Below are 144,179 nucleotides of genomic sequence, written 5' to 3' on the forward strand. Positions count from 1 at the left end.
AACAAGTGTGGTACTCTGGGGTCTGCCCTGAGGAGTGTTCAGTTTATGACCTTTATCAGCGACCTGGAGCAGGTGATGGAGCATGCTGTTGCCAAGTTTGCAGGTGACACCAAATTCTGGGTGCTATGTCTGTAGCTTGAGGGTAGACCTGCCATTCAGAGGGACCTTGATAGGCTGAAAGGCCAGAAGGAACCATATGAAATTCAGTAAGGACAAATACAAGTCTTGCACCTGGGAAGAAAAAACCTTGTGACAACAAAGGCTCCAGGAGACAGAGACAGACTCTTCGCTGGGGTGTGTGGTGGGAGGATAAGAGACAGCAGGCATAAATAGACACAAGAGAGGTTCAGACTGAGGATAAGGAAAACCGTTTCCCCCATGGGGACTCTCAGCAGCGGAGCAGGCTGCCCAGAAAGGCTCTGAAGTTTCTATCATTTGAGGTTTTCACGACCCAACTGAAGAGAGCTCTGAGCCACCCAGTCTGACCTCAGGCTGACACTCTTTGAGCAGCAGGTTGGACTAGAGACCTCCTGGGTTGCCCTCCAGCCTGATTTATCCTGTGACTCTGTGATCCTCTCAGAGTTTAATGTTTTTAAGTTGAACATTTTTCAGACTTGTGGGTGATGTAAACCAGAGTTGACCACAGCGAAGTCAGACCAACGTATATTAGCAGGGAGTTTGGTATTTCAAGTCTCCTAAAGAGTCTGGAGCTCTGTAAAGTGGCAAACCTGCTGCACGTTTGTTGTCTAACACAGCTGCTCAGCTCTGTTTTCTTTCAAGTTTCTCTGCTGGCTCAAACACTGCAACACGTTGCTGTTAAAGAGCAGAACAGCGGCCACATACCTGGAGTTTGCAGGGGGACCTCTCTATGTATCCAGGAAACACTACGTTGCCTGAATTACTGATAGTAAAGTTGCTTTTCTAGGGAGAGAGGGAAGAAAACAGAAAGGTTGTCTCAAAGCTTGTGTAAACAATTAGCAGCAAGTAAACCAGGCTGTGAACTGCCAGCACATCAGCTAACACCCTGAATTCCTTCATGTGAAGCAGCTTACTTTACTCCGAAAGCACAGCGAGGCCCTGGACAGATGCCTTTGTGCAGGTCCAGCTGAGACAACAGAAGATGCTATTGATCCAGATGCTCCTCAGCGCTTCTCTGCCAGAGGTTGCTGCCCATTCCTATTTGCTGGTAGAAGGGGTTGGCATGAGCATGTATGCCTTTGGTCCAGGCAGCCCCAGAAGGGCAGGTGCAAACTGGCCAAGCGGTTGGTGTGAGCTGGCCCCAGGGATTTGGCTGATGTCAATGAGGAAATTCCCATGGTGTGCTCACCATGGCAGATAGAGTGCAGGGACAGGGACAGGCACTAATGAGTGCTCCCATGGCACAGCTGGAGTGGGAGGAGGGCAGCCCTCGGAGGCTAATGCACCTTGCATGGGAGAGGTCTACCTAAAAACAAGTGCGAATGAGCTAACGAGCTGTGAGTTCACACCCCTCTCTCTGAGCTTCCTCACTTCAGGAGGAAGATTAGATCGCTGTGTGTCACCGCCAGTGAAGGGCGATACCCACCTTCTCTGAAAACTCCCGGTAGTGTTGTACACAGGCCTTGATTACCGTTGTCTTTCTCCTTGGTTCTCAGGAGTACATTTTACAGAAGCACAGATGTTACCCAGAAAATTCCGAAAACATAGAATTCCCTCATATTTTTAATGCTTTTTGTTTCACTTTGATATTTCCCTGAAGGATGCTATGCCTTCTTTATTCTTTCTGGACAGAAAGTCCCTTTGTAATTTGTCCTGATATTGCTGATGTTTTTTCTTTTTTTTTTTTTTTAATTTAAAAGCTTGATTTGGAGTTGTTTCTCCTTCCATGACAGTCAGTCCCCAGGAATTATTTTGTTTTTACATAATTTGAACGTCTGTATTCTGTTTGCGGTGTGAAAACCAGCAGAATGCTGGTTGTTAATAACAACTGTATATCTGTTGCTTTCCTATTGCCACTGTGACCCTCCCAAAGTCAATGACAGTTCATCATCTCATAGCAACTCAAAATGAGCAGCGTGCAAGGGGTGAATTCCTGCTGGTTTGGCGTGGCTATTAAGTGTCCTCATTGCATCTTACACCCTGACGGGTTCTTGGCACTGCAGGACAGTTTCATTTCACCTGTCACTGAACTGTGGCCACCTCTGCCACAGGCACGGCAAGTTTTGAACAGGTACCTTTTGATCCAGACTAAGCTCTCTGAGCAGGGTGGGATCTGCCGATGATTATTTGTGGCAGACGTTTGCCTGTCCTGTAATGACATGGGAGAACAGCTCTTTAAATCACAGGACTGTCAGTGGCTGCAAACATCTGCGGATGTGGGATCTGTAATCTCTCCTCTCAGACCTTGACATTGCTTTTTAATCTCTGCTATTTGTGAATACAGTTTTGTTTTTGTTTTTTTTTTCACAGGAGTCATGTAAAATCCACTGCAGGAAGGAATCACTGCATGTTTCTCATTTGAATGGCAGTGGATGTTTCACAAATATATGTATATATGAATACACACACACATATATATAAAAATAAACATAGGGAGCTCTAGTGCAAATATTACCGCATACTCTAGAAAGCCAAACGGAGGCAATAGTTAGTAATGGGACGGAGCTGTTGAGTTTTCAGGTGACACTGTAATGAAAAGTAGACACGCCTCAGAGTCCTGGGCAGCCCTGATGGTGACACCCATGAGAACCCAATATGTGCCTCAAGGACGATACACCTGGAGAAATGTAATCATTCCCTATTAAAGTGCTCATTGTTTTGGAACTGAGGACTTTCTTTACGGATCAAAGAGCTTCCTTTGATTAATCGGTTTTGAAATGAAAGAGTTCCTAAGTTCCCATTTTTTGCTTTTCTTAGGGGATGTATTTCAAAAGCCTTTTGATCTTTGGTGATAGGTATTTAGTAAAAGGCAGGTACACTTTTACAAAAAGAACCATGGAAGTCTTGTTGTAAAGGGTGACGTATTTAAAGCCCTGATCAGAAAACATTCAGAACACATGTTCAGCAGGTCCACCGACTTCAGTGGGCCTATGCACGCTCACAGCGTTGCTCTTGTCCTCATTCTCCAGCAGGATCAATGGTTTTAAAAAGCAAAATTAGGCTGCTGGTCTGTGGGGAAAAAAAAGGGTAATATCTGCTGTAAAGGTCAGAAAATATTTATGTGGCATCTTACACTAACAGAGTACAGGCAGCACAAATCTTTACAAATAGGTGTCCTGCTGGTACCAATTGAAATGTAGGAGGCAGTTAGTGTCTTTCAATTGTAAGTGTCATTTCATCCCCAGGGAGGCATTTAATGAATGATATTTCCCTACTGAGAGTCCTGTCTTTTCTATCTGTACTTCATTAGTAATAGTTGAGGATCGTCCTGTTAATAAAAAATGTATGCACTGCTTCCCTGATTTTTCTCATACCGTATTATGAAAAAGGATGTCGTTCCTACAGAACTAGGTAGAATACTTTACCTTTAATTATATGGTGTCTTCCTGTCTGCAAGCAAGTTTCCCCCACTACTTATTAGCAAGCCAAAGGGAAGAAAAGAACAAAACAGAGAAAAGAGAACAAAACCCAAATAAAATAATGATTATTTGCAAATCCACTTGCCTCTGAAAGTTTCCTCCCTCCCCATCCAAGCCTCGTGGCACGAATCGGTCTTAAGGATAATTCAGAATGCAACTCCTATCTGCAGTGAGATATCTACATGTCGTGGTTTAACCCCAGCCGGTAACCAAGCACCACCCGACCACTCGCTCACTCCCCCGCGGTGTGATGGGGGAGAGAGTCAGAAGAGTAAAAGTGAGAAAACTCGTGGGTTGAGATAAAGACAGTTTAATAGGTAAAGCAGAAACTGTGCACAGAAGCAAAGCAAAACAAGGAATTCATCCACCACTTCCCATGGGCAGGCAGGTGTTCAGCCATCTCCAGGAAAGCAGGGCTCCATCGTGTGTACCAGTGACTTGGGAAGACAAACACCATCACTCTGAACATCCTCCTCTTCCCCCTTCTTTCCTCAGTTTTTATTGCTGAGTATGATGTCATATGGTGTGGAATAGCCCTTTGGTCAGTTGGGGTCAGCTGTCCCAGCTGTGTCCCCTCCCAGCTTCTTGTGCACCCACAGTGTACTTGCTGGTGGGGTGGGGTGAGAAGCAGAAAAGTCCTTGGCTCAGTGTAAGCCCTGCTCAGCATTGATGAAAACATCTCTGATTTATCAACACTATTTTCATTGCAAATCCAAAACATAGCCCCATACTGGCTACTATAAAGAAAATTAACTCTATCCCAGCCAAAACCAGCCCACTAGGGGAAATGGATGCCTCACTCCTTCTGCGGAGGTGGACCTATGATGTGAAACACTTGTCTTACTGAGTAGGAATAATTTTATCCATAGTGAAATCTTGCAGTTGTTTGACTGGGTGGAGCATTACTATCCTACTGCTGTTAGAGGGAGAAGAAAATCACAGGTGAGAACTCAAGATATCACAAGTAGATCTTCCTGGAATAATTTCAGATTCAAAACTCAAGCTGTAACAAAAATCCGAATCTTTCCCTGATGTCTCAGGGAAAGGGACTATGTTGACCTGTTTCTCTCCCCCAGGATCAGGGTCTGCCATTCACTTTCTGATAATGCCTTGGTTAACAGCTCTCCTGTTTTCCAACAGTGTTTTCACTCAAATTTACTTTCTTATAACCTTGATCAACTCCACAAGCATATAGATTATTTAATAACAGAAGTACCATATGTTAATGGTCTAATTAAATACAATAAAACTCTTTAACATGCAAATACAGAGCCTCCCAGGAACTATTCTGAGTGTTTTTGGGGATCAGTTCAGAGACGCAGATCTGCCTTTATATCCGCAGCGTTCCTGCATGGGGCACTCACTGGGGGCGGCACAGAACACACCGCGCTGCCTGGCATACAACGGTCCCGTTTGTCCCCCGTGACCCATGAAAACGCTCTGGATTCATTGCAAGTGTGAATTGCAAGTGAATTTGTTGCATGTGATAAAAATCTGATAGTGGGCTAAGAAACAGGTTTTGTGTTAGACACCAGCTCTCCGGGTGCAGGTGCTCGCTGTGGGCTGGTCCATGTGCTTCCGAGAACTGGGCTCTCCCGCTGAAGTGTGGCTGCTTACCTCTCTCCTTTGGACCCTTTCCACCACCCTGAGGAGCTGCTCCTCCAAGTCTGCTCCTGTGTTTGCACTTAGGCACGTGTTTGAGTGCTTTGCTGAAGCAGAATCAAACTGGCCAGTTTCAATATTGGCTCAGTTTTGTTAAATTGAGCACGTTGTGTTTTGTTACATAGCTTGGGGGGGTGAGAGAAATCCATTAAACTTGAAGTTAATTAGTACGGGAAGACTGTAATGTACCAAGATTGCATGAATGAAAGTAAGGTCATTACTATTTAATTAGCAAGTGCGTTTTGATTTTTTTAGGTTATTTTTTCCTTTTTGATTTAATTCAAAATATTACAGGTACTTTGCATATAATGAAAGAAGAATAAATTAAGGACAGGAAGCTGAAAAGACATTAAAAACCTATGTGGTTTTTTTTTCCTATTAAGTACATGCTGTTGATCAGATAAGAAAGCTTTTATTGCTGTGGTCTGTTCTCATTTCGTAGCTAAATTGTAGCTGAAAAGAAGCTTTACATGACAGAGTCCTAATTTATATTACCAGGAAGAACTGAGCTTATAGAACTATTAAACCAGAATAGTTGCTTCTTCTTCTTCTTCTTCCTTATTTCTGAGACCTTCCTTTGAAGCAATGGGGACCTCCAGGTGATTACAAGAAAAGTTTACACTCAGCTGTGTGCACACAGAATCTGATTCATACCGTGGGCTGCTTTCTTCTTAATTTTCCTTAATTTAAGGTAAGTTGTTGTAGATTGAAACTTGACAGTTACTCTCCTTTATGGAAAGTTATATTGGTCTCATTTACAGGAACAGGTCTCACCAGTTTCTACTCCCGCAGCAGGAGTCCCACTGATGTAAAGGACAGTAAAATGGCGTGTTGTCATGTCAAGTGCATGGGGTAAGTACAGAAAGCTCTCTCCTGGGAGCGTCACTGCCTGCACAACTTGCTCAGTCTGTCCATCCATCACCTTCCTGCGCGAGAAGCAGGGCTCGCCCTGCGCGGGGTGAGCGTTTCTGTGCCTAGTGACGGGCACTGAGTCATTTCTCATAGCTGCTTGGGGTGGCACCCAATACAATTATTTATAATGTGAATAATCTGCATCTTTTATCGAATCTGGTTGTGTGTTTAACTTGCATGCCACAGCCAGGTGCGCACAAAAATGTTCACTGAATATTACCAGTGGCTCACGCCTGCCATCGTGGGAGTGTGACGATTGTGGAAATATTCTCGTGCATTGGGAGACACCTGCTGTGCAGTCCACAAATCGCAGCTCCACGCTGCGGGTACTGTGCTCAGGCTCCTTGTTCTGGCTGCGGAAGGTAGGCGTGATACCTAAGTTGGTGTCTGTAAAAGGCAACCTGAATGTAAGTGCTTACCTCGCTCCATGGACTGTGAAAAGAACCTAGATTAGGTAGATGGTCTGCATGGTTCCTTAATCTTTTTAATCTTCAATTTTATGCAGGCATCTACACCTGCCTCGGCGCTCAAGCAAGCTCCACATCCCTGTATGGTTCCCTTTGCTTCCTGTGAATGGTGATAGTACCACTTGTCTGCCTCCCAGGACTGCTGTGAGTAAATGCATTAGAAATCTATTTGGCTGGGGTAGTTGTGGGACCAGAGAAGTATTTCACTAGTGCTCCAGTATCATTTGCTCTTGTAGTTGTGCCAGTTGTTGTGCAGTTATGGTGTTTTCTACAGAAACCACTATATACTGCAACTGCTGTCCTCACGCACACCACTGTAGGAATGACGCATGCTGGTGATGGGCATACTCAGCTCTGAAAGATGCAGCCCAAGAAGTTTCTGGAACTTCTGTGTTCCCCGTGTTGGTGGCTAAAATTTAAAAATCCACATTTGTAGTGCTCGGTGGGCTGTCAAAGCCGAGATCTGCAGGATTTAAACCATTTTGTGACAGCTGCAGGATAGCACTTCAGTTTCCACGGAAACTGGCACTGCCTCTCCAAAATCAAGGTGAAGTGTTGGCTGATTATCTAGTAATAACACTGAGCATTTAAATATGAAGTTCTTCTCTTCTTCCTCTTGCTGAAACAATTTCCATTTCTACAGCATCCAGCAAATGCAATAGAGGTTTTGCGAATCCAAACTGTTGTCACAGCTTGGGCTGTGTGATCTACTTTCCAGATATGAAAGACAGAATTCAGCTTTGACTGGTTCAGCCACTGAGCCTTATGCTCTGCTGTCAAGATAAAGGGCTAATTTTCCCCCACGTCTACTGCACAAACTGGTACCATTGTTTATATGACAAATTGCAGAATAACAGAAGTTCTTTTGGTTTACTGTGCGCTTTTATACTATGCCTTTCTAGAATATTTTTGTCCTCAAATGCATTTCCTTGTAAATAATTCTCATTGCATAAACTTCTTATCTGCTTGCACTCTTGCTTATCACCTGGATTTAATCGCTGTTTGGCTTTGCAGTCACTGGACTCTTGTTTTGAACCAGTGAGTTTCATCGTTTTGCTGAACATTCCTTTTTCCAGGTCATTGATTTCTAAGGTTAACAAAATGAATCCTCCTGCTGATCCTTGTTACATCCCACTAATCTTCTTGCTATATCCTGAACCGCTCAATTACCTTTTGTCTTCAATTTCAGAGGCATTTATTGAACCCACAGATCAGTCTTCTGTGCAGGAAGCAGTTTCATATTGGATTCAGGAACATGTTCGTGTGAATATTTCTCATACTTATACCTCAATTTGTTAAGGTTGTTTAAATTTTCTTGGTTAATTTGCTTCTTGACATGCCCTTTTAAGTGTACTTTCTCCACTGCTTATTTTTTGCAAGAGATGTCTTTCTTTCTAACCTCTATTCTTTTCCATCTGCTCTTAAATAGTATCTTCCACTGTCTGACAGTGTTGACTTTCCACTTTGCAGCACTTTATCTTTTCTACCTTTCTGAATCATTTGATTCCTATGCCAACATTTGCTCATTTTAGGAAGACAATAAGAGCAAATATTCTCCTGAAGGACATTTGCTCTGTTTTCCTTAATAGGATATTGGGGATTTTCTTAGGCCTGTCTTTTATATCACTAACTCCATGTCCCTCTTTTTTTTGACTGGGGGTCGATATCCACTTCAGCCAGGTTTGGCATGATAAGTTGTATCTCAGCTCAGATGTACTGGGGAGAGCATGGAAGCACAAAATCAAAGAAGCAATGTTCATGGCCTAACACCCCAGGATACACTTTGAATCAGCTGGTTATTAATGGAAAATGGGGCAGAGCACAGGTCTTACTCCTTTGATATGATCTTCCTCCAACACAAATGACCCCTGTTTCACGTACCTATTACTGAGTCTGCTCTGTCATAGTTATTGTCTTTGCTAGGAGTGCAATATGGAGAAAAAAGGGCTTTTTACGCATTCATTAGTGTACTGACGGGTTGTCTTCAAGTGTATTACAGTAGCAAGGGTCCTATGTCTGTCACAAATGTAATAAAAGAAGCAGCCCAAACTAAACATCTGGCTGCAGAGAAGCACACTATAGTGTGTCTAGGGCCACTGTCACTCGGAGTTGCATTTTTCACATCAGAAATCTGTTATTTCCAGTGCCCAAGGACCGTGAAGCCATTTACAGAACATACTGATATCCCAGAACAAGTCACGTACCTTTGGCAGTGGCTCAGATGGCTGGGAGCTCAGAAATGAGCAATAAAACTGAAGCTCTGGAGAACAATAGCTTCTTCGCTAGCCTAAGGTGAGGCACATTTTTAACAGTGTCTGAATATGACTGAAGATAAGAGTTTGACACTAGGGCATTGAGAAGGAACACAAAGGACACCACTTCTAATCAACAAGCTTGCTTATAAATACAATTTCTCTTTAGAAAAAAAAAACTCAAAAGATGCTCTGCCTTGTAAAGTACTTTTTAGCAAATACTTGGTTTTGCTGGATCATTTTTTATCTTAGATGATCCTACTTTATTTTGAATGTATGAAGTTAATTAACAAAGCCATTCTGAGGTCACGTAACTTCGTTCGCAGACTCACCGAAGCTCTGGGCTTCTCTGAGGAAATGCAGAAGTTGAATGCGTGAGATGAGCACCTCGAAAACCTCATGGTAAATCCCTTCACATTCGGACAATTACTTCCCAGTCAGCGCGTTTGAAAAATTATGACACACTTGAAAAAGCCCAAGCCCATGACACCCATAGGCTTTAAATTAGAGGTGGGGAAGGTGTGTCATATTTAAAATAAGAACTTTTGTTTAAAAGCCTTCAGGGCACTCTGAAATGCATCATAGCAGGGGGCAAAGCCTGGGCGAGCAGGGAGCTGATAGAAGATAGTCTGCAACAGGCATGGAGTTTATACAGCCTTGAACATTGACTACAAATTTGAATTTAGTATGTTTTGCTGAGCAGCTTTGAGCTACTGGATGTTGCATTTTTTGAAAAAGGAGCTTTGGTCAATAGCTGGGTAGTAATAGAAGAAAGAAAAGAATGAACAGCTACTTATACAGGTTAGAGTGGTGTACTACTTCACAAAGTGTGGAGGTGTTGAGTCTTCTACAGTACTTGCTGTGGTCCCACCAAACTACTGCTAGCAGCTAGCTCTCCATGAGTGGGTCACCAGCCACTACAGTCCCACAGAAGCCCATTAACTTAAAAAAGGGGTCTTTTAAGACAGGAGGAAGAAAGATAACACTATTAGGTAGTCTGGTTCATTGGAAGCACCTAGGCCTTTCTCAACATGGACAAGCCAGTTCCTTTTTAGAACAAATACACATTCAACAGCATTTTGGGTGACTTCCATTTCCAGTAATACTGTTGTAACATAGGAAAGAGAGGTATGTTTGACTTTAGCATTTTCTTCTTTGAAACAAACAGCAGAAGGAACAGAGAAATTACAAGAGGTAGTGAGTTTAGCAAACCTGCACATAAAACAATCTTTCATAAGAATAAAATGCTGCATTTACAGCTTTAAATGTATACACCCGTATAATTTAAAAATACAAAGCTACTTTTACTGTGTTTCAGGGCTTGCTCTTTTTTAGTTCAGAGAATGAAATGCTCAAGTGCTGGACTTAAAGTGGTTAACCTCATTGCATTGGCAAACCCAAACCATTCATGCAGCACTGGGCTTTTAACTCATATTAAGTGAGAAAGTTAAACTCAGCAGTTAGTGCAACCGAAGTGCAATTGTGTTCTTCACACTGTGTACGTTTTGACTGGCTTGTAAAAAGAATGTAGAAGTTCATGACTCTCCCTGGCAGCTTCTTGAGAAGACCAAAGAAAACATGATCTGCAACATACTTGGCCACAGTCTGAGTCCGAATGAGAAGACAGGCTTTTATCAGACAGTGGAGAAAAGTCAAAGTCAGCTACCTGGAAAAGGAACATCAAAGAGAGAATTTTTAGTTTGGGTCCTACTGGCTCAAGTGAGTCCAGCAAGAATACTTTGGGCCAGAAACGACACTTGGTCCTCAACCTCAATGATAATGTAGCAAGTGAAAGCTACACCAGAGTTGAAAAGGAGCTGGGGAGATAAAGGTCCCATACTAGGGTGAGGTGACAATTTAGTGCCACTTTAGGTAACATACCCACCCATTTTTACTGTCCTGTATTCTCTCTCACTACCCTGCTGCTTTCTTTCATGTAACCACTCTGAGGTAGATCTTCTGGAAGGGATACTTCAATGCCACTATCTGCTTGGGAATATTAACAAACTGCCCATGATAGCCCTGAGAACTTCAATTATAGTTATAGCTCTCCATGAGCCAGACACATGCCTTTTGCTTAAAGTGTTTGCCTACACTGTTCAGATTTTTCCATGGAACGGATCAGACATACCGGGGAAATACTCCCTCTCACTCTGCTTGTCTGGAGACTAAAGGAGGCACATGGCTGGAAGGTATCTAATTACTACCCCAGCTCAAAATAAGAGTAACTGAATACCTCCACGAGATCTTTTTGTTGTGTGTTACTTCGAAAGGTCGTGTACAGCACCAGTCCTAGCGTCACTGAAACCAGAGCGATGCAGAGCAGGACAAAGAAAGCTGGGTGGATCCCTAGGAAAGAGCAGAAGGGCACATTTGTGGAGCGATACAACACACTGAGAAGAGGCAACAGTGAGAAGGAAACAATGTTTTAGGAGAAGGCGGTTTTTTTTTTTTTTTTTTTATTTTTAAAACAAAGGACATACATGTAGCAGGGAATGAATTTTTCAGCCCAAATCAATTCAGACCTTTCTGAAATCTCAGAAGTAGGAACGTGGGGTTGTGAGGTTTTAAGAGTCTTTCCCATTTTACTCCTCTTTTTCCTTGAACAGCCTAAAAACCCTGCCTAGTTACATATGTTAGCCCTAACTTCCAGGGTGTTTGTACCTCTGCAGTACCCCAAGAGGACAGGAGAGAACCTCATCTTCACAGCAGCGAGCAGGATTTGCACACTTAGCCCTGAATGCACACCAGTGCCTTCTGGAGTGAGCTGCCCTGTCTGTATACAAGTGCTGGCCCACTGTGAGATAGTATAGCCATTCTGTATCACAGCCTGGCTGTCCCCGGCTCAGGTCCTCTTCACTTGGCCACCTAACCACTTGCTCAGATGATTCAGGGACCTGAGAGGGGCATGTATGAGTGTACATGGGGAAGCCAGCAGGGATTGCTGGCTCGGGGCACAGAAATCTGTAATGAAACGGAGGCCTAGAAAAATCTACCCTTAAAAAAAACATAACTAAACTAAACAAAAAGAATTGAGACTGCTTAATTAAGGGAGTGTTACAGATGTGCATCTTTTCCTAGTTATCTTCTCTAACTACAAGAGCCAGACTATTTAAACTGAAAAATATGTAATTTAAGTAACTCAGCCTTCCGAGGAAACTCATTAGCTTCAAGACACTCTTGAGACTAAAGGTTCAGCAAGATGCAGGAAGCTCAGAGCAATTACAGTAGACACAGGCTTTCCTTTCTCTCTCTCCTTCCTATGCTTTTAGGGTTCTATAACAGTTTCCAGAAACCTCATCTGCAGGCTGGTTTGATCCATAATTGTCCCTGATGTGTTTGAGACTGTCGGTTCCCAGACAGGGAATCTCCGTGCAGCTCAGACTAGCTGTTCCTCACCTGTTGGCCACACTTTTATTTCATGGTACGTCTGCAGCATTGTCACACCGTTCTCCACTCTGACGCTGAGGCAATACTGTCCAGCATCACTGAAGGTATGGCTGAGATTGTAGCAGGAGCCATTAATAACCACCAGATGGCATTTTTCACCTTCAAGTGGAATGCACTCAGCCTTGATAAGCCAGCACAATGCCAGTGGGGGGCTAAAATGACAAGAGCAAAAAAATTAGGTTGAAAACTTGGCAAAAAATTTCAGCTAAGAGCCGATGAATCACTCAGTTAAAGTAGCATAATAATTTAAAAAATACTGAAGTTAATCTAAATACAAATAGAGACGTAATTAACTGCACAATTGTTTAGTTTATAGTATTTGTCAATTGAAAAAGTTCTTTGTGACACTTCTGTAAAAGCCAGCCTTTCAGCTGAGAGCTAAATACCTGCCTAGGTCATAGAAAGGCCATTGTGTGTAGAAAACCCCTTAGTCCTTCTCCAATAAAGATAAAAGGAATCTTTTTTCCTGCACTTTGGAGGGAGTATAGGTTTTCTTTCTTTGTTCTTCTCAAATAGAAAAAATCACCGTTTGTGCTACTGAAGCACAGCCAAGACTTTTCTGATAAAAAAAACTCCAATAAACAAATGTAAGACGCTGTACAAAGAGCTCTGTACAATGGATTAATAGCTAGAAAGGTAAATAAATTGCAAGGATCACAGTACTCCCCTACAATAACAAAAAGGGTTCTATTTGCTGTCAAGCAATCTAGGTGCTAACCATTTCATGGCCACGTGTCTTCTCACCAGGTCTAGTTGATGCCTTTTATTTACATTTTCAGACACTTGCTCAAGCTGAGTCAGATTGGATTCACCTTAAGCACTGCTGACTTTGATTCTGACATCAGACAGAGCTTTTCTTTACCCTGTCTTACTATTGTTTTGTTCCTTATCTCTTTAGGACATTCTCTGCTAAAGAAAGCAGCATGTTTCTGTGTTTAGCTCATTTTCTAGCTTTGTGTTTGACAAACCATCTCTCAAGCCTTTGTCATTGCTTTTGGATCATAAACTGCTATTGCATCAGTCCCAGCCCTGTGGCTAGGAGGTTAGGTCTAGCAAACACAGTCCATCCAAAAACCAAGCCTGCTTTTAGGGATCTCAAGTTTGCCTGCAATGGTTTTTAGCCATTTGCATTTACTTGCATGCCATCTCCAGTTTCCACTCCTGCAATGTGCCATTCAGTGTCTGAATGAAAACTGTGCTGCTTTGTTTATTGGGATTATTTATGCCTTTGGCAAATGACTGCGTTGGGTGCTGCTCGCTCTGTCCTACATGCCTAACAGCACTGATCATTTTTGTTTCCGTGTTTGGTTTTCTTTTTTAAATCCAGCGTTAGGCTAAACGGCTCCCAATAGCAGAACGTGAAAGTATCACTCTTCTGCAGAATAACTTCTGTGGTCATGGAGCTTTTATGGTGAAGGAACTTTCCTGAATGTTTCAATGGTATTTAAAATGCTTCTACCATACAAAAAAATTCACATGTTCTAAATACTGCAGCTTGAGAGAGCTTGTGCTAGGATCAAGGTGCTCATGACTTTCCTACATTCTTATAATCCTCACTGCTTGGAGCTTCTCTCTCTTATTAATCTTGTGGCAATCTTAACTTTGCCAACATTATTCCCCAAATGCCCTATTCTTATGTGCCAGACACGGAAAGCTGCTGGGACATCCTGTGCTTTATTTTGCAGTTTAATTTTGTGGTGGGGAAATTGGTCAAGGAGAGAAATACAAAAGGAAGTTTTAAAATGTAATTATTTCAACAATCTTTCTCTGGCTAATTCTCTTTTAATATTCCCTTCACAAAGACATAAAACTAATGTTTGCTTTACGTAGGAGGATTCTACTTTTCTGTAAAGATGTGGGCTTTATCAGGGTCTTCGAGTTCATGATATTTTGAATCAGGAAAAAGCAATATTCAACAGCATTTTGTCCAAAGGAAATTTCTTTTTGTTTTAAGAAACTGTCCTGTGGGGTGCAACTGACTATTTTAAGGAAACAGTGGGGAAAACCACTTAAATAGACAATGCTTTTGGAGGGGAAAAGTTATGTTTGCTACTTACGTTCCATTGATATGAAGAGATAAACTCAAGTTTTCCATTACATGAGTTTCTCTGGAGCCCACTATATTAACACTTTTAACAGCATCTGAGAGGAAGAAAAAAAGCACGTCACACTCCAGGTATAAACTTGACGTTAACTGGTTTTCCAGTGAAGGTTTGTTTTCATAGACTTCACAGATTTTAGTTCCCTCAGTCACACAAATAATAACATTTGCCTTACACTCAAAAAGGAATCCTACTAGCAGAGTTGTAAGTTTTCTGAATGTTTTGTGATTTCTTTTTAGTATATAATCAACTATTTTATTAATTCTTTACATTTTTACTTATGCATGTGTTTATTCCAGAAGCTGATCAAATCAATGAGACTTTCCTAACACTTATTTTTCAGAGATAGGCAACATAAATTAAACAAACAAATCCTTCACAACTTACAGTAAACATTTTATTGTATGTTTTAAGTGTATGTGAAACTTTCACAAAAGACAGTGAAACTTTTGGTAAATGAAAAAGGAGCAGAATATTTTATATATTTCTCCCCATTTTTTCTGCACTAGAACAGCGCAAAGTCCGTTTCGCAATGGAAACTCTCTATGGAATACTGTTGACCAGTTTTTGCATGTGAAACAATACTGAAGTTGTATTACCATATTATCACATTAAAGCTAGATTGTATCTGTACATATACAGCAAGTTCTGTTTTGAATATGCAAAATGTTTTATAATTACCTAATAGCTCCAGAGCAGTGGTAAAATCACCAGTTTTCTGCACCGTTTCTCTTTCGTGTATGATGCTCCCAATTTGCTCCCATTCAGCTATGACTTTCAGATGCACTGTGCGGTTCCCCATGGTAGAGCAGTTATAGTAGACAAAGGGTTCCTTGGTAATCTGGTAAACTCTGTGTGTAACATGAAAACATTTAGAATCAAAATTGTCTTTTATCAAGTCCTCGCATATTTCTGATTTAAAAAGGAGCAAGCTCAAATATATTTTTATTTATAGACAATGCTACAGTCAGCTGTGATTCTAATTCTACTCTATGTCCACATCAATGAGGGTTAATGTCTGTGGCACTACCAATAAAACTACAATCAGTGTAAGACCCAGAATATATTTATGCATTTTTAATCAAAGAAACTAAAGATAATGCTAATGCTAAAAGAATTCACAAAATGGAATAGGAATAGTCAGTAAATGATGAAAACTACTACCTTTATAGCAGGTGGACTATAGGCTAACTGAAGCACTAAGAGGAGGAGGGAGAGAAAAAGAAAGAAAGAAGGAAATAATTTAGTATTCCGAGACTAAAGCTCACATTTCTATTTGCATACACTTATTTGTATTGGACATATGCTTGTCCTCAGAGAATGAAAATAACGGAATGCCTTTTTTCCTCCCTACTGCAGAGTGGCTTAAGGGCTAGATACTACCCATGGCTTTATTTCTGACGGTTATGAGCTACGTTGGGGTTTTTCCCTCCTTCATCTTGTTATTAGGTAAGCATTAGGTGTGTCTTACTGTGCAACTCTATATTATTTGAGAGACCTATCCACTTTCAAAAGCTCCTCACCCAAGCTGTGGTATATTTATGGGTAGCTGGTCATAGTAACAGCTACTTACTGCTTCCATTTCCTTAAGTGCACAAATTATTCACACACTCAACAACAACAACCTGCTAATAGAGATCTGCAGGTGTAATGATGTTCTACAATAACAATTTACAATAAGTTACTTTTTCCAGTTAATTCAGTTCAGCTCATTGCACACACAGTAATACAACTAAGCATATATTTGAACAAGAAATTTGGGTCTTTAAAACATTACCTTTTTGTGAATGTGTAGTGATTTCTGTGCTAAAGTTTTCATAATTCACCTGGTTGACATGCTAAGAATGTACCACCTGACACACGTGTATGCTTTGTCCTTGGTCCTTTAATCAGGATTTTTCTGTAGATCAGCATCTGAATCAGAGCCATCTTGAATACTCATTAAAGAAAACGAAGTAATCACACTTACCCATCTCCAAAATCCCAGTTGTAGACAAATGATGCTGACTTGAAGTAATGACTTGGGTCATGAAGACAGAAAGAAATTCGAGTCACGGCGCCTGTGGATGAACTAGAACCACGCGTGATAAATCTACTGTCTTCTATTTGGGCAATGGTAAGATTCCCTGTGATAAATTCTGCAGAATAATAAGGTGGAGAAAGAATGACAGCATACATGACTTTCATAGCATGCTCTGTGTGATTATCAAAACATTATTTAAAAGGTACTGCATAAGTATTTGTGTCCTAGTCCAAGTGGTTAGGTGTATTTTATATCTATTACACCGTGTCGTTACATGTGTTAGTGAGGCAGAGAGATTAAATTACTTATTCAGTTTTACAATGGATCATGATAAAGCTTCTAATAGAACTAGGAGAAATAATTCTGGACTGATTGAGGATGATATAAATTTTTACTATTGATTTAAAAAGAACTGGGATTAACATCAAGTATCTAGATCAAGGGATTCAGAATTAAACCAGTATACACACTCTTCATGTTTGGGGTGGTGGTTTTTGTTTATTTGTTTTGTGGGGGTTTTCTGCTTCTGTATTTTGTTTTTTAGTTTTAGCTACTTCCACAGAAATGAAAATTTCACTACTGTGAATAACAGATGTGCTATATATTGTACAGAAAGAGTGAAATTTTGATTTTGATGCCTGTGAGAGATCTATGCTTGAGTTTGTTTACAAGGACTGGCAAAGGCTGATCTAAAAATCCTTTCTAACCTGCGAATAAAGAGGTATTATGATGATATACTTATCAGCTCATTATAAAATTAATGGGATATTAATTACTAGCAACAGACTCTTACCCTGTTAACAATTCATTAAATATGGTTAATTGTTCTCTAGACGATGCACAAGTAAGAACCACAATTAGTGCTTCAGATTGAGGCTGGTAAAAGCAGAACTAACCGGAATTGTAATTTATACGAGTTACTGGCAACTACCTTTGGGCCCCTGTGGGTGCTCTTGCCTGGGGACGGCAGAAAGGTACAACGGGATCTTACCTTTCACAGCTATGGAAAGCTTCTAGCCCTTTTGCTTGTGGCATGAGAATATAAGACAGTGCAAAGCAAGTAAGGAATAAGTAGATATTCAGCAAGGCAGCAGTTCTTTAGAGAGAAAATGTCTCTTTTGTAAAGGCTTCTCCCATAAACTTGGTGAACAAGAAAAATCTCAATAGCTATTAACCAAAATGTCAGCTGTGCCCTATGGTTAGCTCTTTCGTCCTCATGCATGTCCTTATCTTCGGCTGCGAGCTGGGTGTAGTTTCCAGTATGTAAGTAGAGCACTGGGACATGTGGTTGGAGGGACATGGTTTCTAGTCTGAAAGGAGGAATTGCGGGAAGCTGTCAGGTGGTATTTCATGTAAATCCATGTATCAGAGATTAGGTTAACCACACTGCACCATCAGTCAATTTGTCAAAAAATACATGTTTATGGGTATGAATATTGCCAGTAAGCTGAAATTGCACTTGGCAGTATTTGGAAATGCAGCCATGACTTCACATTCGATTTCAGTACGCTTAGTCAGAACTTTAAAATAAAATATAATGGCTCTGTTGTGCTGATAGCCTAAATTTTTGCTATGTCATGCACAAGGAAAATCAGTAGATTGTCAGTGCTGCTGGGTCATCCTAAATTTAGGACTGGAAATGCTGGGAAGCAGTACATGAAACATTATTTTAGGAGTCCAGACATCACTGAACAACGCTGATGTGTGAACTGCAGCTACTGAAGTATGTGGTTTCTAGCTCAGCTTCTCTAAGTGATAGAGGCAGGGAAACATGGGCAGGATCACACTTGCTTCCTGGATGTAGGTAGACTACAGTATGGCCCAAATGCCTGTCCAAAACCACCATCAATCAAAGGGCTACACAAATCAAACTCTGTTGGCAGAAGTCATATTTATGCCTGGCTTTCATTTTTCTGATGCTAGCAAAGGCAGCAAGCGTTCTGATGTATCCTGAATTCCTGGAGACGTGGAAGTTGTAAAGCCGTTTTACCTGTAATCTGAAGCACGGTGACATTTCTAGCAACTGGCCGACATAACCAGCAGTTTCTATGAGTCACCCAGACAGATACAGGAAAAGTCCCAGGAAATTCACCAGTCACATTAATCACGGAGTTAAACCGCTGCTCGGATTTCTCTATCAGAATCAGAGGTGCATAAATCCAGTTAAAGCGATACAAGTTTGATGCGACACTGTCATTCTTCACACTTAGACTGGCGTGAACAGTAGCTTGAGCTCCCGTTGTGATGGGACCGTTGTTGATTATTTCCAGACCATACTCCTCTGTGGAAATCAGAAGAAAAAAGCTCTAAACCTTGTTGTATTGCATTTTTAATTTTATTTATTTATTTACACATTGTAACTAGTCAGCTGTAGTTATGTGACTCACAATGACACTCAACCCAGCAAATACTTCACTTTTTTTTTTTTTTAACCATTTAAAAACCTGGTACAGAATCTATTGCATGTCTGTATGAGTTCAACAAGTAGCATTAAACAACATATTAGACAGGGTCCTAGAGATGCTAATAGTAGAAGGCAGCTTCAGACTAGAACATCACAAAAACTTTGATGAAGTTTTGTAGGCAGAGCTGGGCACTGGCTGTAGGTTCAGTGTCACTAATGATCTAACGCGGTCAGTAAACTTCCAGCTACTGGAAGAAAGTCAAGCTCAGCTCTAATCTTTGTCCTAAAAAAAACAAACTTTCAAACCCAGGTATGATTTCATCCAATAGATTCCTTTGTCAGTTCTGTTCACCCACAAGTCTCTCCCACCTTCCTCCTAACTGAAAAAAAACAACCTCAATACCAGCTGCTGCTTCTCTGTTGTTCACCATTGACTTCCTTTTCCAGAAAAGGACAAAAACCCCCATATAAATGAAACTTGTACCATGGCCTAGTGGCAGATCAGTTTCCATCCAGAGGGACCTGGACAAGCTGAAGAAGTGGGATCATGTGAACCTCATGAGGTTCAACAAGGCCAAGCACAAGGTCGTGTACCTGTTTCAGGGCAACCCGTGGTATCAGTACAGGCTGGGGGATGAAGGGATTGAAAGCAGCCCTGCGGAGAAGGACTTGGGGGTAACTGGTGGGTGAAAAGCTGGACACGAGCTGACAACATGTACTCGCAGACCAGAAAGCCAACCGTATCCTGGGCTGCATAAACAGAAGAGTGGCCAGCAGGTCAAGGGAGGGGATTTGTTATGACGAGGGTGGTGAAACACTGAAACAGGTTGCCCAAAGAGGTGGTAGATGCCTCATCCCTGGAGATATCCAGGGTCAGGTTGGATGACGCTCTGAGCAATCTGATCTAGTTGAAGATGTCCGTGCTCATAGCAGGTGGGTTGGACTATATGACCTTTAAAGGTCCCTTCCAACCCAATCTACTCTATGATTCTATGAAACAGCAAGGCATGAGAAGTACAGGACCTGTGGCACTGAGCCATCTCTGATGCTCTGATTGCCCACCCTTATCTTTTCTTCCATGTTTATACAAGCTACTTACTTCGGCACTTAAAACTACTGCAATGGGCAGAGCATCAGTGAGGTTGGGTTTTACAGAAAAGATACGTTCAATTTTTCCAAAAAAATTACAGTGCAACAAGATTAAATGACCTGCATGTGTTAAAAACAACAAAAAAACCCAACCCCAAAACCTCAAAACAAAAGGAAAGGCAACAATTACTGAAAGTTGTGAATTGAGGCAGAGCTAGGAACAGCATCTGGTTGTTGCTGAACATGGAGCATGTTCCCCCCCTGCATCAGTGATCTGCCTGGCTGTCCTCTCACCAGCGAGCAATGGGGCAATGCTCGGCAGAGCAGCAGAGCTGTGGGGGTTCTCATGCTGGTAACTCTCCTTCTCCTCTCTTTCAGCAGCCACCAGATCGCTAACAGGGACCTGAATCTTTGAGCTTTGGAAATTTTATTTCCCACTCATCCATGACCTGTAATGTGGAGGGGAGTACTGGGGTCAGCTAACTCCTGTGCTGCCTTTCCTGCACCCATCAGCTTGGGATGGGGTGGAAGAAGGACCGAAAGCATCTACTAAGTGCCACATTTTATTCCATAGGTCATAGGCGCTGAGCAAATCTTGATGCAAAAGGACTGTGAGAAATAACTGTAACATTACTGTCTGAGCAAGAACTCCACTATTCCCATTTCACAACACAAGGAACGGCCCTGACTTCAGATTTTTGAGTTTAAATAGAGAAATGCTTGTGATTTGATGAAATCTGACACAGAGATGCTTCTGGTCTCTAGAAGATTCAGGCTACCCTCCACTTTGTTTCAGCAGAACTTGGGGAAAAAAAAACAGCGAGCTACCTCACGCTTATCTAGCACTTCTCCTTGGAGGTTATCACGGTGCTTTACAAAACAAGGCCATACTGAAGCCCAATAGCTGCAGCAGTTGGAGATTAGGTGACTAACCCAAGGTCACCCAGCGAGGCACCGGTGGAGCAAAACATCCACTTCACGGATTTCTTGTACCTTTCTGGCCTCTCTTTGCAGCATGCAGCACAGCGAGGCCACCAAAGCAAGAGACAGAGGCTGCCGTGTGACCCACCGCGCTGGGTCAGTGGAGGAAGCAGAAGTGCAGCTTTTGGGAAAGGAAGCGCAAAGCAGAACCCCGGCTCCCAGGGATGCCCCAGCTCCGCTGCAAGCACCAAGGTCGCAGCGCCTGAGAATAAAGTCTGGGAGGCGAGAGGGTGCCCGGCGCTGTCTCCATCCCCTGTCGTAACTAGCAAGCCCGGGCAGGGCACCACCACCACCATCCCTAAATGTAGAGCAGCTCACGCTCGAGGTCTGTCCCCCCTCGCCCCGCCGCCGCAGCTGCCCTCACCCCGCTCGCCCGCTTCCCGGGGCCGTTCCCCGGCGGCCATGACCTCCCAGACCGGCGGCCCTTACCTGTGGCCGAGGCGGCGCGGCCGAGCAGCAGCAGCAGCAGCAGCAGCAGCAGGCGGGCCGGCCGCAGCGCGCCCGGGGCGGCGGGGGCCATGAGCGGGCGCCGCGGGTCCCGCGTCTCGCCGCGCTGGGGCCGCCCGCGGTACTGCGGCACCGCGGCGCCTCCGCCCGCGCCCCCGGGGCGCTCCCCCGCGGCAGCGCCCAACCAGCCGCTCCCGGGGGAAGTTCTTGCAGGGTTGTGTTGCCAACGCAACGGGCTGCTGCAGAACCGCCGCGGATTTTGAAAAAAATAAGAAGCACGAATGCTGCCCATCTGCGGAGAGGGTGGGCACAGCTCTGAGCCGGTGAACGTGTGGGGTTTGGGTTCGGCGGCTGTCACGACAAAGGTTTTTCAGGTTCTGGTGGTGTGGGGACGACTCAGCCACGGGCAGTTTGGCGGCGGTTACCCGCTCGCTCGGCGTCCAGGCTGGCGGCAGCTCCTAAGGAGTCTGTAACATGAACGTGCAACGGGAACTTCTGGGGAGAGCCAGAAGAGCGGCTCTCACAAACGTAATGCAGGTTTTTCGTGGTGGTTTTTTTTTTTTTTTTTTTTTTTAAGTACTTATTCGAAGCCCTTTTTCACTCCTGGCTTCACTTTTTTTTTTTTTTTTTTTTTTTTTTTTTTTTTTTTGTACAGATCCGCCATCCTCTGCCGGCTTTGCTCCCGGTTCCCCGGCACGGCGGAGCCGCTTCTGCCGCTGCTCCCCCGGGGCGCCGCCTGGCCGCGACTGCGGCGGCGGGGCGGGTGCTCGGCGGGAGGGCCGTGGTCCAGTCGAGGGGACCGACAGCGGCTGCATCTGTCCAGGGTAACTCCTCTCCCGCTGTTACCGGCGTCGCGCCCGGCGGCCGCTGCGTTAGCGGAGACCCCGGGGCTGAGGGGAGGGACGGGGCTGGCCGGCCTTGCCGCAGGCAGCGCGGCCCGGCGGCGAGCGGAGCGGCTCCGGCGGGGCAGGGCAGGGGGTGGTCGGGAATTACGGGTTCCCACCGCGCCGGGGACCGGTGAGCGGACTGGGCGGCGCCGTGGGCCTCAGTACCCGCCTCCGCCCGGGGATGATGCGCGGGAGGCGGGTCGCGGGAGGAGGCGGCCGGAACTGTGCTCGGGCGCTTCCGTTGCGCCCATGCGCTGCCGCCGGCCTCCGGCAGCAACAAAGGAGGCGTCCGGGGGGCTGAGGCCGGCCGAGCCCGGTGAGTCGCGGGGCGAGGAGCGCCGGGGGCGGCGGCGGCAGCGCCTCGGTGGGGCCTGGGCCCGCGCGCGGCGCCGAGCGAAGCGGCGGGAGGCGAGGCCCGGCGCGGCGCAGCCTCTGGGGCGGAACCGGCGCACGGCGGGGAGGAGGAAGGGGCCGGAGCGGCGCCTGCACGGCGCTCGGAGGCCTCGGGCCGGAGCCGGGCGGGCCGCGGGACGGGGGAAGCGGCGTTGCAGCCGGTCACAGGTGCCTGTGTTCGCAGGGCGGTCGCCTCGGCGGGGATGGGGTCGGCGTGATGGCGCCCTGGCAGCGGGGAGCGACCCGGCGGCGGCGAAGGTGAGGGGACGCGGGGCCCGCGGGCAGCGCCCGGCCCGGGGGCGCTGGCGGGGACTGGGTGGGGCGTTTGCGGGGCACCCCCAGCTGTTGGTCGCGGCCGGGGGCGGAGGGCAAAGCGCCGAGGTGAGGAGAGCGGGCGCTGGTGTTCGCCGCTCCGTCTGGTTTCGGGTTTCTTTACAAGCGGGAGAGGCAGCTCGTGGCGGCAGGAGAACTGCTGGCACCTCTGGGAGCGAGTCCTGCCGGGCGGCGTCCGACGGTAGCCCCGAGTTCGGGATCGGGTCGGAAGACGGGATAACAGGTGTGCGGCGCCGGGAGCATCCCTGAGCCCGCTGCTCCCGGGAGAGACGAAGCCCAACAAAACGCGTGAATGCTTACACTGGGGTGCGAAGAGTCCAGTAACCGCGTGTATCGAGAAGCGTGTTCCTGTGAGTGCTGTACGTGCTGGGTGTTACGTTTGCAAACTAAACTAACTAACCGTGACAGCTGTGATTCTTGGAAAAGATGCGTTGCGTCCTCTTTAATACGTCAAAAGGATGGATGCAGGTGATGTGATAGCTGCTATTAATCAGCCATATAAACTAACAGATTTTTTTTAATTTTTTTTGTAGGTCTTGATTTTATGTGCTGAAAGCTGATCCTTTCTCCTCCAAGATGGCATTCGTTTCAGCACAAGGGCCTACGGTGGTGGACCAAACCACTTTGATGAAAAAATACCTTCAGTTTGTGGCTGCTCTTACAGATGTCAATACTCGTAAGATACCTTTTTTTTATATTGAAAATTACAGTTCTTCAATAGTTTGCTTTACGAACGTTGCAGTATTGTTTAGACTGTTGATAAATATATTAGATTCGCTTTGAATTTCATTTGAGTTTTGATTTTTCAAAGAAGCAAAATGATGAGTAATACTTGCCTGAGCCAAAGTGAGTGAGCTGTGTGTGTGTGTGCAGTTGTGTGATGATTGTTTGTGAGAACTGTGTGCCTTATAATTGGGCAGTGATAGCCAAACTGATAAGATCTGATTGCTTCTTTGATCAATGGCTCTGGTGTTTCCCTTCATGGTGTAGTTTTACATTTAATTTTTTTTACTTGAATTTCCATTTTCAGCTGATGAAACCAAACTGAAAATGATGCAAGAAGTCAGTGAGAATTTTGAGGTAAATAAAAAAACCCCAACTAAACAACCCAAAAAACCAAAACCTCACCAAAAAACCCCATCCTTCTGAAATGGCAGTCTTGTGCTTAATGTTTGTTGGTGTGATTTCTGATGTTATGTGGTTAAATACTAATATTAGTATCTTGTGGCTTATGACTTATGTTGTTATAAGTCATTAGTTCTAGGTTTTTATTTAGGAATTAGAGGGGTTATTGAAGAATTACAACATTTGGACTTAAAGAACTCTTTCGTTCTCTAATCTTTATGCAATATACATTTAAATAAAGGCAAAGTAATAGATTTTACTTCCGTTTTGTTGAATGGTATGAAAGGCGTGTATTTAAAGCTTTCTTTTATTTAGTTCAAATGTGTATTTTGCCCTCATGAAGCAGAGGTCTCTGATTCCTCTGAGTAGTTCCACAGTACAGAAGTGAAGGAGGAGTTGTCGGATGCAGAATCTGACATCAGGAGCGGAGATGGCTCCAGTGACATCTTTTGCGTAGTGATGGACCATCAGGTTTGATGAGCAGCAGTAAAAAAGTGAGACAGAAGTTAAACCAACCCTTTGTTAGCAGAAATTATACTTTAGTTGAATACTTAGTTATTATGCATCTGTTCTGAAATTACAGAGAACTTGTTGTTTTGTAGAATAAGTTCAAGATATTAGAATCACTGTAATTCTCTCTCTATCTAGTTTTTTTAGTCATATTGTAGTAAGAAAGAGCGCTACCTCTGTAATGTATTCTGTCCTTACCTGCTTTATTTGAAGTGATCTCACTTAATCCATGAGATGGAAACAAGATACGCATTCTGGTCCTGTTTAATGTCTTTGGATGTTTTCAAGTAAGCTTTATGCAAAGCTACATCCAGCAGGTGCTGGACATTGAAAGCTGTACCAGTTTTAGTTGTTTCTGAGTTACTGGTAGAATTTCCTATCCGGTGAGGTTTTTTTGTTTAGTTCAGGTTAACATAGGGAATAATAAATTTAGAGCTGGTGTAACTGTATTATAAAAAAAGTTAAAAGGCTGAATCCTTGCTTGGCGTGTATAAGCAAATAAGTAGATATTTGTAACAGTTCTGCATCTATATGCACATGGGGCCAGCAGAGCTTCATATTGCCATAAATGACTATCTAAAAATACCTTTGTGGAGTTTTATGTCTGTTTAAGCTGACCTGTGGTCTCTGAAATGATTTGTTAGATACCTGAGTAAAAGAATAATTTTAATTTAAATTACAATTTTAATAATTTTTTTAGTGATCTGTTTAAAATCTGAAGGTTTAGTTGATTTCTTTGCTCGTCTTCAGTAGGGACGAACTTGTTCAGTGTTTGTTTTGGTAGCATTCAAGATGGGGTAGCTGCCTTCTTTCGGAACTCAGTTCTGTAGCGTGATCCTACATAGAGAGATGATGATTTGACTTATGCTGAAGTACAGTTCTGTTTGCTGGAAAATACTTGAGGGAGCAAGAGGAACCATTAATATAGTTTTAATTTCCTTTTTTCCTTTGGAGATTGCAGACAGTATTGTTACATGTTGTTATGCTAGGTGGTTTCTCTTCTGTTTCCATCATCCCTTATTAACTCTTCTCTATCACCTTCAGCTTCCAATAGCTATGAAGTTCAGCAGGTTTTATTTTTCACTTCAAGTGAAAAAATATATTTTTTTTTTCCCAAAGATTAGCTGTTTGTTGAAACTTACAGCATTCAAATTCTGTTGTCTGCATTATCGATGTGGTTATTTCTTTAGTTAACAGTACAACTGAACACGGATTGAGGATTCTGGAGGACTCCTTGACATGAGGTTTAAAACTGAGGTGCTCCACTATAATATTTATCCACTTGACGGTGCCAGTTGTTGGGCCACTTGTCAGGACGTTGTTCTGGGCTAGCAGAGGATATTGCTCTTCTAAACCGATTTCTGGATGGAAACATTTGATAGTTTTGATTCTTGTTTCTCAGAAATTATTAGTGTGACGGGGAATTTTTTCCTTCTCCATTTCTTCATAGATATTCTGGATTCCAAATGGGGAGAGAGGAGGGTATTCATTGTCTTTCCAGTCTCTGGTTTGGAGGAGAAAAATCGTCCAGAATCAACCTCCATTGCTGCTTCTGGTGTCTTTTACCAGCAGTGTAATTCTGAACTTGGTTAGAGTAGTGGGGATTTTAGTTTCTTGTATGGTTCAGATGAGCAATTCATAGATATTGAGTGCTGCTAATTTTCTGCTATTTTGCTGTTTAGCAAAGAAGCTGCTTTCAGAACTGAAAGCTGGTTTTGTGAAGGTATACTTTTCCTTGAATGGATTTGTGAGCCACTTTCCAAGAGTGCAGCAATACCTGTTTCATTTCTTGTTGCAAACTTTCCTTTTATTCTTTCTCCAAAGTAGGACTGTTCTTGCGGCATAAGGCTGGGGAGGTTGTCTTTCAAAATTGGAAAGACTTTAAGGGGAGGTGGAGGAGACAGACTTTCTTTGGAAGACCTTTGAGGTGAAGAGAAGATGCAGGCTAATCTGCTGTTGATAGTGTCCTGTCTTGTGTTGTTGTGATTTAGTCCCAGATGGCAACTAAGCACCACCCAGACGCTCCCCCCTGACTGGGATAGGGGAGAGAGAATCAGAAGGGTAAAAGTGAGAAAACTTGCGGGTTGAGATAAAGACGGTTTAATAGGTAAAGCAGAAACTGTGCACAGAAGCAAAGCAAAACAAGGAATTCATCCACCACTTCCCATGGGCAGGCAGGTGTTCAGCCATCTCCAGGAAAGCAGGGCTCCATCGTGTGTACCGGTGACTTGGGAAGACAAACGCCATCACTCTGAACATCCTCCTCTTCCCCCTTCTTTCCTCAGTTTTTATTACTGAGTATGATGTCATATGGTGTGGAATAGCCCTTTGGTCAGTTGGGGTCAGCTGTCCCAGCTGTGTCCCCTCCCAGCTTCTTGTGCACCCCCAGCGTACTCGCTGGTGGGGTGGGGTGAGAAGCAGAACAAGCCTTGAGTGTGTAAGCCCTGCTCAGCAATAGTGAAAACATCCCTGATTTATCGACACTATTTTCACTGCAAATGCAAAGCATAGCCCCACACTAGCTACTGTGAAGAAAATTAGCCCTATTCCAGCCAAAACCAGCACGTGCATTTACAATGTTTTTGTGCTCTTCTTATGATACCTGTCTGCTTTCTTGAAAGCTCTTGAGATAAAAAAAACTTTATTTGCACGGTGCCTACTGTAATAAAATTTATGATGGCACATTATGAAATCTTACTGCAAAGTAGAGAATAGCAGTGAAAAATCTATAAAAGAAGGTGACTATAAAACTTTTATGTTATTCAGGGAATAATGTGAATAAACCCCTGAAATACCTATATAGATTTTTCAAAAGAAGCTGCGTTCTGATTTGCACCGTTATTAACAGACCAGTATGCTTCTGTGTCGCAGATACTTCGGAGAGTTGCCTAACAGCACGTATGGAGACTGCGGCTGAGTTTCTCAGTAAACCTCACAGTGTCCAAGTTAGACTTTTTTTTTTGAGGCAGATGCAGCACTTGCAGATGGAGGAGACTTGCTCATCTCGTATTTCTTCTCACTTCACAAGTGGACAGTAGCGCAAGGTTGTTTTCCCAGTGGAAAGTAGTTCTCAGTTTGGGTGATCTATGCATTTACACAGCAGAAATAAGTAAAATCTCTTAACAGTTGTTGAAAAGTCTTTGGAATCCTGGAGCAAGGAAATGTTAGTGTGCTTGTCAGTCTTGTTCAAGAACATCTACAGTGTTGTTTTCTTCCCCCCCATTTAAAATAGCTGTATGTTATGCCAATTTTATTTTCAATGTGAGATGAGAGTGTTAAAATAGAAAAAAAAAAATCATATTACAGTCCGTTGGGGTTGGAGGAAAGAGTTTAATTAGTGTTTTCTTTTGTTTGTTTCACTAATAGTGGTCTCTAGTGTGTCAGCAGATGCACAATCACTGAATCTGTTAAAAAGTCACTGACAGTGTTTAACAGTGCCTTTGAATGTAAGTTAATATCATCTATGTAATGTCTATTATATGTCTCCCCGTTTTTTTTCTGTTTTGTTCGTAATTAGAATGTGACATCATCCCCTCAATATTCTACCTTCCTGGAACACATCATCCCTAGGTTTCTCACCTTTCTACAGGATGGAGAAGTTCAGTTTCTGCAGGAGAAGCCAGCACAGGTAAACTGTGTGGAGCATCTCTTACCTTTTCGTAATGTGTGCAGCAGACTACTCGTTCAGTGAAGTACTTGATTAACCTAATGAACCGATTTATATTTAGACTTTTTTGTTAACAGTAGATCTGTCATTTCAAGTGAAATTGGAAAAGTCCCATTTCTAAATAAATTACTTATAAACTTTTCAAATCTGCGCTTATGTGAAAAATGAGGGAAAGGTACAACAGAACTGGCTGTCTCACTGAAAAACAACACATTGTTACATATTGCTGACTTTACTGTGGAATGAAAGGCAAAAGTTGAATCTGTTACTAAATACTTAAAATTGAATTCCTTAAAAAAAGTCTCATAACATGCATTTTTCAACTGTAAAATTAAATTTGCCTTGTTCACATATGTGGGTAGTAGGAAGCATTATGCGTTTGTATATAAGTGTATGCCTACACTAAGTAAACCAGCTTTTATTCTTTTTAAGCATGCAGAAGTATTAAGCTGAAAAGATGTTGCAACCAATTGTTTTTTTGGTTTGGGGGCTTCTAAAAAGTTCTGTCACATCTTTTCATATCTTTGTTTTTTTTTTTTTCTTTTTTTTTTCACAGCAACTCCGAAAGCTAGTGCTTGAAATAATTCACAGAATACCAACAAATGAGCATCTTCGTCTTCATACCAAAAATATCCTGTCTGTGATGTTTAGATTTCTAGAGGTATTTTTTTTTGTTTGTTTCAAAACAGTTTCAGATTCTCAGAAAGATTTTTCCTCTTCTTTTTTCATCTCCAAAAATTACTGGGTGTAGGATTTTACATAGCTATGCTTCTGGAGCAAGAGTAGAAGGGCATTCTATTTAGGCTTCACCAGTGCGATATCTTGCCGTCTACAAGTTTTCTGCATGTTCTCTTCTGCCCTTTAGAAACTTGGATTTTACAAATGCAAGGAACTGTTCTCATGCTAGACGAGACTTCATTCATGAACACTTTTCTGGCTTATATAAGTGCAGATACCTTATTCTGGAAACTTTGTTTTGTTTCTTACTTGGAATTGAAAACATTGTCATTTGAAACTTGCAGAAACTAACCTGCTCTACGTGGAGGTGTCTTGGTGTGTAAATAGGCCTGCTTGTGTGTCTGTCTGTGGGGCATTAGAAACAGGTCTGATGGTATAGAGTGGTTGAAACTGCTTTTTTTTTTTCATTCCAGTAATTTTAGCCATGCTCTAAGATTGCAAAGTAAAGTTATGTCAAAGGAAGGGCATCTTGCTCATATGAATTTGTGTTAATGGAGCACTTGTAGGTTGCTGAGATGAGTATAACTTTATAGAGTTTTGAAGCACTCACTTACAGAGTACTTGAAGAATGCAGCAGTAGCCTCACTAGAGATTTTTTTTTTTTCAGACAGAGAATGAAGAAAACGTGCTGATTTGCTTAAGAATAATTATTGAATTGCACAAACAGTTCCGACCAGCAATCACTCAAGAAGTAGGTCATAAATCTTGCTATGTTATATAGAACTTAACTGCTATACTCTTCAGAATTACTATTTTGTTCAAGTGGGTTGGTTTGTTTTTTCCTGCTATCCTTTTATGTTGGCTGACCTGCTATGGTAACCGTGTATTTAATATTTATTTTTTTACCTTAAAGTAATTGTTAAAAGAGGATTCTATAGTGTTAGCACCCCTGGGGAAAAAACAAACTATTAAAGCCTAGTTGTCTTTGCTTTAAGTGTTTATGGGCAATATATTGGACTGAGGAATAAAATTCCCACAGAAGGGAAGAGAATTGAAGCCTTTTTAGTTTGGAAAGAGAAAATCCTGGAAAAGGAATATTATTATTGTCTTCCGTCCTGTGCTTCTCTCTTGTGACTCATGAAGGAGTATTTGAAAGTTTGCGTTTTATTCTGTTGCTTTCTTTCCTTGATTTTCTCCTGGGAAGACTTAGTTGGTTTATAGTAATTATTTATAATAATGCTGTATTAGAGCTCTGATGAGGTGATAAGTAAATCAGGTTCTTTCCAAGTGCAATTCAAATTAATATTGGCAGAACAGAAGGGAAGAGAAGAACGCTTTCAGGTTGTTTTTAAACACCATGACAAATATACTGTAGTGGTGACTAAAGATTTTATGTAATTGTACTGTTAATGCAGAGATTCTAAAACACTGATTTCTTTTTTCTTTATGATAAATCAACTTCTTTCTTCTTAGATCCATCATTTTTTGGACTTTGTGAAACAGATTTACAAGGAACTTCCGAAAGTAGTGGTAAGCTCTTTATTTCTTAAATTGCCCTTGCTATAGTCAGAAAACCAGTTTTTATTTCTTAATTTTATCTCTAAAAGATATTAACACAATTACTTTTGTATCTAGTGATACAAAGTAAATACAGCTTTAATAAAAATATTTAACAAAAATATGTGTAAAAATGGAGAAATTTAGATTTTGAATTAGAAAACCTTCTATTTCTAGCACAGTATTTTACTAGTATGAGAAATCTGAGGTAAGCTCACATAATAAAGCACTAGTCAGTTGACTGCAGTGGTGTCCACATAGCCAAATGGGTTGTTTTTTTGAGGGAAGGGTAAGGTGATGTGCTTTCCAGCAGATACAGCTCTTCGAAGTGCCTGATCTCTGTGGAGGCTGTCTCCTGCTCTTCCTCACCAATACAAAGTATCTGTGTGGATGTTCTTGTTGACCAAAAGAACCACCTTGGTTGGGGATGCTTTCCTGCTTCTTGCTGTAGCGGGACTGAGAGATTGCAGGATAGATGTGTAGTCCTGGTAGATACTGCAGTGGAAACGTAATGTACAGCGAAGAAAAAAACCTGCAGTAAGTTGTGGGGAAAAATTGTATGGAGGAATTCTAATGAAATAAATGGCCTTTTGACTATTACTAGCATTACTGTATTTTTCTTCTGCTCCTTGTTTGTAGAATCGGTATTTTGAGAATCCTCAGGTGATTCCAGAGAACACCGTTCCTACTCCTGAGATGATTGGCATGATTACAACAATCGTGGTGAAAGTAAACCCTGAGAGAGAAGATAGTGAAACGAGAACAGTGAGTATTCCAGCTGCTCTTTAGCTATAGGACTGTCTGTATCACAGTACCCGGAATCACAAAGGTGATTGGCTTTCTTTTTGCATGTTTTTCTTATCCAGATTTATTTGTAGAAGCTGATTGAAACCTTTTAGATATTTTCCTATGCAGCCGTAATTACAGGATTTTTATTTAATATAATACCAAACAGTTTTGTGCTTTTTAAATGTTATTATCACTAAATATAGTGCTATTAAGATTATCAGTTTCTTTAATTCAAAAAGGTATTTGAAATACATTTTTAATAATTAAATTTTTTATAAAACATGTATTCTTTCTTTCAGCATTCTATAATTCCAAGAGGATCTTTATCTCTAAAGGTCTTGGCTGAGCTACCTATTATTGTTGTTCTTATGTATCAGGTTAGTATACGCCACTATTTTGCGTGTAAATACTTTTTGTTACTGAATGGCTTGTGTAACTTCTGGCTAACCTGTTAGTAAAAATGAACATAATTAATTTTTGAGATTAAAATATGGTCTAAAAATAAGCCACTGAAATGTCTTCGTTTTTTCTGATTAGCTCTCAAGTAAGTTGACTGCGAGTGTGACTTACACATTTCTCTAATGATACTTTATTTTTTTTTAAGCTCTACAAACTGAACATTCATAACGTAGTAGCTGAATTTGTACCCTTGATTATGAACACTATTATAATACAGGTTTCTGCTCAAGCAAGGTAAGAGCATTTCGATAATATTTTGATGATATTTAGGATAAAATACTTAAACCTGCCATTTGATATTGCCCAAAATATTTTTGTCTTATATCAGGTGATTTTTGCTTCTACTCTTACTGCTTTTAATCTCAAAAGTAGCCATGATTATTTGGCTTAAAATTGTCAAAGTTCTGTAGGTGAAGTAATTGGCAAATCTGAATATTTCCATCATATGTAACTGATAAAATCCATAGTTCTTCAGTAGATCCCAATTTATTATTTGATAATGCATTTTTTTAAAGAGAGTTTCTGACAGAAATCTCTATTACCACATAGTGTGTGATGGAGACTGTGTTAGCTAGAACACCTCATGTCGTTTAATCTTTACCATACCAGCAGTGATATGTTTTTGCTCTTCCAAGGTGTAGCTTAGGTGAAGCCTTGTGATGTTGCAGACACGGGCGCTGCTTTTCCTGTTCCAGAGAGAGATGCTTCTAAGGAGCAGCAAGTGGTGCTGAGCAGGGCAGCAGGAGTAAGATCTCTGTCTTTCCCTGTCTGCCCAGAGCATCTCAATAAGTGGTTGAAGCTTGAGAGAGACAGACGCGTCTGTGGGAGGGAATAATACTTGGAGAGAACAATTGCCCCAGTTAGGTGAATGGAGCCAAATGTTCCATGCTAATGTCTTGGCTTGGCTTTCTGTAGAAGGCTGAAAGTTGTATGGCTGCCTCACAGCTGTGCGTGTCTGCTTAGAGCATTAGATGCTGGAAACTGTGATAGCAGAGAGCTTGCTGAAAATACGCTGTCCTTTGAGGATTTTATTCCCTTATGAAGCAAGAACCTCACTAGAAGATGATGTAATTTGAAACTTCTGTGAATTTCCTGATTGAAGGTATTAAAGAGGAGGAACAAAATCGTAACCACTGTTCAATTTAATTTCAGGCAACATAAACTTTATAACAAGGAATTGTATGCTGATTTTATTGCTGCTCAAATTAAAACATTGTCTTTTTTGGCTTACATCATAAGAATTTACCAGGTAGGTTGCGTTTTCGTTACTTTGTTACTCATAGTGCAACAGATCTCTAGGTACATTCTGGCAGGCAAGTGACCAGCATGACTGCAGTGCATCAGGGACTGGAAAGAAGAGTGTTCGTGTAGGAAATCTGAAGATAGGGCTATGCTTGGTTGTCCTTTCAGAAGTATTCACGTGTGAATGCAAAGTAAAAATATGCCCTTACCCTGCCCCAGGCATTTGTGGAGTGGCTGTTGTATTTTATTTTTACAAGTAGACTTTTAAAGCGAAGCAAGTGAATTTTAATTTAGTGTTAGAATGTCACAATGATTGTATTCATGTTATTTTTTTGTTATAGGAATTAGTGGCCAAATATTCTCAGCAAATGGTAAAAGGAATGTTGCAGTTGCTCTCCAATTGTCCAGCTGAAACAGCACACCTTCGAAAGGAGCTTCTGATTGCTGCTAAGCACATCTTGACAACAGACTTGAGGAGCCGTATGTAGTGCTTTTTGAAAATGTACCTATAAATGGGAAAGATTTAAATTTCTGTGTATTTAAGAGGTGTATTGCTTACTATTTGTCTTGGACTACTTCTGCTACATACTTCTGATTGTTTTGGGAGTGGATGTGATTTTTGGTTTGCTTTTTTTTTCTTTTTCCTTAAAAAAAAATGAATCTGAATCAGATGGCATGCTGAACAAGTGGCTCTTCTAGCTTTCCAAATAGCTGTTCCAAGTAATTACCGTTTGGTGATAAACATTTGTGTTGGTTTGGTTTGTAATTGTGCCTACAGTTGTATGGATACTTTAAAATACTCATCTGTTAACCTGAGTGGAAGTAGTTCTGCCAAAACCTGATGCCATATGTTTGATTCAGCTCATAGTATTTGCCTCTAGCAGAGGACAGCTATTCTTGGTCTGCCTGAATTAACTAGGTTTGGCGGATATGTTCTGCTTGGGCAGAATTGCAGAACTGGAGATGAGTGTACATTATAAAATATTAACTTACATATTTTTATCTTTACTGTGCGATCCCTTCTTTTTCTTCTGCTAACAACAGTTATGGGGCAGTGTGATGTCTTACAGGTATTGTTAGCTTAGCAAAATAAATAGCATGTTTCCTAGTTTCTGGAATTTAGTATTGTGGTCACATAGAAAGCTGTTTCTTTGGCTCTTTTTCTAAAGAAATTAGCTTACTTATTCTACGTTTCTCAGCCTCTCCTTAATAACTTCGGAACTTGACCAGTTTCAACAAAACTCAACAGAGGAGCACGGTCTTAAAGATACGATGTTCTTGTGAACATCCTTTGTGAACTTTAGTGTTTGGGTGGTGAAGAAAACCTGTGCTGGTGTCTCCATTGGAGGAATAAACAGCAGAGTGAGCTTAGCAATTCATGGCCCTGGGGCAGCTGGCTGGCATTTTAGCATGTGTGTTGAATCCCTCCAGCCCTGCTCTTGGCTACCTGGCAGTCCCAAAGTGGATGTAGAGGAGGAAGTGCTTAGAAATATTAAGGAGAAGAGAGAACGTGGTATCGCAGGAGGAAAAAGGAGCATGAGGAAGAAGTGGGATAAAAAGTATGTGGAGATCTGTAGAAGATAAGGCACCTGTCATTGTGCTGGTGCAGTTCAGCTTATTTGGAAAAATGAGCGTTGAGGGAAATGTTCCATGTTTGTGGGTCTTGCCATTGACATTATTTCAAACTGAGTCTTCTGTGTTGATTGAGAGTTGACGAATAACACCGTGTATCTTACTGTGATGCGTTTTGTCTGTGTGGAACTCCGTTTCTGATTCCTAAAAGAGAAGGTGGAGGTGAAACTGTACTTGCTCTCCCCACTGCTATCACTGTGGAGATGGCCTCTGTCTAAAAAGATTTCATATCAGCAAAATGTGCTATGCATAAAAATATTAGATGGAAGTTTTAAAACCTGGCTTGGAAGATAAAATTCAAATAAAATTTAGAAACTTACCTATTTTCATCCCTATTAAGCCATTTCTTCTGAGAATTTTAACTGAGATGGTCATTTAAAAAAGCTAGCATAGTTTGTACGGTGTTTCTGGAATTCTAATGACTGACCATTGTGAAGATTTCTTAATTTCAATGTAAAATATTCTTATTTTATCAAGTTTAACAATGAGAGAGTTTATTCGGTGATCTGGTGTAAACAATTTATTATTGCTTGCTTTGCTTTAATTTCTCTCACTAAACATTACATTAAAAGTATTTACATTAAAAGTAACATCACAACATAGGAATATTAATGTTAAATGTCTTTCATACACAAAAACTCATTACTGTTTTCCAGCTTGCATTTCCTTGACTTTTTTTTTTTCTTTGTCAAGATTTCTGTCTTAGTATCTTTGATCTGCCTGGTGCATCTAAGACTAAATCCTTTTTTCAAACAGAGTGGTTTGATGATCAAAGGCAGCTCCTTTCCAACCATGTTTTTGACTCAGCTTTTTTCTCCCCAGTATTATTTTTTGGCTGTGACTGAGTTTATTCCCACGTCATGGCTGCTGTGGTGGTTGCCTCATAAAATAATGGATTGTCTTTGCATCTAAAAATCTTTATTCCCATTCTTTAGTTGCCTTTTCCACTGTAAATCTTTCAGATCTCTACCTCTCTCAAAAAACAATGCTGATGCTCTCATTTTCTCTGTCACTGTGTTCTTGCAGAATGTGACATTCTCTTAAAAGCAAGGACAGCCACCATGTTGTCCCTTACATTTAGTGGAACCTTGTTGATTCCTTGTCCATTTCAGACTTCATTCAGAAAATGCTGGATTTTTATCTTTAATATTGTTTGGAAATCTGTGGAGAATGAAGGTTGCTGGATGCTCTTCTCACTCTTTATTTGACTTTTTGCTTATTTGCTAATAAGTTTTAGTTTGTTGCATTATTTGGAGGTGGGGGCAGTTAATCCTTCCTGCCATTTCCATCATCTGCCTTCAGGCTGGAGTGAGCTAATCAATTCCATAAACTTGTTGATTTCTATATTTAAAAAAAAAAAATGCTTCTTTGATCCTCCTTTGACACTTGATTTTTGTTACTGATATCTTCCTTTTGTACCTTGGACCCTGAGTTGCCTGTATCCCTGGTTATATTTTGGAATAGAGCTTGTATGATAAGATGCCAAACAAGATAGAGTTGTGTTGCACCATGTTGCCTAAACTTGTCCTTTGCAGTAACTCATTACAGTTACATTTAAAAAGGTCTGCAAAGTTGAAAATAATGTAAGTGGTTTTTCTCTCTCCAGCTGTAGCTGGTTTTGTTGTGTCAGTGCTGTGGCTTCGACTGTGCTGTAATGTCACTCATGAGACAAGTGTCAGTGGAGTTCATAGTCATAAGAGGTTAATGGAAAGTTTTCTTGTAAATGGCACTGCCTTTTGTAAGCTTCAGGAATGAATTTGATAATAAAACTACTTGCTGACTTAGGTTTAAATACTTAAGTGGCTTAATGCTTAACTCTCTTGTTTTGCCAGTCATTACATATAGCTTTTTATTTTTTCTCTCTTTTTTTTTAAAAAAAAAATTATAGAATTTATTCCATGTATGGACAAGCTATTTGATGAATCCATACTAATTGGCTCTGGATACACTGCCCGAGAGACACTGAGGTATGAGAAGGTTTGGAATAGCTGTCTGAGTGCCTGCCAGGGTTTGTTTCCGTCAAGGTTTATTAATATTTACAACAATATCTGTATAGAGTTGTAAATATTTGCTTTAAATAACTAGTTTTATTAGATTCTGATGTTGGAAGAGCTTCTGCTGCTGTAAAAAAAGGTGATTGTTTAACACTTTGGTGCAGCATGGTAGCATGACTGCAGGGCAAGATGAGATAAACAGGTGAATGAAAATGATTTCATTTTTTTGAATTGCAGAGCACAAGCAAAGCAGTGGTCACAGTGAAATCAACTCAATCTCTTCCTAGTATTTCACAAAACAGACTGAATCTTGTGTCCAGTGTAAAATCTGAATGATATTTAAACTGTTGTGTCAATAAGTACCTTAAAACTTATTCACAACTGGAAAAAAATGGGGAGAATGCGTGTTTTCTGTGTCTTCAATAGCCTACTAGTTTTTAGGTGCTTTTGCTGACCAAATTAAAATATGGAGAGCTAGAACTAGGAGGAACTCGGAGAATTATTTCCTCTTGCTTAACTATCAAGTGTACCTTATTGACAACATGTATTAAACTTAGAAGTATTTGTTCTACCAGATGCTTAAACCTGGTATTTGAAAATAAATTATTTTAAAAATTTATCAGTTTTGATGACTGTTTTTGAAATAATCGATCATCAATGATTAATTGTGAAAGAGCTTACCAACACTGCTTAAAATGTGGCTTAAAACATGCTAATTTGCTCTTAACTGTATGTAGAGGAAAATATGTGCTGGGGATGGTCAGCAGTGGGGGAAGAAATATCAGAGAGGTAATATTAGTGTTGTGGTGACAGATTAATGCATCTTTGCTTAGATGATGCAGGTTGTGTAATTAGTTCTTTTGTATAATTGGAAAAGCCGTGTGAATTCTGGGTTTGCATACAAAAATAGAAGATTTGAATTTAGAATCTTGGAAATAGCTCCAGGCAGTAATTATTGCTGAAGTCCAATTAACAACAATTATAATGGTCCTCAATGTGTTTTCTTCCATTCTTGTTTTTGCTGATAGACCCCTTGCATATAGTACCCTGGCAGACCTGGTCCATCACGTCCGTCAGCATTTACCACTCAATGATCTCTCCCTTGCTGTCCAGTTATTTGCCAAGAACATTGATGATGAGTCGTTGCCTAGCAGTATCCAGACAATGTCTTGCAAGCTTCTGCTAAATTTGGTAGACTGTATCCGGTCTAAAAGTGAACAGGAAAATGGAAATGGTAGAGATATTCTTATGAGAATGCTGGAGGTATTGATTTGTTTAAAACATTTGAATGTCCTGTTTTATAGTATGTTGTCAATCACACTTTACTTTCTTCTTTCTTCAGAAATGAGAACATGTAGGAATAGTCTGCGTAATGTATTTCATTTTAATACTTCAGAGAAGGGGTTTTAAAATGCTGTGCAACTGGGATAGTATCTCAAGCATAGTGGAGATGCTTTGCCAACTCAGTTTATTTGTTCAGTGACTTGTTTCAGAGCAGGAATCTGAATGTCTGTGATGCTGGAGGTAGCTTAACTGTTACTGTTTTTTAAAATTTTCTTTTAAATTTTAGTTGTAATCTTTTTTCCACACTTAAGGGTGTGTAAGAATGGCATTTTTTTAATGCCTTCTGGTTATGTACGTTTCTTTGTTTTTTTAAATCTTGAAGGAGATATATCTTGTGGGTCCTTGGCATAGCGCAATACAATCGGTAAAATGTGAAACAGCTGCGCTTTGAAGACCTACGGATCCTGCTTAAGGATCTTCTTTATATGGAGAATATTTTGGGGACTCTTTCAGTTTGTTTTTGTTGTTTTTAAAAAGCACCCTAAAAGCTGTTGTCCATGATGTAGTACAAGTGGAAACACTACCTGCTTGCTGTAGCCAAGTTGCTAATGGAAAAAGGTTGCTGCCTAGTGTTTCTCTTGCCACAACAGGAAGATGCGCTCAGTTATGGAGTAAAACACTTTTAGGGTAAATAACAGTTTAATAATCTCATTTTGAGATGTGAGAGCACGTCTTGAAATCTAAGTCAAACTGGAGTTAACACTTCAAGATAACTGAGGAAGCCATATGGCTGCTTGTTTTGGAAAGGGAGATCCAGGAATTCTGAAGGTAGTGGATCCCCTCCATCTTTGACTCTTCTCTGTCACTGACAGACTGTCATGGTTCTAAACACACCAGGGAAGAGGTTTATTCATTTTAATAATCTCCAGATTATTTGGTTTTACCCCTGAACATTTTTTTCTTTAAGTAGCAGTAGTTTAGGGAATGGCTTTCTTCCTAAATACAAAATACAAGTGACAGTGCAAGTGAAAAATCTTAACATTATGCATTGTAATGGGTCCTTTATTCTAGATTTCTCAAACTGGAGTAGCTTTCTAGTAGGTTTTGTCTTCCAAATAAACTTCTGCTTTTTTTTCTACTTTAAAAGAAAAAAAGTAATCTAGCACAGTAGTTTGGTCATTTGTTTTTCAAGTTAAAATTTGCACTAATATATGAATTCAGAGAAGATACATCTAGGGAATAAAGGAGAGTACAGAACTGTGGTGGTAGTGGGGAAATATCCGAGCAAGCCAAGTAGATCTAGACTTTAAAATCTGGGAAGTACAGGAAGTTTTAGACTGAAACCTTGTGCAACGTCCCTTGTTTAGTATCAGCCAAGAGTCAGAAATGTTGGGGACCACTGTTCTGCAGAATTGTTTATTGCTTTCTGTATCTGATATGCTGCAATGTAACTAAAACTTAAACCTATAATATGTACGTCTTCTAATACCTGATATACATTACACGTACATCTGAAATCCAAGTTTTTAATGCTTACTAGTAATAGATTGAAATATTAAGTCTTATTTTAAAAAATGAATTCAAATAGCGTTTAATTTTAAATTAAGTGGAATTGTAGAGACATGAATTTTTAGTTGATGGTTTCACTAGTTTTCAGCAAATATTTTTACTTTTGGAACTTGTTAAAAGTAAGCAAACGACTATGTTGATACACTTAAAAATGTCTGCTGTCATTTGAATGACTTCAGAAATAGAATCATAGAATGGGTTGGGTTGGAAGCAACCTTACAGATCATCTAGTACTTAGTTGTAAATTTTACTGATCTCAGTATGCTGACTTGAAGTATTAGTATTACTAAGTTTAGAATATTTTTTGAAGAAGAAACTTACTTTCTTTTTTCTTCCCTCCCCTGCTCTTTCCTTCTCCTTTCCTGTTTGTGCCTTAGGTTTTTGTTCTGAAATTTCACACTATAGCACGATACCAGCTTTCTGTAATTTTTAAAAAATGCAAGCCACAGTCTGAACTTGGGGCTGCTGAAGCCACATTACCTGGAGTACCGACAGCAGCAAATGCAGCACCTGTTCCTGTTCCATCTCCTGCCCCAGCCACTCCAGTGGCCCCTGCACCGGTACCTGTATTTGAAAAACAAGGGGAGAAAGAAAAAGAAGATAAACAGACCTTTCAGGTTACAGATTGCCGAAGCTTAGTGAAAACTTTGGTCTGTGGTGTCAAGACAATCACATGGGGCATAACATCATGCAAAGCTCCTGGTGGTAAAACTGCATAATACTTAATTACATTTATCTTTTGTAATTCTACAATTAAAACTCTCTAGCTTGAAAGCAAATAGTATTTTAAATGGTTAACTACTGTCTTATTCTGTATCTTCTTTCAGAAGCACAATTTATTCCAAATAAGCAGTTGCAACCTAAGGAGACTCAAATCTATATAAAACTGGTAAAATATGCAATGCAAGCTTTAGATATTTATCAGGTATGTTACCTGGCCACATACTGCTTTTTATTTGTACAGTTACTGTGTGTCATCTTTTTAATAAGGATTTATTTGTCAGCTAGAAGACAAATTTCACATGTAGTGTATTTTCAGTCAGTCTTTGATTTCAGGACCACAGCTATTGGGGAAATCTTATGAATTTCAAAGTACTTATCACTTGCAAGGAGCAAATTATTTTTTAACAGCCCTTATTGTCTGTGTTTGTGCAGTCCAGTCACACTAAAAATATTTGTCTTTCATGTAGAATCATTTCTTCAAAGAGATAGTTTAGCTATCAGTTGAAACGTTCACAAGACTATGTTTATCTTCTGTAGTTACACAAAGTATTGATGAAATGTTAAACATACATGATTTGGAATTGAGTAACTTCACAAATACACTATGATATATCCTGCTGTTGTCTTTCTCCACTCCTGACTTCATGGTTTTAAAAACCTGCACTGAAAACACTCTTGTTTTAATGTTTTTATTGTCACTCTTGGCTCCTGTGCCCAGCTTCCAGTTGTATGGGGCTTGCATGTGAAACCTGTAATATCTCAGTTTTTTTCAAAAGGTAGTTTGAGGATAGTGGGGAAAAAGTTCCTCAAATTCTGTAACCAATATATGGTTTTTTAAATTGCCACAGGTCCAAATAGCAGGAAATGGACAGACATATGTTCGAGTAGCAAACTGTCAGACAGTCAGAATGAAAGAAGAAAAGGAAGTTCTGGAGCATTTTGCTGGTGTGTTCACGATGATGAACCCTTTAACTTTTAAAGAAATCTTTCAAACTACTGTTCCTTATATGGTGGAGAGAATCTCAAAAAACTATGCTCTTCAGGTATTACGTTTTTGTTTACTTTTTTTAATTGATAATAAACAGCTTGTAGAAAATAGCTTATGCCTTGAAGTACATAAGGCTGAAGTGGAATTACAAATAATAATGTTGAAACTAGCATTGCACGATTTGAAGCAGTCTACAAAAATATCTCGTAAAGATGGATTTTCAGAAACTTTCCAGACTAAGTGATGCAATATAACCATGAGCACTTCAGTTTAGAAGATATGAATGGACTTCATTCTTGAAAAGTATTGAAAGTTGTGGAGTTCTTGTTTTGTTCAGGTTGTTGTGTCAATGTTCTACTATTTTACAGAACTCAAGTTCTAAAATATACATTTAAAATTAAACTTTAAACTTGAATGCTTAAGTTATATACATGGGTGTTTTCCACTGAAGATAACCTGAATCACTTGGGTACCAGTGGAGATAGGAGAAGAAATGTCTCCTTGCCCCCCCCCCCCCCGCTACATGAGTAGTGCATTTATCCCTCTTTTGTTTTCAGTACAGCAACAATAACTCCTTTGTGGTTTCCTTTTATAGATTGTTGCCAACTCCTTCTTGGCAAACCCTACTACCTCTGCCCTCTTTGCAACGATTTTGGTAGAGTATCTTCTGGATCGGCTGCCAGAAATGGGCTCTAATGTGGAACTCTCCAATCTGTATCTCAAGCTGTTCAAGTTAGTCTTTGGCTCAGTTTCACTATTTGCAGCTGAAAATGAACAAATGCTGAAGGTAAAGGTCATTTGTGTTAAAAACAAAAAAAATCTCCCTTGGCTCTTAGTACTTTCTTCAGATGTCTGAAGAAACAGTTTTATGCTGTCTAACATTTGATCATCTTTTTGTGTTTGAACCACCGTTAGTGATACATTTCCATTTTTTCCAAATGCCAGTTACATTGCCTCATGTATGAGAGATGGTTTCTGTGAATGTTTGCTTTATATCTGAAACTGTAAAGTGATGTACTAGTTCTGAGTATAAGTGACTGATTGGTGCTTGTGGTGTGATTAGGGTCTGATTTTTTCCTCTCTTTCCATATTAACTTAAGATGCTTGCTTAGCCTGGAATTGCTCTTTTGTGTGTTGGTGAATCTTGTTCATTCCTATCATATTCAATGACATGTACCTCTTGAGTTAGATATTTCTGTGCTCTTGAAAAGTGTGGATTAAGGAATGCTGTTTTTTCTATTGACAACATATTGTCTGTGTATTCCAAGGATTTGTTTATGTTGATGAGATCGTCTCATCATTCATTCGAGTTTAGAAATACTGAGCTTGAAGCAACAATGTGCTTTTCTCATAAAAGTAACAGCTGCCTATATCCAGAAAAAACATTAAGATACTGATTGAACGCTGCTCCTTCTCTCGTCGTTTCTCTCCATTTCTCTTCCTTCTGCCTTAGAATAAACAAAATCTGAGACAGGTAACTGTGTGATAATAATTTCTGTGCTTAATGATTTGTTAGGGCAGGATTAGTCCAGTTTTCTGGGTAGAAAAGAGTAGGAACTACCAATTTTCTAGATTCTTTTGGAGATGAAAGTAATATGAAGCAATATTCATACAGTCTTGCTTAAATTCTTCTCATTTGTCATCAGAATCAAGGTCATCTGGATTTCGTAAGCTGGAGATCCAATTTAAAGAATGTGATTTACTACCTTCACAGTTTCACGCTTCTGTTTTTTTGTTTCCCCAGGATTGATGATGTGGGCCTTGGGTAGACAATTTAATTGAATGATGAAGGCTATTTGCAGCATTTGCATAGCAATGTAGAAAGCTTTTAGATGTTAATAAAATCCAGAATTGTGTCACTGTTTGTCCCTGATCTGTGAGAATCCTTGTATTCATCAACTATTTTTAATGATTTCTGCAAGCTGTTAATGTCCTCTGCTCAAGAAAGGCCACCAGTTCTGTGACTGATTTTTTTTTTTTTTTTTTAACTTGTAAAAGTTTGCTTTCAAAATGGAATTTTAGCATTCACAAAAAATAAGAATTAGTGATGAAGTTAGATCAGGAGTAAATTAATATTGTGAAATGTCTTCTCTTGTCATTCTGACACTTCTCATTTCTGCTACACATCCTTAGGTTCTGTGGAGCAAATACTTTTCATTTTGTCAGATTTGCAGAAGGTTTTTTTTCTTTTAATAAAGTTACTGCTTGGAGTAGAAAACAGGCCTGATCATTTGGCTAATATGAAATCAAGATTTAATCAATTAAAGAATGCTCTGGGTTCTTGATACTGTTCAAATACAGATTTACTTTTGAACAATTCTGCAACAATGGTATAAAATTAGAGTGTTATGAGAGTACTTGGAATAGCTAAAGGTTTTTGATCTGAAAAACTTGTCTCATGCTAAACTTGTACGATAATGATAAAATCAATATTAATCTTCAAGCTTTATTTTTTTTATAGCCACATTTGCACAAGATTGTGAACAGCTCTATGGAACTTGCACAGACTGCCAAAGAGCCCTATAACTATTTCCTGCTGCTCAGAGCACTGTTCAGATCTATTGGAGGAGGCAGTCATGATCTGTTATATCAAGAATTCTTGCCGCTGTTACCAAACTTACTGCAAGGTAGAACAATACCTTCTTTCCCCACCCCAGTTTCTGATCTTTTTATGTAAATAGTAGTTATGTTATGTAATTAAAAAAATGAAACCAAAGCCCTAACCTGACAAGTAGTTTCTAATTTTGAGCTTAGCAGTTGATTAAATATCTTGAAGGTGGCTTATTTTCATTTTTTCTCAGCTGCTTCAGGCTCCATAGTTTTGGCTGCTTCACAATTTCTGCTGCTTGTTTTTTTTTATTTTTCATTGTGAGGCTGTCGGGTTGTTTTTGTTTGTTTCTTTCATTCATTTCTTGCTATGGATAACTTTGTTAGCAGAGGCATTGAGGGATAAGAGTAGTAGGAGAAGCAATGTTGCCAGGCTGTCACTGGTTTTGTGGGAAAAACATTACAGAGAAGTTCTGTAAGAAGATTCTGCAGTTGAGGGGGTGTGTGTGCACCTGCAGGTGCACGATAAACATAAAAGCAAGTAGTGTCAGTTTGCAGAAAGAAATGGAAATGCTGATCAGTTTGATTAATTGGGCATTTGTGCTTGCAAGGACTGTGTTTCAGAGATACTGAGGATGAGCAAGGAAGTGTGGAGAACTACTTAAACCTAAGGACAAGCTAATTAGAACAATTTCAGGAATATGAAATCCTGTGGTTCCCATCTTCAGTTGTAGGGGCGATTTTTATTGTAGTTAGCAAATATGTATGTTGTCTGTAAATTATTGTGTAAAATACATGTCAGTGTAGAATTGCTAGCTAGGTTTATGGAGTATGTGAAATCTTGATGGGGAGAAAAATAAGCTGGGGAATGTGTTTAGTCTGTATGGGACAGTGAATGTACTTGAGCTCATGTAATGTTTCTTTTCAGGATTCCAGATATTTTAAAAACTATTTGTTCTGTGTGGATTTTTTTATCTTTTTCTGTTTTTCATCTGCTGTATTCAAATGTTGCTTTATTGAGTCTACTATGAAATTTTAGAATATGCATAGGTGTTATTTTTTCGGTATATGCATGTACCTGTAAAAGCAGTCACTGCATAAAATCCTTAGATGTAAGTTATAATTATGAATAGTATTATAGTTTGTAAATATGTTATTCGCAGAGATATGAGCTTTACAGAATTTAAAACATCAGGTTATTCTGAATATAGGAAAGTGATTGTTAACAATAAACTGTGGACTGTCTTTTGCCGTTGAGCATGTGTGTAACTTATCCATGATTTTCAGGACTTAATATGCTGCAAAGTGGCCTTCATAAACAGCACATGAAAGACTTGTTTGTAGAGCTCTGCCTCACTGTGCCAGTTCGTTTGAGCTCTTTGCTGCCTTACCTGCCAATGTTGATGGATCCCTTGGTGTCGGCTCTCAATGGGTCTCAGACCCTGGTTAGCCAAGGCTTAAGAACTCTTGAATTGTGTGTGGATAACTTGCAGCCAGACTTCCTGTATGATCACATTCAGCCAGTTCGAGCTGAGCTAATGCAGGTAAACGTGTTGTTTCCTGTCGGACCACAAGAGGTCATTGATTTGCTAAATAGTATTAGAAATTTGTGTGAACCTTTAGTTACAAAAACTTAAAATCTGTCATGAGAACCATATGCATCTGATTTGTATATAAAAGGCCAGGTGGTGTCGTGCTATTAAACTGAAAACTATGAAGAATTTAAAAGTGAATTAATCATTTCTTCTTTACCTGCTGTTAAGGGGTTGAAGTTAAGATGTGGGACTCAATAGCAAGAATATTACTACACTGAAGATGAGGTGGTACAGAAAATTATTGATACTTGTTAATTTTTTAAAACCAAAACCAGTTAGTTGCCTTCAGCGTATCATGATTGATAGGTATATGAAGTCTAATGTACACAGTGAAAATGATGTAGCTGATATTCAGAACAATAATTTAAATCTGGCTATTTCCCCTAATGCAGTGCTTGCATGTACTTTATCCTTTGAATATAATAATTTATTTGCTTTTTATGTTTCAAAACTAGCTCTTTGAGGTTAATTCACTTCAGCCTTAACTGGCCTTTTTTAAAATTTATTTTTTAAATTCATAATGTTGTTTATCTAATATTAGCCATAAACATGAAATTACATTTCGGTGTGGCAAAAATTTTGTAGCTCATCACATGAATCTAGCCTAAAACTGTGCTTTGGACAACCTTGTTACAAAGCACTTGAACTGTTGTGGACCGAGGTTGCTTTTATTCTATCTGGTATTTAAGTATATTCTGGAAGTTATGCAGGATCAGTTACTGAGATACAAGAATAAGAGTTTTCCTTGGCCTTTTTTTACGTTACAACTTGAAAGTTTTTGAAGTGAGACTGGTCTGACCATGTAACTTTTAAAAATAATTACAGGCTTTGTGGCGTACACTGCGCAATCCTGCAGACAGCATTTCTCACGTGGCGTATCGTGTACTTGGTAAATTTGGTGGAAGTAACAGGAAGATGTTAAAGGAGTCACAGAAACTACAATATGTAGTCACAGAAATCCAAGGACCCAGTATTACAATTGAATTTTCAGACTGTAAAGCATCCATTCAGCTCCCAATGGAAAAGGTAAGGGCTTCTGTCCTGAGAAACCATCCTACTCGTTTCCTTTATTACAGGGTTTTTTTTGACTTTGTTTGCTTGTAAAACCTTCATAAGATATGTGGTATGTCTGCCAGTTCCAGATATGAGTTAATGAATATCTAACGTTATAGAATTTACAAAATTAAAAGTAGGTTTTAAGATCTCTTGCATACCTATTTCTTTTTATATCCCTCCAGTTAGACAAAGAGATTTCTAATTAGATTCTGTTTCTTCATTACAGCATAAATTAAACTCCCTTTTTGGTTGTTCTTGTTTCAATTAATTTTTCAGTTGCCAGCTTTGGCAAGTAGAGGAAAAAACATCATTTCAAAAATCACTGCAAGGAGCTTTTTTTGCTTTTTTACTATGTAGTGTTCAGTTGAGATATAAGGCTTCACATAAGGCAGGTAGACTGACTTCTTGCTTCATTTTGACATGCAAATGCAGCAGAAGTTTGCCAGGCTGTTCTTTCTTGATTTCCCCTTTAAACTGTTTTTGTATGTCACCCCCAAAAGCAGAGCAGTATAGTTAAATCTATTATTTTACAAAGTGGTAGGATGGGGAGCTGGCACAAACGCTTTCTGTGCGTTTTTTCCCCTTCCTAACTTTTGATGTACTGCGTAGATTAGCAGGGGGAGTCTCTTCTAAAACCTCCCTATTTTCTTTGAAGTGTACCACAAATTTGTTGTAGAAATTCTTCAGTGATGATTATTCTAATGACTCCAATGATTTGGTTTGGTTTGTTTTCTCCAGGTGGGTGTAGTACTTCTTAGAGCTTTGTACTTCTACTGGTTTACATCCAACAGTCTCAATGCATCACAATTCTCACTCAATCTGTCTCTGTATCTTGGGATCTGAGAGTGAAGCTGGATTCTGAGTTAATTTGGCTTATAGATTTTTAATAGTTACCTTTCAATTACACTTTCATAAGTAGGTATTATCTGAATATAGTAAACAATTTTATTTTCAGACTCTCTTTGGCTCCCTACAGCCAACAGGCTTAAAAATAGCTTGGAAAAATGATTCTTAAAACACAGATGGCTTTACTGATTTCTTCTCTGTACTGAACCCGATGAGCTGAACAAAAATAAATACTGCAATTGCTTACATTTTCCTATCCCACTAGGTTTAATTCAAACCAAGTTTTCCAAAGTATTTGTGCATTTAACCTTTTGGTTAATGATATTGAATGATCTTCAGTTTCTTGGTGTTGACCAAGAAACAATGTTATCTGCTGAATACTTTGCATCTATAAAAAGGAAATGTGAAATTAAAAGGGAAAAAGAAGTGGAATAAATTGAAAATGAGAAATTCATGGGCTTTTTAGTGCTTTGATAGTCTTCTGTGCTATGTAAACCTTATTGTTCTTTTCATTGAGATGCTGATAAGGTTATTCGAACAGTGGCGGGACCACAGCTAGTTAATTCAGTGAGTGGAAAGATGATTTTCCTTTCAGAGAAGGAAAATGTCCACTTCTTTGTAGCAGAGCCCGATCTTGTTTAAGCATGGATGGTTATATTTAAAATTGATCAGATATTGCAATTCCTTATTTCGTGCACTCCAAAACAATTTTTATGTGGATTTTTACTTAATGCCTCTCTTATTTAATTTCTTCTTTTCTTTTTTTGAGGAAGGATGGCAAATATCCATCTGTGCTTACATACATGCAAAATAAAGATTTTTCCAAAAAGATGTACTTCCTCTTTTCATCGCTTTCATATTTTAAGAGATTATTAAAATTCTTTTCAAACGTATTAAATAAATCTTGCAAAGGAAGAGACTAGTACTATGTCCATTAAGTAAATGGTGTTTAGAATTTGCTTACAGGGGCATTTCATCATATATGATGTAGCTTTTGATTTACATGGAAAATACGATGAAGTAATTTGTAAGACAGAACATTTTTTGGTACCATTTCTATATATATGTATAAATGCATTGTATATCTACAGTATATAAGGATTAGGAACAGCAATTATTACTGGAGGGAAGGTGAGGAAAATTTTCTTGAGAGGGGGAGGGGGAAAACGAAGGTGTACCTCACTTATGCCTTCAAATGCTTTCTGACCATGGAAATAAATGTATCTACCATGAAACTTTGTGTTTGTAAAAGCACAGCAAATGCCATAGTCGTTACAAGTCTGCTTGCTCAGGCATTCTCTGCATTGCTTAGCCAGTCCAAAGCGTACATGCTTTTACAGTTGCTTTCAGTATACATTAAAGATCGTTATTAATCACCTGATTGTAAATACTGAGAACAAGAAATGTTTGGTTCCTGTCTATCTTTTTTTCATTACAGGCAATCGAGACCGCTCTGGACTGTTTGAAGAGTGCTAACACAGAACCGTATTATCGGAGGCAAGCGTGGGAAGTAATCAAGTGTTTTTTAGTAGCCATGATGAGCCTGGATGATAATAAACATGCATTATACCAACTTCTTGCACATCCCAAGTATGACAATTCTTTAAACATAAATGTGTATGTAAAATTTATAGTGTCTTTAGAACAACCTGATTTAGAGACAATGGTTAGTGTAGGCCATGTATTCTTTATGGGATTTTTAGCGGGTTTATCCTGCTTTCTTTTAAATCAGTGCAGGACTTTCCAGTAAGAGGAATTTTTTCAGCATATTATTTAATGCCAATGACATTTGTTGATGTTTTATATTCCACTAATTGCAGTCCAACGTATAATCTGTTACATATGATGAGATATTTTTTTAAAAACTGGTTTTAGTTTAATATCTTTAAATAGTTGGAATATTCTGGTGCTCAACTACATTTTAAAGATAAATTTAGATTGTGATGTATGTACATCTAACTTTTTATTAAAGTGAGAGTGATAGAAAATTCAGTTTCATTCAGCGACTGAACTATAGCATAGTCACACCTGTAACCTATGTTTGTCTTAGTGTGGAGGCTTTTTATTGATTTTTTTTTTTTTTTAACAGCTTTACAATTTCAGTCATTTATACTTAATGACTTTATTGCTTTTAGGCAACTTTATGACATCTTTGTCCACAAACTGTGTGCTGACTTTGTCCCTTGCAGTGTAGTAAATGTAGCTAAAGATTATAGTAGATTTTATAATTTGGACTTTGTAAAGTAAAACTTGGCAATGAATAGGTTTTGTGGGGCAGTGATTTGATAAAGAGTGTTTCAGTCTTTCAAGATTAAAATCAAATGTCATTTTAAAAAGGGAAAAATGTCAAAATATTGAGAATGACATTCTGTAATTGAGTTGCAGTGTGATGCCTGTATACCTATTATTCGTAATATACATGGCTTCTTCTGAACCACTGGCTTTAAATGTTCCTGATGAAATTGAGCTATCCATCATGTTTGAGACCAGTGGTTGGCAAAATTAACAGACTGAGTGAACTGGTCTAGCTCTGTCAAAATGAGGGGAGAACAGGAGGTGGAGAAGGAGTTAGATATCGAGAGCAAACTTTAATTCAAGTACTTGACAACGCTCATGATTGAGCTGCCAGTACTGCAGTTTAGGCTTATAATGAACTTAACTTTGTCTTGCAGCTTTACTGAGAAGTCCATACCCAGTGTGATTATTTCACATCGATACAAAGCTCAGGATACTCCAGCTCGTAAAACGTTTGAACAGGCATTGACAGGGGCGTTCATGTCAGCAGTCATCAAAGACCTGAGGCCCAGTGCTCTGCCGTTCGTGGCCAGCTTAATCCGCCACTACACAATGGTGGCAGTGGCTCAGCAGTGTGGTAAGTGAAGTGGAACAGAGATCGTGTGGACTGTCATGAGGGGGGGGGAGAATTTCTATACTTTTTCTGATAATAATTTATTTTAAGAAAGTCATGATACTGCAGTTGCTTCTGGGTAGATATGTTGTTTTTTGTTTGTTGGCTGAATTATGTTTTAATTCTTCTGAGCAGTGAAAAATTATTAAGCAAGCCTTAAAAAACAATCACCTAATAATACTTTTAAAATGCTACAGCCGATGAAATAATTACAGCTTGGAACGGTTAATATTTCCAGAGCATTTGGGTAACCTGATATACACAGTTATTTTTCTGGATGGTCTTTAACTGAGTAGTTTCCGCTTGTGGTTTTGAAGGACCATCAGAGGAACTAAGTAAACGTTAGAGCACTGCAGTGTCTGGTATCTGTGAAGTAAACTTTTGGTTTGGAGTTGGGCTGTATGACAAGTAATTTGGGAAAAGGCATGCTATAAGCATATCGCTCTTCATTGCCACATTAATGTAACTTGAATTTTTATGATTCTTCATTTTAATTAAATCTTCTTGCAGTGCATAGTCTAGTGCATAGAAGAAAATATTTAAGTAGATGTAATCTTTTTTTTCTTCCAAGAGTGAAGAATGCCTTACAATCCATTTATATGCAAATAGACTCAGTGCTTACTGGTTTTGGCATTCAGCTAGTCAGAGGAGTAGTAAAATCTAATTGAAAGACTATTCATATTGAAATATCTATTGCTTTATCTTTTTCCTCTCTCTCTTCTTCCCCAATACAAATTACAGGTCCTTTTTTGCTGCAGTGCTATCAGGTTGGAAGCCAGCCTAGCACAGCCATGTTTCATAGTGAAGAAAATGGGTCAAAAGGCATGGATCCCTTGGTGCTCATTGATGCCATCGCAATCTGCATGGCATATGAGGAGAAGGAACTCTGCAAAATAGGAGAGGTGGCTCTAGCAGTGATATTTGATGTTGCGAGCATTATCTTGGGTTCAAAGGAAAGGGTAATGTAGATTTTTTTTTTTTTTAAAAAAAAAACCCCACATTTTAATGATCTAGTTTCGGCCAATGCAATTTTGTTTCTTAAATTTTGGAGGCTACCACTGAGCTGAAAAAGCAAACTGATAAATTTCTTTGTTTCCAGGCTTGTCAGCTTCCCTTGTTTTCGTACATTGTGGAACGTTTGTGTGCTTGCTGTTACGAACAAGCGTGGTATGCTAAGCTAGGGGGTGTTGTGTCAATTAAATTTCTTATGGAACGACTGCCGCTAATTTGGGTGCTCCAGAACCAGCAGACTTTCCTCAAGGCTCTTCTCTTTGTTATGATGGATCTAACTGGAGAGGTATTTAATGAATGAATTGTATCAAATAGTATGTGGGAAACAAACTTTTGTTCTTAAATTCATATGGATTAAACTCTTGCTAATCTTGATTTTTACTTAACTTCAGAATGTATCGTATCTGTGACAGTTATGGTTGAATTTTAGTCATTTTAACTTAAACAAAGACCTTAAGTCATAAATGAGGTCTGTTTTTTCCCATAACTTTGCTAAAGTTGCTGATATTACACTTGCATCTTTCAGAGCAGAAATGTACAATTTGCATTCAGATCAGTGAAAGAACACTAGATTCACTGTCACTTGCATGAAAAACTCTTATTTTGTGTTTTTTTTTCCTTCTTTCTGTGTTTAATTTGAACGGTGTTCATCTTACCAAAAAGCTGTATGTAGTTGTAGATATTTAGAGAATCAGTTGCTTGACCTTTTCTCAATTGTGAATCATATGGTGACAACATTGCTAAAGGTTCCAGCACTTGAGTTTATTTATATAATTGTGTTGCATTGCAGCTCTCAGTTTTGGGGTGGTTGGTGGGAAGACTAGTTGAATATGTGTGCCTTTTAAGCTTTATATGTTTTTAGCCATTTGCAGAGGATTCAGCAAAATCAGCTGCTAAGTTCATATATAAGTAGCGTGTAGGTTTGTGATCTTTGTTCTGTACTTGTTTAGTAAAAATAATCTATGATACCCTAGGTTTCCAATGGAGCAGTTGCTATGGCAAAGACCACATTAGAACAGCTTTTGATTAGATGTGCAACTCCTTTAAAAGATGAAGAAAAAACTGAAGAAATCCTAGCAGCTCAGGAAAAGTCTTTCCATCATGTAACACATGACCTCGTTCGAGAAGTAACCTCTCCAAACTCTACTGTGAGAAAACAGGCCATGCATTCATTGCAGGTGCTTGCACAGGTGACTGGAAAAAGTGTCACGGTGATCATGGAGCCACATAAAGAGGTAAGCAGAAATACATACTGAAAATCCAAGTGAATTTGAAGTTGTTTACCAGTTTGGATTTGTAAAATGCTTTTCTGAGTACGTTTTCTCACATTAGTGAATTAAATTCGTAGTGCTTTGATAGCACATTTGTCATTTGCTAGGTTTCATTTTTCTAAAATACACTGTGCCTGACGACTTAGCTAGTATTTAGTGTGTCTTCAGGTTGATTTACTTCTGAAATTAATGGACTGCTCATCCTACCACGAGTCAGACATAGGCTAGTCTCGGTTGATACTGCATTTTAAACCCCGATTTTGTTTTATTCTCTAAATATGAAGTATATTGCTGTGCCTTTCCCTATCCAGAAACAGACTATAAAGATCAAAGCTGTTTAAAATCACTTTTTGCTAGATATTCCTTAAAGCTAATAGCATTCTTTCTCTTGAAAGACAAGTAAATACACATAAGCCCTAAGGGCTACCTCAATGTGTGAAATTATAGGTGTCATTATTGTAGTTTGAGAACATACAGAGAAGTCACTTAACTGACAGTCTTACTTTGGTAAAGGTGTTTATGGAGGAGAGTGAGGAGTTGGTGTAATGGAAAAACTTCCATGAATGTGTTTGTTTTTTTTATGTTTTATGAGTTTAAAACATTCTTGTTTCTTTGGCTTAGTTTATAATGTTATGTGAAGTTATTAAATATCATGGATCTGTTCACAGAGAATATGTAATAATTATAGTTACTGAGTTGTTTTGCTAACTGCCTGTGAATTAGATTAGTTCAGAGAAATAGTTTTCTTTTTGCTTAGTAATTTCTAAAGAGGTATGTCTGGAGCCACGATAGCAAATGGAGCCATGAATAATGATGTCGTCTTAGTAGCTGTGGGGTCATTTGAATAGACTGCTAATTTAGTAATCTAAATTACATTGTGTAGGTTCTCCAAGACATGGTTCCTCCTAAAAAGCATTTACTTAGGCATCAACCTGCAAATGCCCAGATTGGCCTCATGGAGGGAAATACGTTTTGCACAACCTTGCAACCACGATTGTTTACAATGGATCTAAATGTTGTGGAACACAAGGTTTTCTACACAGAGGTACTTTCTTTTTATGTTCTTATATTTGAACGTAGATACTTAAGTAGTGATGGTGTTAGAACTTTAATTGTTAAAAATATGTATTTTCTCTGTGCGTTTTAAAGTTTCACCGAAATGTAAGAATTTACCTTTTGAAATGTGAACTGAGGTCTGCCTTTACCTACAACATAACAGCTCAGAGCTAAGCAGAATATTCTGATCTGTGTAAAATATATTAAGTGTACTTTGGTGTTATACTCCTAGTCTAGTACTGCTAACTTTCATATTTAGGTCTTATTTTATGCACAATATATCTATTAAATAAATATTTTCTGCCACCAAAACATCAATATTATTTGCCAAGGTTTTTGAGTCCCTAACAGTTTGAATAAAATCAGATATAAAACTAGTGTGTAGATTTAACTTAAGAGAAACTGTCTAGTCCCTTGGTTTCCTAGCTGTTTTGTCCAAACATAAGTTCAGAAGGTCTTTGGTACCAACAGTAATTGCAATTAGCAAGGCAGGTATGGAATATAGTTGCAAATGCAGAACAACCTCTGGTTTTTTCCTTAAGACAAAAACAAAGTACTGTAGATAAAAAAAAAAAATATTCTTTAAGGAGGAGAGTAATATGTTGATAGCGTTCTTGGATATAGATGCAACCTGAACATTGTTAACTTGCATAACTGTTTCAACTTGTTCAGTGTGTTCTAACAAAAAGCATATATAAATACTCGCCTGCAAACCGGGCAGTGACCATGATCATTAGAATTGCCGAACACATTTTCAGCACATTTTTTTCCCTATTAATCTCCTCCTGTTCCCTTTCCTCAATGTCTTCAATACTGTTCCTGCCATTCAGGAGGCAAGCTTTTCTGTAGACCTTTTATCATATGAGCAGCCTGTTTGCAAGTAGACCATTGAGGTATTGGCCAACAAAATGCAAAATGGCTAATTTTTGCCTGACTTTTCTCTGGTGGCAATGCTAATGGGCTCTCTTGCCTCTGGCTAACCACTGGTTCTCCTGGGAACTTACAGAGAATTTCTGCCTGTAAGTGAAATTTGAAGGTTGATTAGTTTGTTTCTTTGAGGAAACAAGACTCAAAAGGTAACTGATAATATAGTTTCAAATGTGATTCACAATGCTATACTAATATGATTGTGGTTTTTTTCCCCTAGTTACTGAATTTGTGTGAGGCTGAAGATACTGCCTTAATGAAACTACCTTGTTACAAAAGTCTTCCATCACTTGTACCTCTTCGGATCGCAGCCTTAAGTAAGTAAAGCTTCCTAAACAAAATGTGATGTAGGTAAGCGTCCTTGTGAGCGACGGGCAGCCCTCTTCCCAAGAGCGCCTGAAGACTGATGGCTGCGTTCTAGAGGTCGCAGTTTAATGGAGAATAATGGCAAAGGATCGCTGCTTTCTTAATGACTACGATTTAGTTTCTGAAATGAACCCAAAATATTTTTAGACTAATTATGTTGTAGAGCATTAGGAAAACTTTAAAACATTGTTAAAAGAATTTCCATTCCTTTACTATTTTGTGATGCCTGTTGCTTTTGGCAAAGCATGCTATGCTTTAGCTTTCTGTAATTTAAGATGAAATAAAAGAAACTTGAAGAGAAGAAATGTAGAATTATGCTTTTTTTCCCCCTCTCTTTTGAAATTGAGTTAACAAAGTGAACAAATTTACTTTGATATTTGTAGATGCTCTAGCTGCCTGCAATTACTTGCCTCAGTCGAGAGAGAAAATCATTGCTGCGCTTTTCAAGGCACTTAATTCAACAAATAATGAACTGCAGGAGGCAGGAGAAGCATGCATGAGAAAGGTTAGTGTATCAAAACGCTGCTGCTTTTGAGGCTGTTGTTCTCTCTGCTTTACTTCCTTGTTACAAAGCTTCTTGGGAGAGTTCTTTACAGGAAATAGTGGCTGCTCTGTTAAGTTTTTGTTACTGACTCCAATATAATTTTCTCTCAGATGTGGGTTTTTTGGGGGTTTGAACTTAGCCATAAAAATTTCTTCTGGCTCAAATTAAGCATTCTAAGCCTTTGGACATGGACCATAGTAAGTCTTTCGGTCTCTCTGTCTGTCCAGACTTTGGGTCTTTCTGTTTGCCTGGTCTTTGTTAATGTATCTTCTTTTCTAAATAAACAGTGTCAGTCCTTCCCAGCAGTTTCGCAGATGTGCGTGCCTGACTTCATTGTAAAAACTTTCCTCGTGTTTCTTCTTTGTTCCTAAAAGAAGTGGTAAACATGCCTTAGTTGGTTTTGAAAAAGTAAGCAATACAGCAGAGTAGACTCTGCATCACAGTATGATAGTTACCTTAAGGAACAGGGCTGTGGCTGTACTGGTTAAGGTCAGAATTAGTGTCCTTACATGGTGCAGCGCTCCGCTGTCTGTTCTGTGGATGCTAGATTATGGTGTAAAAAAGCTGGAAGGACAGGGAAAAGGATATTCTCTCATCATAATTCGTTGCCCAGTAGATATGCCTGATTCTGATTCAGCAAGATGTTAATACCATTCTAAATATAGAAATTGATAATAAAAATACTTATAGTTTCTTTATTAGGATGTGTAGATTGGCTGGCATGTAACAGAGAATGTAACTATAGTGATACTGGTGGTTTACATTTGTTTAGACCATTGACTGATTAGAGGTCAGACATTGTATTTTTGTCACTCTGGTCATGAAGGGCAATGTACTACTTATTTATGGTTTGCTGATAGTACAGTTGGGTTGAGAAGTATGAGGGAGCAAATAAGGGTTGTTCTGATCTATGCATTTGGTATAAGATTTCTCTGATCTTTTTTCCTGTGATAAATCCATGCCCACAGGATGTTTGGTTATGACAGGAAATTTTCTCTCTGGCAGCTTTCAGCCAGGTTCTCTTGACCTTTTTTGTTACTCAAGATGCACGAAGATTGTAACACAGAGATCTGCTCTGTTGCCTTCAGCCAGGTTGACAGGCAGTTGGTAATAAAGCAGTGTCTAAGTACTTTGTCCATAGCTGTATATTTAATTTATAGCTGTGACAGTTTTTCAATCCATCTGTAATTAAGATCTCCTACTTGATTATTTTATGGAATATCCTACTGTGCATCAGAAATACTTAAGTGCTTCCCAGATCCATCTTGTCACTATATATGTATTTCCAGCAATAAGTATCGTTTAAGCTATTGCATTCTGAAAGTACAAAAGAAAAGAAGAAAAATGAAGTCAGCAGAATTTATTTTAAGAAGGATGCTTGCACAAAAGTCGCTCCCCTCTCCATCTGTATCTTAATCTTGTACTCTCTTGCAGTTCTTGGAAGGAGCTACCATAGAAGTTGATCAGATTCATACACATATGAGACCATTGCTTATGATGTTGGGAGACTATCGAAGTCTGACACTGAACGTTGTGAATCGTCTGACATCTGTCACTAGACTTTTTCCAAACTCTTTCAATGATAAATTCTGCGATCAGATGATGGTAAGCTGATTCAAGTTTTCCTTAGCTCTTCCAGAAGAAATTATCTTTTAGCTAATATTCATATTGTCGAAAAGTCAAAGAACAATTCAATAGTGACTCAATGTATATGTTAAAAGTAAAAGATTTTTGTTTCATGATTAGTAGGAAAAAAAAAAAGTCTTCAAACGTTTTGAGTTAATTTCTATAGAGCTGCTAAACCAGAAAGTTAAGAGATGTTCTTTTCTCTTGAAGACATAGCTAGTTATGCTAAGGCCTGCTTGGACAAATTTATCTTTAAGCAAGGTGTCAGCTGCATGGTATACTAAGGAAACCCTTGAAAATATGTTTTACTTCCCAGTGGGATAAGTCTCTTTTGGTATTTTCTTGATTTATAAAATGGTGGAAGGTATTGCCCTTAGTATTTGCAGTTTTTAAACTGTGTATGTGAATTCTTTACCCTTTGCCATGGATATCTAAATATTTAAATACATACGTATCAAACAAATCATTTAACAAGTGTGAGCTTATCAGACTTCAGATTTTTGTGCCTTTTAATGTGCGTACTCTTATAACCTCTGTTTTCTTGAATATGGAGAGGACTTGCAGCAACAATAAACTCTTCAATGCGAGGGAATGAAAATAACTAAGCGTTTTTTCTTTTGTTCCCTTCAAACAATCATTTCTGCCTCTACTTTTCTTGTAACGTATGCTGTCACTTGCTAAAATGGAACAGTATAATTAGAAGAATAATACTAATTATCCTCTTTATAGCAACACCTGCGTAAATGGATGGAAGTTGTAGTTATTACACACAAAGGTGGACAACGGAGTGATGGAAATGTAAGTTAATGAATGCTTTTATGTGAGAAGACAAGAAATAAATAGTATTAATATTTTGGAATTACAGAACTCATTCAGTTGTACGTGTTACTATAACTGATTACACACTGATGTTTTGTTACAAGCTAATGAACTTGTATGTATATTGAATATTTGTTACAAATCTTTAGTAAGAGGAGGTTCTTGTCTGCTGACAATGGTTACTTTAAAGCCTGTTCTATAGGGGTTGGTGTGGCAGTAGCTCGTTGATTTTTATTTTTATTTCCTCAGGATTTTCTGCTTAGAAATCTCTGCTTCATTGAAATGGCTGATGAGCTCAGCAGCATAATCCCTCTTTTTCACTAATATATTTGATGTTCACAACATAGTCTTTTGAAAATTATACAGAATAATAACATAATCTCAGTTAATTTTACATATAGTTTATGAAAAACAAGTTCAATATTTTACTAATTGAGGTGACATTAAAATCTCTCTCCCATCCAAACTAACGACATCGATGTTGAACTGTGGGAAGCTGATCAATTTTCTTAGAAATGGAAAATTGCAGTGTAATGACAACGCTGTGTGCTCTTAGCCGTACAGCACTGAAGGGAATTCCTGCTTCAGTGTTATTTCATGTAGATTAACAGAAGTTTCATAATTCTATTAAGATTTTTATCAATAACTTCTGTTAAGTGGTGAGATTTATCATCGCAACTAGGAAAAAATTGGGGGGAATTTTATTTATTTATTTGTTTTTAAATTAGAATGAAATCAGATTCGCTTTTTATTTCCCTCAAAACATGGAAATGACTTAATGGCTTTTCGGTACTCTTTCCTGTCATTGCAAAGAGAGCTTTTAAATCTGAATCTAGTCATTGCTTTGTATTTGACCTAGATGTTCTCTAATGGAATAGAATTTTTTTCTTATGTTTAAACTTAAAAATGCATTTTTCGGTTAAGCACATTTTATTCAGGTCAGAGCAGTTCTAAGGTCCTCATATTTATAGAATCATAGAATGGTTTGTGTTGGAAGAGACCTCAAAGCTGGAAAGTCCATTTTGTGCCTCTTGATTCTCTTATGAAAGAAAAAAGGAGCTGGATTTGGATACTGATTTTATGTATATATGGCACATGAGGTGTGTGGTGGGTTTTTTTTTGTTTGTTTTTTAAGACAACAACTGTGGTTTAATGCCACTAAGATTTGATTTCTGTTCTAGAAGCTTCTTTAGTTTGTTGCGTTTTCATACCAATGCATCATTAATATTTTGCAGAAGTTGAGTGTTTCTAATTCTTGTCATGCACCCTGGAGGAAACAAAAAGAACTATTATTCAGGGGAAGCACAGATACTTTGGAATGTACCTAGCATTTCTGTGTTCTCGTGCGTGCTGCTGTGTTGATTACTGTGTGATGTCTGCTGTGAATTTGGACATTCTGTAGTACGTACCACGAGGAAAGTTATCCAACCCCATGTAAGCATGGGATTAAGTGATAGAGAAGAGAGAAAGAAACATTACAAAAAAGTTTAGAGAGCTAATAGAAAATATTCCATTTCCTTAATTTGGTTGAAAAGCCTGACTTTTGTAAAAATCTGAATTAATTTCAAAACAAAAGCTTTGTTGCAATAAATTTGTGCTCTGTAATGTACTTGAAAGTGAGCACATTGTTGAAGATGTTATTTCATGACTGTACCTGCATCCTTTGTAGAAAGTGAAAAATTTTGAATGTGTTCAGCTGTACAAGACATTAGCATGTTTCTATTTAACCAAACATTATTTGGCAAAACCATCAGTTTGGTTTCAAAAGAAGTTTTTGACCTTTCCTGGCAATCCCCCCTAATTAATCATGTGAAATCATCTGCTGGTGTTTAAATATGAAGGATACGTTGTTAATGCTGTCAGACTTTTTGATACTGTTACTTTTTTCTCAGTATAGTGTGGAACTTGTAATGCTTACGAAATGCTGCAAGAGTGCAACTGGATAAACATCGTCTTACATGATTAAATGGAAGTTTTATAGAAATGTTGAACGTTGAAAATGAAGAATAATCTTGTTAATCAGCCTGGTGATCTGGCTGGTAGTATTGCAGAATGCCTAATGAAAACAATGTTTTCATAACTACTCTGGGAAAGTAGAGACTCAAGAGTTACCAGTCCTTGTCTTGAGGCTAAAATGAAAAACTTGCTCTAAAATATGGAAAAAAAAATCAAAAATGACTTAGAATTCTAACTCCACGTCCCGTTAGTTGTAATTCTTTATAAATGTAGCTAAATATGTGGTGGAGTCGTTGACCTGAGGAATATAGAACCTTTTGCCTTTATCCAGTTTTCTCTAGCCTGCAGATATTTCCTGTTGAAATAGTTACCATCAGTTTTGGGGTGGTGGTGCTTACTTTTCTGGCAGACAATATCAGCATTCATCTGCCTATTTCTCAATCCCTGTGCTTGCAAAGAAGAAAGAAATGTGCTTGCTGTTGACCTGGGGCCCTAGAGTCTGGGTCCAGATCTGTTTGAGTCTGTTTTTCATCTAGGGTGGTGTGTTGTCTAGGGACCATGTTCTAGTCCAGGCTCTAGATCACTTCTTCGTTCTAGATTGGGTTCTAGCTCACTTGTTGGTTCTAGATTGGGGTTCACTTTGGTTCCTGATTGTTATGTAACTAGTTTGAAATTCAATTCACTTACTGGTTTCGGGTTGTTATATACTCAATTTCCTGTTCAGGAAGATGGTCTTGAACTTCAGCTCACTTGTTGGGTCAAGTCAGTTGTTCTGTTTAGAACTGTGGTCTAGCTGACTACTTGGTTCTAGATCATGTTCTAGATAGGCAGATGGTTCCAGACCATGCACTAACTCACTTGTTGGTTCTAGAACACATTCTAGATCAAAGTTCTGGATCGTTTATTGGTTCTAGAGTGGGTTCCAGGACAGCAGTTTGTTCCAGAGGAGAGGGTGGTGTTTTCTTTCCTATTTTTTTTTTTTTCTTCTTTTGAGAGGAAGGCTGTCATCCATAACTCTCCTAAGTTTATGGCCATTCTTTTCTCTGGAGACAAAATTGGAAACAGGAAATCAATTTTTATGTATTTGTTTTAGATTCAAACTATTCAAGATAAAGTATTGAATCGTTTTATTTACTAATCAATTTGTTTACTAAAAATATCGTATCTCTTCTTTTGGGATTCACTTTTCCTCAAACATGATGATTACAGATATCTTGCAGATTTCTTTATAGCTCTTGCTGTGAAAGAAAGACTGTTGTCTTTCAAACTACAATGTGGCACCTCTAGAACAGTTTTTAGTTGTCCCTAAATTACATTTAATTGTGACTTCTGCTTTTTATGTTTTCTGTTGATGTTTTCTATGTAGTTGTGTGTTTTCTATGTAGTCTCCTAAACCTCTAATTTTTTTTGAGTGTTGTTTTAAAACCTGTGTATGTTGAGAGGGAGGAATCATTAAGCAATCTACTGTCACATCTTGAGAGAGGAGAAGAGTCTATGGAAACATTTTCAAACAGAATTGTGTGACTGCAAAGCTGATTGAAATACTATTTCCCTCCCTCGCCTCCACAATTGTTGCTCTGAAGTTTCCTTAAAAATCAAAACTCTAGGAAACGGAAGAAGGACGCAGACAGTGTGGTCTTTATGCAATTGCTATGGCAGTCTGTGTTCGTATGTCTGTGTGTACAGCACGCTGTGCTGTAATTCTGTCTTCTAAATGTGGAAAACCAGGAATGGTGAAATTGCTGTTCAGAGTTACTGTAGCTGTCCTTTTGCTTACTCCGATTTCTTCTTGACCATAGTGAGATTCCCAAATCCGAGATACTCACTTGAAAGCAATGTTGGGGAGTGTCATCGGAGTAGGTTGCATCATTCAGACTGAGCGAGTGGTTAGATCTAGGAGATGGTAAACACGCAGTGGAGAATGGAGTTGGTCAGGAAAGCCTCATGTTTGCTAGCTGATGTGGTATGGAGCACTGTTACAATAACTTTTTTGACCTAAAGAGTTTTCGTCTTTTTCCAGTAGTGCTTTATGAAGATGCCATTTGGTGGTGATGCTGGTGGTGTCATGCAGTTCTCCAGCATAGTGCAGAGAGTGGCTAGTCAGCAAGGCTTCTTAATGAAGCTGTCCAAAAGGCTATGGAATGAGTTTTCATGCACAAATGGCAATTCTAGATGAACTAAAAACTTCAGGCATCTCATTTAAAAATGCTGCAAGATAATTAACAACTATTGTAAAGATCCATATTGATGCAGAATAACTAAGCTCTTCTTTCACCTAAATAATTTTATGACAGTCCTATTGTGTTCCTGTCTGCAACTTGGCTGTTTAAATAAATGAATAAATTAAAACATAACATGTTAGGTAGCAATTAAGATCTAATTCATTAGCCCACTGAGCAAAATCTTTGATTTGAATCTCATTTTCTTCTCTTCCCTGCCTCCTCAAGGAAAGACATATTTTTTTAGGTCCCTCTTGTGAACAGTGGCACCACAGTGGAAGTTCTGCATGACAGCCTGTTAGAAGGACTTTATAGCTTGGTAGTTCAAGTACTGAAAGCGGTTTCATAATTGATGCTGGACAAATTTGTCTTTGAAGATGCTAAAATATTGTTTCCCCTTACTAAACATCTCTAATACCTTTTTATGCAGTGCAATTTTTTGAGAAGCTGTGTCTGAACAGTGTATAAGTAGAAAAAAGGATGCTTTTCATCCCACTTCTTAGGAGAGCAATTCAGAGCATGGGAGATACTCATTGTCTTCATTCTTTCAGTTTCAGATGAGAAAATAACTCTGGTGAAAGTCAGTTTCTGACTGCAACCTGAAGAATAGCATATACTAATTTGTTCATTTATTTGATGTTTTGTGGGCTTTTTCTTTTCATGCTTCTGTTTTGGTTCAGCCTGCCTCGGAAGGGGTAGAGGTGAGAAACTCAGTGGAGGCACCAGGAAGTTCTTTGTTGTTGTGTGTTGTTTTGGTTTTTTGTTCATTTTTATTTTTTCCCTTTCTTTTAAATTGTGTTTTGTTAGTTTTATCGTTGTGTTTTGGGCAGAGTGCATTGTGCCTTTGAGTGCAGTGCTGTGAATTGTCTTCTGTTTGTCTGTGGCAGAGTCGTTTTGAAACGACATGTTTGTACATGTTTGTACTAGGAAGACCAGGACTTTTAGTTTCTGTAAAGGCATAAGTGCTTTCAAAAGATTTTTATACGTGTTCTTAGTCCTGCACTTCAGCAGATGAGAGTAGTCTTGTGGGGGTCTGTCTAGGTTATTAAACGAGTGGGGCCTAATACTTTATGTTTAAATTCAGTTGAGGAAATGCAGTGCACTTGATAATATTCTGTTGTATACTGCATACTAGGAATTGGTTGTAGAGGGATGGTGAGAGTGGATGTTTTGTTTTGTTTTTTCCTTTCCTTTTTCTTACTGAAGGCAATCCACACTCTAGTTAACTGGAATATAGTTCCCATTTAAATTACACAATGAAAGAAAACCACAAAATTCTTGTAGACATCAGAAGAATTTAATATCTAGTGGGACAACAGAGCTGACTTTGAAGTAACCAGCTGTTTGCAAGATATACTGAGCAGTGCTGTGAGAACGCTGTCTGTCTCTTTCTTTATGTCTAGTCTGAGGTTGTGGGTGTATATGAGAAATTGTTTAGAGAGGAAGGTCTGGCTTTTTGATGCATGAGCCACTTGATGTAGTGCAATAAGCACTTCGTTGCACCATCATCATTACGCAGCGTTTAGCTCCTACCTGTAAAACGCCACTATACTGACAAAGAAAATAAAATTAAACCATGATATTACGAGGGGGGGAACGGCAGACTTCCACAAGAGCAATTTTCTCCATACGTCGTCGTAAGTAGATGCTGTATATATGTTAACCCTTCACATTTGGTTGCTGACGATGCTGATATAAAGAGGAAAAAAAATAGATAGGATATGGGATACTGTTTTTTATATATTTAGCTGGTAATATTAATTTGTGTTTCTTTTTACCTGTAGGAAATGAAGATCTGTTCAGCAATTATAAATTTATTCCATCTGATCCCAGCTGCCCCTCAGACTTTGGTTAAACCTCTGCTGGAAGTTGTTATGAAAACAGAACGAGCAATGTTAATTGAGGTAAAAGTGGAAGTTAACATTGCTGATATTTCTGCTTTATAGTATTTTTAAACATTAGTGTATAATAATTGTAATATTTCAAACATGATGTGGGAACATTTGATGTATGAAATAAATATTTCCTCTAAGCCTTTTAGGAGGTGTTAACATTCATCTTAGACTCTTAAAAGTGAAGTTTTGAAATTGTCAATAAATTCTCATTGTAGAAGTTCTGAACATTTTGTATCTGCATAAATGCCAAGTCAAATGTATTTTTTTGAGTGCTAGTAAATTAGTAGAAAACACTCTGCACTCTGCATTTTTAATTTAAACTTCATGAATCTTGCAGGCTGGCAGTCCATTCAGGGAACCACTGATAAAATTTTTGACACGTCATCCATCCCAGACTGTGGAGCTCTTCATGATGGAAGCCACTTTAAATGATCCACAGTGGAGCAGAATGTTTATGGTAAGCTATGTGGGGAGAAGAGCAGGAAAAAAATGTCATCTTCACAAATCTGATGAACAAAAAGTTTTTCATGTTTTCCATCCCTTTTTTCCCCTATATAACCTTGTATTCCTTAATCATAGTCTTACTCTGACTATAGGCTGCCCATTCTCTGTTTCGTATTTGTTTGTCCCAAGATGTTGATTTTATGCCTTTTAAGATCATGTAGGATTATTACTGAAGCTGTAGAGGTAATTTTTATATATGTGAAATATAACCTCTGCAACTATAGCAAGCAGTATAAAAGCTACAGGATGATATAGCCTTTTGGTATTTTTGCTTTTAAAGGTTGTTATTAAAATTATTTCTTCCCCTTCTTCAGAGTTTCTTAAAACATAAAGATGCCAAACCTCTACGAGATGTGCTTGCAGCTAATCCTAACAGATTTATCACTCTACTGTTACCTGTCGGTACCCAAGCAGCCGTTAGACCTGGTTCTCCAAGCACTACCACAATGCGTCTCGATCTTCAGTTTCAGGCTATCAAGGTATTCATTTATTCTTGTTTGTCTCTGCACTAGATAGTTAAAACCTCTTTAGTGACACACCTGTTACATTCAGGGTTTCAAATGTGTGTGTATGTAGTATAGCTTGAAACACACGTGTGAAAATGTGAAGTGTTGGTAGTCAGAGTCGCTCTAGGAAGGGAAAAGACATTCAAATGAACTATACTTTTTTAATCAGATAAGGTACAAGAGGAAAACATGGCAACAGAAACTTTTAAAAAAAAAGAAATTCCTTTAAAATTGATCTAAACTAGTTTTTATTTGAAGAAATAAAATTGTCTGACTGTGCATGTGTCTTGTTTTGCTTCTGACAGATCATAAGTATTATTGTTAAGAACGATGAATGTTGGTTAGCAAATCAGCATTCCTTGGTGAATCAGCTGAAACGTGTATGGGTGAGTGAAGCTTTTCAGGAGAGACATCGGAAGGAGAATATGGCTGCAACTAATTGGAAAGAACCTAAGCTGTTAGCATATTGCTTACTGAATTACTGCAAGTACGTAAAAACATTTATTTCCCACACCTTGTGTATGTTGTTTTTAAAAAAAAAAAAAAAAAATTGAAAGTACTGTAAAGGTATACAGGAGTACTAAAAAGGGTTTGCATTTACTGAAGAGAAAGTTTAATATATTTCCTAATACTGCCATTAGCTCTAAAACCATGCCCTGCTACTGCCTGCTCTTGGCTCTCTGCTCATTGGAAACCAAGATTAGTTTCTTCACCAAGTCATCAGCATAGTAGTTTGGTTGGGTGTTTTTTCACAGAAGCTTTTTATTTTATGTGTTTTTGCAGGAGGAATTATGGTGATATAGAGTTGCTCTTCCAGCTGCTTCGGGCTTTTACGGGTCGATTTCTCTGCAATATGACTTTCTTAAAGGAATACATGGAAGAAGACATCCCCAAAAACTACAGTATTCCCCAAAAGCGGGCTTTGTTCTTCCGGTTTGTAGACTTCAATGACCCAAACTTTGGAGATGAGCTCAAAGCCAAGGTAAGTAAAGCAATTAAATCAAAGAAGCCTGGTATTTAGGTTTAATTTTCTTCTTGGGATCTAGGGCAACAAAACTCGCTTACTTAAATGTCAATGCGTTTGATAATTGGCAGAGCCATTTAGGTGAAAATACCATACCTGAAGAAGAGGGATAATAAACAGAGACAGCAATTCATCTTGCTTTCAATGCTGACTACTTTAGTTTACGCTTTCTAAGAATCTTTGCCCTTGGAGGGGGTAAAGGGGTGGGGGGGAATCTATGTATATCTGTTTCTTAAGGTTTTATTTATAGCTTCCTTTTGTAATGCAGTGAGTGCATGTAACATGCAGGTTTGCAAATTTGAAGTTACTTGAATGTTGACTGCCATTGGAAGAATCTGATAATTGAATATAGCTGGTTGTTTGTTTTTTATTTATATTCTGTAGGTGCTACAACATATCCTGAATCCTGCTTTCTTGCACAGTTTTGAAAAGGGAGAAGGTGAGCAGCTGTTGGGACCACCAAACCCAGAAGGAGATAATCCAGAAAGCATCACTAGTGTTTTTATAACAAAGGTAACAATCCGTGTTTACATGAAAGTGTTTGAAAGTTAAAATGAAAATTTGTTCCTCTCGTTTGACTTTTCCATCCTGATTTGAATTAGTTGTGCAATTTCTAAATGCTGGGATCAGTTATATCAAATCACATCGTAACTCTGAACTGTTGTAAGATCTGTCAGTCGTCAGTAGGACTACAATTTTCAGTTGATATAATGTCTGACTTGAATGCCTGTCTTGGGGATTACATCCACAGAAGGCCCATTTCTAGTCTTTTACGTAAGCGAAGTTCGCTATGACTGAACATCAGTATGTTTGTAATTCACTTCAGTTTCACCAGTTAGCAGTTATGAAATAGATAATGTTGATGATGAGGATTGGGTTTTTTAATTTATTTTTTAATAGTTCAGCACTTTGGAAGTTCCTAGATGTGCTTGTTATTTATAAGCTCTCACCTCAGGAGGTTGTTTTGTGGATATTAAACTGAATCAAAAAACGTGGTTATAGTTATTAGTCGTCTTAAAAACCATTCAAAAAGCAAAAAACTAGGACTTTGCTTTTATAGATAATAAAGTTGAGGGTTTTTGTTGGCGGGTTTTTGTTGGCTGTTTTTTTTTGTTGTTTTTTTTTTTTTGCTTTGGTTTGTGTTTTTTTTCTCATCTTCCCTCTCTCTGTTTTGGTCATCCCTGGGACTAGGTACTTGATCCGGAAAAACAAGCTGATATGCTGGATTCTCTCAGGATATATCTCTTGCAGTTTGCCACTCTTCTGGTTGAGCATGCTCCACATCACATTCATGACAATAACAAAAACCGGAACAGCAAACTGCGACGTCTGATGACATTTGCCTGGCCTTGCCTCTTGTCCAAGGCATGTGTGGACCCAGCATGCAAATACAGTGGACACTTGCTTTTGGCACACATCATTGCAAAATTTGCCATACATAAGAAGATAGTTCTGCAGGTATTGACCATGTGCTGGTATTCATACATTTAAGGGATGCCGATAAGTTCTGTAGTGTGCTTTCTTTTATTTTAAAATGCAGAGTAGAGAGCACACGGTAGTTTTGGATACTTAGTATACAAGAAACACTTAAACTCATATGGAACAAATAAATACAGATGCAGCAAGCCAAATATTATCACAAATTTATTTGGGGATAGGAGAGTATAGAAAGAAGTTTGAAGATAAGTACAAATAGAGTAAATGGGACAATGAAAAGTCCTTTTGGTTGAATGAACGAAACTGGTAATGTTTCGTCATTTGAAAGAGTCAGACATTTCAGTTGAGACAGAATGTGAGGACTAAAGGAAAACTTCAAATGGAACAGTGGAAAGGGAGAAAGAAAAACAGAATGTAAGGGAGACAGAAGTCTGTGCTATATGCTTCTGATGATGAAGTATAATAATATATTTATCAAATTATCAGCTTTGAGGAAAAAATCATGTCGTTTAGAAAACGTATGTTGTAATTTCTCTTCATAAATGCTTTATTTGTATAAATATGTATAATATCGGTGTTGATCAGAAACTTTGCTGTTTAGGTTTTTCACAGTCTTCTAAAAGCTCATGCGATGGAGGCCCGAGCTATTGTCAGACAAGCGATGGCTATTCTGACTCCAGCTGTGCCTGCTCGAATGGAGGATGGACATCAGATGCTGACTCACTGGACACGAAAAATTATTGTGGAAGAGGGTCATACGGTTCCCCAACTAGTACATATTTTGCACTTGATAGTACAACATTTCAAGGTACTTGTACTAGTTATTCTGGTAGTTACTGTATCTCAGATATCAAGGAGGTAACCTACAGTTTGATCAGAAATAACATAATCTGATTTATACAGTCTAGCTTCAAAAGCCATCAGCTGATGCTTGTGTAAAACTGAAAATGTCTATTAAAATTAAATAGCAAACCACTTAAAGAGCTTTATCATGATTGAAGTTAGAACTCGAAATGTTAGATGAAAGTCTGCAAGATTAATTCATTACACGTGCATTAGCAGTGCTCTTTAACAGAGCTGTGAAGATTCTTTAAGAGTTGTTTAAAGAAAGTGCAGAACCAAGTTCTTTTCCATCTTCCAGCAATCTTTGTTTGTTTAACTTTCACCTAGTTAACCCTACAGAATATATAACTTTTATCTCCAGCTAATATATGTTGGGAAATAGTACACAAATGGGGGAGTGCTGCAGAAGGTCAATATAGGAGCATTTTTGAAAATGTGTATTAAAATATGATCCAAAGTGACGGCTAGCTAATATGCGTTTAAGTCACTTTTCAGGAATCGATACCTCAATGCTTTTTTGAAAAAAATATCTCAGTGCCTTCAAATGTGAGTTGTAGCTCTCTGAAAAGATCTACACAAAATTGGAATAATTCGTCCTTGAGAAAAATCACGTATCTTCAAAAGAACATCTTCATTTGAATATGTGAAATCAGTAGTCACTACTGAAAATTGCAGCCAAAATTTTATTTTCAAGGCATCAGTTACTCTTCTGGATTGCAGAATTTGAACATAGTACAGATTTAGCAAACTTTGGGATTAAAGACTGTTTTACCATTTTGCTTTATTTTGACTGTAGTTTTCGTGTAGAATTTTATTGGTTAATGGCTAACATGACTGTGAAACCATCTTTTCAGGTTTATTATCCGGTGAGACATCACTTGGTTCAGCATATGGTTAGTGCCATGCAGAGACTGGGCTTCACTCCCAGTGTTACAATAGAGCAAAGAAAATTAGCTGTGGATCTTGCTGAAGTAGTTATTAAATGGGAATTGCAAAGAATTAAAGACCAGCAGGTAGGAATCTAAGTAAACTGGTAAAGATTGAACTGTTATACAGTGAAATGCTTTTCTAACATGCGTATTGCTGATATTTCAGCCAGATTCAGATATGGATTCAAGTACCAGTGGAGATGGTGCAAGTTCTGCCTCATCTGCTGTTAAAAGAGGATTATCTGTTGATTCTGGCCAAGAAGTAAAACGATTCAGGACAGCTACAGGAGCAATAAGTGCTGTAAGAAAAATTCAGATTTTGTTCAGAGACTCTGAAATTATAACCTGCAATCTAGTTTACTTGTTTTTTTCCACATAAATCTCCTTGAATTGAAGATTATATTTTTAGAAAATATTTAAAATCAGTTCTACTTGTCGTTATCATTCTTAAATGTTGTTTATGGTTTTTGTGGTTTGTATACATGCAGGTATTTGGGCGTAGCCAGTCCTTGCCCGGGGCGGATGCGCTGCTTTCCAAGCCGATTGACAAGCAGCACACAGATACAGTCGTGAATTTCTTGATTAGAATTGCTTGCCAGGTAGTGTGCTCGTTCTCATACGCAAATACTGCTGCTGCCTTAGTAGCCAAAGCCATAAACCTCTCCTTTCATAAGAGTTCCTTTGTGCTTGGATTATTCTCGTGTTTGTGTACTTTCTTTTACTGAAAGGTTAGAAACTTCAATGCGAAATTGTACAAAAAGTAAAATGTTTTTATTTAAAGGAGGAAAGAAATTGAATTTGATAACCAGTTTCTGCATGTTTTTCATTTCACGGATGATGGGTATTATACATGAGAGAGATGCTTTAGCTTCTTATTGTTGGCATTGTGCTTTTTATAGCTTGATGCAGGGAGCACGTGCTTTGAAATTAGAACTTTAAATGTGAACGATTGCAATCCGGATTTTGAAATTGAAAGAGTCTCCGTTTCACTGTGTTGTTAATCACTTCTAGCATTTTGTTGGTTCTTTACTTTCTCTTATCGAGCAAGTGCTGTATCAGGAGTGACATGATGGAAATAAATGTGACTAGTAGAATTTGGCTGGAGCTAGGCAAAGACTTCAAAAAGTTCCCATGTTTTGTCTTAATTTATTTATGTATTTGCCTGATGCTGCAAAGTATGCTTGTTCTTTCTCCTAGATTTAATGGCAACGATATTCCACCCAAAACCTGAAGAATATTTAGGGAGTTTTAATGGGGAATCCTTATGTATCTAAGGATAATGATTGTCATTGTATTTTCAAGATCAAATACATGAAATTACTTCTTTTCATGCAGCATGTAGAACTAAAGCTTGTCACCAAATTTTGTTAAGAGTTAACTTTTCTAGAGTGGGGACAATTATCTGGGTGTAGCTCAAAGCTGACAAATTTTATGGCTTTTGCAGCAGACTCAGCTGGTAACTAACATGGGATTTTATACACCACAGTCCATTGCACAGAAAAGTATGAAGTGAGTAGAGAGCTACATATGTTTATGGATACAGAAAAATTAACATCTTGAGCATGTTCAGAGTTGTAGTAACATATAGGATTAAACTTTATAAAATATACCTTTTATGGGTGATTTGAGGTAATTAGCTAGCAGTTTAAGCACCAGTTCTGATGTTTACTATTAGTTGCTAGCTTTTTATGCAGTTAAATACTCTGTGACTATACTGATGAAACTACTTAAGCTCATCCATTTCAGAAATAAGAAATTACATGCTTGCTTGGATGGCATAATACATTAATGAGTTGGTTACAAAAGGGTGTGATTTTGTTCACTCTGATTAATTGCTAGGTAAATGACAGCTCAAACACTGCTGGATCTCCTGGGGAGTTGCTGTCTCGCCGCTGCGTCAACCTTCTGAAAACAGCTTTACGACCAGACATGTGGCCAAAATCAGAACTGAAGTTGCAGTGGTTTGATAAGCTGCTAATGACTGTGGTAAGTAACATTCTAGTCCTATAGGTCTTTAGGTTTCACTAGCACATATTTGATTGAAAACTAACAATATCTGGATACTGATTTTTACAGTCTTAATATTTTCTTCTTTGTAGTGAAATACATAAATTGTTAAGTGTGTGAATTACACCAGTTGTTATCATTTGTATAGCTGCAGTACTTAAAAATATTAATATAGACTTAGGAGCAAGTGAAGTAATTTCATGTATTACTTTGATATTTTGAAGTAGGTTGTAGTTTGCTTGTTTGGATGACCTACTGGTTGTGGATTTTTTTGTTGTTGCTTTGGTCATCTTTTTTTTGCTAGTAGGAAGTTTTACAAATTGATTTTATTGGTTCCTAGTGTTGTGACTACGTTATGGTAGTAATATGATGTTCACTGAAAGACTATCTTCCTGTATTTGATGATACAACATATTTTGTTTATTATCTGTATGCTTTTTGCCATATAATAAGATTTTCTGCACCTATTGTGTTTGTATCATACTATTTAATACACTAGCAACTCTTACTGTGCCAAATATCTCCTTTTCTAATCTTTAAGCTATAACTTACAGGATATACTCTTTTAGCTCTTCACTGAAGAGCCTGTCTCTGAAAGATGTTGACAAAAAGATAAAACATTTTTCTCTGTCAAAAGCATTTCTAACCAACAAGGTTGTGGACAACTTTCAAAACTGAGGACCAGAAAAAATGTCAGAAGGGACATACTGTAAATGCTTTAGTAACATTTTTATGTTTAAAGATTTTATGGCACCTTGTATTTTACAGTTTTGTATTGCATGACTTCTCCAAAAGATTGACGTGAAACATTGCTGGTGTGGAAACCACAACTTTATTACAAGTTTTCAACAGATTTGTTCTAGACTTACTCATCTGTGTAATACTTGTGTGATTTCCCTCACTCACTGCATTTTTGTATGTGTTCTCTTTAGGAACAACCCAATCAGGCCAACTTTGCCAACATTTGCACTGGCTTAGAGGTCCTAAGTTTCCTGTTAACTGTACTGCAGCCCCCTGCTATCCTTAGCAGCTTCAAACCCCTGCAACGAGGTGTGGCAGCTTGTATGACGTGTGGAAACACCAAGGTTTTGAGAGCAGTCCACAGTTTGCTCTCTCGCTTGATGGGTATTTTCCCTACAGAACCAAGTACGTGGTATTTTCTTCCTCCTTTTATCCTTTATTGCTGCATAACTTAAGTGATAAAGGGCAGGGTGAAGACACTCTTTGGGATGTGCTAATATTCTGTTTTATGATTCCTGCATTTAATGGTCCATTTTAGCTTGCACTTTCAACCTCTGTTTAAAAAAAAGAAAAGCTGAAGTAAGTCATCTTGTGGAATACATCATTATCCTTTGACATAAAAACTTAATAACCTGTGGCTGTCATAACTTTGGTTCAGGAAATGTGTGCTATAAATTTAATGTATTTTTGCAATTATAAATTTTCAGCTTCAGAAGTGCAATTTTTTAGTTGTTAAGTTTTGCTCTTTTGCTGAGACAAGGAAAGGAGATAGTGTAAAAAAGAAAGACAATAGGTAATATGCCATGTCTTAATGGAAAATAATTTAGATAATCCCTCCTTAAAAAAAAAATCAGTAATCTAAGACTTACCAAAATGAGTTATTCAGAAGTAGTGGTACACCATTGTATAAACAGAGGTTTATATAAATGAGGGATCTGCTCACGATACCTTAGTTTATTAGCAAGATAAAGTTCCAGTGATGGTATAGATGACTGAATGTTCACAGTGCAACTTTTCCTTGCCTGTTCTGTGGCTGATGTTACCAAAAGTAAACACAGCTCTCAACTCTGCAGGTACCTCAAGTGTAGCTTCAAAGTATGAAGAGCTGGAGTGCCTTTATGCTGCAGTTGGGAAGGTTATTTATGAAGGACTTACTAATTATGAAAAGGCCACTAATGCTAACCCTTCTCAGCTCTTTGGTAAGTTTCCTGCATCTCTAGTAGACGCATGTAGGGTGCACGTTAATGAGTATGATCTTTGTTGTGAGCTTTTGTTTTTCGTAAGGATATTGAAATCTGATATCATGCAGAGGAAGCTGTGGGCAGCATTTGGAACTGACTTGAGAGATGAGCTTGGAATTCTGTCGTCTGTGAAGAAAGGGACTGAGGGGTTCGTGGCATTCTGTCTTCTCCTGGTAGCTGACTTGGGAGCAGTTACTAGGAGTAGAGAGCTGCAGCTGTGCTAGGTGGAAACCTTCTGTATTCAAAGTGCATAGGAAAAAGATGCAGCATTCAGATTAACCAAAATGTAAAGTAAAAGTTACTGGAAACTTGTTACATGGAAAACCCAAAATCCTGCAGTTACTATTCTGAGAGTATTTCAAGGAATCTGTGTAAACATTCTTACGTGTTGTTACCTTATACTTTCTTTTTCAGTTGTTTTTAAAACCTCATTTATCAGCTGATTTAAATAGTGTGGGGGAATGTTTATGTATTTATAGATCTTGAGTAAAAAATTACAAAAATACTATTTTTTTTTTTTCTTGAGTGAGCAAATCTGAATTTTTAGCATTCACCATTCTGAGGAGCTGAAGTGTTCTTCTTTTCTTGTTCTTTGTACTTACTCAACTGGTAGAGACCTCAGCTACATATTACAATTACAAATATATTGGATTAATACTGGTTGGTCCAGAACTGGTTGTGTTGGTAATATAGACCTGAAATTGCACAATTTTGGAAAACTTGCTGATTTAAATGGCAAATGTCTTTCACTATTCTACTCTGTGATCTGTGTAGATAGTTGTAATTTTGCTTTGGGAATTGCCTATTTGTCAGATGTCAGGATGTCCTTTGTAACAAACTAACTGAGAAAGATGTTTCTTACACCATGTCCAGAGCTCCCTTAAAAGCAGCACTGCAATCTATCAGGTGGTGCGTGTCTCATTAAGTCTGTGTTGAAGATTCTGAATCGTGTGTGCCAAATTTTGCGCGCATCTGAGCAGGAAAAGAGGGAAAAACTTTTGAAGCAGCCATTCAATGAACAAAGCTGTCTTCTGTAAGAATTGTAGGCTTTTCTCGAATTAGGAAGCTGCAGTAAGGAAAGAGATAGCTGTGGATTTTTTAGAGGGTATAGTTTGATGTGTACTTTTTTTGAGAGTTAAATATTTTAAAGCATAGATATTGCTAAAAGGGGTTGGCTTGCTGGTATACGGTTAAGCTCGTATCAGGGTAAGCATTGTTAACAACTGTGTGTAGTTTGAAGGGACTGTGATTTTACAGGCATTGTGCATTCATAACCTGTGCCCAAATTACCTGCTTCAATAGTGTGAACTTTTTCAGTCTACAGTAACTGATTTATGAAACCGTGTAACATTTCTAGATTAGAAACCAAGATGATGTAATTTTTTTATTTTTAATTAATTACTAGACCCAATCCTATTCATTTAACATTTTTCTACTTTTTGCTACTAAAACAAATGTGCAACATTAGTAGTAGTTTCATTTTACCTGATTAACTATATTTCTAAAGTTGAGACTGAAGGTTTTTCTTCAAATCTATCCAAATTTCTAGTCTTTGTAACTTGGATGATCCCACGCTTCTTTCATGGCAGGACAAAATACAGCTAGGATGTTTTCCTTTCTTCTTTCATAGAACGATAACATCTACATTGAAAATCTGTATCTTGTGTTGTGCTCAATAGAAGTTTTACGTGCTTAAGTATTGTTTTCATCTACAGGTACTTTGATGATTCTGAAATCTGCATGCAGTAACAATCCCAGCTATATTGACAGACTGATTTCAGTTTTTATGCGATCCCTGCAGAAGATGGTCAGGGAGCACTTAAACCCGCAGGCTACGGCAGGGACCGCGGAAGCAAATACAGGTATTGCATTATATAGTCTAAGGATGTTAATGATTGGAAGTGTTGTAAAGTATTAAATTCTCTTAATGCTAAAAGGGTTCAAATGAATTTGTAGAGACTTGTGTGCATTATTACATGTTGAAAAATACTTCAGCATTAGTGAGAAACATTACTGAAGTGTTGAGGGATAAAAATGCGTTTTGAGTTCCTGTTACCTGCTTAATACATTAATTTCAGTATTAACCCAAATATTTCAGTGAATGGTTAGTGAATATTTGTTGAGCTACAGCATATATAGAAATACTGCAATTCTTCAAGAGTTTATAGTGTTGAGTGGAGAGGGACTGAATTGTTTTTTGATTGTTCCATGCTTTCAATGTCTTTTACTCCTTCCTGTTGGATAATATTGGAACAATTTTTTGTGGAATTAACTTGTTGGAGTGGATGCTTTTGTTTTTATGTTAAAATTGCATCTTTTTCAGTCTGTACGATTCTGTCTCTCATCAAATGAGTTAGGTCATGAGTCAGTGAAAAAACTCAGATGTTCTTGTAGAAGAAAATTCAGTGCCAGTAAAAAGCACTGTAATTTAAAGCTACTGAAGAAAATACTTTGAAAGAATTGCTGCTGTTAGATTCCCAGCTCATATTTTAATTAGGTAAATGAGAACCTCACAGATTTTATTAACACTGAGAAACAATTGGAAAATTATTAAACTTGGCAGATAAGCAAGTCAGGAAATTAACAGAACAGAGTAGATATGCTGCATCGTATAGTATTTCTTTCACAAGTTTGATTGCAGTTTTTCAATACTGGGATTCTGTAATACCTCTTACCAAAGATTTACTGAAATGAAACCACACCCACTTGTCTTTAGGATTTTGAATGGATTTGGTTTTTTTTTGGAAGGAGTCTGTCCCAGTTGTTTAGGAATGGAAAGTAGTAATTCTGAAAACATTGTTGCTAGGGATATTTTTCCAGGTGACAGATATTGTTGTCACTATTTTTACAATTGCAGTAGTTTATCTTGAAAATGTCTTTACTAGGGGTTTTATAGTGTATACGCAATTCTAATCATTTTTTTTGCATCCATAGCAGGTACAAGTGAACTGGTAATGCTAAGCCTGGATCTAGTGAAAACTCGCCTGGCTGTGATGAGCATGGAAATGAGGAAAAACTTTATACAAGCTATCCTCACATCTCTCATTGAAAAATCTACTGATGCCAAAATTCTTCGTGCAGTGGTAAAAATAGTGGAAGAGTGGGTGAAAAACAATTCCCCAATGGCAGCTAATCAGGTAAATTGAGAAGATAAAGTCATTATTGCATTCAAATACTAAATAAATATAAGCCACTATTATGATTCGTCAGTTTGACCATGAGTTTTATAAGTGTCTGTTATAGATGTTTATATGCCCTTGATGAGGTTTGGAATATTTTGCATCCCCTGTGAAGGCAACTGGAGTTAAAGAGGCTGAGTGTTTTATAGACTTATGTTAGATGTTTGATCTCAATTACTGTTTTGCTGAGAACTTACTTTAAAACTTTTACTTTAAAATATGTTTCACATTAACTTGGACAGAGAGATCCTTCAGGAGGAAGATGACTAATACTTAAATGTTTAGTAGTGTTATTCCTGTAACATTTTGTAGCTTCCTCAATTTGCCATATTTTCTGTTAGAGTTGAGTACTTGGCAACCCAGTGCTGTATAAAGACCTACACTTTTAAAAATATGTGTTAGATTATTGTAATAATTGAACAACTTAAACTTGTTTTTAGTCATGATTTTAAAATTTTCTAGCATATATTAGAGAGATAAATGGTTGAGTTATTTTTCTTTTTAAGAACTATGACCTTCTGCTAAGCTATATTTCAGTACTTCAGAAGTGAAAGAGTGATATAAAGGATGGCTGAGGTGTACTTTGAATGCTCCAGTTCTCTGCATGTTTTAGGATGAATTGACAAAATTAATCGTGTCTCCTTTTAACACAGACACCTACTCTCCGGGAGAAGTCTATTTTACTAGTGAAAATGATGACTTACATTGAAAAGCGTTTTCCAGAAGACCTTGAATTAAATGCCCAGTTCTTAGACCTTGTTAACTATGTCTATAGGTAATTATAGCAATTAATCATTTATAACAGCTTATTGGTTCATAATTTGTACCATATACGACCTTTATAACACACCGTCAATCTTTTTATGTCTGAATTATGTGATTTTTTTGTTTGTTTTCCCCTAAAATGCAAAATCAGTTCCTTTCACTAAGACCACAATATGTATTTACAGAAGGCAATTTGAAAACAGAAGTTCCTTAGAAAGGATTTTCTTTTTGACTCTACTAAAATATCTCCACTACCCCAGCCTCTTCGTTTCCCGTTACCAAAGAGCATCCTTGTAGCTGATTGTATTCTAAACACTGTGGTGACAACTTAAATCTGTCTGTGTGAACTTATACAGAATATCACCTCTTTAGATTTTTAGTATTTTATATACAAAACCTAGAAGGCTTCTCTTTCTAATATCTCTGTTGTTTCATCTTTATTTATTTTAGGGATGAGAATCTTTCTGGTAGTGAACTTACTGCTAAACTTGAGCCAGCATTTCTTTCGGGTTTGCGTTGTGCCCAACCACTCATACGAGCCAAATTTTTTGAGGTCTTTGACAATTCTATGAAACGTCGTGTTTATGAGCGCCTGCTTTATGTGACCTGTTCTCAAAACTGGGAAGCAATGGGAAATCACTTCTGGATAAAACAGTGCATCGAGGTAGGGAAATTATTTGTATCAGACATACAATTATAATGTGAGAAATGTGTTTTATTCCCTATTTTTCTTGGCTGGGTGTAAAAGCATTATGCAATATGTGTCTCGTAGTATGTATTATCTGTATCAAAGCTAAAAATACCAAGTCTGCTGCCTCAGATACTTCCTGTGGTGCTTAAAAATAAAAAGTGTCTAAACCATGAAATACTGAGCTTGTAAAGTGGCTTTAATATCAACCTTTACTAACCAGGTTAGTACTTTTTAAGAAAACTCATCTCTTACAACTGATGGTGATTATAAAAAAATGCAAGAATTGTTATAGTAGATGATTTTAAGAAAACTGTTAAGGCTTGAGCGTCTGCTCTGGGGGTATGACAACTGTTAGGTGGGATTGCATTGAAGTGAAATTGCATTTTTGATTGGTTTATTTCAAACAAGATGAGACCAAACTTTTTTTTTAAACAATTTTCATATTAAAACGTGAGTTTAAAGTCACTGTGAGGATAACTTTGTGGTCTTAAAAGTATTAGAACTCTTTTCAGAGAGATAAAAAGCTGTATTGTGTTTTTTGGTTACTTTTTTTTTGTTTTGTTTTGTTTTTTTGTTTTCCGTGTCCTTTTTGTGGAGACTTTCACTGTAACGGGGAGAATCTGTGTACATTAGCTGGTTGAGGGCACTAAATATATATGTGTTTAAAAAGTACAAAATAACAATATTTAGGTGTAGAAGATTCCTATTTCTTCAGCATTTTCAGGAAAGGCTTGAAAAAGGATCTTGAAACTATAGTCATGAACTTCAAAATGTGACAAAATGTGATCAGATTAAGACGAAAATGTGTGTATATTTATTGAATAAAGGTGATAAATAGGCCTTAAACATATTATTGCAACTTATCTCTCGTTGATAAGTATTAAACCATAGTGATGTTTTCCTTGAAATACTACAGGAAAATGTATATTTAAAAACTCCTTGCTTTTTAATGTCTTAGCTCCTGTTGGCAGTGTGCGAGAGAAATACTACGATTGGGACAAGCTGTCAGGGTGCTATGCTGCCCTCCATCACCAACGTTATCAACCTTGCTGACAGCCATGACAGAGCAGCATTCGCTATGGTAACCCATGTCAAACAAGAGCCTCGTGAGAGGGAGAACAGTGAATCCAAAGAAGAGGTAACTTACCGAAGATACTATAGAAAAAGAAATCTTTTTGATGGAATGTAGCTCTTCCTAGTTTCTTATCAAATAAGTTTGGAGAATATGTCTTGAAGGTGATATGCACAGATTGTTCAGTGTATCTTGTGTTTTAATGCATTGTAGTTTAAGAACTCATGGGTTTGTCAGAACTTGCATTCATTCACTTAACCTTTTCTTTTCTATAGCAATTCTGTATCTGAACCTGAAGATCTAGCAAAAATAAATAGTGAGACCTGAAATAAATTGGTTGGAAGGGTATTTTGTATTTGTTTGGAAAAAAAAAGCAAAAGTACTTAGAAAATACTTGCATACTTTGAGTTGTTTGCTTCTGTATAGGATGTTGAAATAGACATTGAATTGGCTCCAGGAGATCAGACCAGTACACCTAAAACTAAGGAACTTTCTGAGAAGGACATTGGCAATCAGCTGCACATGTTGACCAACCGACATGACAAATTTCTTGACTCTCTTCGAGAAGTGAAGGTTGGTACAGGTCGTTGGTTTCCTGACAAATGATTTTAATACTGAATTTTTCAAACTGACTTGATGTGCCTTTTTTTTTCTTTTTTTAATCTCACCTGTCTGATTTATTTTTTTTTTAGTTAATGTCTTTTTTAATGTCTCTTGTCTATAATCATAGAATCATATAATCTCATGTAATTTCTTCTTTGCATAGGGTAAAAAACTCTTAAGCCTTCGTTTAGTTGCTAGTTGATACTGTATCCATTTCCTACAAAGTTAATTTCATCCTGCTCCACCTGTAAGTGTATTTTAACTGTTCAGTTAAGAAAACAACAATGGCAAAGACTGAGTATAGGATCAAAAAAGTGTTTCGGCATCTTACGTTTAAATAATTTCTAAGATGATAGTTTTAGCTGAAAGCTATGTTGAAATAATTCTCACGGTAATAACAGCTCTATCTGATTAACTTGATCATTCCTGTTACCACAGTCATCAATTTCTTTCCTTTTATCTTCTTTCTGTTGTTTAAACAGTTGAGTAATGAATCAGTCTCAAACAACATGAAAATAGGATTAAATTCTTGTTACTGTATTGCCAAAGAAAACATATTTTTGATGTGTTGGTTAAAAAGGCATTTGCATTACTCCTTAAACAATTGTATAACTGAGAACTGTTTTTCCATAGAATTAATTGTATTTTTCCCATTTATATACCTCCCTTTCTTTTTGTTTCTAGACTGGAGCATTGCTGAGTGCTTTTGTTCAGTTATGTCATATTTCTACACCATTAGCAGAGAAGACTTGGATACAACTGTTTTCACGACTTTGGAAAATCTTATCTGACAGACAACAACATGTGAGAATCTCTCTCCTCATTCACAAATTCCTCTTTGTAAATGACTGGTGTTTCAGGAAAATGTATTTGTGTGATAAATGACTTGTTTGCTTGCTTTGAGAAGTTTGCTGTTCTTTGACTAGTGAATGCTGTATGCTTCTAGCAATATATCTTTTCAAAGAAATAGGGCTCTTCAGTTTACAAAGAGAAATATGCTTATCAAATTGTTATTCCCTGTATTAAGAAGATTTTTAATCTAAATTCTCTAATGGAAGAATCTGAATGAACAGATTATGTTTTTTCTTCTTCTGTTTTTTCTTCTAGGCTCTAGCAGGTGAAATAAGCCCTTTCTTGTGCAGTGGTAGCCATCAAGTACAGCGAGACTGCCAGCCAAGCGCACTGAATTGCTTTGTGGAAGCGATGTCACAGTGTGTTCCTCCCATTCCCATCAGACCTTGTGTCCTGAAATACTTGGGTAAAACTCACAATCTCTGGTTTCGTTCTACACTGATGCTGGAACATCAAGCCTTTGAAAAAGGATTGAGTCTACAAATTAAGCCTAAACAGACAACAGAATTTTATGAGCAGGAAAGCATAACTCCTCCTCAACAGGTAGTGTTATATTAGTTGAAGTACCTTATGAAACGTAAAGAGAAAAACACAGTGACAGTATAGTACAATAGTATCTATTTAATATGGTACATAGAATCATTTAGGTTGGAAAAGACCCTTAAGATCATTGAGTCCAACTGTAAACCTAATGCTGCCAAGTCCACCACTAAACCATATCCATAAGCACCACATCTGCATGTCTTAAATACCTCCAGGGATGGTGACTCAGCCTGTTCCAGTGCTTAATAGCCTTTTCAGTGGATGTTTTTCCTAATACCCAATCTAAACTTTCCCTGGCACAACTTGAGGCCGTTTTCTCTCATCCTATGACCTGTTACCTGGGAAGAGACTAACACCCACCTCACTACAAGCGCCTTTCAGGTAGCTGTAGAGAGTGATAAGGTCTCCCCTGAGCCTCCTTTTCTCCAGGCTAAACAATCCCAGCTCCCTCAGCCACTTCTCATAACACTTGTGCTCCAGACCCTTCACCAGCTTCCTTGCTCTTGTTTGGAAGTGCTTCAGCGCCTCAATGTCTTTCTTATAGTGAGAGGCCCAAAACTGAACACAGTATTCAAGGTGTGGCCTCACCAGTGCTGAGTACAAAGGAACAATCACTTCTAAATCTTCCTATTTAGAAGCTTGTTAAAGTAGTGTCAATTGCTTAATTCAGTGAAGAAATTCCTGGACACTTGCAGCATTGACTACTTTGTGTAGTACCTGCTTCTCATGCTTTTCTTTCATCGGTCATTGACATTTTCATATTTTTCTCTCTCCCTCTTTTCCATCTGCTTTTGACACTAATTCTCTGCAGCACTGTAGAACTAGATGAAACTGTCTCATCTCCTAATTTTAAATCTTGGGTAAAGGTCTATATTGTCTCTGTCTTCCTGAGAGGGAGTATGCTTTCCCTAATCAAGTCTGTTGGTATATGACCTTAAAGAATTATTAGCTAAACAAAATTGAGTTCCCTGTAAGCAGATGCTCTTGTGTTTAGTAGTCTGTCAGGTAGTTATGATCTACCTTGGCATGTTCGTGATATGCTGAGGAAGCTAAATATTACAGATTCTTTTTACATTAGAGACTGATTTGTTGGCTTGTTAAACAGTTTTGTCTGCTATGATTTAATCTGATATATTAGGGAGGACAAGCAAGAGTCAATGTACAAGCCATAGGTTTGTGTTTGTGGGGTTTTTTGTCACGTAATGCAGCGTTGTTCTTCTCAGTACTTGATTGTTACTAATTGCTTGTCTTCTAGAGTTTTGAAAGAAGTTATGTAACCACTTCTCTGCTTCCATGTCTTTCTCGATGACGTGGTTTTGCTATCTGCTGTGCTTTATGTAAGGACAGCTTGACTGGAGAAATATGTGTGCTTAACGTTCCAGGAAATACTGGATTCTCTTGCTGAGCTCTACTCTTTGTTACAAGAAGAGGATATGTGGGCTGGACTATGGCAGAAACGCTGTAAATTCCCGGAGACAGCGACAGCTATTGCCTATGAACAACATGGCTTTTTTGAACAGGTGCTCTCTTGATATCAGAAATTATTTGAGTAGTTCTACTGTCAGGATGAATATTCTGGTCAGCTAGAAAATATTCTGAATATTAATAATCAACTTCAGTCTTCTAAAATAGAAAATATCACAGCTTCTCTTCTGGCTAAAGTAGTAGTTTAAGGTCATGTAATACCTAGATAAGGTGAGATTTTTGAGCATATCCATTAAGTTTTCATTACATTCTTAAAGCTGCCAAATAATGACTATGTTCAGGAATGAGTTAGTACACTTCACCTTTTTTTTTAAAGAAACAAAAACAACTTGGAATTTATTGTTATCTTATCACTTCTTTTTTTTTTCCAAAGAAAAGAATGTTGAGTTAATGTGTATATAGTAGATGGAAAAATAAAATGGTGTGAATTTTATTTAGGCACAAGAAACTTATGAAAAAGCAATGGAAAAGGCTAAAAAGGAGCATGAACGGAACAATGCTTCCCCTTCAATCTTTCCTGAGTATCAGCTCTGGGAAGACCATTGGATTCGGTAAGACTTTAAAGCTGATGTAGAAGAAGTATTTTTACCCTGCAATAGAAGTAAAATACTCTGCTGGTTTAAAGCTTTAGTTATGAGAATAAACTTAGCTCAGATACAAGGGAAACTTGAGGGAATAAAAACTGCTATTGTTTATTCCCTTAACAGACCCTCAGAAGTGATATGCCTGAAGTGTTGTGAAAACGTAATTTGCTATTGGTGGAAACAGACCAGAGCTAAAATTTCCTATTAAAAAAAAAAATTCCTGTTTAAAATGTTTGTTCTTAGAGACACAAAATGCATCTCCTCCCTGTTCAGAGACTTCTCTATTGTAACTAGTAATAAATTAAAAAAACCCAAAAGAAATCTTCCCATCTGGATAAAACTTTTGCAGTGCTTGCAAAGCTGTAGATAGACAAACAAATATGCAGATAATGCTCTGATACACAACATTTATAGTCACTTTCATTGGAATTTTGTTTTTTGGTAACCAAATTAACAATGGTTTTGATTTTCTTAGTTGCTCAAAAGAATTGAACCAGTGGGAACCTTTGACAGAATATGGCCAGTCAAAAGGTCATATAAATCCTTACCTAGTGCTGGAATGTGCTTGGAGGGTCTCAAACTGGACTGCTATGAAGGAGGCTCTGGTGCAGGTGAGCGAGGATTTTTTTCTGCTAATGCTTAGGTTCTTTGTTAATTTTACTGATTACATTTCTAACAAGTCAGCATTACAGCTCATTTCACAGACAGTGTGAACTGCTCTTTGGAAATTTTCTTTGATGTCCCAGCACACAGCTGGGTATTTTGGCAATTGAAGCATGTCATTTCAACAGACAAACTTGGTTCTTTTTTTCTATCTTTTTATAAAGCTGTACTATAAGAAATTCAGCCAGGACAGGTAAAAGACATAGTGCATGGTAATGAGTCATTAAAAAGCAACAAATGCTTGCCATACGAGCGTACGCCAGCAGGGCTATGTGGGGAAACTGAAAATGGGACCCTTGCATGTATGTGGTGTTATTGTTCTTGAGGTTGCTGTAAAATGTCAGGTTATACAGCCATCTCGGGCTTCCTGGGACAAGTGACAGACTTCTGTATTGGACTCACCAGTAGATTTTTCTGGGTTATTTTTTTTTTAACTTTGTATGCAATATCACTGTTCTATAGAAGATGGAATTATTCTATTTATTTATTTATTTTAAGGGTTTGGTGGTGTTTGTTTTTTTTTTTAGTTTTAAAGAAACATACCCTTTTTCATGGTAGGTAGAGTTGTTCATTTGTAATTGGTTAATGTAGAAACATAAACCAGATGTAGAACTTAAATCTGAAAGTTAAGAATACTGCATTAAATCACAAGCAGAATGGAGCCTACTGATCTTCATTGCACCGTTGCTACAGAGTGTGGCATTACTGCATTTACTCTGCTAAAGATGCCAGAGTTTGGAATAAGGGGGTGAATTGCATATTTAAAATATAATTTTACTGACAAAGCTCTAAGCAGAGCTTTAGGCAGTGTTTTTTCATATTGCAGAGAGATAGCCAGAAGAATTAGTCCCTTGCTTAATTGGGGTTTATTGTTTCATCAGTACTGTTTAAGTTTTGAACCAATACCTACCAGTTAAAAGTATTATGTGTCAAATTGACAGTTGACTGTCTAGTTTCATAATGTTTGCAAAAGATAAAACATGATTATGAAAAATGCTGAGCATCCTTTAATTCCAGTATCTTGCAGGATTAAGTTTCTGTATACAAAATATCCTAACAGCATGCTTCATTGTGACAATTTATTCTGGCATGATAGATATGCCAAGTTGTATGTGTCTCTTACTCTTCAAAATCAGACTCAATATTACATTTTTGAAATGTAGTATGTTTTTTCTTCTGTAACACTTTCTTTTGTCAGAAGGGAAAATAGGTGGATACAATCTGTATGGTTTGCTTTAAAAGCTGAACTATGAAAGCAGTAAAAGTTACTTAGTTAAAGGCAGTGTTGTCTTTTGGTGGAACCTAAACTAAAGGTGTCCAACTATTGCAACATTTGAAATGGAATTTTTCAATATTTACAGTACTGATGGTTCAAATTAAATAGGTGTCTCAAAAGATGGATTTTCTCATTTATCAGCCCATGTGAACCCAAATCTGTAAGTATGAAGCTGCATATGCTACAAAAATTATCTTACGGATTATATTTACATTTTAATTAACTTCTTTTATTCTTATAACAATTGGTGTTTTCATCCTCGTTAAGTATGAAACTTCAGTGGCAAATTATAGAAATTATATTATTTGAAAAACCTTTTAAACTCTAAAATAAGAACTGTATTGTATAGTATATTACAAACCTTGAGTTCAAACAGAATGAAATAGATCATGTCTGACAGGTTCTGGTTTTGGAGATTTGCAGGTTGAGTAGAAGTGACAACCACGAGTAACGGCTGATGCGCTTTAGCTGCAGTTATATGAAATGAGATATTTTCAGTAATGAGACATTTACTAAATGACTGAGGAGAAGATGCTGCTGAAGCCATAAATGGAGCCTTTGTGGATCTAGTCAGATTCCTGTAAAAGTGTCAGGACACATTTACATAAATACTAGGAAGTGAAAGAATAATTGATTCTATACTACTATAGTCACTACTCCAGTTTTATTGATATTCTCTAATGTGGCTGCTTTTTACCAAGTTCCATTCACAAGAGAGGTCAGAAAAGACGGCAAATACGTGCCAGTTTTGGTAAATCTTTAGTGAAACATTTTTAATAATCTACTTACTAAAGTTGAGCTATTAAAATAGCAAGTGGCCCTTGATAGGACCCGAGACTCGTTTCCATTTGCTCACATTGTCGTTGTGTTTAATGATCCGGTAGATAATATAATAAAGAGAGATTATTTTCACTGTGTATGTGTAAGGTTGCTACCTGGCAGTTTCTCTTTGCCGGCTCAGGCGTACAAGTCAGTTGGGGATAACAGAAATAACAGTTTGAATGGTTAAGATACAGTATCTCAGCAAGAAGGTAGTGCAGAGGGATTTCTGTGTTGCGCATCAATCCATAAAGGGGTCGATGTAAAGCAGAAGAAAGAGAAGTGAAAAAGTTCTAGATTGAAGGCCTGCAGCGTCAGCCAGTGAGCATTGGTTAACTACAAGTGTACTGTGAGATGCTCACAGGATTTACTCACTAGACAATTCAAGTACTTTGCTGGTTTTAGTTGCTATATTTCTACTGTTGCAACATTTTGGGAAAATGGTTTAAAATTATTTTTTGAATTATTTTAGCATTATGACCTGACTTTGCACCTGTACTCAGGAATTACTTTGACATAAATGGGAAGGTTCGTTGTAGATGACTTAAAAAAATTATTAACTCTTTATTCTCATAAACTTACTGATGTCCTAGAGCAGGAGGTTAGAAATTATAATGCTGGTATAACATGCTGACATATAGAGACACTTTCCTTTAACGTGATAAGTTGACATTACTTGTTCTGGAGCCTCTGAAGCATTTCAGAGGTAGTATGTGTTAGCTGCTGAGAAGCATCTTTTTCCTGTACACAGGGTGAATTGCTTTGCAGTAAGCATCGTGCTCCTGTTGCAGGACTGCTTTCAGCTTGCTCAGCTGTCTGAGCTGCACCGCAGGTGTCAGGGTAAAAACACCCTAACAGCAGGTTGTTTGCAGGCCCTTCTCCTCCTGTGCTGAATTTGCACTTTATTTGCTAGCTTGCCCTTGCCGATAACTTTCAGGTAGCTGAAACTCTTCTAATGACAGAAATTTCGATGTATTGGTCTGATATTTTTAGAAATTGAGCTATTTTTTATAAAAAATTAGACCTGAGTGTTTAAAATTATTGTTTAAAAGCTTTCTTAAAAAATCTGCATGTGAATATGAAAAATCTTTACTGGACTTTTTTCCATGTCATTGCCAGGTGGAGTTGAGCTGTCCGAAGGAGATGGCATGGAAGGTGAATATGTACAGAGGGTACTTGGCAATCTGCCACCCGGAAGAGCAGCAGCTGAACTTCATTGAGCGCCTGGTCGAGATGGCGAGTAGTTTAGCCATTCGAGAATGGCGAAGGCTTCCTCATGTGGTCTCGCATGTTCATACTCCCCTTCTCCAGGTGAGAATGAAAAGCTTTTTATTGCCAGTTGTTTTCCAGTAGCAGCTTTCAAGACTTTTAGTAACTGTGAGCATAAAATATTTTACTGCGTTAGTACTGATTGTTTTTTTGTAATGATATTTTTTTGTTAAGAGTTGCAGAATGTGCATTTCTATTTGAATTCGTTTTAAAGTTTTTATAGTCTACCTGAATCCGTTTGTGGCACACAGAGGTAGCTATTTAAAAATTGATCAGATGGCTCGTCTTTTTGTGGGCTCATGCATAATGCACTGCACTACTTGGAGGTCTTGAACACTCAGTGGGTTTTGAAGTGAGGTCCGTTTTAGGTGGATATATTATGGCACTGTTATTTGTAGAGATGTTAAAATAACCTCCTAAATGTTCTTTTCAGTTAAACATGTTCAATGTGTTACGAAATTTTGTCAGCTGTAACAAACTCCTGTATTTTTGGTTTTAGTTTTTTGTTGTTTTTTTTTAATCTAAGCTAACTGTTAATGCCCTGTAAGGGAAAAGTATGTTTGGAAATGCTGATGTTTTTTTTCAGGAGTAACATTATGAACAGGCTGAGCAAGTTCTGAACATCCCCGTGGCTTAAGCATTGAGGTCAAAGAACGAAGAACTGTAAAGATTGGTTGTTAGTGAAAGACTTTTCAGGTGAAGCAGATGGCACGACTCTGATAATATAGGATATGCAGTTTAATTATTATGCGAGATGAAATAACACTTATTACATGGTGAGAAATGTATGGCTTGTGTCCTTTGCAACTTTTGCAAATATTTCACCATAACAAAAATGGACTTCTCTTTTGTTTTGAAATGTATGAAATGTCAGCGCTTACCCTTTTGTTTTCTCTTGGATTTAATTATGTAAATAATTCATTTTGCAACTGTAAGAGAAGAATTTTTGAGAGTAGATGTTGCTGCCAAGAATAATCAAATGGAAGTAGGTACTTAAACTTATCTTTAGAAAATGGGATTTGGCCTTGAGATGCTTCCAGAAGCTTCTTGAAAATGAACCTTTTGTCCTCTGATTTGTATTGAACAGCTGCAGCCAGAGCGGGAAAGTGGGACTGGGGCAGGATTGCAGTCAGCTTGTCGTGCAGGATGCAGCCTGGACAACATGTGCCATTCCTTTGTCACTTAGGCTGATTGTGTCCCTGTTCAGGTGTCCTGATAAACACATACCTGATGAAGATGAGCTCTTGTTGTTACTATTAAGGGCACCTTTCACCTCTAGGAAAGAAATTCTGGAATATCTCAGTGCAACACAGTCTGAAATTTCGTAACAGGGATGCATTTCTTGATGGACCGTTTCTCAGAGAACTGTCAATGAACTTGACCTGGAGAAATGCAGAGGACCTTGCTTTCTGAGTTCTGTTTGATACAATGGCTTCTGTAATTCTGTTTAAGATCAGCAGTTTCACCCTGTGTGTCATGCCTGGTGTGATTCATAAGTAACTAAAACTGCATGATCTGAGGTGCCTTTACTAGATGGACTGTATTCGTGGGCAGAGCTCACGCAGCAGCCCATACCTTCAGATTTTTATAATAAATTTGACATGCCAGATAAAGTGAATGAACATGGAAGTTTTCTCCATATTGAGAGGAAGTTGTCAAGTAAATAGGTACAACGTTTCATTTGTTTGAGCTGATACAATTCAGCTAGAAGGCTTCTTCATGAAATTAATTCATTCCTGCTCAGTTCTCACTGATATTTCAAGTCCCCTAAGACTGGCAGTATCTGCAGCATGAAAGGATTAGTATTGCTAAATAAAGTATTTAAATGCTTTCAGATATCAATTAGAACAAGCTTTTAGAATAATCTAATAGGTATATATCCCTCATGAAGAAATGATAGATTACTCAATGACTGACAGAGGTACAAATGCAGCCATGAATTTGTACTGCAGTAATTACTTTTTTTTTAATATCAGATAGTATGTGATTAAATACCTGTGAGAAAATTAAATTTACGTGATGAATGGGTGTAGGATGAAGGTTAAGCCATTGTGAGAGCTGATACTGAGATGATTGTAGGAAAATATTACTTTGTTTAATTTATTTTGTTTCAAGAGATTTCACGTTGTAAATTTGGACTGCCCCCCTCTCAAATAGTTATCTTATTTGGTTGATTAACAATGAATACAGCTGTTATCTGCCAAGTGGTAGCTTAGAGAATACTACCTTGGGTTTATTGTACTACAGGTAATTAAATTCCATTAAAGTTTGTGGGCCTTTCCTTCAGGTTGTGGAAGTTTTAACAAAATGTATGCTGCCTTTAATAGGTTTGAGACTACTGCCATCTTCTGTTCTTCTCATTAATTTGAGGGTAGTAGATGTCAGTGAAAAACCATTCTTCACTTAAGAAACTTCTGAAAGCTGAGGTCTTTGCAAAATATCTTAAAATAACATTTCAGGAGCACGCAGATAGTTTTTCTGTACATTCATGTTGCTATTAAGAAGTCGGATCATGACCAGGGAATTTATACTAGTAAGTTCTGTTAAAAGTTTTGTTTAAGGTCAGTATTTTTACTTCATCCTTATATTTAGTACACTGTGTATAAATATATATATATATATATATGTATATATATATTTACTTTTGCTTTTCGGTGGGTAGGGTTGATGTAGTAAGTTAAACCTCTATGCTAGAATTTAATTCTAACCTGTGGTTTAATTTATATGTATATGGGGAAAAGGATGGGGGTAAAGAGAAGAGTGTAGATTCCAGTAAACTGTCTTTCCTTTGGTGTTTTTTGTTTTGTTTTGGGTTTTTTATTAAAAAAAAAAAAGGAAAAAAATGCTTCTTAAAAGCAAGGCACTACCATTCGAAGGATAATTTGTGAAAGCGCTTGAATTTCAAAATGAAAGAAAGGATGAGGGAGTTTTTATCTTAATACTTTCAAGGAAAGACATCTCATAGTTGCCCAAATTTAAACCTGCCAAGCAAACTCGTAGTATTATAGGAAGAACACATTAAGTGTAGATCACTAGTGTCTGTTTGCAACCAAATAATGTTAGAGCATTTAGGTTTTGTCAGATGAGGGTGTATGAAATAAACTGATTGATACTTGTGGTCCGTCCCTGGAGAAGAGGGGAGCCTGAAGTTACACAGAGACCTTTTGCAAGCATGTAAGAAAGTTCTTTGTGGCACCTTTATTTTTTAAAATAATTTGTTGCTTTATTAAAGACTAGTGACCCATTGGTATAAATTCTGTACTGGTGATTCAGTGGATGACTTCAACATTTCAGTCAATGACTAAAGTGTTGAATCAATCTCATGGATTTTTTACGATTTTGTTGATGATTAGGTTGGTTAAAGGTCATTTATGCAACTTATAGACAAGTCCCTAAACCAGCATAAATAGTTTCATCTTTAGTTGATTATTTAAAGGTGACATCATTCATAGAGGTCTCTTTCTAACAGTGGAATTGGCCAGCTTATTGTACTGTCCTTTATGATAACGTGTATTGTTTCATCTTTTCTAGGCAGCACAGCAAATAATTGAACTTCAAGAAGCAGCCCAAATAAATGCAGGATTGCAACCAACTAATCTGGGGAGAAACAACAGCTTACATGATATGAAGACTGTTGTAAAGACTTGGAGGAATAGGTTACCTATTGTGTCAGATGATTTATCCCACTGGAGCAGCATTTTCATGTGGAGACAACATCATTACCAGGGTAAAACTGCCTGGTCCAGCATGCATTCATCATGTAATTTTCCAGACACACATTGTTTGAAATATGTTCTTTGGATTTCTTTTAATTTAAACATACAGGAATGCTGTTGATTTTGCAAGTGTTTGTTTCTATTCAGTTTTCATTTAAATGTTTTGTTATCTTAAGTCATCATTTCCTATGTATTGCTGTGTAAGGTATTGCTGTATATGTAATGTAATTTACAATGACAAACTTTTCATGTTTTGTTTCTAGCCATTGTAACTGCATATGAAAATAGTTCTCAGCATGATCCTAGTTCCAATAACGCTATGTTGGGAGTTCATGCCTCTGCGTCGGCAATTATCCAATATGGAAAGATAGCTCGGAAACAAGGGCTGGTCAACGTAGCTCTGGATATACTGAGTCGCATTCATACAATTCCAACGGTGCCCATCGTGGACTGCTTTCAGAAGATTCGCCAGCAAGTTAAATGTTATCTCCAGCTGGCTGGAGTCATGGGCAAAAATGAATGTATGCAGGTACGGTAGCTTTATCTCTGAAGTTGTTGTTGGAGGGTTACAAGGGCCATCAGATACACTGATTTAAACAAACTGCCTGTATGCAGAACAGGGTCTGAATTTTGTTGGCCGTGTTATGCCATGCACAGAATGTTGCTTTAAGTAATGGTGTTAGTCAAAAGCAGTCATTGTCCTCTTTGAATTGTATACTGTGAATATATTAAAAATGAGCTGAATAGAAAGTCAGATGGAAATATATTTCTTGAAGTCTTAAAAGGTAAATAAATGGGAGGGACTTCGAAAGTTATATTACTTGCAATAGGAAGAAACAGCACTTACAAGACTAACTGAAGCTCTAAGTCAGTTTTGAGTGTCTGACTCATGAGTGATGGATGCTGGCACACTGAAGGGAAATCCTATATGTTAAAAGGAAAGGAAAATACGTGATTGTAGGCAAAACCCACTGACGTATGATTATAAGTCAAGCAAACTGGGACCTTATAATAATAATGTAATATAACATACTATAAATAATAATAATATAACATTAAAAACACCAAGGTGGAAAAGAGAACCCATCAGCTCATGAATGTTGTCTAAAGTATCTAATAGTTTTACGTAGGCCAGTAGAATCTTAAAATTGTTGTTAGTGCAGATTTTTTAAAATGAAAACTAAATACTAGAAAATCATGGTATTTGAATTTAGGGAGAATGTTTTGTGTGGTTTTTTATGGCACTTGCATTTTAATAAAACTTCCATTTAGAAGGCTTTTCTCACTAAGAGTTGTTTAACAGGGTCTTGAAGTTATTGAATCAACCAATCTGAAGTACTTCACCAAGGAGATGACTGCTGAGTTTTATGCGTTGAAAGGAATGTTCTTGGCGCAGATTAACAAGTAAGTATGTTGGCTGGAAGAGGGACTAGCACACATCTGAGAAAAATGCAGCTGAAGTATTTCAACACAGTATTTGAGCAGGAAAGTTGTTCCGTATGTTTACACCAGCCTAAAATTTGTCACAACTATATAAGAAAGTAAAAGTGTATGTGAGAGTTCCTGTGCAGTTTGAAGATGTAATGGTTGGTCGTATTCCTAAGTATTATAGAAAAGAACTAGTTAAAGCAAATATTGCACCAGTTGTCCAAAGCTTTGCAGCTTAGAGATACATATTTTTATTTATTTTTGTCCCCTGCCAGTTCTGTGACAAACTGATGTCTGGCATCTTAGCGTAGTTGACAAAAGGAGGTTGCTTTAATTATGTCCTTAACGTAAATATCTCATATAAAACCAAGGAAGAAGAAAGTTCAGTCTATAAGCTTACAGCTACTTAAACGAAGTTTGCCTGCCTCTTTTTTTCTCACGTTTCTGTTTCATTGTTCATGTCCAATTAATAGCTGCAATTGGTCAAGGCATACGAAAATGTGTGGTGGCATAGTTCAGAATGCTTAGACAAATCTGGTGCGACATGCAATATGGAAATGCAACACTTGTTTCAGATAATTGAACTGAAAAGACTAATGTGTTTGTTGGAGAAGTCTTGCATTGCAGCAATTAAACACCTAGGTGCAAGTCTTGCTTTCACACAACTCCTGTCATAGTATTTTTGCTTTATGCTGACAGACGTCTTACTATTTTGAGAAAGATCTCTCTTTAGTTCAGTAAACAAATATCTCAGCAGTTAAATTTTGTTCAGTGATGCCAAAAAAACCCCTTTTGATCTCAACAGCTTTTATGCATGGTTTTTAGTGGCAATATTGCTACATGTTACATATGGGTGGAATAATTCCTTTACCACTACATTGTGTACCCTTACAGAATGAAATCCATCAGATTTTAAGCTGTACACTGCAACCTCACATAGCAATTTAAGTCAAGGAATGATAAATATCTTCTTCTGTGGATACAAGAGAGAATTTTAAATAGGCAGAATGTAATTACTTTGATAGAAAGTGCAGTGGGCTTTTTTTATGGCCATAAGCAAGCTTGATTTCAGTTGAGGTGTAAAGAAAAGCAAGTTTACCTCCCTCCATGTATTTATTTATTTATTTTTTTTTTTATTCATACAGATAAAGACAGCTAAACTGTCTCTTTTGGTTCTGTCAGGATAGAATGGGTAAAGGTTTCTGTTTAAAACATGTTTTTGATGTACTTACAGTTTCTTAATTGTGCCAAAAAAACATACAGGCGTGTTTTAGCACCACAGTTGAGGTCAGGAATTTAGGCAGGTTGCAGTTAGGAACAATGACAATGTTGAACCTGAGAATTTGTGTGACTGCTGATTACTTGTGTGTCAACTAAACTGGAAGTTAAAGGTCACCTCTGCTCTTGCATCTCCCTGAGCTGCCCATTTGCTAAGCAAGGTGATAGAGACTGTTTTAAAAAAGTCATCTCATGTGTCGAGAATGATGGATTGTAGAGAAGGAGAAAAGAAAACCGACTGAAAAGTCCGCTTTTTGTAAAGCGGGAGTAGTGATACAAAGTCATCTATCAGGCGGCTGCTGTGGTGGTTCGCTTCGAAACCTCTGTCTAGAGCACAGAGAGCCTCTGAAAGCAAGTGACATATTTGTGTAACAGAGAAACTAATATACACTTAGACAAAGCTGCTTTCGTTTTTATAGTTTTCCTTCAGTAGCTAGTCATTTTAATTTATCACTGTAATCCTCCAAGCTAATATTTTTATAAAAAATTGTTTGCAGTTCATTTAAAAAAATTAGTCAAACAAGCATTACGTTACTTTTGTACAGTTTAGTACAAAAAGTGAAGACTTTCTGTTATAGTACAGAAAGTGAAGACTTTCTATTAAAAGAAATCTTGGAATACTTAAAAAATTTCTTTATTTCAGTAATGCGTATGAGAGTTTTCTCATCCTTTATTTTTATGCCTGAAAAGTTACATAGATTCAAGGGCTGTGTATGTATTGGGATGAATCGTGCCAAATCTTGAACTAGGAACACTTGAGAAAACCTAGAAAAGACTTCAGAAGTATCAAACAAATAATCTTTTGATTACCGAGAACTACATGACTAACCTTCATGTTCCTTCCATTTTCCTGTTGAAAAGTAAACTTTTAAAGCTGTGGAAATGCGGAACCGACATTTTCTAGATAATGTTGATTGGAAATTTTTTTGTGACTTTGGTGGCAGAATAGTTAAGATGTAGTCCTTCAGAAGATAGCTAATATAAGATCTTCCCAATGTTGCTTTTTCAAACTCCTCAATTTTTAATTTTTTTCTCAGCAGAGAAACACTTTTTAATGCTTTTGCTTCTGCTCTTCTTGTATTACCATTTGTTCTTCTTTCTCCCAGTATCATACTGTATTGTTTGGGTTGCAATTGTACTGCACTGGAAGTTGTTGGGTTTTTTTCAGAAAGTATCTGGAGATCTTAAACACACAGTTGTTTCCATTATGAAGCCTTTACTTTCACAGGTGCTGAACTTTAAGGAAAGCTAAGACAAAACAGACATAAGACCTTACTAAAGAACTTAATGAAAAAAGATCGTTGAGTGTTAAGACAGTAATTGAGTACTATATCAGAAATCTGACTCATTTAATTTAGTAACTTTCAGTTAGTATAAAACTAATATTGTTCCTTGTCACAATGCAGGTCTGAAGAAGCAAACAAGGCGTTCTCTGCAGCTGTGCAAATGCATGATGTGCTAGTGAAAGCATGGGCAATGTGGGGTGATTATCTGGAGAATATCTTCGTGAAAGAACGTCAGCTTCACCTGGGTGTGTCTGCTATTACTTGCTACCTGCACGCATGTCGTCATCAGAATGAGAGCAAATCAAGAAAATACTTAGCAAAGGTAAGATTGAGGGTTTTAAAAATGAATTGGAACTGCACTCCCTAAAAAGGCTGGGATAATGTTCAGTGCCCAAATTTGTGCAGTTAGAGAAATGTCAGTTACTGATGGAAAGCTTTAATTTAGGCTGAAAGTCTGTGTATGGTTGCTGCGGGGTCATTGCTTGTAACTCCTCATGGCTTTTTCTACTTCATTGGCATATTTGGGTTGGCTTTTTCAGTTGTGGAAACTTTGTGGGAGAAAAGAGGTCACATTGCAGCATTTCTAGATATATAATGCGGCGAAATATCTGCAAAAAGGCATCCTTTAGTGCTCTAAAAAGTGACATGATTTGATGTCTGTTGGTCATTACTATGGATAATTAATATTGACTTTTCTCTCAGAATTGCGTTTTATTCCAAATAAGCTTTTTCTGTAAATTTTTACTCTAACTCAACGATTTCAGCCAAAGTTCTTTCCTTTATGTATTTCTTAGTTTGGGGATATTTACTTTAATCTCTCTCATGAAGAAAATTTTAAAAATGATAGCCGACTGTGAAAGACAATCTATTTTGAACATAAAACAAACACAGAAAATATTTTTTTAGATTAAAGGTGGCCTCCATAGCACTCTGAAGTTTATTGTGCTCCTTGTCTGTTTGCATAACTTTTTTAACTTTTTTTATAACTGTGACTTTTAGTCAGTACTTAATATATTTGCATTTAAATTAAATTAGTAGAAAAAGTATCATTAGGGATGGACAGTTGAAATAATTAAAAACACCCATAGAAATACTCAAGCTCTTGCTTCAAAGTTAATTTATCTAAATAGTGTATTTTAGGTTCTATAAACATGCTTCATTTTCCACTCCCTCTGCCTCCAAACAAAAACCCAAATAATTTGTGGAATGCAGTCACGTTCATTGGCTTTTTTTTGTCTTGTTCCATAGCAGGTAGTACACTTTTTTTTCATCTTTAAATATTATTTGTGGGAGAAAAAATTACATTGGCCAGGCATAATGTAAGTTCTTGTGTCCAAGGAGGCTTTGACCTTTACAAGGACTCCACTATCATATTAATAAAACATCTGTGGGTTTTTTTTCTTCATGATACGATTGACATGTCTTGAATTTAAGCCCTGAGATGTCCTCTTGAAATTCTTTTTTAGGTTCTTTGGCTACTGAGTTTTGATGATGACAAGAACACTTTAGCAGATGCAGTAGACAAGTACTGTATTGGTGTCCCACCCATTCAGTGGTTGGCCTGGATTCCACAGCTGTTGACATGCCTGGTTGGCTCAGAGGGCAAACTCCTCCTGAACCTCATTAGTCAGGTACAAAAGACAGTCACTAATTCTTTGTTGTCTATCTTTGTTTTCAGGATTGAGATGCAAATTAAGAAAATGTAAAGCTTTAAAAATGCTATTATTTGCATCTGTTGATGTGTTAAAAAATGATAATTTCTCTCTGAAGGTAAAATATTTTAAATTTCAAAGTAAGTGTTGCTTAATGAGATTAAATCCAGTGAAATTGTATACCATATGTGCACGAGGCTTTGAGTCTAGAATTCTCTTTATTACATTTTTGTGAACATCATAGAACATATTTAGAAATACATAGTGGAATGTTTGTAACGTAAGAGTAGGGATAAAGAATTGTTAGCTTTGATGACTAAAGGGCAAACTATTTCATTAGTGCTTTGTTTTTTATTAGACTTAATTTTGAAAAACAAGCTTCTGTCTGTCACCATCAGAAATCTTTACTGGGGCTTTGTAAATTCTCGCTTGAAGTTTAGCATGATAAATGATTAGACAACTAATGACAAGGTTTAGGGAGTTCGATGAAGAAGCGAACTTCCTGGATTTGTACTTTTGAACTGACAGGTATTAGTTTTGATTATTCTTGCTTTGGGATTTCAAGATTTTACTGCCTACTGCTGTCTGCTCTGCAGCAGAATCGAAGAATAGAACCTATGTGTGTATCTCAGTGCAAAAGGGGTTGAAGCATGTCTGTAGACTGAGAATAAGTGTTATCTTTCTGTTAATGTGTTTTTAGGTTCTGTTTTGTTATTCTTGGCGCGAACATGGTTCAAACATCATGTTTTCAGAGATGTTAACTATCCGTGGTGTAACTTCCGCTCTGTTTTAGCATGTGCACAACCTGGAAGCATTTTGATGTTTGTTCATTCAGGTTAATGTAAAACAGTTGTGAGGTCCTGTTACTGTACAGGTGAACATGAGGAGCTCTCATGTTAGCCTGTACCGTGGGCCACGTCTGTCTACAGTGCTCCACTGTTTCCTGAAAACTGGCAACAAACAACTGTTGTGCTGAATTCCTCACGGCATTCTTCTTTCCTTCCCTCTACGCTTTTATTTTTTTGAGATAGGGACTTGATGATCCATGTAGGGTCTCTTCCAACTCAAGATGTTCTATGATTCTATGATATCCAGCTCCTTTTATATTATTCCTTATCTTTGCTTTTTCAAAGCTCTGAGAATGTGTATTTTTGTAGAGAGAGAATATGTCCATGTGCGTTTATGTGTGCCCTGATACTTGTATACATAAATCTGGATAAGTATGTGTGCATACGTATACGTTTCCTTCCCTCTCTCTCCACAAAATTAAAATGAAACTTTGAAGAGACCATGCACCCAAACAGCTTAAGAAAGCAAAGTAGCTAAGGCAAAATTTCTGATGCATGGGGCTTGATATTGTCCTGCAACACCAGTGTGCTTTGCTGTCTTCTGTCAGCAGACAGAAAAAACTTACTTTGAAGAGGTGTAGGCACTTCTTATTTGTTGAGATCTGTATCATATTTTTAGAAGTGAGTGCCTACTCAGAAGTCCTACTGTAGTTGGAGCTTAGACTCATAAATATCACAGATATTTTTGTTTATCTTGTTTATCCATAGAAGGAATATAAAATAAAGAAATACCAAATTTGCTGTGTTACTAATTTAAAACTAGTTTGCGGAAGTACTGGAACCTAAACCTTACAATTCTTTCCATATAGTTTACTCTTCAATTACAGCATGAAGCCTGTGTGTGTCAGGTTTGTAATCTGCCATAAATATCATATGACTGAACAGTTAAATGCCACTGCAAAATTTCTACCAATTACCACACCCATTTGAATGCACAAAGAATCCATCATTTAGTAAAATTGTGGCTGGAGAAGGCTCTAATCATGTCTTAAGATGTACTCTATTGTGAGTAGCACTTAGACACAGTTTCTTTCCTTTAATAGAAGGATTTACAGATTTTAAAGGGGATGCTAAATGTTAATATCTGTTTAGCTTTTTTTTAATGGAAGCCATAAAATCTTTTCTATTTTTGGATGGGATTGGTATCCCTGTACATTAAGTGACACAATTAGGTGGAGTACAGTTACTCTCTAATGGGCCTTCTTATCAAGTATCATGGGGCTCCCTGGGAATTGTGGCCTAATTTAAAAACTAACCGCTGTCATTACGTCTGTTTTTCTTCTGTTGTGTACATGAATAAGATCTTTGAGCTCGCCCAGCTGGTACTCCGACATTAAGCTGTTTTCAGGTTTATTAGGCAATATGATCTGGAAGCCCTAATTAGGTAATGCCTTAACAATATGTGTAGGGAGTTGCCATTTCATCCTCTTCGTGTTTCTGTTACTGAAAGAATCTTAATTTCCTAGTTTTCCATAAGCTGTTAGTTAAACCAAGGAGCTGATTATTACTGAATTGCACTCAATTACAGAGAGAATCTGTATGTGTAGATCTGATCTATAGTCAGTTTTCCTTAACTGAGGAATATGTATATGTGTATCTCCAAATAGGTGGGAAGAGTCTATCCCCAAGCTGTCTACTTCCCTATTAGGACCCTCTATTTGACCTTGAAGATAGAACAACGAGAGCGCTACAAAAGCGGTGAGCTGGATAGTGATCAAATTATTTGGGCTTTTTGTAACTTAGTAGTTATTTTGAGTTTCACCTGATTTTACTGGAAAAATAGATTCTCTAGAAAACATACCAAGTTGTCAAGGCTAAGGAAAAAAAGTTCTTGATAAACTTTGCTTGCATTCATTCGTTTCTGTGAAGTTAAATCTAGTGGTGGCTTGAGCTGTCTTGAATTTTCTTGAATGAAATATTTACTGAGTTTCATCTCCTTCATTCTGATGTCACCTTAATTATTGAGAATCACATGTTCTTTACTGGACTTTTATCTTGAAAAATTGGTGGAGAGGTGGAAAATTCTTGGATTACAAATGCAGAAGAACGTCATAGTTTTCTAGGACGTCCTAGTCTAATTTTGATTGGAAGCATGAGCCACGCAACATTATTTCTTTTCAAATGAGTCAAACTTTAAAAAATAATTAACGAAAGATGAGTTCATGTAACTCAAGTGACGTGAACTGCTTTCTTGGAATAATCTGTACTTTAAGGTCTCCATAATAACTTCTTATGGTGAATTTTCAAGTAAAATAAGCATCTAAAATAAAATCAACGTTGGCTTTGAAGAAGTGTTTGGAAGGTGAGGAGAACATTAAGCAACTTGCACAACACCATTTTTTCCAAGAACAAATCCTATTTAGAATTGTTATGTCAAATAATTCCACAGAATTTAGTTGTTCTTTTGTCCCATTTAATCTCCTGGGAATCCCAGGAGAGTTACTTGTAGAACTCTCCCTTCTATTCTGTACTTTGTTACAAAGTGCATTGTTTATTTAATTTCCCTTTTTTGCTTGGGAATTAGTTCACTAAATTTCTGCATAAAATTTTGAAGGGCACTAATTAAATAATGTCTTATTTTTCTTTGGATGCTCCTTTGGAGGAGGAGCAGCCCACATAACTAATATTTCACTGCATTCATATCCAGTGATGGAGGCTTCTGTGCCAAATTCTTGGTATTGCCACGTGGGCACTTAGTGATAACCAGTAATATGTTTTCCCAGCAGTTCTGCCACAAACTACTGCTGTGTCGGTGAGTTGTGTGAAGTAGTGAGGGGTCATCTGATCAAACAAAACTCTGTGCTTAATCACTGTCCAATGTAGTTGTAATTCAAGAGATCAGCTGTGCTGAAAGATACACTCTACGACAACTTGTGTGTTGTTGGCACCAGTGTGTTTATTCTTCGTTCTGTGTGAGAGAGCTCCCCGAAAGAGAAGGAAGCAAAACTCCCGTAATTTAAAAAGTTTGACCCTATATGAAACGATGTTAGTTACTTCCGGAGCATTGTTAGGTGGTGTGAAAGCTGAGGCTACACCTCGTGTGTGTTTTTTGGAGAGTTTATATTGCTCTAAGTTTTGGAAGTCTGCACCACTGAACAGCATTTGGAGCAGAGTTTTCTTTCTAAAACACAATTTTTTTTTTTTTCTAAAAAACAAATCTTCTGGAATTTTCAGAAATTCTGTACAGGTAATACATGGTCAATACTTAATGCATATCTAAAGCAAACTCTTGGAACAATTTATTTTATTTCATGCAGACATGTATCAAGCTTATGAAAGGTAATTTATTATTTTTTTTTTTAAAATTTTCCACTTTCCAGATTCTGGGCAACAACAGCCAAGCTCAGTTGGAAATCAGTCCCACTCTGCCTCAGACCCTGGTCCAATCAGAGCCACTGCACCAATGTGGCGATGCAGCAGAATTATGCATATGCAGCGAGAATTACATCCAACACTTTTGTCTTCTCTGGAAGGCATTGTAGATCAGATGGTCTGGTTCAGAGAGAATTGGCATGAAGAGGTATTTGGCTTTAATACACCATTATATGTATGTATCATCTAAGGAAAAGCTAACTGCAAAATATTTGTCTAGAATTATTTTTAAACATTAAAACATAACTATTTATTTTGATTAGTAAACTGATGTGTTTGTAAGCTGATTGTTCTGATTGGAGTTTTAAGAAGCTTGGTTCTTCTTCTGGAAGCAATACAGAGGTTTCCCAAAACTATATTAATTTGATGAATGCATCTGGGATTTAAGATGTTGCTTGTACTAACTGAAAATTTATATTCTTACACTAAGTTTCACAAGTACCAGTTTCCTTCTTGTTCTGGTGGTCTGTGACAGGTGGTGATTATTGTCCGAAGTTTGAATTATAAGAGAGCAGATGGACATGCCACTCTACTTTTATTATTTGCCTCTCAAAGTGTCTGTTCTTTCTACCAAGCGCAGTATTTGTTTGAAGACACAATCCTTGTACCACATCATTTTCTAATATATGACAAAATATGAAATGTAAAACTCGGCTGCTGTTGAAAGAGCAGGGTGTGCTCTCTGATGCAGCGTTTCCACTGCTCAGTTTGTTCGTTTGCAGTGCTGGTAAGAATCGGTGCTGTCATTCTGATGGACCCTCTGATGCAATTTAAAAACACAGTTTTAAATAAATGTTTCTGAGAGGATAACTTTATTGTACAAAATGCAGCGTGGGATTGGTGTCAGATCAGAAGTCCTGACCTTCCTGACTAGTTTTATCTTTTTTTTTTTAATCTTCAGGTTCTCAGACAGCTGCAGCAGGGCTTGGCGAAGTGCTATTCTGTTGCTTTTGAGAAAAGCGGAGCTGTTTCAGATGCCAAAATCACTCCTCATACACTTAATTTTGTCAAGAAATTAGTCAGCACTTTTGGAGTAGGTCTTGAGAACGTCTCTAATGTGTCCACCATGTTCTCTAGTGCAGCCTCAGAGTCACTAGCTAGGAGAGCACAGGCAACAGCTCAAGATCCCGTGTTCCAGAAGTTAAAAGGGCAATTTACAACAGGTAAATGTTTATTTTTTTTTGTTTTGGTTTTGGTTTTTTTTTGTTGTTGTTTGTTTGTGTTTGTGGTTTTTGTTTGTTTGTTTTTGGTGTGGTTTTTTTTTAAGTGTTACTTCTAATCTCCTGTGACGTTTCTTTCCTGAATTGCAACTGTGAAGGCATTCTGCTTTTTTATTATTCTTTCAATATTTTTCCAAAGAGAAAATACTGAAAAGAGCACCTTTCTGTCATTCAACAAACCTAAAATTGTTTGTTTGTTTGTCTTCTGTGAAGTAATAAAGATAACTCAAGTGAAAAACAGACCTCAACAAAGAGAATAAGTATGTTGTTGTACTTTAATTACAAAAACTATGGTCAGATCACATAGGTGTTTAAAGATAAATTAGATTACCTCACTATAATATTTTTGAAGTTTCCATAGAACTGCCCGCTATACATGAGGGACAATATTGATCTGTATTTTATGGTGATGCCAGAATTTAATGAAATTTTCACCCTGGAACTCTAAACTGACAATATTGTGTGAAGTCTTTCAAAACAGCCTACTTCTAGTGAGGAAGATTTTTATAATCTAGTTATCCAAAACACCTCAGTGTTTTGAATAACTAGATTATAAAAATCCTATTACACAATTTACATCGTTAGGTAAATTGAATCAATAACTTCAATCAGATCTAATAAAAAAGATACTTAAGAGAAGTAGCTGTTTTGCTTCATTCATTTCATCAGTGGAGTTAAGTGTTTGAGTATCTGATGTTGATTTAAAATTCTAAGGAAAGCTTGTGTACAGTAGGGTGTGGTTTTAATATATTTGGTGAAAAGTGGTGAAACCATGCAGCTTTGTATGGCAGAAGGTGACTTTGGCATCGATGTTGTAGATTGCCAGGATTTTGAGTTTTGCATAAATTCCAATCTAAACTACATCAGCTTTTCCTTAAAGATAACTGTGGAATTAGATGAAAATGAATAGTTAAATAAATTAATAATAGTTAAATAAATGAAAATAAGTAGTTCAGTGGTTTGGTGTTATTTTTTTTAATTTTTATTTTTAAGAGAATTCAAACTTAGTAGTTGTTCAAAACTGGAAAGACAGAATTTTTGTGAAGATCTGGGTTTTTGTCTTTCTCTGAATCTGTCCTTCTCTTCACGTTACTAGGACTCTGAGATGATTCTGGCATGAGTTAAGGCTCTTACCATCTTAGCTTTTGTAATCATTGAAAAAACACTTCCTTTCCACGTCAGGCTGGTTCCTCTGCAAAAGTGAATCTTGCATTGAGAAGTTAACTCTTTTTAGAATTCCAAGTTACATAAAGTAGCCTTAACTTAGAATTATTTGAGGTCAACAGAGCTACTGAGCATTTACAGAGTTTGACAACTAAAGTTGTGATGTTTTTTCAAGCATTTTACTGATAATGTTGTGAAAATAAGTGAGCTGATGGGAATCTTGTGAAAGTAACTCAGTTGTAGATATGACCTATATATCTTGTGCACGCAATGTGTTGCATGATGTCCTTTTTGAGGCACAACAGTTGCATGACAGCAGATAATGAAAGTCCTGAACCATATGATTAAATTTTTACTGGATGAAGTGTACTAGGGAGGGTAATGGAAGTAGAAACATTTTGTGTGTCTTTGACAAAACATTACAGGGGAAAAAAGATACATTTGATACACATTTAGACTTGTTTTTCCTTTTTAATAATGGTTTATGTGTCTGTACATTACAATAGTAGTGTAGTCACTTTTTCATTACTACAAGTGTTGTTGATACGCTGGGTTTTTGTTGGTTTTGAGTTATTTTTGGTCTGTCATAGTACGTCTTAGTTTCTTTCCTTTGAGTGTTAGAGAGATCTGGTGTTTCAGAAAGTGTAACAAAAACTGAAGACACTAGGCCTAAGTCTGCAAAACCTAAACTAATGTTTCTGCACATTTCTAGAGAAACAATTAAGAAAGCTTAATTACAATTCAGTTACAATTTTTACTTAAAAAAACGAGAGGATTTTCAGTTTTTATATGCTGTTGTGTATTTTTTGCATGTCTTTATGATATATTACTGGCATTTAAGGTTTCCATGTTTACTGTCTAATCATAGCATTTATAAAGAATTATTTGGAACAACATATAAAACAAAGAACAGCGACATAGGCCTGGACATAAAAATCATGTAGAGTCATAAAATGCAAAGTGTTTCTTAGTAAACTTGGATTTAATAATAAGTAATTCCTGTATTTTTTTGTTGAAGAGTTCATGTTTTATTTTTCAAGTATGATTAAACATGAATGTCTACAAGATTAAAATAATTATTTTGCTTAGTGCTAGATTTGATTTTATTTTAATATAATAAATTCAGTGTTCTAATTCACAAATGAAGTCTGGGAAAACAGAAGAAATTAAACTGATCGATATACGTATGCATTTTTGTAATTTAATATATTATGGAGAAAATGAAAGTAAGGGTTTTTTTATTAATTTTGCAATAACAGTAAAATGTGCATAAATAAATGAATAGGATTGTAATTACTATAGATGGCAAAGCCTGTTTTAATATACGAGAAACCATTTGTAAATCATGCCTACCGTGCCCTTTCGTCACACTAGAACATTCATGTTTTTATTTTTCTGTTTCTCAGTACCAGTTGCATTTAGATGATGGACAGATAATTACAGTGGTTGCCTTCCATTTCAAAAGTATCCAAGCTGAGAAGCTGTCTTGGAGTAAACTGTTTTCTTCAGTTATTTCCAGATTAATTTTGACAGCTATGTTTTATAGACACTTTCAACTATGTTTGGTTGTGTAATCTCTTCCTCCAACATCTGAGTTGCATCTTGATTCCTGTTTGGAGCCGTTGGGGGCTCTCACACCGTTTCTTATATTCTAAATACTTTGTCTGTGGTAGTCTGGACCATTAGAGCTTTGATGGGTCATCTTTTTCCATCCTAACATTATATATTTAAACCCAAATTTTACTTTGAATTTTTTTTCCTGGAACTTCAAATGCGTAGTTCTTTGACCATCTGTTCTTTGTTCCTTCTCTTCTTTTCTGCTAAACCTTTGACATCAAAGAACAGGCAAATGCTGAGAAATGCTCCCTTTGAGAGCTCTCTCAGCAGTGAAAGGAGGAAGAAAAACTGCCTCAATTGTTCTTTTGTGGACAGATGATAGTTTAGAGTTTGGATTGGCTTCTTTCTGCAACCATCTCTCCACTGAAGCTGAATACTAATGGAAAATTCCAAAATATACCCTTAAAGGGCAAGATAATTTTCTTGAGAGTTTTGACACCCAGCACAATGAATTATTTACTGTGAATGAAAACTCTGTAATCGGAAGCTTCTTGAAGTCCTAGTGTGTCTCCGAAGTGTGGGAAAAGGGCAGGGGAAAGAGCTCTGTTAATAATTATTTTCAGCTTTTTTTAAGGATTTTTGGGTGTTAGGTTTTTTTTCTTAAGACTAAACATAGCATCACTTTAGTAGCTCTTTCTTTACTGCCTTCTAATTGTTAGATATCAGGACGTTATCCAGAAAACCCAGATGAAGAGATTGGAGTTAGCATCATACTTGACCTTGAGTCTGGTCTTTGCAGTCTTGATTTTCTGGAGCTGACTGATAAGCCAGAAGTCCTGCTTTACATTTCTGCTTAACTGTCACCGAGATTTTTTCATTCTTGTTGATGCTCTTCAAAAATTCTGTGAGATTAAAAAGAACCTTTGGGAAAATACAGAATATGTAAATGTCTGAATAATAACTTCAAAAGGAAGACAGCTCCTCTGTCTTGGAGAATGCTTGGAGCTTCTTCAGTGTCCTATGTATAAAGAATTTGAACTACTCTGCAAAGCAAAGCTTACATTTCCATCCTAAGTGGCTTTTACGTGGTGGGTGTCCTTGCTCTGTAGTTGAAGATCTTTGGGTCATGAACCTCCTTAAGCGGCTTTGTCTATGGTCAGAATAATCTTTAAAATCTTGCAAATGGGCTATTGCTTGTGCTAAGTGCATTAAGGGATTAGAGCTGCTTTCTGCCAGTGTAGCAGGAGGGGTTTGTTTCAGTTAACTCTTTGCTTGGAGGTGTTTTCTTTGCTTTTTAATGGTATGTCAATGTTCTGTAGGTCAGGGGTTTCAAGGGGACAGAGATTTTGGCACTCTAGTTTTGCCAACTATAGTGTGTTTTTTGTGTTGCTTCCTGAGGAGTGGCGGTGCAGCTGTGGTTCAGGAAGTATTAAGCTTTCTCCAGCTGTGTTAAGAACAATCAGGGTTTTTAGGTCTGTCTCACTGGCAGGAAGGTTGTGCGCTCTGATTGTCCTTTCATTGAAACTGGGAAGAACTTGCCAATTATGCTGGGTTGGATGGATCCAGGTAGCAATTTTTGAGACATTCACAACTTCGAATGATCATATTTGGTTGAAATACATGTATCACTATTTAGCAGTATTAAGAACAGAGAGTAAATTTCCTCAGTTGAAGTGCTGTGAAGTATGGTAGTCTTCTGTGAATATCTCCATTAAAGATCAGGAGGTAGACTTCCTGTTCTGTTTAGGAAAAGATGGCATAAAGCAGTAAGATATTTCAGACCAGCATGTGTTAGCTTGAGATGATGTTCTCCAGTAGTAAGTACTGGAAAAAGTGGATTTGTTTGGAGCAGAAATAGTGTTTATAGAGATTAAGATGTCTGCAAAGCAGAGAGACTTTGTACGCAAGCAATGTCCGATCTTGTATTTACCTTTCTTCTAGTTGAAGTGGTTTTTCTTCTCAGATGGACTCTGTGTGACATGAGCAAAAAGACTAATTGAACTCTCTGTTTTTCCCATCTGCCACTGGGAAACAAAACAACAGCAAAAAATCCGAAAATAGACATTTCAACCAACTAGAGCTTTTCTCGAGGTGAACTGGATGACTTTTAATTTTGTAAGGAATATTTATTGATACATATTTTTACTATTTTCATTCGCATTAGCACAAAAACTAGTTGCAATTTGGGGATACTTTCCTGCACTTCAGGGATCCAGGAGATAAATGATTCAATCATTTTGTCACTTTCATGAAATGATTTACTCCCACTGCTCGCTAGAGGGTAGACTTGGGATTATAATAAGAGTGTTTTACAGTGATATTGCAATAGATGCACTGCCCATACCAGGTACTAAAAGAAAAGAGAATATTACAGAGTTATAGTAATTTCTAACATCCGTAAATATGAAGCTGTATTTTTCATTATAGACTTTTTTTTTTTTTACAGAGATGGAAAGCATTTTGCATGTGCTGTGTTCTTGCTCTGTTTTGGGCTAGTAGACTTAAGACTTTCACTGAAAGCTTTTGGCATATCAGTGTATTGTGGATACCCAATGAAATATCTTGGGTTATGTGTTCTCTGATATTTTGTTTAAGTAACGGAATAGCAAAATGCAAGGTTGTATAATTTTATTTGATAGTAGTATCCTGTATATGTACAGAAGAGAACTTAGAGAAAAACAGTGTATGTATAGAATTAAATGAACTTTTCTGGCTAAAAAAACCAACTGTTCTAAGCTTGTTTGTAGAAGTAAGTCTTGTGGATAATCAGAGTTTTGAGTGGTTTTAATTGTGGTTGAAAAAAACTTTTATATGCAGTCATTACTGTGCACTTGTACTTAATTCACTGTTAGCATGCTTGCAGATAGATGCTTGGACTGTACTTCTGTGGTCAAATTAATCTCCCCTCTGAGCAGCATTCATGATTATTAATTTTCTGTTGTATTGAACCACAGTGAAGATTCTGTTTGTTCTGCTTTAGCTGTAAATTTCAGAAATACTGAATCGACATTCTCTATTTCTTTCTTGCTGTTGCTTTTTCACTTACAACATGTTCAACTTAAAATGGCATCTTTTGGACTCTGGTACAGAAGTTCTTTTTAAAGATTTGTTAGTTAACTTGCACAATTTGGGATGCCCTAACTAATGAGGTTTACAGAGAGAGCAGTTTATTTTCTTATCCAGTTGTGTTTAGTCTCTTGCCGTTGTTCTGAAGTGCTGAGCCACAATTTCATTTGTCTGTGTAGTTTATTTGTTTTCCCTCTCATGGGAAATTCAAACACATTTATTTATTTATTTGTTTGCTGTATTCAGAAATCGTAATGTGGAGAAGATGGCATTGGTGTTGGTCCAGGAAATGATCGATATTGCAGTGATTTCTGTTACAGAATTATTTGCATAGTGTATTGACCTTGAGAAAGTTCTTACTTCACTTGCCTGTGGGCTAGAGGAGATAGTTCCGTGCAGCAGTGCTGTTATGTTGCAAAGGAAAGAGCAGGCCGTTTGCATAATATTGTCATTTTTGCTTAGGCTGTTATATCTGTCTTCCTGTGGTGGCAAGCAATTGTTATCTAAGCCGGGAAAGAATACAGAGAATTTTATTGCAGCTCAGAATAGAAGAATAATAGTAATAGTAATTTTACTACTTGTCCTGCAGTTCTCTCAGATTGTACATTGTATCCTCAGTTGAGGCTCTTTTGTCCTTTTTAAAAGTAAAAAACCTCCACTGATTTTAAATAAATAAATCACTTTTAATGACATGGGCAGAGAATTATAGTTCTAGGCTGTAAAATAAGTTTACTTCTGCTCTTTCACTAAATGATCTGATCTAATCGATTGGTTTATTACTGCTTTATTTCTCTGCAGTCTGGTTGCAGTGTATAGACAGTTAAATACAGTAATAGTGTTTAAAATTTTGACAGTATGTTTTTCTAATGTTTACATGACTAAACCAGGAAAATCTTGGGAAGTTCATTATTTACTAAATAATAGAGAATATTTTAGAGCTGTGTACAGAAAAGAGATAGCAGATTCTAATAGGTTTAAATTATATATAATTTTAGGACTTCTCTAAAAGATTTTTTTGTAGAGATGAAATATTCAGTAGAACCTGTCTTTAAAGGCAGTACAGCTCTGTGTGTTCAGTTTGCAGTATTGAATTATATGAGTTGTTCTCTTCCAACATCATCTGTAGTAGTGTGTACTGTTGTGTGATCCTGTACAGATTGTGTTCTGTACCTTGTAATACAGTTGCTGATTGTAGCAGCTTTCCATTTCACTGCAGTATTGAAACTAGCCTTATGCTTTTCCACGTAACAGGAATGTGTGCTGTATGTGGGACTCTTTAAAGTATTTTGCTTGAGGGCATGTGGCTGAAAGAACCTTTTTGAAAATGCAGACTTCAGACACTTGATACTTAAATACCCTATATAGAATTTCAAATGCTGAGGATGTGTTTTTTTGTTGTTGTTGTTCTTTCAGACTTTGACTTCAGTGTGCCAGGGTCAATGAAACTTCACAATCTTATCTCTAAACTGAAGAAATGGATCAAAATTCTGGAGGCAAAAACTAAACAGCTTCCAAAGTTCTTCCTCATAGAGGAAAAGTGCCGCTTTCTAAGTAATTTTTCAGCTCAAACTGCAGAAGTAGAGATACCTGGAGAATTCCTTATGCCAAAGCCGACACATTACTACATCAAGATAGCGAGGTAAACTAAAAATGCATATTAGTAGTTGTAATTTTGAAAACAAAAAAGAAAATGAAAACTGTCTCCATCTGTCCACTCTGTAAAAGTAAATGTTGTGTACACTTCATATATTTAAATTACATATATAGAGTCATACTTTGGTATAACACCTTTATTTTTTTATTTTATCTTCCTTTGGTAATTTCACATTGCCTCACTAAGCAACCATACTGTTATATGAAGGGTACAACTGGTTTTATTTTGCATTGATATAGGTTGAGATTAGTTCTTCTGTTGTCAATAGAGGTACTAATCTTCAAAATAGGGATAAAAGTCTGATCTAATGATAATTTTGTTCGAGGACTGTGTTTTCTTAAAAACAGATAAAATCAAACAGAACAACTTTTTGACTACAAAATCGAAACCGTGGGCCAGCTGTGTAATAGAATTGCACCTTGTAATACAGTTGCACTGCCTTATTTCTTTGGTGTTTTTTGTTGTGGGTTTTTGTTTTGTTTTAGTTTAAATCATGATTTAATATCACAGGAGATTAGCTCAGGTGCTTTAATATCCCTTTCTTTTTGATAGGTTTATGCCCAGAGTGGAGATCGTTCAGAAGCACAATACTGCAGCTAGAAGACTCTATATCCGAGGCCATAATGGAAAGATTTACCCGTATCTGGTAATGAATGATGCTTGCCTGACAGAGTCTCGTAGAGAGGAGCGGGTATTGCAGCTTCTTCGGCTTTTGAACCCCTGCTTAGAGAAAAGGAAGGAAACTACAAAAAGACATTTGTTTTTTACAGGTACTGAAAAAGAGAGATTTTCTATTATTTCTAAATATATGTTATACTCAAAGATTTTTAATTGCTGAAGTTTTCGACAACTGCTAATCACTGATACTGAAGGTTTTGAATATTCAGAAGGTAAATTCACATCTGTCTAGGTGATTAGTGTTTTCTGGCATTGTAGCACCCCTCTGAAGAAGTAAAGTTGATTGCATGTGATCTAGGGTGTTTTTAGAAGAGCTTACACGCATCATTTGTGGTATAAAGTTCAGTTGTGAATAACGTGTAAGGCAGAGACATACCCTTTGGATCTGTTGCTATGGAAATGGATACACATACTTCAGAACAAGCATTTAGAGGCAGCTGGGGAAGGATAAAACAAAACTTTTTTCCCTAAGTTGCAATACATAAATACTGAATTTCTTTTACCTCTTCCACGTAACACAGAAGAAGTTTTTTTTGTAGAGCTTTGAATTTGATATACAGTTTCTGAATGTGAACATACCTTTGTAATTTTTGAAGTAACTTTATATATCCATGGTGTGATGTTTACTTTCAGGAATATATACTGACTGGATAGTTATTGCCAAATAAAATCCATTCATAATCTGGATATTGGATGCAGGACTTCTGTTGAACATACTTCTGTGATCCGTTAAAAGGTTATTTGGTTCAGAGAGTACACTTTTGCCCTCAGCACGACCTGACAATGCTTGAACATTACAGAATTAACAAACGTAATGGTTGGGAGGCCTTAATAAGGAGACTTAAGGAGAGTTTGAATATGATTTATATGCATAAATTGCCAAAATATTTACATAATAAGAAGGTCACATATTTAAGCATTTCAAAACAGAAGCAGGGAATGAAAGCTGAACATACGGTCTTAATTCTTTCTCTTTTCTTGTGTGTTTTGGCTTTTTCATGTGTTGATTATAAAGAATTAATTCATGAAATGAGAAAAGGAGAATATCAGTCTTGTCTGGCAACATACTTGGTCTGCTTGTGATTCAAATACTAACATAAATGCTTTAAAATAGTTAAACTCCTGTGTTTTCCATATACTGAGACTGTTGACAAATTCCAGCTTACAGCTGTGTAGCTACTTCATATTAATGTATAAATAATTTTCATTTCAGAAGGTCAATGAATCACTCGGTATAAATGAGTTCTGTACATCGCGTTAGTCAGTTCTAATAATCCTTGGTTGGTGACCAGGAAATATATTGTGGATAAGGGAAACTTTAATCAAAGGCACTAAGACAAAGCTGCTATTTTGCTGTTGCCCTTTTAAAAAGTGCTGAGATCTGATTTTAAAAAAGCATGATGTTATCAGCCCTCCTTTTTGGGTAATAGTATCTATTGACATGAAGTTACTGTCTTGAGCTTGTGTGGCCAGATGATGCAAGTTGCACTTAACACAGCTAGAAACGCGTATTTGAGTTCTAACTTCAAAAAGACTAAAATGTACAAGCCAAAGGATTTGTTATGACAAAAGGTAAATATAGTATATCTACGTATGTGAAGACAAATTTGTATTGCTCTGAGGCCAAAACAGCAGGAATGCAGTAGATAAAGCCTTGAAAGACATGATAAACAAGAGCACTGATACGGAAATATATCCTCTATATAACATGATTATTGAAGTAACGTGTTCGTTCAAAGAGCTGTTTTTAAACTGAGGTGTTTTTGGAAATAATTCTGTACCTTGTGGTTGGATACTATTTGAAAGAACCTAAAGAACATTCGTTTCCCTGCTGCCAGAGGTTAATGGAAGCAGACCAGAAGAAATAGCTCATTAACACTCCTTCTGCAGAATGCTTTTTCTTCTTTAAGACTGAAGAAATTGCATCAAACAATTTAAATGCATTTAAACAACTTTTCCCTATATTTCTGGGGTTAATTATTGCAGCTTCTGAGGGAAATGAGAGAACAGTTTGGATGGTAGTGGAGGTCACTGTCAAACAGTGCAAACAGTGTCACTGGGAAAGCTGGCTATGGAAGAGGCCTTGTCTGTCTTGATGTAGGTGGGAATGTACGTAAGGCTCAGTAGGGTGGTACATCTGCTGAGCACCATGAAAGTGCAAATAGGGTTTTTGCAAGTTTACTGCTCATCAAGGAAAAGCTCAGTGGCTTAAGTTTTCTTCTTATTGAATACTTTGCTGTGTCTTCCCTATCTTATTTTCAAATAGTGTCATTTAAACACCTATTTATCAACTATGTTCAGGTTTTTTTTCCTCCATTTTTTCTGAGTCACTTTACATACCCGATTGAGTTTAGTAGTTTTGTTCTTCAGTCGTTTTTATTGACATAATGCCAGTGTCACTTAATGGGATATTATGAACCTGTTTGCATCTGAATAAAGTATTACCCTCTTTTCTGCAGGTAACAAAAAGTAGGAAGAATGAGTGCTCTTTTTTTTTTTTTGCTAATACAGTTGATGTTTCTGTTAAGATAAAAAAAATCTGCTACCATACTTCATTTTTGACTGAGCTTGTGAATTTTATGAGTGTAGTAATTAAAATTTTCTCTTGATACACTTCAGTTGATTATCACAGTTGTGTTTTAAGGGCTGGTACTTGCTAATTCTCCTCTTAATATTTTAGTATTTAGGTTATGGATTAACTGTTTTGTTTTGCTCCCTCTGCCTCCCCCCCTTTCTCTCTCACCCTTCTCAAATTACTCCTAGTTCCCCGTGTTGTAGCAGTTTCTCCACAGATGCGTTTGGTTGAAGACAATCCCTCTTCTCTTTCCCTGGTGGAAATTTATAAGCAACGCTGTGCCAAGAAAGGCATTGAGCATGACAACCCTATTTCTCGTTACTATGACAGACTGGCAACGGTCCAAGCACGGGGGACTCAAGCTAGCCATCAGGTACTGGAATATATAATGAATTGTAATCAAGGGCTTTTCCTGAGGACTCTACTATACTATGTCCAAACTCCCTCCCAGCTCTTCACCTCTCATTAGATATGAGACAGATACATTTTGCAGAGGTGGTGTTTTGATTTTTTTTTGCGGTTTATTTTGTTTTTGCTTAATGTATTATTGGGAACTTTCATATCTCTTTGGTATTTCAGATTATCTTGGAAAGCTTCAGAAAAGCTGTGTTTATTTTACTCTAGGTTGTTTTGGGCAACTGCAACTGAAAACAGACAAGGTCTTGATTGCTTTTTGACCCTTTTGTATACTGCTTTGAAAATAATTAATTGATAACATGGGAAACAGCATTCCTAATTTACATAAGCAGTTACAGCATGGTATGTGATGTAGGCTTCCCCATGTTCTTCTAATGTATCTCCTAAAATTGCAAGTGGATTCTCATTTCATCTAAATCAAACAGAAACAGTTGAGTAATCTCACTCTAATAAACGATAGTACTCAGACAGAACAGACCTCCCTCTCTCTGTGACCTCCATCAAACATCCAATTGGTGATAAATAAGGTTACTTTATGTTTTTTATCTTAAGGTTAATGCAAATTCTTACATAAAATACTAGTCCTATTTCAAATGTAGCTATTAGAAAATACACGGTATGCAGGTATCACAGACATCATTTAAAGAACTTTTCAGACTTCCTTTGTTACAAAATAAAATGAAGTGTTATGTAACATCTGTTTCTATTTTGAGAATTTTTCCTTCAGGTTATGAAACTCTAACAGCCATTTAATTGAAGTCAGTATGACTATCATGCTTTCTGGTATAATAGAACAGATCCTAACTTTTTTATTTTCTAATTAATTAGGCTTGTATATGCTACAGTGATTAAATATTTTGGTAGGTTACAAATGTTTACATGTAGGGGAAAAACTATTGCACAGTATACACTTACAGAAGCAGTTGAATACAGCTCTCAGCTTTTATCTTTTTTGTATTTTTGAGGTAATTTTGCTGTAAAAACATGTTACAAATTACTTTACCCAGTGTCTCTCACTGTCTTGTGTAACAAAGGTCCTTTACCTGTTACCTTGTATATGAAGAAGCTATGCAGAGAGCCTTCTTTAGGTTGCGTGCTTTGTAGGTCCCATGTATAATTTCAAATCTTACCATAATGCTTAAAATAAAGGATTTTATTTTATTGCTGCAAAATGTAAATCCAGCTTGCACTGGAGCTAGAAAACAGTGAAGTATGTTCTGTTAGTTTCTCGTAAGGAAATGCAGCATTGTGAGTTGAATGTCTCTCTAGCTCACTTCTGGTTTTCTTTAAAGTCTTGAATAGCAGATACTTCAAATCAGATTATATAACTTTTCAGTCTCAGGTTTTCTGATATGCCTGTTTGCAGTTCTCGCGCTTATATGGTTTTATTAAAAATTTAGTCTTTTCAAATAAAGAGGTTGGGCTAACAAAGTATTATGTGTGCTTTGACAAAGAAGTCAGAAAACAGTGTTGGACTGAAAGTGTCCAAGTTCAGGATGTTTTTCCTGAGATGAGATACAGCAGTTGAGAGAAGGTTGGTAGTTGCTTGTGGCATATTTGTTGCTAAGAAGCGTATTAAAAATTATCTCTTTCAACTAATATTTTTCCTGTGTAGGTTCTCAGAGATATACTTAAAGAAGTACAGAGTAACATGGTGCCGCGCAGCATGCTTAAGGAGTGGGCTTTGCACACATTCCCCAATGCTACGGATTACTGGACTTTTCGAAAGATGTTCACTATTCAGTTAGCCCTAATTGGCTTTGCAGAATTCATCTTTCATTTAAATAGACTCAACCCTGAAATGCTGCAAATTGCCCAGGTATGCTTTAGTTTGTTCTCGATGCGTGCTGTCATCTTTGATCAAATGGGAATTTGGACTATACTTTTGAAATGAGTCAAAACAGTAATTCAACATATGTAATTAACAGTGCATTTCAGTAGGCTTTTCATTTATATGTGATTGCACATCCTGTAGGTAGCAATTTAACTGCAGTCCCCGTGGACATCAACGCTGCCTTCTGTCGTGAGGATTTAGAACTTTGTCTGTAAAATCATTCTTAGATATTGGACTTGTTGATGTGAATGACCGAAAAGTCTCTCTTTTTAGTCCTCCTTCAAATATACTGTTTTGAATATATCTCCCTGTCAAAAGGTTTTTTTTTAAAAAAAAATGTTTAGAGCATAACTTTCTTAAAGAGGAATACACTTTTTCAAATACTGTTCTCTTTTCAGCATTGCCATCATGTCAACCTACAAATCTTATTAAATAGTGATTTTTCTCTTTTAACCCAACATTTAAAATGAGACTTGCCACCTTAGTACGGCAAAGGTGGTGTGTATTAAAGTCTTTATGCCATTTTAATGCATGGAGGGCTATACTCTGTGTAGCAATTAAGATTCTTCCATCCCTCTACATAAGCATTCAGGTGCTTACCCAGAATGAACAACGCCTAGAGAGTGCTTACCCGGAGCTGGGATGCAGAGAGAACAGAGATCTGTACCTGTGTGACTCCTTATAGACCATGCTACAGAAGAAGCTAGTACTCAGTTTGATACTCAATAATGTGTATTTAGTAAGGGGATTTGGAGATGTTTTTTTAAGAGAAATACATACCTGACTTTGTGCATGCCTTTAATTTTAACTTTTTTGCTCAAAACTGCCTGAAAGGGTAAGAAGGTATTGGAGTACTGTTTGTACTCTGAGTATTAACAGTAAACAAAAATCCAACTTCTTTTGGTTTCACTAATGAAAATCTGTTCCTTTAATTACTCTTGTGCATCTTGCTTTTAAATCCAGGATACGGGCAAGCTAAATGTTGCTTACTTCCGCTTTGACATTAACGATGCTACTGGAGATTTGGACGCCAATCGTCCAGTTCCATTTCGGCTCACACCAAACATTTCCGAATTTCTTACCACCATTGGGGTGTCTGGTCCACTGACTGCATCCATGATTGCAGTAGCTCGCTGCTTTGCACAGCCAAACTTTAAGGTTGGTATACCTTTTGGAAGGTTGTTTGTAGCCGCGTTACATTTGACAATTGATAAACTAAACAGCCCTTTTTTCGTTAAGGTAGAAACTGAGCAATCCGATTTTAAATCTTACCCTAAGTTTATCACAAAGGCCACTTGTAATGTTTGCAATTTGCCTTTTTGGAAAGAATAGAACGAAGATAGGTGTAATTCTACCCTCGATTTAATTTTTTGTCCAAACATGTTAATTCAGGCTGATTGTTTCAGTACTCCGGCCTCGTAAATGCTTCCAAATTCTGGCAGTGTTAAATAGTAAAATGACAAATGCAACATCATTTAGAATCTTCGTAATAATCTGTGAATAGAAATGTGTCTTGGCCCTTTGTTAGCAGAACTGATTGCTAAAGGTATATTGTTACTTTGATGGATTCTAGTCTTAGCAGGGTGTAGTTTTCTAAAGAAATTGTCTGACTTCCTTTTGAATTCTAATGCTTTCCAAAAATGAGACATCTTGCACTTAGGCAAGAAATTTGCACCAGAGACATTGCACAGAACATGCTGTAGCTATGGTGGGAGCCAGTTACTTTTTAAAAGATGGAAAATATCCTGAAGTGATTGATTTATTTATCTATGATACAGAAAGCTGTGTTAGAATATTTTTTAAAAATTCATCATCTCACCTTACAAAGCCATATCTATGTGTGCATTGAATTTGCAGACATAGACTGTAATTTCAACATCTAAATGATGTGTGCCCAATTAGACTTGCCAAATTACAGAATTATAGAACGGTTTGGTTTGGAAGGGACCTTTAAGATCATCTAGTTCCAACTCCTCCTGCTGTAGGCTGGGACACCTTCATCTAGACCAGGTTGCTCAAAGCCTCATCCAGCCTGGCCCTGAACACTTCCAGGGATGGGGCAGCCACAACTTCTCTGGGCAACCTGTTCAGTGCCTCATCACCCGCAGAGTGAAGAATTTCTTCCTTATATCCAATCTAAATCTCCCCTCTTTCAGTTTAAAGCCATTACCCCTTGTCCTATCACTACACGCCCTTGTAAAAAGTCCCTCGCCAGCTTTCCTGTAGGGCCCCCTTTAGGTACTTGGAAGGCTGCTAGAAGGTCTCTCTGGAGCCTTCTCTTCCCAGGCTGAACAGCCTCAACTCTCTCAGCTTGTCTTCATAGCAGAGGTGCTCCAGCCCTCGGATCATCTTTGTGGCCTCCTCTGGACTCACTCCAACAGCTCCATGTCCTTCTTGTGTTGGAGAGCCCTAGAGCTGGACACAGTACTGCAGGTGGAGTCTCAACGAGAGCAGAGTAGAGAGGCAGAATCACCTCCCTCGACCTGCTGGCCATACTTCTTTGGATGCAGCCCAGGATACGGTTGGCTTTCTGGGCTGCAGGCACACATTGCCGGCTCATGTTGGCCATTGATTTGGTGTGGCCTCACCTTGAGTACTGTATGCAGTTTTGGTCGTCCCGATATAAGAAGGACATCCAGCTATTAGAGAGTGTCCAGAGGAAGGCAACCAAGATGGTGAAAGGTCTCGAGGGCAAGACTTAGGAGGAACTGGTTGAGCTCACTTGATTTCTTCAGCTTGGAGAAGAGAAGGCTGAGGAATGCTTTCATCACAGTTCACAACTTCCTCAAGGTGGGCAGCGGCAGGGGAAGGTGCTGATCTCCTCTTTCTGATGACCAGTGATAGGACACAAGGAAATGGAATGAAGCTGTGTCAGGGGAAGTTTGAACTGAACATTAGGAAAAAGTTCTTCACTGAGAGGATGGTTGGTCACTGGAACAGGCTCTCCAGGGAAGTGGTCACAGCACCAAGCCTGCCAGAGTTCAAGGAGCATCTGGATGACACGCTTAGCCATATGGTTTAATTTTAGGTAGTCCTGCGAGGAGCAGAGAGCTGGACTCGATGATCCTTATGGGTCCCTTCCAACTTGAGATATTCTGTGATTGTATGATTTCTTGAAGATCAGAGCACAGGTGCCCATTGATTCTTTTTGGAGCAATGCGTACCCAGCTCAGTTCAGGCATGTGACAATTACTGCTTTAGATTGTCTGTCTTTTGGAAAGACAGGAAAGCTTTTAACACTTTCTGCATTTATCTTTTTTACAAATGTCCATAAAATATATTTAATATGTGTTTGTATATGTTGGCCTAATACCTATATGTGTTATAAAATGTGTTATTTGTTGTGTGCAAACAGTGCATTTGACTCAGACTGGATACCTAAAAGTTTGGTTTAGAGGCTCAGGTCTGTTGGAGTTGATGGAGTTAACGTCAGTAACTCAACTCAGTCATGAGAAAAAACAGGAAACTCTTTGTTGCAGGCATTTCTCTTTCGTCCAAGGATAGAACTGGTCTTTATATACATATTTATATACATATGTGTATATATATATATACACACACACATATGTATGTGTGTTGCAGTCAGTGATCTTTCTCTGTTTGGCAGAGAACAGTATTCCCTGAGATCGTAATCATTGTGCAAAGAACCTCCAGCTTTGCAAAGCACTCTTAATCTTTGCACAAGACTTTGGTGTATATGTGGGAAAAGTCATAAATTCAGTGGAGTCGTTTAAAAATAGAATGTACATGACTGTATTTTGTGTATGAAGATCTTAACATATATTAGTTTATGTGGTTTTTCATTTCTGTAGAGTCATTGTGTTGTGTTTTCATAATGAAAGCTTTTTATGAAAGAATCACCTTGAGAGGAAATAGCAAAGACAGTTGGGTGCCACACTCGTCTTGAAAAGACTGAGATAGCAAAGTGAGACCAAAAGTGTCAAAATGCCACTGACTAAAATCCAGTGACAATTGTATAATCTCTGATGGTTCTTTCGATTAAATATAATAGTCTGATTTTTCTCCTTCATATAGGTTGATGGCATCCTAAAAACTGTGCTACGGGATGAAATAATTGCATGGCACAAAAAAACACAAGAGGATACTTCCTCTCCACTCTCAGCAGCTGGGCAACCTGAAAACATGGACAGCCAGCAGCTGGTTTCACTAGTTCAGAAAGCTGTTACTGCCATCATGACTCGACTTCATAATCTTGCTCAGTTTGAAGGAGGAGAAAGCAAAGTCAACACTCTGGTAGCAGCTGCAAATAGCTTGGATAATCTGTGTCGTATGGATCCTGCCTGGCACCCCTGGCTGTAACTTGAAATTTTTGATAGCTTTTTTTGCTGCTGTTTGTGGTGTGAGCCATATATTGTGTTAAGAAAATGTGAAAAAAGCTTTCCAGACCATGGCTTAGCTGTCACACTGCATTTTGTCAGTCTTCATTTTAGTCGTGTTTACAGTAATACGACAATTTTACTGTTTTAATTTCATGAGGGGACATTTTCTCCTGTTTAAGAAAGGTTGTTTAATATGCAACAACAGCTTTCATAAATAGCTTAAAATGAAGAGAGGAAACTTTAATAATGTACAGAAAAATCTTATTTTATGACGAGGACTATAAAACTAGCACTGTTAGATTTAGGGTCTGCCATTCCTAATAACCTGCAGCACATAAATTTTTTTATACAGTAGTAATTATTAAAAAAAAAAGTATTCCCAGTTACTGAATTTTACTTTGTGAAATTTTACTTAATTACTGTCCCTTCATTGTACCATATTGAAGGCGCAAATACTCTTCCTTTAAGTTTGCTTCAAATTTACATGAGCAAAGTTGGTTTGTACAGAGAATTTTGTACCACATGTATAGAGGTGACTTTTTGTTAGGCACTGAGAAAATGGTGATCAAATTGTGCTAGCTTTTCCTGGAGCACAAGCTATGTACAGTAAAAGTGTAAACCATTTGGAGTATTTGGTTTAGTCGTGGACAGTGTTTAGGGGGGCAAGTTTATAAAAAGGATGGAAAAAGTCATCCTTTGATACGTGTATTTGGCTGTAATAGATTAAAAAAAATCTTATAAAGTTCTCTGTTTTATTTTAATGTTTAGCATTGCAATAGCTTCTTTAGAATGAATCAGTTTCTTTGTAATTTAAGAAATGATCAGTTTAATGTTTCACTCGTCTTTCTGTTGTGTTAGCGTTTTTATAAAACTTTGGTGTTGAGAATGTTAAATTTGTACAGAGTGATTTTTTTCAAAATAAATATTTTGTAAAACTCTACGGTATTTGTTTTATTTAGAATATTTTAAATATTATACTATGGACTAAAAAGAAAAAAAAAAAAAAAGCAAATGTTGTCTTTAATAAATGAAAACAGCCTGTATGTTAAAGACTGTGTTAATGAGATGTGAATGTGATGTTCTCATGTATGGTGTTGAATTTCTTTACAGAAGAGCCGTAAATAGGAGGTATGTATATGACAAGAATTTCATCATTCAGTGTACGGTCTCTCTTCCTAGCCAGTCAGGAGTGTGTTACCCATCTTTTCTCTAAAAGTCTTTCTTTAAACAGGATAGTCTATTTTGCGTCTACAAGAAATTCAGCTTTTAGGTAGTTGTTCAGGGGTCAAGATTATATCTGCAGATGAACTCTATTAGGGGGTTTCTGCTGTTCCCACAGAAACAAAGATGATCTTGTTTGCTGTAGCAAAGGATGAGTCTGTCTGCCTTTTTATTTATTTATTATTAATCTGTCTTGTCTTTTATTTTTTTACAAACAATCAACAGATTGTTTAGAGGTTTCAGAATAACAAGAGAAGCATAACTGAAGTTAATCACCGTCATTCTATGAGACAAGGGGAGTTTCTAAAAGCCAGTCTGATGACCTTTACTGAGTTGGTGAGCTCACCTGCAAGTTAACAGATGAACAGCGTGTGACTCGTTGGTTGCCGCAGATCAAGCGGGTAGGTATGACTGTAGTCATTATTTAAAAAAAAGCAAGACGTGCTTTCCATAGCTCTGAGTTGCAAAAACACCTGTTCCTTTCATCTTTGCAGCCATTAGCGAAACCAATCAATTGATACGGACTTGAGCGTATCGTGTGTATGTAGGTATCTACAAGTGTATATGTAAATACACAGACAGAGTCTGCATCCATGACTGTGTTATGAACTCATTAAGTTGATGAATTTAAACCCATTTGAAGGGTAAGTGTTAAACAGGCTTTTACTCTGTTTGGCTGGGAGGCATCACTTTGCCATGCCAGACAGACCTCAGATATCAGTAATTTTCTCAGTCTTCATTACCTTTCAGGTGGGATATTCCAGTGTTGTACTGGGCATGAAGCCTTTGGTGGTTAGTACAGAGTATTTTGCTATATGTCAGTTATGCCTAAATATTACAGTATGTGCCAATAAACGTAGTATATAGGAGAATGTATAGTTTTGCTAGGTTAATTTATTAACTTGCACCTGTTCTTTGCTTTTTGACTAGTAACAAGCTCATCTAGTATTAGAAAAGAAGATACCTTGCACTCCAAATTAAATGCATTTTTTTTTTCCCTTGGGATATAACTATAATACAGCAGGAAAAATAAAATGTAATTTTGAAAATGGAAATTAAGATATTATTGATTTGTAAATGAAAAGGAAAGCTTTACCCTTGGGTCTCGTAAATGAAAAGTAAATGTGCAATAATTAATTTATGGAAAAATATCATATTTTTAGACAAAAAGCCTGGCAAATAAATGAATGTTCCATTTTCATTGTAAACTACAACACAATATTAAGGAACAGTGATAAATTTAGCTTATTCTGTGTAGGACTTGTAAAATCATAGAATTATAGAATGGTTTGGGTTGGAAGGGACCTCAAAGATCATCTAGTTCCAACTCCTCTGCCATGGGCAGGGACACCTTCCACTACACCGGATTTTTCAAAGCCTCTTCCAGCCTAGCCTTGAATTCCAAGGATGAAACATCCACAACTTCTCTGAAAATGTAATTCTGGAAGTTTTGGAATAAAAAGTGAATTGGAAATACTTGTTTGCTAGCTTACTCTGCAACTGCAGTAATGCATTTTGTGTTTCTCTGAAATTATTTCACTTGGAGGATTTCCCGACCAAGTTTCTTTTCAGTTCTTTACTAGGTGAGATGGACCAGAGCTTTTCCCAGCTGAATCACTACTACCTTTCCCATTAGTTGGTCTGAGGACCTTAGCAAGAGCAAAGGGACTCTCATCAAGCAAGTTGTGACTTTCCTAGGTGTCTACCTACTTCTTCCCTGGGTCCAGAAGAGTCAATAGCAGATAAGGTCCAGCAGAAACAGATGGTAAGTGTTTAGCCCTTAAAAGTTTAAAAGAGAATGGTAGCCAGCTGATTAACCCTGAACCATAGCTATGCAATGAGAGGTAAGACTGGTTGGTTTGCGGACTTGAGATGCAAACGTTTAGATCAAGGGGATCAAGCCTTTCTGCTTAACATAGTTCTTAATGTAAATCAAAGGGTTTGCTATGGGATTTGGCTGGGAGGAAGAATTTATTACTTCTCACTATAAACTTTTTGTTCTAGATGGTGGTTCCGTTTCCTTGTGTGATGAATAGAGTGTGGCCCCTTTATTCCCACACTTGGTTGTGTGCTCCTTATGTATCGAAGAGGGGATGATAGATTGAGTCATGCTGTATGCCAGTATATACAAGTGGAATCTCAAAAACATGAGTGGTAAGGACTATATAGGGATTTGGAAAACAAACATATCTTTTTTTTGGCCAAGACTTGCTTCCTTATCAAAATTGTGTTGGCAAGAAGAATCTGAACTTCCTTCTTATAAAATATAACACTTCCTGCATATGTCACCACGTACTCTATATGCAGTTGTTCACAGCTAAGCTTAGTGCTTTCATGACTTGAAGGGAATTGTTGGCTTTTATTGAAGATTGTAACATTTGTAGCTGTGAAATATGGCACATGCTGCATCAGAGAAGTTGCAGTATTTTTTCCTTAATCATTTACATATCTTAGATATGTCCGACTCTCAGAGATGACAGCGTTCCCTGAAAGGAAATAATCAGATAATTCAGCCACTTTTCTGTTTATGATAGAAATCATAACAGAAAAAGGGGAATCTAAGTTAAAGGAGACAAACTGTGTTGTTTTTAGATTTGTGACATCTCTCTTGTTTAAATATACTCCTAAAAGAAAACTTGGGGTGTGAGGGAACAGAGCTGATTAGGGAAAAGAGGTCCCTGACAGTGTTCATGTGCAAATGTTAATACTTGGTTCTCCTGTGAATATATGCTATGGATTTACCTTTTTTGTGAGGAGGCTTACAGTCTTAACCTAGAGTTTTACCACTGTCTCCAACGAGACATATCTTGTATGATCAGCAGCTGTCCATTAGCAGGTAAGTGGTTTGACATAGTACAGCATGTGAAGTTCCTGATTATCTTCAAGAACACGTGGCATGTGTCTTATCTGCGTTTAAGTTTTTATGATTATAGATAAGGGTTTCCTCTGTCTTATTGGTTCAGATGTATGCTTAATATGCATCTTGCTGAGCAGATACTTGAAAGTGAAATACATTAATTGTCAATTCACTCTAAGTATTCCCTGTAAGATTTCTTTCTTCAGATTAGACATTGCACAAAAAAAGCCCATGTTATTACTCTTTAAAATCAAATGCTTGAGAATGAAGAGAGAGAAAATTGTCTCTGGAATTGTGTCCGTAGGCATTATGCCATTCTTGAAATTTCTCCTGTTGTGGTTTTTGTTTTTTGTTTGTTTGTTTTTTTCCTCTCTGTAGAGTCCTGGACAGATTTGGCTGGATTTTCATGAAGTTAACTAGTGACAAGTCCTTGACACTAAAGTTGTGCCAGCCATATTTGAAGGCTGTAGGAAATGCATAGAGATACACGTGTTGGTAGACTTTCACACACCTACCTGTGTTGGTATGAAGTGGTTTTTGTGGTAGGTCAGTCCAGTGACAGAAGGATTGGTAACTAAGAATCAGATTTGGCATGAACAACTGCAGACAAAAGTGGGAGCTGTGGATTTTAGTTGTCAGGTTTCTCAAATCATACTGTATTATTTCAGCCTCCTGATTTTTATAATCATGTTTGGCTCTGTCTTTATTAGACAATACTGCTGCAATTTAACCATTTATTATTACAGTCTGCTCTCAAAATAGATTATCAGAATTCATTTGCTTAAGTGAATTATACTCCAAAATCTTTTAATGCTAGTTGGGTGTTTGAGTCCACCCTCTGAAAGTGGTTGTGCTGCTTTCCTCTCCTGTAATTGGGCTGTCTGTGAATTGCCAGGTACAAAGAGGGAGAGAGATTAGTTCTTGCTGGAAGAAGATGACTCAAAGCATTTCAGCAGCAGACAATGAAAGCTTTGTTTCATAATGGTGGTAGAATAAAGTTGCTTTTAAGGCTCTGATCTGTTTCAAATATGATGTATGAAATGCTCTTTTGCGGTGTAGAAATCTATTCAGGGAGAAGAATTCACACTCACAGGAGCTTTTAATCAGCTCCGTGTGGGTGGATTTCACGTTTCAGAGGTTCAAGAGAGCACATGTGAAACAACTGGTGTCCCGCACGTGGTTTATCGTTGTTTGCCGGGATGCAGGGCCGTCGGTGTCGGCGTGTGCCAGCGCGCCGGGCTGCTCTCGGCTGTCAGCAAACGGGAGTGCTACAGGGCTTGTGTTTTTAAAGGAGGACTCAAGGTACTGAAATGTAGTAAAAAAAAAAAAATTCTGTGCAATTGTTAACTTAAAATTTCATCTTTTGACCATGGCCTTTTTGTTTACTCTAAGTTAGCGTTGTCTTTCCCTGAGTTTCAAGGAAAGAGCAGAGGAAGTGCTGTTTCAGTGTCAGCCATGTCGCGTCCCCTCTCCCCTATCAAACTTCTCCCTCTGCTGTTATCTCATGTTTCACTCCAAGAAATCTCCTGTTTTTTCCAGTTACCCCATGGAAAACACCACGTACGCGCGCACTGGGTGTGAGTGCCGGGTCTGGGCAGGGGCTGGAGCTGCCCTGCAGGGAGGAGGCTGCAAACCGCCCCGTGCCCGTCCCAGCCCGGGAAAAGGGCGGGAACTTCGGCCCCTCATGGGCCACAGCTCAGGGGAGCCTGAGAGGAAACGGCAGCCCTGGGGGACCCCAGCGGCGGGTGATCCGTGCAGAGCAGAGGAGCAGTGAGAAGCGAAGAGCTGCGGAGGAGAAGAGGAAGAAGGAAGGAGTGGCTGGAAGGCACCATTACACACTGCCCATGGCCTTACCCAGGGGACTGGGAGGGACTGGGTGGGCTCCGCTGCGAAGACGAGGGGACCTGAGGCTGGGGAGCAGGGAGGAGAGGCGACAGACTGAAGCCCAGCCTGGCGAAATGGGAAAAAAGGTGCTTCCCGAAGGGTTTGTTTCATTGTTTAAGTTTTTTTCCCCTCAATAACAGAGTCAGTAATTAAAGTTTTCTGTTAATTGGCAGTAAATTAAATTGAGTGAAATTCCCCCAGTCCAGACTGTTCTGCTGACGACAGTAAGCAGCCTGGCAAATGCTTTTAGCTGTGGAAACTTAACTCTGGTGGATCTTGTACAGCCAGGACTGTGAAGAAATGGTCATGTGTCGGGGTTTAACCCCAGCTGGTAACCAAGCACCACCCGACCACTCACTCCCTCTCCCCGGTGGGATGGGGGAGAAAATCAGAAGAGTGAAAGTGAGAAAACTCGTGTGTTGAGATAAAGACAGTTTAATAGGTAAAGCAGAAACTGTGCACAGAAGCAAAGCAAAACAAGGAATTCATCCACCACTTCCCATGGTCAGGCAGGTGTTCCGTCATCTCCAGGAAAGCAGGGCTCTAGCACGCATGACGGTGACTTGGGAAGACAAACACCATCACTCTGAATGTCCACCCCCTCCCTTCTTCCCTCAGCTTTTATTGCTGAACACAACATCATTTAGTGTCAGATATCCCTTGGTCAGTTGGGATCAGCTGTCCCAGCCATGTTCCCTCCCAACTTCTCGTGCACCCCCAGCCTACTCGCTGGTGGCGTGGGGTGAGAAGCAGAAAAGTCCTTGACTCAGTGTAAGCCCTGCTCAGCATTGATGAAAATATCTCTGATTTATCAACACAGTTTCCAGCACAAATCAAAAGCATAGCCCCGTACTAGCTACTATGAAGAAAATTAACTATCCCAGCCAAAACCAGAACATCATGGAGGCTCATTAAGGGAGATTTTGGTGCTACAAAAAGCACTTTTTTTTTTTTTTTTTTTTTTTTTTCCCATTAGGTGATGTTTTTCCCTCTGACTCCACTGGAGCACTACATGTGGTTAATATACTCTTGGAAAATCTTTTTTGAGTGAGCTATAAAACTTGTCCTGACCTTGTCTAGTCCTGAAAGATCATATCATGCTTCTCATAAGGAGTGAGGTGTGAATCCTGCTGTCACGGCTAAGTTTCTGGTGGTTCGTGATGTTCTGCTATGGCTGCGTTTCCAAGGGAGAAGCAGTAACTAGTGTGAGTGCCTTCTCCCTTGTCCCATATTTTGGCATGTCTAGATTTGTGAGGGCAGAAGATGTTTCTTTCTTGTTGTGTTCAACAATGCAAACCTTTTTAGCACTTTGTACAAATACGTATCTCGCCATTTAATCAGTGCTGGTTGGATTTCTTGGACGAAACCTTTAACTGTCCCAGAAATCAACTGTCATAATGAAATGCTGATAAAAGCTCTTTTTTCAGTCCACCTGATTCTTGTGCTCCTGAACATGGTGTAGACATTTTTTGCATTTAGAAGTAATGTTAGCTTTGACTTTTAAAATTCATGTGCCCTATCCCCTAATATCAGGCCTCAATTGCAGCCTGCAGCCTAATTTTATTTTTATTAGGAGAGGATATTTATCCAGGCTCTAAGATGCTGTCAGAATTGTACCTTAATCAGTCAAGCACTGCTTACCCTCAATCCAGCCTCCATGAACCGTTACAGTACCAGCTTATATTAAAGAAGCTTTCTCAGTTTGTTATCTGGGAAAGGACAGAGACCTTTGCAGACTCTGTTTCTCTTGATGCTAACAAATTAATTATTGTCTCTCTCCACTCCTTGCTGCTGTTCGTAAGAAATTGGCATTAAAGAATCTATTCTGCTTATTCAGCAAGAGTTCTCATCAGTAGCAATTCATAAACCACTTTACAGTGGGTCAGTATTGCTTAACCATCCCTTGAAGCAATACAAGTGGCACAGAACTTTTAATTGAGGTCTGGTGGTGTCACTGAAATGTTGTTTCATTGTGTAATAGCTGTCCCTATTCCTTTCTGTAATAAAAAAATAGCAATTATCAAGCAGAGAAAGTAAATTAAGTGCATACATTATTGTAAAAGCTCTTTTTTTTACATCTCATGCAATAAACTGTATGCTATCCATCATTTTTTTTAGCTTGAGCATGTGAAGGGACTACTCTCCATCTTTGTGAGATTCTGTAGAGGACTGGAGGTCAGGACTTCAGGATTTCATGTCTAACTCTGCGAGTGATGCATGCTTTCCAGTATGAAGTAAGTTGAGGGCGGGGGAGAGAGATTTTATCCTTTGGGGGGGCGGTGTGTGTAAAACGTTTTTGGTTTGTAGTCCATGGGTGAAAAATGCTGCTCTCAGTTAAAGTAATCTTCTTGTCTTTCTTGTTAAGATATTGCCATCTGCGAGGTCCAAACTCAATTTTGTTGGGATTAAATGAGTTTTGAGACACTTTTGTGGGACAGTGTCCAAAATTCTGTCATCTTTCATAGCCCATTTACCATCTTCTCCCTTTTGCTACACATGCTTGGCAGCAACTAGCAGAGACTAAGTGTATGGACATGCACAGATACATAGGAGATGGCAAGATCACAATAAAAAAAGTGAATGGCGTCAGATAAATTTTCCTTGCAGGCTGTGTCTCGTTTCCAGATGTGTTATCTATCCTGGGTGAGATGTGTTGTTCTTGCTTTAACCTTTGGAAATTTCTGGAGAATAAACAGTATTTTTAATTTTTGTTTTAGAGATGCATATAAACTCTTGGGGGAAGCGTTGAGTGAGTGTACAGGATTCTGACTTACTAGGAAGCGGTTACTGCACATTGCTGGGTGTGGATTGTAACTGCAATGGCTTTCTCTGCAGGCAAGAATGCATGGAGAAATGTAGAAATGATATCTTGGTAAAGGATTTACCTGTTTCTCTGTGCAAATAGCTCATCTTTAGTGCTCTCTTAACTTGAATTTGAATGTTGCCCAGAATCAAGATTCTCCTTTAAGAAACCACACCTTCCACTTGTGGTGGCACTTGCAGTTCAAGCTAGTTCATTCTAGGGTGTCAATTGGCTTAGAGCTTCACACACACAGAATCCCACAGTCCTGCTTCAGAATTACGTGGCATTCATATAGTTTTAGACAGTAGTTTTAGGGGAGCCAATCTGGCAATAGGTAACTTAAACCAACCCTGCTGCAAAAATATGGTCTTAATTGTTGAGTGTAGCTGTAGATACTAAGTGGAAAACTTTCAGGACATTGTGTACTGCTCATGAGAGGTCCTCGATTGACTGCAGTGGGGCAATAATTTAATCCTTAACCTGTGAATTAAAGACAGCAAGGCACAAGGATTATCATGCAGACTTCCACAGCTCTGTTCAGTTCTTTCAGCAAAACATCTTAATAGGCCTGTCAAAATACACGTTGTGATCTTTTGTATTCTGGAAATAGATCTAAAACTGAAGACTTACTAAACAGAGACACTAGGGGATTGAAATAGTGGGGACCCTTCCTCTGACCATCTGCTGACTGTTTTTGATCTGGTGGTTTTGGAAAAAGACCAAACCTTCCTGAGCCTTTCACAGATTTGCAAAAAAATAAGTGTTAGTTTGGGGTGAACTGATGACTTGCTTGTCTCTGTTTTGTTTCCCCAAGCTGGTAAGTTGTGAATGAGGTAACTGTTGAAAACACAAAAACGCTTGTTTCATTCTTTTTGTGCAGATGTGGTGCTGTAGAGCTGTGGGATGGTTCAGTGAAGGTACAAATTCTGTGTTCAGCGCTCAGAACAGGCCGTTATTCATGCAGGGAAAGTTATCCACTAAGTCCAGTGTAGCTTTAATTCGGACATATAATTTTAGGAGCTACGTGTACCATCTTTATGGAATGCATTCATAGATTGATGCGATAGTTCTTTAGTGGGGTTGATTTAATGTCAATTGAATGTCAATTTAAATCAATTTAATGTCTAAAACTTCCCTTCTTAACTGAAAACTTCATTCTACAAAACTTTTTGTAACTTTTTAGGCTGTTGCTGAATAAGACTGGATACTTGGTTAGGCTGTGTTTGTGTAGCTCTTGGTATTTTTTGCAGCATAATAAGCCATGTCTGAGAAGAGGATTTTCACCAATTTTCCATCTTGTCTTGGTAAAATAAGAGACCTATAGATTTTAGGGTTTTTGTTAAGACCAACTTACACACCACTCACTTAATGGCATAACCCTTCATTCCAGATTCTAATTAGACAAAGCACTGATGTATTTCCTTTGCAATGAGAAATATTACCTTCAGTTTCACAATGTTTCTCTCACTTTTAAATGTCATTTAGTCAAAAAATGGTCATGAATTTGCTAAAGAATGAAATAGCTTTGTCAGATCTCAGCCTTAAAAATCTCCTTTTTGTTTACACAGAATGAAGTGTAGATTAAGAATTGATATTACCCATTGACTGCAGGTCATTCTTAGAGAAATGCAGCTAAATGAATTATAACTGAGTTTACAATGCCTACATCTGAGGCATTGGGAGAAACTCTGATGTCCACTAGCTAGGGCAGTGGCTGGAAAATGTCAAGATCTGGTTTCTGTTTCTTATTCTACTACTGACTCGCTTTCTCATGTTAGTCAAGTTCCTTCACTCCCGTCTGCTTTTGATTTCTCTGTCACACTTTTGCCTTTTCCATAAAGTGAAAAGCTTGAACAGTGCTTGGCACGAGAGGCTCAGCTTGGGACCATGTCTTTAAGTGTCCTTGCTATGTAAATAATACGATGCTAGTCGGTTATGGTTAGTTTCATCACCCAGGAGCTAGATGCAGACATAGAAGAGAAATTTTCCCCAATTTACCTTTAGCAGAATTCTTCCCATTTAATTTATATGTGTTAGTTTAGCACTTTCGAGGTATTACACTTTTCCTAGTGTGGAAGACAACACTGACACACAAGTTAATGGTCTTAGTTGTAAAACTTTTCCCTCTGTACTTGTAGATTTGGTTAACAGTTATATTCCTGTTTTGCCTGAATCAATGGTAAGGACTGCACACTTAGAGTTGAATGAATCACCTCTATACATGCTTTTAATATTATTCAAAAGTAGCAGGAATAAATGCTGTCAGTTGAAGCCGTAGATTACAGAACATGAATCAGTGACAAAAATGTGCAAATGGGCCTGACATCAGTGGTGCAGCTGAAATACTATTTCATGATTGCTCTTAGGGATTTTGCAGTATCTGTCCCCGCCATCTTTAATAGGTAGCTGTTCATGAATCAAATACAATTTCAGTCAAGAAGGAGCATGCCAGTGGGAGGAATTATATGAACATAAATTACATAATTATTATTCCACTTGCTTTTATGCATTTAATCACAAAAGCGCAGAAGCCTGAAGATACAAAACAAACCTTAAAGGCATCATAATCCTAAACAACAGCAGCAACACACCAACACATGCCCTGTAAATTACAAAAAGATTAATAAAAGAGTGATCGGGACTCTTCTTAATTTATTTTCCTCTTTCATGATCATTAGGCAGTAATACTAAATTAGCTTACCATATTTGCTTACACTGTCACCAATTCTTGAACCAAAAGCTGCAGAGAACTGGAAAGTTATTGGGAAAAGGAGATACGTGGATGTTCCTCCTTATTAGAGGATACAAAAAGGGGGGACTTTTATCTGTATTTTCTTAGCACAATTGTTGTTGTGTGATAGATACAACCTGATGCAGTGATGTCTGCCTAAATTTTCAGAGAGCATGAAATAATAGCTCTGAGGTGAAAGTGCTTCATCTTCTGTAACTGGATGCCAACACTAAGGTCAGTCATGGAATTTTTTAGATGTCAGCATTATGAACTGTGTCCCTGTGTATGAAGGAAGGGTAAGAGTCATACGGTCAGATCTTGTCATCCATGGACAGTTTATCCAGGCTGTAGATTTTGTCCTGAACACAGATGCACGGATGTGTATTAGGGGGTGTAGCAATAACAGAGGGTCAATAATATTAAAATCTTATTTGCATTTCGCACGAGTGGAATATGTCTGAAGGCTTGTTATGGGAGAATGGGACACAAGAATATTCCACAACAATAGTGGAATTTTGTGCCTTCCTCAAGGGCAGCTCAACCCAGCCTTCTTAAATTTGAAAAATCTGTTCTAAACTCTATCACTGGGCTAGGTAAGGAGACGTTTTGGGTTTTGTTGTGGCACAGTTATTTTCCCAGTGGCTTTTGGCTCATTCAGCAGTGATTTTGTCTGTTTACTCGTTTTTCCCTGGGCTTCTAGATAACTACCATTCATACTAGATGAACTACGTTGGTGTCTATAAACTACAGCACATTTCTTTTGCCCTGAACTACGCAGTATGAGATCCCTGAGCTACCTCCAGACTCGGAAGCAATGTAACATTTTCCACTGGATGATCTGCCCAACCTCATTCAGACTGATAAAGGGCAGAGCTCGTCAGCTAAGGCAAAGCCACAGGGCAATTCAGCCGTTACACTTTTGGAACTGAAGCTGGTATCGCCATGTGGCCCTGCTCTGAGATGTGTGGGTGCTTTAACACAGCTGCAGCTTCCTGTGGTGAGTGAATGCAGCTAGTGGGTAAGGGTTTTCACCATGTGCTACAAACACCTCTGGATCTTGCTGAACGTCTCAAAAGGGCAGAGAAGAAACATACAGACAGTTGATTTAGCCATAGATTGCTGGTCAAGACATTAATGACTTTGTTTGGCTTCACCATGCTGCAGGTGGGAACAGGCATAGCCCTTGCTCCTCCCTTTTATATGACTACCTTTAAGTGTCCTACAAACAAACACATTCAATAGGAATGCATTCCCATTATCTTCTCTGCAAGAAGGGAGTGATTCTTGGGCAGAAGATACAAGGCATGTTAATAAAGCTGGCTGAGGAGTTAACCTCATTGGAGAAAATCACCTAGGAATCTTATTTTTGTTACTTTAATTCTGTATACATCACAAACAAACAGGCCATAATGGGAAAACCATTTTATCAATATACCGTGTCAATGGTACGGAGATTAAGGGCAGTTGAATTCTAGTACAAGCACAAGATGTTAGACAAAGTACTCCTATACAATTTAATCCTTTAATCCACGTAGTAAGTAAATATTTTTGATGTGAAACACTATCACTTTGATTATAGCAGCAGAGGGGAATGTGTTTTCTTCTGCTACTTTATGTGGGATAAATAGGAAAAAGACTGATGGAGATTTGGCAGAATAAGCTTTATAAATACACTCTCTTCCTGTCCTTTAGACAAACTAATTGTTAGATGCGGGCACTGCTCTTAGCAGAACATGCCATGGCTCAATTTCTTATCACTGATCTCTTGAGTATGCTAAGTATTCTTCCGGAAGAGTTTTGCTGTTGGTATGGGATAATGTAGTATTTTTCTGAAGCTCTGCTTTTTAGAGCTGCCTGTGAGCGTCCACTTGGTAACTTTAAGGTCACGATCCTGTAGATTTCAGTACTGTCTCAGTCAGACTTCAGAGGTTGTATCACAACACCACCATATCCTGTATGAAGTCAGAGTTCACCCACTCCATGTATTTATGGTAAATGTTAAAATATTTGAGGATTATGTTCTACCACACAAGGTAAAAATAGGCCAAAATGTCAGCAGATGCTGGTGAGAAATACAGAACCACCAGCATCAAAGCGTTTCATTAATTCATTCAAATTTTATGAAATTTTATTGTTTTCAGAAAACAATATAATATTTCTTCTTCTTAACCATTTTCAAATGAAATGCATTTTGATTTTATTAAAGACTTTTTATTTTGAAAAGTTTATTTTCAAAATTTAAAAATAGTAAAAATCTAAATTTTTTTTTTTTTTTTACTTCAACCAGAAACAAAATGAATTGCAGCTTTTTTGGTGGGGTGCAGTTGGGATGTTCTCAACTTTACAAGCATTCCATTTCATGAAAACTTAATACCAAACGATATATTTTTATTTTTGAAAATGGCGAGCAAATAGAAAAGTTGTTTCTTCTTGCTGTGCTACTGTTGGCTTATGTTTGCAGCTGATATTTTAAGGAACCTCAAGTTGTTACTGCATGCCACTGGGCTACATTGTACTTCGGGGCTGCGTTGCCTTGGGACTACCCAATTAAATAATTGTGATTTTACTACAATGATAGGGGAGCAGATCACTGTGATGAAAGACAGTGAGTCATTTCGAGAGTATGAATTTACTGTAGATAAAAACCTTTTTGTACTGAGGTGCCTTTACCAAAGACAGATAGGCAGAATTTGGAAAGATTCGTCCAGAAAATATTGAATTCTTACACATACTGAGTGCATTGTTAAGTAGACAAAGTAGCACTGAGTTAGTTGTGTTCCTACACTGTATGGGAGTATTTGTGTGGTACATATACAAAAATGAAAGAGATGAGGAATGTTGTGGTGCTTCATTCTAAGCTTCTTAGTGTTTCCTATCAGTTATCAATGGTAACTCTATCTAGAGTTCCTGTGACAGAGCTGCCTTCTGCTGGGTGCCATACAGGGTTGGAGCTTTGAAAAGTCTGGGGTTAGAACTGGTGGTTTAAAAGTGAAGGAGAACTTAAGCAGGATGGATTATAATAATCTAGTTAAATTAATTGAGATCTAAATGGGACAGGCCTTTGATCATCTCCTGAGTAAATATTGGCAGGATTTAGGGAGTGTTGAGTTTAGTTTGTCCTTCAGAATTACCTCTTGGCATCTCCGTTTTATGTTTGCAGTGTGTCTCCTTGAGAGCTTTTGTTTATTAGTTACTCCTTATTAATTACAGTGATGCAGTTCTGAAGTCTCATGTTTATTCTTAATTTGTTTTAGCCTATTTTGTTAGAAAGGCTATTGGGCGCCTTAAAACAAGCTTTATTGTCAAATGTCTGTGCCTGAATTCTTTCTTTTTTTCTTGGTTTTACACTCCAAACCTGTTGTCCTTTTCCAAAGTTTGGAAAACATTATCTCAAATCACATGTGGATCTAGCCTTGGTGGCTGTAAGGAACTTATATAAATTCTAAGTTGTTTGTATTATCCTTTTTGTTTTTCTTTAAAGAAAAAAAAAAGGTGGTGGATCCAATTTTATTTTTTATATAATAATTACACTTTGATTTTTACATTATCAGTCCCTTGTGATGTCTCAAATAGATATTTTTAAGTGTAGATCTTAAGTTCTTTGTAAAAGAACTGTTGTTTTCTGTATTTACATAGTGCCCACCAGAATGGGGTTTTTATTCATCCCTCCTCTCTGCTATCCCAATGTAAAGTGATGATGGATTTTCGTCAGAAATCCAGAGGGGCTTTTTAGTACAATTTTTGTTGTTAAAATGTAATATTTTAAGTCTGATTTTCCATCCTGCAAGCTATAAATCATACCTGTTTACAGATATGTATAGAGTTCTGTGGACTAATGATTTGAAAGTGCTATCACATGAAAACAATGGTGTCGCACAATGGTTGACTCCCTTGGGAAATTACACAGCTATCTCAGTACTCAAGAGGTTTAAAACTGTCAGTGCTTGGTAAAGATGAGTAATAGCAATCCTAGGTGTTCTCAGCCTTGAGTTTTAAAATTGTTTTCAACTCTCAATGCAAATGTCCCTTTCAAGGTGAGAAATGTCACACCAGAAAGGCTGAAAAGTTTCCAGGCAATTACGCTGGTGAATAAGTGCATATGGATTCTTGATAACTTCTAAATAAACTCCTTTAAAATAAATAATAATAGTGAAAGAGACAAGTCCCTCTCATAATTTATACATGGATTGACTGGACTGGAGAAAGTAAGGCGTTGGTAAATCTGTAGGGCTGTTTACTGATTGTTGACATCTATAAATGATTTGTTTATCAGTGTTGTGCTGAGCTTGCCACTACTGTCCGGCTCTACAAAGGCTCTCAGGTGTTGTGTAACAACATGATCTAATCTCGGTCAGTGACCTGCGGAGCCCCAGACCTGACTTTAAATTGCAAACCAATATAATAGGCAGTAGACCATCCACAGATTCTCTCTTGTTAATCTGAGAGAATATATAAGCAGCAAACATGGCTTCACTTTTGTCACCTATAGCTTTCTCTGCTGTAGAAGGCATGAATCTTACTCAATATTTTTTTTCATATTATGGCAGGAATTGACTACCTGATTAACTTATGCAAAAAGCCTGCTTTTGTCTTTTTCTGGCAGTGTTAGGAGGTTGAGAGACAGACGACAGAAAGCGCTGTTACTACTGTGATTACTGCTGAGCAAGTGCAAGTTAGTATTTCAGAGGAGAGAGAGAAACTTGTTCACTGTATGTTGTGATTTTTTCATAATTTTCTCTTGACGTATGATGGTTATTTGGTAGACGCCCAAATGGCAATATGTTCATGTTCAGCACAACTAAGATTTAATTGCCCTGTTGCTCCTGTAATATGGCTCCTGTATAACACTTGAACGCAAGAAGAAATTGGGTCAGAGATGCTATTTGACAAGTTCTTGGTCAAACTGTTGGTTTCTGTGAGAGTGGGATTAGAACTCCCCACAGTCTGGGGAACACCTGAGCTTTGTCTTTGGTTGCAAATACAGCAACCATGTAAATGCTGCTGCTGCTGTTGAATCACTCAGTTGTGTTGGACATCTCTTCATCTCTGTGGCTATTCCCCTCAATCTTTCTACTCTGCTATTCTTGATCTCTTGTTGCATCATGTGAAAAGGCTCAGGTTGGATTCCCCAGTGCAGTAGCTCAGCTTCTCTGCAATTTTTGCTCTTGATGTGCTGAGACCAGCTTGGCTGCTGAGAAACGTGCAAATCGCTGGGAATGTGTCAGGGGACTGAAACGAGTGCATGTCCTCCCCGATAGCTTTGTGTCTCCTTGACCGTGAAGTAGAGCACATGCAGGGTGATGTGCTGATGCTGAATGAATTAGGCTTCAGAACAGCGTAGCCACCCGAGGTGAGGCTTGCGCTCGTAATGATGGAAAGGGCCAAACACAGTTTGCTCAGGCTGTTTCCTATTCTGGACATGATACTTGTGCCCACTGCTCTGTTCTGCTGCACAGCTGGCGTAGAGCCAGCTTGGGTATCTTTCTAAGTTGGTGCCACACTAAGCTACGAGCACACCTGCTGAGTGAAAAGAGAACAGGTCTTCTGAGATGAAGACAGGTTTTCAAAAAACAAGCTGTAAGATTTCGGTGTGAGAAGACAAGAGTCTTAGTATATGAGAAAATAAACATGCTTCCTTGAAACCGTTACTTGTAGTCACTTTGAAAAATGACTTTAAAATCTCTGTTTAGCAAATTCCCTTGTGCAAAAGAGAATTTTTATTACTCCAACAATTATTATTATTATTTAATGTGAATTTGAATTTTAAATAACCTATTTCCAAAGATATGTGTAAACTTGATTGCCATTCTTTTCCCAGTCATTATCCTTTAGGGAAATAGTACGTAGAGTGCCTGGAGAAACCTGAAGGCCCTCTTAGTAAACTTCCGTTTATGCTGCAGAAGGAAAGGGGCACGTTTAGATGCTATACAAATGGCAGAAATAAATCCGGTGCCATTTGGTGTCAGGCATAGGTTTGCAGGCTAACTGGAAAGAGTAAATATTTTTTTAATATTGTAGCTCTCTGAAGCATAGCAGGTGAAAGAGCTGAAAATACAAATTTAAAGCAACTTCTCTTAAGGCAAAAAGAAGCAAAGAAGGATTAAAGCAGGTAAAGGAAGTACATAAATGGATAACTGGAGGGAAGTAATTCTGGGAATCATCTAGTACAGGCAACCGTCAAAGATACAAGGCTCTACAACTATTTTTATCTAGTGCTTTATGGTTGTGATCTGGAAAAATGCTTACACGCATGTATAACATGGAAGCAATTCCGTTGCTTTCTGTGAGTTCGGAACAAATGAGGCAGCCATATGTGAATATGTTTTCAAGCATAGAGCTATCAGACTCTTAATCTTTATGTCTGTTCAAAGCATCCACTGAAATCAGTGGGAATTTGGGCCAGTTGGAGATTTCATCTGATGTTCATTTGGAGCAGTCCCGTAGCAGAGAGTTACATTCCTTTCAGGATATAAGTCATAAAAAAAGAAAAAATTAGGCAGCCATTTCACCCCTCCACATGGCCTATTCGAGACAAAACACTTTCTGATTACTGCTCATGGAGGCTAACATCAAGCAGACCGTTCTGTAGCCTCGAGACATTTGTCTTCCCAGCCCAGTAGTCTTAAGCAGATGATGGCTTCAGCAGGTTGCAGGGCTTGCTAAGACAGAGCTATGAAAATATAGCCAGGCAAGCCGCATGCTAATGACAGTGATGTCTACTGAGGGCAGGCTGAATCTCTTCTTGAAAGTTTAAATTTGGGCTTTCTGACCACATGGTGAGGGTCATGAATGGATTGATGCAAGTTTAAAAACTTTCTTTCTTGTATCCTCCCTGCTTGGGGTGAACACACTTTCCTTATCTTGCGTTTAGCAGCCAGTCACAGTCCACTCTGTCCCAAATGTGGCTCGGGATGGACAAGCCCTGGGTAAGCTTGGTGTGGCGGGGTAGTTTGAAACAGCAGGACAAATATGACCACTTGTTAACTTACTTGTAGTACAGTTGAAAAGAGTGAATACGTTGATGTCTGGGTATCTCTGGGTTTCTCTGATCTAGTCCTGAAAATGGTAATTATGATTTCAATTATGCCTCTTGCATTTAAGGATCAATGATGCGTGTAAGGCTGCAAACTGTTTCCATTATAACTTACCAACAGAATGAGGTTTGTCTTTTTCTGGGAAGCTTCTCCTTTTTGACTGTAAGAAACAAAGTACTTTAAAAATGTTTTTTCTCAAAGGATTAGTCTTCCATTACATGTTGATATACAGTTGAAAAACAGCACCCACCATGCAAACTTCATTCCTTACCTACCAATTACCCAGAGTCATTTAGTTAAAAGCCCATTATACACTCCTACCATGAGTAGATCAACACCATGCATCTATGAAACAGTCCATTGATACGGACGTAATTAGATTTTTATCAGTTTCAGCTAGGTGTAACCATTTCATTATAATTGACCTGGATTAGTTTCTACATGTCTCCCTCATTAAAACGTATAGCACCTGTGCTAATGGGTTTTGTTTCTATCAAGATATAATGAGGACTGGCATATCTGCATATTCTCTGAACACGCTGAGAATGGAGACAAATACTCCATTTTATTACCATCTGACAGAGACATAATGATTGCTGAGAAACTCATTACCATCATATTATGCAATGATTTAACTTGAAAACCTTGCTGTGCTTCAGGCTGGCAGTGGTAGAACTCTTGGAAATGCATGGCTTTTTGTTTGAATAGTGTGAGCTGAGCTGATTCCCTTTTCCCCATGTGCTGTACACAGTCTGTTTACTTTGCAGATTTCTGACTGATTTTGAGTGTATTTCATTATGGTGCTGTGTAATTAAGGAATATCACAGAGATGGTTAGAAAAACACACGTGACGAAACTACAGGTAGTGCAGGAAGCTTATACAAAAGGCAGAACTTTAAAAATACTTTTTCTTTCTCTCAGTACTCCCTCATTTGCACACCCCCATAACACCATGGTTTATAGATAAGATATCCTGGTGCCTCCTCTTTTGAGTCAGCTAGTGGAAGAGTTCTTAATGCTTTTGGTCAACTTTTCTGCAGCTTTGCAGATATAGACAGGTACTTAACAGATAAAAGCTTTTCAGCTGTAATTTGTGTCTTCATTTTCTGTGCAACTTACCCTCTTCGAAATTCTGCTGCTGAGCTGATTTCTTCAGAGCTCAGTTTAGTGCAAAAGACCATGACAGAAAACGTCACTAAGCACAGTTTATCGTTTGAACACAAAACCCCTCAGTCATGCAAAATAACACAGTTCATCTGGCAAATGCTGGCTGCAGTCTCTCTGCCTCCATGCCAGGCAGGGGGGAGTGGGGTGTACTGATAATTTGACTCTGTCACCTGAGATAGGAGGTCCTTAAGTATATTAAATATTTATATGGTAGTCAGGAGTGCCAGATCTAACTCCTTCTAGCCTGTTTGACAAATTCACCTCGAGGTTTAACGTTTCACTGTATGTAAAGAGTGGGTGCTTTAGCGAGAGATCCCGCTGCTCTTCCTTATATTGAGCAGCAATACTTCTGTAAGTAGCCAAAATTATTGTACTCTGACAAGTGCTCATTAGCTTGAATTAAATGTTTTATTGTTTCCATGCAGTTTCTGGAGAGAAACATCCATATTGCAAATTACTCACTAATTAACAATCTTGGTAACAGTACTAAAACAGAGATGAAGACAGAACTTATTTCCTGTCCTAGCCAGAATTGGTATTTCTAGTGGAGGAATCATGGTAGCAGCAATCAGAAAGACAGAAAAATACATTGTTCTGGAAGCAATGCTTCCATTTCTCCTTTCAATGTGTAGAATTCACAGTGTTAAAAAGTTTGTTCTTTCATATACGTATACATACACAAATATGCACTTTTAAACGGGGGGATGGGAAGAGAGTTTTCTCATTTAGTAAACTTTTTAAAGTTCAGAAATTGTGTTAATATTTTGAATTTGATTCATTGAGCAGCTCTAACCAAAAAGCCAGGCTGGATTCATGTTTGGGCTTGCACTGCCATTTTAAATCGCTGGACAGCTCCTTCAGCAATTTTCATCTCTTTGAAAATCATTTGTTCTTTCACGTAAGTTCAGTTATTCAAGAAACATACAGAGTGCTCACACAGATGTAATTTATTTGGTGAGAGGAGGAGTGGCTCAGGTAGCAATCTAATTTTAGCCATTTAATTTCAGTACTGTAAAGTCAACGGATAGAGATTAGTTCCAGGCTGTCCTTTACAGGAAACAACCTGCTGGCTGTGCTGATAGGGAGAGACTATCTATGGATGCCTAAAGTGAGACAGTGCTTTGTATTCAGCAAGAAAAATGATGAGGATGTTTCATAAACCTTTTGTTTTCATCTAATCAGTAATGAGAACTTTGCAATACAGTGACTTTCAAGACTTAATTCAATCCTGAGCTTTTACCTGTGTTTTCCTATTTAGAAGGGAGGGAGATGGGGAAGATTTTTATTCTGTCTGTTTATGAACAGTGGTGAGCAGGTTAGCAGATTCAAATGCCTCTGAAAAAGATAATGCGAAATTGACAAAGTAGGCTGCGAATACCTGAAAATAGAAGGAAAGCTTTCTCCATATTCAGTGTTTGATCTTGTAAGTAATTTAGCTGTGTTATGTCATAGAATTGTAAACACAGTTTTTCACCTGGGAAAACTGCTATCGGTTTACAGAGCAGGTTTCCCAGTTGGAAAATGAACCATATGGTGCATATGTCAAACCAAGGGAAGGGGGTAAGCTTCTCAATACGTGGAGTTAACAGATTGACTCTTAAGTAAAATCAGATGGTGCCTACCATTAATCAGATACCCAGGCAGTCTATTTATAATTGCCTCGATCTTGGGTGTAAAGTTGTTATATGAACAAATTTCTCCACTTGCCCAAAATCAATGGAATTTCACTGATGTGAATGAGTGTTGAACATGACCTTTAGTCTCTCCCTCAGTGTTGGGGGAATTCTTGTGAGTGGAGATGAGAACCTATCTGGACAAGCCATCTGTCTGCTGCTCATGTGGTTGTAAGGTTGTCATTCTTGGAGGTAGACAACGCGCAGAGCAGCAGGGAACTAGGAAGAGCTGTGCGTCATAGAGCTTGTTTCTAGAGCGTGGAAAGGGTGAGATCCTTTAGTTTCTCCATCTCTGCTGTTTCCATCTAGCTTTTTGCTCTTCACCATGCTTTCAGATTCTAGAAAGCACGGAGGCATTTCAGTCTGTTGCAAAAAGCTTATTAGCTCTCAGGAATATTAAAGATTATTTTTTTAAAATGATGTGTAAAAATGAGAGAGATCTAAAAATCCTTGGTAGTCTCCAGATGCCATCAGCACAGACAGTAAGAAAGGGGAGACCCCAGACTTGCCTCTTAACCACTTAAAGAGGTCCTTTGTAATACAATTTGCAGAGCTCTGTGCAGCTTGAAGTTGTACCCCTTGGTTATCACTTATAATATGATTTTTTTTTTATAAATGCCTTTTTCATGCAGTGCTGCCCTGCGTCGCTGGTGTTGGAAGCCAAGCAGTGAATTGTCATGGTTTGATGGGGGGGGTGGAGGTTCTGGTGGCAGGAGAGGGGCTTTGCTCCCTGTGACCTCCCTGGTTTGGAACTGGGTTAGACCTGGTTCTGGCCACCAGATTGGACTCCCATCCCTCTTGGGGCTGAGCCAGTCGATGCCTCTGCGAATTGCCCTATTTAAGTCGGGACAAAGGAACTGGAAAATGTTCTTTGCCCTGGAGCGAGGAGAGAAGGGAGGAGGGCACTGCCCCCGCTCCCTGGCTCCCGGCCGGCTGGGCAGCTGCCTGAGTCGGGCTGGTGCCGCCCACTGAGGATGGCGGCGGCGGAGCCAGCTGGGCAACTCAGGGAGTGCCTCACTCCCGGGGTGCCCACTGGGCTGAGTTCACCCGGAGAGGACTGAGATCTGAGAGAAACAGCCACATCGACAGCAGGTCAGTGAGGATGGAGCGGGAGGAGGTGTGCCAGAGCTGAGTTTCCCCTGCAGCCAGTGGCAAGACAGCAGGCAGCCCCCCTGCAACCAGGACAGTCTCGGTGGAGTAGAGACCCACTCGCAGCCCATGGAGAGGAGATGCCTGAGCCTGAGGACAGTTGTGTTGGGACACACGACAAGATAGAGAGGCATCTGGAGTCTGCGTGACGACCCACGCCGGAGCGAGTGGCAACAACTCCCTAAGAATCCAAGACTATGGTAAAGCCTGCACTGGAGCAATCCAATGGGGAAGGATTGCATCCTGCGGGTAGGACTCATGCTGGAGATGTTTGTGAATTTTATCTCATGAGTAGGGGATCCACAGGAGCAAGGAAAAAGGGTGTAAGGACTCCTCCTCCTTTGAGAGAAGCGGCAGTAACAGCACAGAATGAACTGACCTGCACTCCCCCAGTCCCTGCCCTCTGCGCTGCTGGGGGGAGGAGGTAGAGCCGGGAGGAAAAGGAAAGAGGTGGGGGAAAGAAGGTGTCGGTTTTAAGATCTGGCTTTGTTTCTTTTTACCCTCTCAAGTAACCGGTTTTGTTTCCTTTTGTCCTTTTAAGTAACCATCAATAAATTGCTTTGCTTTAAGAAAGTCGAGTCGCTTTTGCCCGGGACCATGGTTGGTGGGTGCTCCCTCTGTTCTTGTCTCGACTCTCAGTCCCTTTATTACATTTTTCTCCTCTCCACTTTATTGGAGTGAGAGACTGGCTGCGTGAAGTTTAGTTGCCGTATCGGTCTAAAACCACTACATGAATGAAGACATTTGAGAGGAAAAGATACAAACTGATAACAAAGTTTTGTTTTGTTTTGTTTTCTGAACATTTCAGTTAGCCCCAACTGGCCCCTCTTCAAAGTGGCATAAAAGCATTTAGCAATATTGTGTCAGCCCCCCACAAAAGCTGGCCTGTTCTTCACACCCAGTGTGTAACATCAGGCTGGCATTTCGTTATCACTAATGCCAACAGAGAAATATTTAGAGGCAAAGGGAAGAATACGCTCCTCCAGAAGACTCTGTGGATAATAGTTACTAGCCAGATTGGGTACTGGGACTATTAAGAGACTTTCTGCAGATCAAAGCATTTCCTTTCCTTTCCTGTAGCTTTCTCTGCACTTTGGCTAAGGCAATCGCTCTACCAGTCTTACATATCCATGTGTATAGAGTGCGTAAGAAAGTGCCATAATAGTTTTTGGGTAATGAGAAGGAAAATACAGTTGTACTCAAATTGTTTTTTTTCCAACAAACTGTATGATTACCGTCAGAGCATACAGCTTTGGAGCTCAAATGCTTCTCCATCTTGCATTATTCTTATACACAGAATTTTGTGTTGATTGTATTGACTAGAAAGAAATAAGGTCACTGCACAGTGAGGCTTTGAGCTTGTTGCTAATGTTGTAAAGGATTGCTTTTCTTAAGTAAGTACAAGGATATTGATAGCTAAACTATACCATGTGTTTGTTTCAGGTAACCATTTTGCTGTAATTCAATTTATGAGAGAGATCTTTCTCTTAAAAGCATTGGACATGTCTGCATACTAATGAGAGAGTATGCTCTTTAGTACTGTATTTTGGGGTCATTGAAAACAGATCATTGAAGTTGAGCAGGAGTTTGTTTACTGTGTAATTAGGAAATGCAAAAGGTAGCACCCAGAATGACAACCAAGGTGCTGACTTTGGAAACATCCTCTCTTTGGCAACAAGAATGTGTTCATTCTTGTGTTTCTTAGGTTGAAAAACCATTATGTTCTACTGTTGTAAAAAAAAAAAAGAATAATGCCCATGATAGAGGAAAAAAAGTGAAAATAACTACAGGTGTACAAACCTTGGAAGGTTGGGGATTGCTGTTTACCAAGCACAGGTTTGTGTCTGCAGTGTACCAAAAAGAGTCTGCTGTTTATATGTGTTGGCTGTTTTGTTTTGGTTTTTTTCTTCCCCTCGAGCTGTAGGCGAAGGAGGAGGTTACTTTGTAGGAAGCAATATTTGGTGTGGCACTGGGATATGGAAGAAACCAATTTGTGGTTATTCTGTAAGAATAAATTCTGGGAGAAGTTATTTTACATCTTTAAGTGTTCAATCCATGTTCCAGAGTTTGGTAAGTGATTCTTTTCAGCAAACAAAACCGATTTTTTTCTCCAATCTGAAGCCATAAGAGATTTAGTGTCGTGCACAGTTTAACTCTTTAATACAAATTCTTACCTCAGTGGCTGTGTCTGCCCGGCCAAGGGAAGCCCTGACACCAGGCCTTTGCACTCCAGATCACGAGACTGCAGAACAGCTGTCGGTACCCTCTGGGGTACGTGGTGTGCTGAGGCTGGGAGGTGCCATGTGGCAGTGTCCCACCTGTGCCAGCCTCCGTGCTGCTACCAGCCAGCCCGTGGGCAGCAGCCAGGGTGTGAGTCCTGTGCCCCTGCTCAGCCTCTCCCAGGGCTATAGGTATAGAGCCAGAGGTGTGTCCTGCGGTGGTGATTTCCCTTGTTAAATGGCTCACTGTAACCGAACAGCTTCTTTGTATTTGCTGAGCTTTCGTTGGCTTTTAATTTAGATGAGTTTCGGTTTGCTCTAGAGGAATGTTTTAGAAGTCAGTCAGAAACTGAATGTGATAAAGCAAAGGCCTGTACTTGCTGTGTGAAATATGAGCCTGATGCAAAGCCCTCTTGAGCTCTTGGAAGTATTTCCATTGATTGCAGCAGGCTTGAATCTATTCTTATTTCTGTGAAAATTCTGTAATAAATGAAGCTGCTTTAGG

The 144,179-nt window shown here is 38.1% G+C and overlaps 2 protein-coding genes and 1 non-coding gene across 11 annotated transcripts; 2 read left to right on the forward strand and 1 right to left on the reverse strand.

Moving 5' to 3' along the window:
• Nucleotides 1–10,339: 10,339 nt before the first annotated feature.
• TMEM130 (transmembrane protein 130) lies at nt 10,340–21,419 on the reverse strand. The gene is made up of 8 exons (XM_086622486.1): nt 21,329–21,419; nt 18,416–18,706; nt 16,372–16,540; nt 15,084–15,253; nt 14,358–14,442; nt 12,250–12,452; nt 11,087–11,199; nt 10,340–10,516 (listed from the first exon to the last, which is right to left on the reverse strand). Exons 1-8 carry the CDS (start codon nt 21,417–21,419, stop codon nt 10,340–10,342), a joined length of 1,299 nt encoding a protein of 432 aa, XP_086478612.1.
• Nucleotides 21,420–23,497: 2,078 nt separating this feature from the next.
• TRRAP (transformation/transcription domain associated protein) lies at nt 23,498–119,705 on the forward strand. 9 transcript variants are annotated; one of them, XM_086622435.1, is made up of 70 exons: nt 23,498–23,635; nt 23,990–24,039; nt 28,112–28,222; nt 28,818–28,922; nt 29,607–29,690; nt 30,413–30,469; nt 31,136–31,261; nt 31,585–31,662; nt 31,890–31,978; nt 32,897–32,993; nt 33,328–33,466; nt 36,507–36,585; nt 37,641–37,875; nt 39,843–40,170; nt 40,293–40,390; nt 41,037–41,231; nt 41,772–41,963; nt 43,638–43,803; nt 45,011–45,267; nt 46,144–46,344; nt 48,659–48,837; nt 49,893–50,092; nt 50,870–51,087; nt 51,228–51,425; nt 52,114–52,374; nt 53,294–53,455; nt 54,614–54,710; nt 55,143–55,264; nt 56,738–56,908; nt 57,659–57,727; nt 63,708–63,827; nt 64,156–64,275; nt 64,637–64,801; nt 65,134–65,315; nt 65,612–65,810; nt 66,237–66,365; nt 67,044–67,310; nt 67,891–68,097; nt 68,987–69,145; nt 69,228–69,362; nt 69,550–69,660; nt 70,901–71,047; nt 72,001–72,214; nt 72,883–73,008; nt 74,766–74,912; nt 75,985–76,187; nt 76,883–77,004; nt 77,445–77,658; nt 78,644–78,823; nt 79,184–79,330; nt 80,045–80,164; nt 80,468–80,755; nt 82,138–82,275; nt 82,679–82,791; nt 83,300–83,435; nt 86,702–86,893; nt 90,383–90,611; nt 90,831–91,096; nt 91,871–91,971; nt 94,680–94,881; nt 96,026–96,190; nt 98,667–98,757; nt 100,380–100,579; nt 101,333–101,594; nt 108,852–109,077; nt 109,645–109,862; nt 112,534–112,718; nt 114,378–114,581; nt 115,560–115,754; nt 118,632–119,705. In XM_086622435.1, the coding sequence occupies exons 1-70, from the start codon at nt 23,536–23,538 to the stop codon at nt 118,914–118,916; spliced, it is 11,574 nt and encodes a 3,857-aa protein (XP_086478561.1). In that variant the 5' UTR covers nt 23,498–23,535; the 3' UTR covers nt 118,917–119,705. The 9 variants fall into 9 exon arrangements, with proteins under 9 accessions (XP_086478561.1, XP_086478565.1, XP_086478562.1 ...); XM_086622439.1 differs by having other exon boundaries at nt 90,383–90,578; XM_086622436.1 differs by having other exon boundaries at nt 48,659–48,810.
• On the forward strand, nt 23,767–23,911 carry LOC147527560 (small nucleolar RNA ZL1). Its single transcript, XR_015222663.1, has one exon. It is a non-coding gene; the product is annotated as a small nucleolar RNA ZL1 (small nucleolar RNA).
• Nucleotides 119,706–144,179: the final 24,474 nt, after the last annotated feature.

The sequence above is a fragment of the Tauraco erythrolophus genome, chromosome 17 (genome assembly GCF_009769465.1).
Source record: "Tauraco erythrolophus isolate bTauEry1 chromosome 17, bTauEry1.pri, whole genome shotgun sequence".
Classification (NCBI taxonomy): domain Eukaryota; kingdom Metazoa; phylum Chordata; class Aves; order Musophagiformes; family Musophagidae; genus Tauraco; species Tauraco erythrolophus.

What these genes read in the sequence shown, in the direction of transcription:
- TMEM130 (XM_086622486.1), bottom strand. Translation starts at nt 21,419, where the DNA reads ATGGCCCCCGCCGCCCCGGGCGCGCTGCGGCCGGCCCGCCTGCTGCTG. An exon ending in CCGCGCCGCCTCGGCCACAG is followed by an intron (nt 18,707 to 21,328) that starts GTAAGGGCCGCC and finishes TGATTTCCACAG; the next exon opens with AGGAGTATGGTCTGGAAATA. An exon ending in AATAAAAGTGTGGCCAACAG is followed by an intron (nt 11,200 to 12,249) that starts GTGAGGAACAGC and finishes GCTCTTTCCTAG; the next exon opens with GGATCCACCCAGCTTTCTTT.
- TRRAP (XM_086622435.1), top strand. Translation starts at nt 23,536, where the DNA reads ATGGCATTCGTTTCAGCACAAGGGCCTACGGTGGTGGACCAAACCACT. An exon ending in TGATAGTACAACATTTCAAG is followed by an intron (nt 68,098 to 68,986) that starts GTACTTGTACTA and finishes CCATCTTTTCAG; the next exon opens with GTTTATTATCCGGTGAGACA. An exon ending in GGATAAAACAGTGCATCGAG is followed by an intron (nt 77,659 to 78,643) that starts GTAGGGAAATTA and finishes TTAATGTCTTAG; the next exon opens with CTCCTGTTGGCAGTGTGCGA.